The sequence below is a fragment of the Coregonus lavaretus genome, assembly GCF_964263955.1.
Source record: "Coregonus lavaretus genome assembly, chromosome: 7".
NCBI lineage: Eukaryota > Metazoa > Chordata > Actinopteri > Salmoniformes > Salmonidae > Coregonus > Coregonus lavaretus.
The window spans coordinates 56,467,553-56,611,731 of NC_139994.1; the positions used below are offsets into that span (position 1 = coordinate 56,467,553).

At 42.8% G+C, this 144,179-nt stretch overlaps 7 protein-coding genes and 1 long non-coding RNA gene across 15 annotated transcripts in view; 5 read left to right on the forward strand and 3 right to left on the reverse strand.

Annotated features, from left to right (window-relative positions):
* Window positions 1-7,733: 7,733 nt before the first annotated feature.
* On the reverse strand, window positions 7,734-44,467 carry LOC311132996. Of its 3 annotated transcripts, none has more exons than XR_014613553.1 (5): window positions 44,360-44,467; window positions 41,326-41,404; window positions 10,309-10,359; window positions 8,523-8,620; window positions 7,734-8,434 (listed from the first exon to the last, which is right to left on the reverse strand). It is a non-coding gene; the product is annotated as an uncharacterized lncRNA (long non-coding RNA). The 3 variants fall into 3 exon arrangements; XR_014613555.1 differs by lacking the exon at window positions 44,360-44,467 and adding an exon at window positions 43,211-43,488 and having other exon boundaries at window positions 7,753-8,434; XR_014613554.1 differs by lacking the exons at window positions 10,309-10,359; window positions 44,360-44,467 and adding an exon at window positions 43,211-43,488 and having other exon boundaries at window positions 7,753-8,434.
* LOC311132991 (alkaline ceramidase 2-like) lies at window positions 14,861-31,337 on the forward strand. The gene is made up of 6 exons (XM_084166406.1): window positions 14,861-16,197; window positions 16,332-16,446; window positions 17,722-17,863; window positions 26,720-26,857; window positions 27,016-27,153; window positions 27,287-31,337. The coding sequence occupies exons 1-6, from the start codon at window positions 16,099-16,101 to the stop codon at window positions 27,471-27,473; spliced, it is 819 nt and encodes a 272-aa protein (XP_084022532.1). The 5' UTR covers window positions 14,861-16,098; the 3' UTR covers window positions 27,474-31,337.
* Window positions 38,051-41,841, forward strand: LOC311132995 (leucine-rich melanocyte differentiation-associated protein-like). The gene is made up of 4 exons (XM_084166414.1): window positions 38,051-38,539; window positions 40,519-40,693; window positions 40,913-40,990; window positions 41,350-41,841. Exons 1-4 carry the CDS (start codon window positions 38,335-38,337, stop codon window positions 41,492-41,494), a joined length of 603 nt encoding a protein of 200 aa, XP_084022540.1. The 5' UTR covers window positions 38,051-38,334; the 3' UTR covers window positions 41,495-41,841.
* LOC311132989 (cytoplasmic aconitate hydratase-like) lies at window positions 43,630-57,548 on the forward strand. 2 transcript variants are annotated; one of them, XM_084166404.1, is made up of 21 exons: window positions 43,630-43,720; window positions 45,343-45,487; window positions 45,710-45,878; window positions 46,097-46,234; window positions 47,105-47,174; window positions 47,360-47,543; window positions 47,796-47,935; window positions 48,214-48,385; window positions 48,734-48,834; window positions 49,108-49,224; window positions 49,520-49,679; window positions 49,931-50,066; window positions 50,428-50,512; window positions 50,704-50,860; window positions 51,156-51,280; window positions 51,453-51,557; window positions 51,807-51,949; window positions 52,259-52,406; window positions 52,711-52,833; window positions 55,183-55,368; window positions 55,712-57,548. In XM_084166404.1, exons 2-21 carry the CDS (start codon window positions 45,391-45,393, stop codon window positions 55,826-55,828), a joined length of 2,673 nt encoding a protein of 890 aa, XP_084022530.1. In that variant the 5' UTR covers window positions 43,630-43,720; window positions 45,343-45,390; the 3' UTR covers window positions 55,829-57,548. The 2 variants fall into 2 exon arrangements, with proteins under 2 accessions (XP_084022530.1, XP_084022529.1); XM_084166403.1 differs by lacking the exon at window positions 43,630-43,720 and adding an exon at window positions 44,761-45,124.
* A 165-nt stretch (window positions 57,549-57,713) lies between these two features.
* On the reverse strand, window positions 57,714-70,471 carry LOC311132994 (FRAS1-related extracellular matrix protein 1-like). Of its 5 annotated transcripts, none has more exons than XM_084166410.1 (10): window positions 70,305-70,471; window positions 65,124-65,306; window positions 64,517-64,739; window positions 63,844-64,196; window positions 63,109-63,669; window positions 60,988-61,321; window positions 60,759-60,908; window positions 60,490-60,568; window positions 60,083-60,214; window positions 57,714-59,687 (listed from the first exon to the last, which is right to left on the reverse strand). In XM_084166410.1, exons 1-4 carry the CDS (start codon window positions 70,452-70,454, stop codon window positions 64,189-64,191), a joined length of 564 nt encoding a protein of 187 aa, XP_084022536.1. In that variant the 5' UTR covers window positions 70,455-70,471; the 3' UTR covers window positions 57,714-59,687; window positions 60,083-60,214; window positions 60,490-60,568; window positions 60,759-60,908; window positions 60,988-61,321; window positions 63,109-63,669; window positions 63,844-64,188. The 5 variants fall into 5 exon arrangements, with proteins under 5 accessions (XP_084022536.1, XP_084022538.1, XP_084022539.1 ...); XM_084166412.1 differs by having other exon boundaries at window positions 60,490-60,657; XM_084166413.1 differs by having other exon boundaries at window positions 60,490-60,908; window positions 64,550-64,739.
* Window positions 70,472-75,154: 4,683 nt separating this feature from the next.
* Window positions 75,155-90,338, reverse strand: LOC311132990 (phospholipase A-2-activating protein-like). The gene is made up of 14 exons (XM_084166405.1): window positions 90,104-90,338; window positions 89,377-89,570; window positions 89,139-89,239; window positions 88,875-88,995; window positions 88,612-88,779; window positions 88,280-88,415; window positions 84,589-84,758; window positions 84,115-84,266; window positions 81,367-81,586; window positions 80,576-80,641; window positions 80,380-80,451; window positions 79,891-79,998; window positions 79,481-79,648; window positions 75,155-75,862 (listed from the first exon to the last, which is right to left on the reverse strand). The coding sequence occupies exons 1-14, from the start codon at window positions 90,250-90,252 to the stop codon at window positions 75,288-75,290; spliced, it is 2,400 nt and encodes a 799-aa protein (XP_084022531.1). The 5' UTR covers window positions 90,253-90,338; the 3' UTR covers window positions 75,155-75,287.
* A 262-nt stretch (window positions 90,339-90,600) lies between these two features.
* Window positions 90,601-105,393, forward strand: LOC311132992 (palmitoyltransferase ZDHHC21-like). The gene is made up of 8 exons (XM_084166407.1): window positions 90,601-90,696; window positions 91,233-91,433; window positions 91,525-91,623; window positions 98,159-98,270; window positions 101,398-101,536; window positions 102,288-102,404; window positions 103,724-103,767; window positions 103,993-105,393. The coding sequence occupies exons 2-8, from the start codon at window positions 91,280-91,282 to the stop codon at window positions 104,135-104,137; spliced, it is 810 nt and encodes a 269-aa protein (XP_084022533.1). The 5' UTR covers window positions 90,601-90,696; window positions 91,233-91,279; the 3' UTR covers window positions 104,138-105,393.
* A 19,598-nt stretch (window positions 105,394-124,991) lies between these two features.
* The window catches only part of LOC311132591 (nuclear factor 1-like), a 33,640-nt gene continuing 14,452 nt past the window's right edge, over window positions 124,992-144,179 (forward strand). The window contains exons 1-2 of the mRNA XM_084165846.1: window positions 124,992-125,456; window positions 128,740-129,410. Of these exons, the coding sequence (XP_084021972.1) occupies window positions 125,427-125,456; window positions 128,740-129,410 (701 nt within the window). The 5' untranslated portion in view covers window positions 124,992-125,426. The remainder of the gene's footprint in view (window positions 125,457-128,739; window positions 129,411-144,179) is intronic.

Sequence of the window (144,179 nt, forward strand, 5' to 3'; positions counted from 1 at the left end):
CTGACACCCGGTCTACCTCCATCTTCACCCCTGACGCAGACAACTGATAACCCAAAAAGGAGACCGACTCCTGGAAAAACAGACACTTCTCTGCCTTGACATACAGGTCGTGCTCCAACAGCCTCCGCAACACTCGGCGCACCAGGGCCACATGCTCAACTCGGGTAGGCGAGTACACGAGAATGTCATCTATGTACACGACCACCCCCTGCCCCTGCATGTCCCTGAAGATCTCATCCACGAATGATTGGAAAACTGAAGGAGCGTTCATCAACCCGTATGGCATGACAAGATACTCGTAATGGCCCGAGGTGGTACTAAAGGCTGTCTTCCATTCATCGCCCCCCCTAATGCGCACCAAGCTGTACGCGCTCCTGAGATCTAATTTAGTGAAGAAACGCGCCCCGTGCAATGACTCCTTCATGGTCGCAATCAGCGGGAGTGGATAACTGTACTTCACCGTGATCTGATTGAGACCACGGTAATCAATGCACGGGCGTAACCCACCATCCTTTTTCTTCACAAAAAAGAAACTCGAGGACGCAGGGGAAGTGGAAGGCCGTATGTATCCTTGTCTCAGAGATTCGTCTATGTAAGTCTCCATAGCTCTCTTCTCCTCCTGAGACAGAGGATACACATGGCTCCGTGGGAGCGCAGCTCCTGCCTGGAGGTCTATCGCACAATCTCCCTGCCTATGGGGAGGCAACTGTGTCGCCCTCGACTTACTGAACACAATAGCCAAATCCCCATACTAAGGGGGAACGTGCAATGCGGAAACCTGGTTTGGACTCTCCACCGAGGTAGCCCCTACGGAAACGCCTAAACATCGACCCACACACTGGGCAGACCACTCCATCAGAGCCCTCTCCTGCCACGAAATAGATGGGTTATGGGTACTCAACCAGGGCATGCCCAGCACCACCGGATACGCAGGCGAGTCGATCAGAAATAGCTGGATCATCTCCTGATGACCCCCCTGCGCACACATCCTAAGTGGCGCCGTGACCTCCCTGATCAAGCCCGCACCCAACGGACGACTATCTAGGGCATGAACGGGGAAGGGGACGTTAACAGGGAGAAGGGGAATCCCTAAGGCTAAACAAAATTCCTTATCAACAAAATTCCCAGCCGCGCCTGAATCTACCAGCGCCTTATGCTGGGAATGAGGTGCTACCTGTGGAAAACGCACAGGTATACAGAAGTGTGCAACAGAGAGCTCTGGGTGAGTGGGGCGCCTACTCACCTGGAAGGACTCCCCAGTGCGGGACCTGTCGTCTTCTCCCCTAGGAGGCCATCCCCAGCACCTAGCCGCAGTGTGTCCTCCCCGACCACAGTTGGTGCAGGAGATGGACCCCCTCGTAATCCGACCCCTCCTCTCTCTAGCGCCAGCGCCACTGAGCTCCATGGGGCACGGCTCGGAGGCGCTGGAGGGTGAAATGGACGGACCCCCCTCGGGACGTCCGCGGGTAGCTAGCAGGGTATCCAGCCTGATGGACATGTCGACCAACTGGTCGAACGAGAGGCTGGTGTCCCTACAGGCCAGCTCCCTACCGACGTCCTCACGTAGACTACATCGATAGTGATCGATGAGGGCCCGCTCATTCCACCCTGCATCCGCCGCTAGAGTACGGAATTCCAAGGCGAACTCCTGGGCACTCCTCTTCCCCTGCCGGAGGCAGAACAGACGCTCCCCCGCCGCTTTCCCCTCCGGGGGATGGTCAAACACCGCCCTGAAGCGGCGGGAGAACTCGTCGTATGTGATGGTGGTAGCGTCTATTCTCCTCCACTCTGCGTTGGCCCATTCCAACGCCTTACCGGAAAGGCAGGAGATCAGGGCGGACACGCTCTCGTGTCCTGAGGGCGCCGGGTGCACGGTGGCCAGGTAAAGCTCCACCTGGAGAAGGAATCCCTGACACCCGGCAGCGGTCCCATCGTAGGCCCTCGGGAGCGAGAGTCGAACTCCTCTGGGTTCCGGAGCGGGAATGGGCTGACTTACCGATGGTGCGGGCAGGGAAGATGGTGGTGGAGGTGTCCCTCGGGTCTCCCAGCCTCGGATGGTGGTGATCACCTCCTGCAGTGCGGACCCCATCCGCAGGATCTGGTCATTCTGCTCGCGGACCCTGTCCTCCAGCGTCGCCTGTGCTGCTGCGGCTCCTGCTGATTCCATTCGAGCTGGTGTGTGATTCTGTCAATGATGATGTAGGTGGGTGTGGTGGTGGAATCAGGCGCAGGACGCAGAACGTTAGTCCAACAGACTTTAGTAGATGCACACAAAAACAAGCACGAATAAATGCCCTGAGGCAAAAACTCTGCACGTAGGCGAAAATAACGGGCGCACTAACAGGTGTGACAAAACACTCCAAACAATATGGAGAAATAGCTCAACCGAGCAAACAGTAGAATAACAGCCTACCGGCACGACAGTCAAACAATCACACACAACACTAGACAAACACAACGAGAACTTATAGGACACTAATACACTAAACGATAACAGGTGTAACAACAATCAGACAAAAGCAAACGAACATAGAAACATGCAACGGTGGCAGCTAGTATTCCGGAGACGACGAACGCCGAAGCCTGCCCGAGCAAGGAAGAGAGGCAGCCTCGGCCGAAACTGTGACAAAAAACCCTTTTGCAATTATGTTAGCACAGCTGAAAACTGTTGTGCTGATTAAAGAAGCAATAAAACGGGCCTTCTTGAGACTAGTTGAGTATCTGGAGCATCAGCAATTGTGGGTTCGATTACAGGCTCCAAATGGCCAGAAACAAAGAACTTTCTTCTGAAACTCGTCAGTCTATTCTTGTTCTGAGAAATGAAGGCTATTCCATGCGAGAAATTGCCAAGAAACTGAAGATCTCGTACAACGCTGTGTACTACTTCCTTTACAGAACAGCGCAAACTGGCTCTTACCAGAATAGAAAGAGGAGCGGGAGGCCCTGGTGCACAACTGAGCAAGAGGACAAATACATTAGAGTGTCTAGTATGAGAAACAGACGCCTCACAGGTCCTCAACTGGCAGCTTAATTAAATAGTATCCGCAAAACACCAGTCTCAACGTCAACAGTGAAGAGGCGACTCCGGGATGCTGAGCTTCTAGGCAGAGTTGAAAAGAAAAAGTCATATCTCAGACTTTCCATCAAGGACAGCTCTTGCCCCAAGACTAAATCGATCTTGCTCTGTGTAATGTTGTAAGGCCTCCACGATCAGTTCCTGCCGATGTGAGTAGAACTTCTTGGCAGTGAAGTTATCATCCTCAATGTACCGCTTCTCTTCACACGCCCGCTCTCTGAGGGAATGGAGCACAAAGAGCCTTTGCTTGAGGTGAAACTCCCATCATCCTCTGCTCCTCCTACTCTCCAGGACCAAACAGTGCTGTCCACCTGCACTGCATCCTCATACACCAGGGCCAACCTGGTCTCCTCATGTTGTAGTCCTTCAAAAAAAAGATGTATACTACTACCGACCGTGGCAAGCCTTTTGGACAGGCGGTTGGCAATACCTTGACCATCTATTAATAACAGATAACACAGACAAAGAATATGTTAAAGGTAATCCAATCTAAACTAAAAACATTCAAAAATGACAAAAGCTGCTATACAATTACTCTATTACCATCCAACAATAGACCATAAGCATCAGAAACAAGTTCAGAAACAGCAACAATTTATTTTATTTTATTATTGTGTTAGCCCACCCAGAAATATCATAGAACTCACATGAGTTGACTTGTTCCTATTGTTGAATATATACAGTGCATTTGGAAAGTATTCAGACCCATTGACTTTTTACACATTGTTATGTTACAGCCTTATCTAAAATTGATTGAATTTGATTTTTCCCTCATCAATCTATACACAATACCCCATAATGACAAAGCAAAAACAGGTTTATAGATTTTTTTGCAAATGTATATCAAAAAAACTTAAATATAACATTTACATAAGTATTCAGACCCTTTACTCAGTACTTTGTTGAAGCATTTTTGGCAGGGTTACAGCCTTAAGTCTTCTTGGGTATGACGCTACAAGCTTGGCACACCTGTATTTGGGGAGTTTCTCCCATTCTTCCCTGCAGATCCTCTCAAGCTCTGTCAGGTTGGATGGGGAGCGTCGCTGCACAGCTATTTTCAGGTCTCTCCAGAGATGATTGATCGGGTTAAAGTCAGAGCTCTGGCTGGGCCACTCAAGGACATTCAGAGACTTGTCCCGAAGCGACTCATGCATTGTCTTGGCTGTGTGCTTAGGGTCGTTGTCCTGTTGGAAGGTGAACCTTCACCCCATTCTGAGGTCCTGAGCGCTCTGGAGCAGGTTTTCATCAAGGATCTCTCTTTACTTTGCTCCATTTATCTTTGCCTTGATCCTTACTAGTCTCCCAGTCCCTGCCGCTGAAAAACATCCCCTCAGCATGATGCTGCCACCACCATGCTTCACCGTAGAGATGTTCCAGGTTTCCTTTAGATGTGACACTTGGCATTCAGGCCAAAGAGTTAAATCTTGGTTTCATCAGACCAGAGAATCTTGTTTCACATGGTCTGAGATTCTTTAGCTGCCTTTTGGCAAACTCCAAGCGGGCTGTCAGGTGCCTTTTACTGAGGAGTGGCTTCCGTCTGGCCACTCTACCATAAAGGCCTGATTGGTGGAGTGCTGAAAAGATGGTTGTCCTTCTGGAAGGTTCTCCCATCTCCACAGAGGAACTCTAGAGCTCTGTCAGAGTGACCATCGGGTTCTTGGTCACCTCCCTGACCAAGGCCCTTCTCCCCCGATTGCTCAGTTTGGCCGGGCGGCCAGCTCTAGGAAGAGTCTTGGTGGTTCCAAACTTCTTTCATTTAAGAATGATGGAGGTCACTTTGTTCTTGGGGACCTTCAATGCTGCAGAATGTTTTTGGTACCTTTCCCCAGATCTGTGTCGGAGCTCTACGGACAATTCCTTCAACTTCATGGCTTGGTTTTTACTCTGACATGCACTGTCAACTGTGGGACCTTATATAGACAGGTGTGTGCCTTTCCAAATCATATCCAATCAATTTAATTTATCACAGGTGGAAACATCAAGTTGTAGAAACATCTCAAGGATGATCAATGGAAACAGGATGCACCCAAGCTCAATTTCGAGTTTCATAGCAAAGGGACTGAATATTTATGTAAATATGGTATTTCAGTTTTTTATTTTTAATGAATTTGCAAAAATGTCTAAAAATCTGTTTTTGCTTTGTTGTTATGGGGTATTGTGTGTAGATTCGTGATTAAAAAATACATTTCATAAATTTTAGAATAAGGCTATAACGTAACAAAATGTGGAAAAAGTCAAGGGGTCTGAATACGTTCCGAAGGCACTGTATATATATCCTGCATATTTTCTCATCAGGCCACAGAGGAACCTCCGGTCTAGCTGAAGGTTCCCTCCAAACTGTTCTTCAATCCGTTACTCTGCAGTCTGTGGAGTGCAGTCTGGAAGTGACTGCTGGTGGAGGACCATCGATGGAGGATGCTGTTCTTCCTCTCCATCGTCTTGAGTTTTCTGGTATCAGAAAGGTTGTAAATACTTTGACTCTCAAGGGTCACACTGACATTCCTGCCACAATCCCTAATGGTGTCCACTGTTGTTCCTAAAACATAACAACATTGACAGATGTGACAACAAATTCGAATCAATACTGAAATTCTATGCTTAGAGAATTGATACAATGGTCTACCTGTTAGAGACTGTGCAATTTCTGCCATTTCCCTTTCTGCCTCTGTTGTAACTTCTGTTGCTCGGGAAAGCCCCTGTATCAGAGTCCACTAAAACAAACAAAAATGGAAATGTTCGGAACATCTCTAGAGTCAACCAGCATCAAGTAAATGAATAACGATTCTAAATATACTAACGTTGCCTCTGGCGCATCTTTTTCCCATGGTGGAGAAGGGCATCAGTCAGGAGGTCAATACGATGGGACGGCGTCATCTCCTTGGTGACTTTCCCAAGGCGCCTCAGATACGTCCACAGTCTCTCCATCTGCTTCCCATCTGCCAGTCCAGCACCTTCCACATATCTTGTGTTGAATTTCATCTACAAATATAAAATCATGTCATTCCATAGTGAAAGGGTTATTTGTTTAAACCTTATAAAATATGAATAAATAACTACTGACAATATTAATGATCATATTCAAATACCTGACATGGCAAGTCATGTCCGTAAGCATGGAAAACTGGCACAATAGATTTGGTCCCATGCTTCAATTCAGGAAAGTTTCTTTAAAAAGTTATGGACAAAATGTAAAAACAAAAAATTGGGTGGAAACTGCTATTCAAATGTTAACGTAAATGAGATCTTGAATAAAAAAGGTGAATTACTTGCATGTGGTTGCATCTTGCATGCAATGTCCTCCATGAAGATGAGATTGATGTTCTTGTCTCTCATCCCCTCCTCTCGCAGCAGGTACACTGCATTTGACAAACTACAGAGGAGATACATCGTTATTTGCGTACTAAATTAACCAAACATTGAAAAAAATACTGACAAAAACAACAACTCATTATCACTGCAGCCTACCTTTCACCCTTTTTCGTGTCCAATAAGTGAAGCGTTTGCTCATGCTTGCAGGAAACCCCCAACACGCCTGTTTCGTCCAATTTCGTTGTTTTGGGTTTGGACCCGATGGTGTTGCCCACTTGAAATCCCTGGCAACCTTACCATTTTTTAAAATATCAAGTACAGTACAGGTATAACGTACTGAGCTGTTGCCTGAAGCAGATCACACACAGTTGTGCCAGGGTCAGTGCCTAAATGGATGTTGCATGAGACAACCAATAATATTACATTCAACATTCACAATACCAACATACCGTCTCCAACGTTAAGACCACTGAGTCAAACAGATGAAGTGGAGGGACAACTGCATCATTTAAATATGAATTAGTGGCGAGGTTTGATATGAGTTCAAATAATTCTAGATTTTGTTCACGTTGTGCATAAGGTAACAATGGAAGTTATCCTTAAAATGCAGTGCATATTACATTCAGGCATAATGTTATCACTTTACCCGTTGGTGATAATATCACCTGAATCGATCCACCTGAATCGATCCACATGAGCTTGGTTTGCAAAGTACTTTTCCTCATGTTTTGGTGGCTCATAACTTGATCCAGAATACTTTTTCCTAGGCAAACCAAAAGCCCATCTGCTGCTACCTCCACTGTTCCATTGTTCTGTTAAGAGATGTAAAATATACTTGGATACAACTTAGTTTTTGGACCCCAGGTAGAGTATCTGCTGCTTTGTAACAGATCATGGGGATCCCAATAAACAAATAAAATGAAAGACGTCTGCTAGTCTGTACAGTTGTTTGACAAAAATGTAACAGATGTTTCTAATATATAATTTCTGTTTATAAAAGAGGGACATATTAAGTTCCGACATAGCATGTCGACCACATTCACCTGAATGGTGTGATTTCCACCTTTTAATGGGGTGATTGTAGTCTAGTCGGGTGGGATAAGGGACCACCCAGCGTCACAGATGACAGTAGGTCTACTAGCCTGTGTTAGAATTCCTGGTGACTCTGAGGTCTGTTTTTCATTGTGGTTGATATGGTGCTGGACGTGTGGCTGATTGTGGCTTTATACCAGAAAGAGAATTATGTTTTGTTCCTGCTGCATGCTACAGTTTGTTTACTCCACATCAGCAGCTGTTGCAGGTTGGCAGGAATGTCTGGGTGTGTCGAAAAAAATGACAGTTCTATATTGCTCTTTGATAGCCTTTATTATATTGAGAGACGTGCAGGAACATTTTATTGTGGTGTTCGATGAATAGAAAACTGTTGATGATCAACACTACATTTGTAACCTTCACAGTTCTATCCACAAGAGGACGTCACAGCTCCTGAATTCATATATCGCTGAGAAATACAATTATGTTTCAATGCACTCTTGGGTAGACTTCATTTTCATATCAAGCAAAAGACAGATATAAAAAAACAATAGGATGTCAATACTTTGATCCAGACATCCCTAATACAACTCATACAGATAATTAATATTACAAATCCTATATACCTTCAATACAGTTTTAAAAAGTAATTCCTACCTTATCAAAGCTTTGTCCAGTCTTTTCATATGAACTAGTCTATAACCATGTAAGATCTTGATTTGTAAAAATCTTATGGATATTAGATCTATCAGTGAAATTATAGAATATAAAATGTCCTTGAGACAGTTGAGATCACTGGCTCTACCTATAAAGAGTCAAAAGTATGACAATAGTTCATATTTCATCAGTCCAAATTACATATAGTTTACATTTCAGAATCATGAGGTTAGATCTCTCTGAAACATGTTTTTCAGACCAGGCCTTGAATTCCAGCCCTGTTTCTTGGCTAACATGTAGACGCATCCAAAGAGATCAGGGAACATCTTCATCAGGTCAACAGATTCTAAATCCTCAGCGCTGCAGAAGGAGAAACAAACACTCAGCCACCTTCAATGGTAAGAGACTGAAAACATTGAGTACTGGGAAAAACATTAGTCTTACTTACTAGTGCTCATGTAGGTTGCGTATGAAGCGTAGTAACCCCAACATGTTCTCAGGATAGGGCTTTTTGCCATCCATCTTATTCATCAAATCAGACAGCAGCTGTCAACATAAAACAATATCTGTAAATGGTGTAGTCTCTCTGTATGTGAGCCTTCTACAAGCTCAGCCAGGGGATAGGGTACTCTATTGCGTTAGTGTATACATGTTTTAATATACATGTACAGGTATGTATATTAAATAAAATGACATCTGGTTCACCTTAGATCTCCACTGACAGAAGTTTAGTCAAACTGTGCATAATGTTGTAAAGGAGGACTTGCTCCAGCCATCTTTGTCTTTCGTATGATTACATACAGTATTGTAACAATTAACAGCAACTTTCGTACATCAGCATTTAGTTTCTCACTAGACAGCAGCTCCACTAGTTTAGGAATTATGGTAAGTGATACCTTGTTGGGTATTTCTGTCACGGTGCATACTACTAAATGCAAGTTTCTTACTACTGTTGACTTCAGGATTCCCTGAGGAATTCTAGACAGACGTGTGCGTGCATCTTCAAGATAGATATCTAGTTAATTAGAGCCCCTCAGCCATTTAATGCTTGTCTGGCGGTATTCCGCATTGTCAAAACACAAATCAATCATAGTAAATGCTTTTTGAGGGTTCTCCTCTAGTAGGTGTTTGTCGAAGCAGTCGAAAATCTCAGTTGGGGATTTCTGCTGTAGTATACGGAGTTGAAAATCTACAAAAGGTTGAATTTTGGAAAACAAAATATTGTTTGGTGCCAAGTGATGAATTATTTTGACTAGATTTGTATGAATATGCTCATCATTAGGCTGTATAAGAGGTCTTATTTGCACAAGAGCACCAGCATGAATCAGTATCCTCACAATATCCTCTCTATCATCTTTCACTGCAATGTCAAGTGGTGTAAGGCCAAATGGTCCTATAGCATTTAGTTTGGCTTTTGCTACGTTCAGTCCCCTCACTGTATTGACAGGTGCTTTGGACATTAAGGCATAATCCAGAGGAGTCCAAAGATTGTATGATGGTTGATTGGGGTTAGCACCCTCTTGTAGAAGGTATGTACATATTTCTTCATTTGCAGATGCAACAGCAGCAATTAAAAGGGATTACGATATCTTTCCACTCAGCACAATGGTACAATCCATTTATGGCCTTGTCTCTAATCTGTTTCTTCAGCTTCTTCAGATTCCCATCAATAATGTTCTGTATTAAGGGATTTGTTGGCTGTGGTGGTAGTGGGGGTGGAGCTGGGTTCAGCAGTGTTGCCTGCCATAACTACTCATCAGCCATGAATTATATCAACGTAGAGATATCTGCAGAAGAAAATCTGAACTGTAAAGGTTACAATTGAATCAAATCTAACTGTATGAGGAATTCTCAAACAATTATATTTCTGAATACGTTGTTAGAACAATACTAAAATGTAAATCCAAGGCAGAGTTTATAAGAAAAATTCAATGCTAAAATATAGCTGATTATTTTACCTTATGCTAGCTATTACTGCCATCACAGCAGCTTAGGTCAGGTGCATACCAAATGACTATAGTCTCTTCCAAAGGTGGCATGGTTTAATAATTAAACCGGTTATTACTGTAGTTTATGGCATTACAGTTGTCACCAGAACATCAACGCTCACAACATGTACTTTTCCCAGATACAGTTTAAGATTCTGATACACAAATATACTATATTTTTAGTAAAGTTGCTGATACGTGATTGTGTAAAATGTAGGATTTGTTATATTTATCCACTTAACTTGCCTGGTAATCAAGAAGTTGTAAAACAGGTTACAGTCACAACAATGACATCTCCTGAAATGTAAAAACATGCGTTAATGTATAATATTGCATGTCAATCTTCTTTCCAATAAAGGCATACAATTTCATTAATAAGGCTATTCTAGTCACTTACCTCGCTCTCTCACTGTTACTGCTATAATCTATAACTTGGAATGAGCAACATTTACTGCAATTTACCCCAAAGATCAACCTTTCATTTCTCTTTAAGCACCTCTAAAAGTACTTCATGGTAAAAAAAAAAAAACTCCTCTTTCAAGCTATAGCTCAGTGTCCACTCCTGATGAGGAACAGACATCAACTAACAGTTCGTCCTGAAACCCAACCCCTGGTATGGCTGGTAACTTCAGCACTCTAGCCAACACCTACAGTCGCTGTCATGTCAACTATCACACAGCGGAGTTGGCTAACCCACTAACATCAGCGACAGCCTAACCCCAAATACATTTCCCTTCCATATTGTCACAAGGTGAGCAGAAGGTGAACACAGAAGAACTACTGCAGCAGGGACTTGAGTGCCATGCTGAGCCACACATCCATCACATTGTCCATCTCAGACTAATAAAGGCTGGAACCGATAGAGTAGCTTCCTTTTCATAAGATCTAGCAGGCTTGGTGGAAAGCAGAGTTTAGATATGGACCACCTCAGCAGCCAGGAGATGGCACTAAAGAACAGGGCTGTGATCGTACATTCTATTATGGCTTGAATACGTCTGATTATACAACGGGTGGGTCTAATCCGGAATGCTTGTTGGTTAAAACCGCATTCCAGTCTGTGTTTATTCCACAAGTTACCACCGGCTAAATCTATGATGTCAAAATGCCTATTTACTCTGTTCCATCTGACTGCGCAATCCACTGTCTCATCATCCCAGCCAAGCAATTTATAAACTTGATCTCCACTATAAAAAGCATTTAGACATTATTTCACATTTCTTTTAGACTAACATTTAGTTTTCAACAGCGGAGATTTGCATAAACCTTGCTGTCTGTCTCTCCAACATTTGCAACATTGTTTCAATATTCAAATTCGATCTCCAGCTGTCGCATAGTAACGAACGTGTGGGAAATTGGGATGAGACAGACGGGCAGGCAGTTTTTCTCAGCGAGTCGAAAAAATTAATCAGCATAATCTTTATGGAAATATACAAAAATAGAAATAGAAAACAGGTAAAACGAAGTGCAGCTAGTTTGCAGTCTTTCCAGCTTCAGTTTGAAGTTATTGTGTTAGCTGTGTTGTTGCCTAGCTCCTCTGAACAACAGTGTCCTGATAAGAGAACACATTTTCTATGCCAGGTGAAATCGTGCCTCATTAGCTCATTGTTATGGATGTATCCAAATAAATGTCACTAGAAAACAGCTTAAACAAATGCAAATGCAGCTACTGTTGTTATTCTGGCTGCACTGTTTGACATGACTAAATTAGCCATAGTTGGCTAGCTTGCAAGCAAGGTTTAAGAACGTTGCCAGCCAGTATGGCAATATAACATTTAGAACGAACGACTGGGTCACGTCCAAAGATACAGAACCGATAGAACTAACGACCTTGGGTAGCAACCCTAGATTCGTGTCAGGACTATATCTTGTGGAAGGATTAAATGAATAAATTCATTAAATTACCTTAATGAAAATATGTAAATTCTTATTTTAATATGTTGGTAACCCGTTGTATAAAAGTGATAATGCCCTCGAAGCCGGTGTTTGCACTTAGTCTCGGGCGTAACACCTGTGCCAATATATCCTCCAAACACCGGCTTCTTGGGCATTATCACTTAAATAGATTCTAAGGAATGACGCAAACAACAATCAGTAATGTCATTCACTACAACCCTTATGGTGTTGGGCCCCGCAAATCAAATTTACATTTACATTTTAGTCATTTATCAGACGCTCTTATCCAGAGCGACTTACAGTTAGTGAGTGCATACATTTTTTTTATTTTTATACTGGAATCGAACCCACAACCCTGGCGTTGCAAATGCCATGCTCTACCAACTGAGCTACATCCCTGCCGGCCCTGGATGACACTGGGCCAATTGTGCGCCGCCCCATGGGTCTCCCGGTCGCGGCCGGCTACGACAGAGCCTGGATTCGAACCAGGATCTCTAGTGGCACAGTTAGCACTGCGATGCAGTGCCTTAGACCACTGCGCCACTCAGGAGGACCAAATGTTTTTATAAAGCCCTTTTTACATTAGCAGATGTCACAAATTGCTTATACTGAAACCCAGTCTTAAACCCTAAACAGCAACTGGTCACAAACATTTTATTTTCCGACATAGGCGACTGGCCCTTTAAGAGTCGTCCAAAAATGCGCACTCACACTATTTTCCATGGCGTACAATAGGATGCTCACCTCTGCACTCGTGGTGGGTCTATTTCTCCCCCACTCATAGCCTATGACGTCACTCCCTCTGTCGGGTCCCTCAGTTCGTGCTGTGCGCGGATGGCAACTAAAATACTATGTAAAACAAGCAAGCTCCTCCAGAGATTAAAACAAGTATCGTATCTGAAGATTATGCCTTTGTTAAATGTTTTTCATGAAGAAATGGAATGGTGTTTGTGTTAGTATCAAGAGGGAATGTTTTGGGTGTGACGCCAAATACAACAGACCGGAAGTGTGTTGTAGACAGGGGAGACTGGTGATTGGCCAGAAGAGGGAGTTTCATTGTTTATAAATAGGGGGGTTAAACGAAGAAGACGTCAGAACGGCCATGGCAATCGGAGGAGCCGTTCTCCGGGTGTCATGTCACCTGTCATTTATGCTGTAACCTCGTGATTTTAATAAAAGCCTCTAACACGATGCAGCATAGACGGACTCTTTGTTGACAGCAATAATGGCCACCATTCACCCGATACGACACAAGGCTTGAAAATGATTTAAATCAATTGTCCATCCAAGCACTACCACTTGAATGAGCTCCAAGTTCCTCTGTTCTTCACAACGAGATAGATCAGTCTAGCACCCAGCAATACTGCCGGTCCGCGCGTGATGACAGCCAGGTGAGTCTATTTCAAAGAGTGCGCTCCAATGTTTGACGACGACGACGACGGGGGGGGGGAACACACACACACTGCAATCCATTTACGTGCACACGGTCAAGACTCGTAGAAAAAAAGGTAAATAAAAAAGCATGCGTTTGTTAGGTAAACATGGTTCACACTTGAATGGGAAAACGAAAAAAGTATCAGTCACACTCCACCACATATACTTAAAACATACTAGTCCTCCTCGTGGTTAAAAGAGACACAAAAGTAAAGACTCATTTTTTCTCTCACAAAAGTAGTGCTTTACTAGTCCTGTATTAGCGGACCGATATAGCTGTCCAGTGACTTTGGATGAAAGAAGTGTAGGAGCTGTCTTTTTCCAAGTCGGTCCATTAGACTATGTTCTCCAAAATTCACAAATTAAAGACCTTTGATTATTCACTGTTAACGGGTTATAGTTAGTTAGTCAGTCTGTCTGTCATTTTATACCTGCTGCTGAAATGTCGCTCTCTCTCTCCTCCGGCCACCGCCCACTCGCACTGACACACACGCAGCACCACAGAATGCATTGAAGGGTCATTCTGATCATGGCTGATACGTAGTTTTTTATTGGATTGATCATATTTTTAAACGTGCGTTCATTAATTACATTAACAACATTTATTAAACTAATTTTCATGACTTTTCATGAATTTACAAACCCTCATTTGACAACTTGGAACAGCACATCAATCTGCGCAATCTCGAACAGCCTACTGTCCCTCACAGTCTAGAGGCAAATAGGGTACGAGGGGGTAAGTAGCCCCCCCTAAGAACAATGTCTAATTGCTGACACAAAAAAGCAACAATTGAGAGAAAAAAATGGTATGTGGATAAGGTCATGCTTATGCGAATAAACTATAAAGGGAAATAAATGGCATCAGTTTACACTTAGTTATTTCATGAAATGTTGTTTTTAGAAAAGGGCTGTTCCGGGGGTGCCAGTTACCCCGGTAGAAGATTATGGCATTGGGTTTCACAGAAGTGTGTTAAAATCTATTTTATCCGTTTTAATTAGAAATTCTTCAGTAAGTAATACTTAAAAGCTTAGTCTAGTCTAATTTTAATTATTTAAATAAAATATTAGGGGGGGAGGGGGGGATGGTGTGACACATGTTACCATTAATATCCGCACTATGAGGAGATTTGATGTAAAGTCCCTCTTTTTAACTCACCTGCACATACATTTTCTTTGTTCTGTCTTTGTTGTTCCTTTTCCATACAATCCATTATGTACAATTGCACTAAATATTATTTGAATAATGCAAGATTTTAAATCCCAGCAGTCTTTAAAATGACATTCAGGAGCAAAAGGTTTTCAATAGTTGCTTTTAATTAATTAAAACAAATATTCATTGGAATATAATATTGGAATGGAATATAACTAATAACATTAAATACAATTTGAATATAACATTTAATAACAATAACTTAACTAATTAACTCAGTGTAAAATTGATGTGGCAACTCTCTACTGGTCTGCTATTGCACCATTCTAATTTGTACATAGATCACAAATAAAGCTATCCTCAGTTAAACTGGAGCACAACTCATGAGCCCACCTCCTGTACTGCTCAGTTTCCCCAACACACTCATCCAACGTATTACTACTTTACTCAAAAATTATCTACATTTTCCTCTCTAAACAAGTGGATTATTTATCTTAAGGCTTCCCTACTTGTATATTTAAAAAACTATTATAGACCTAAATTCATTGGAATATATCTACAACTTTAGATCAACTTACCACAAAATCGTTTTGTTGAAGTATCTCCAGAAGTTGTCATGACACAGAGGACATTTTTTGTTGAGCAAGAGCAGTGGCAGCCAGGGAAAGTGTTGGGGAAATAATTTGGTGACATCTTGTGGTCTTTATGTGAATTACAGGAGGGGGTTGGTGGGGCAGTTACCCCATGTGGCTAGTTACCCCCTCGTACCCTAAACTTGAACAAAGCGAAATCAGGAAATGAATGCCCACTCTCCATTGCTATTGAATAAAGATCCTGCATTCATTCCACTTTGATCAACCTTTTTTTCCTTGGTGTGTGAATCTGGGCCGGCGATAGGCTGCTTTGTTTTTTTATAGAGGAGCCGATACACAATTCCCCAAAAATTAGAAGTGCCGGTTAGATGTTCCGGACAGCTCTGGCACATGTAGCCTATATTCTAGACAACACCATACAGAATCACAGACGTAGTAAGTACATTTTTCCAGTTCTAGAAGGAAAGGACAAGTGCAAGGTTTTTTATTTAATTTTGTTCTATTTTTTGTCAGGGCCAGGAGGGCACAGCCACGGAAGACAATAAATAAAAGGGTTCTGACAGAGATTCAGACACAGCAGAGAGAGTCACCCAAAACACCAAAAGTGGTACCGATCCACTTTCCCAGCGTATCGAGAGGGCTTTTATTTTGAAGGTGCGAAACCGGAAGTTAATTTTTTGTGACGTACACGTACAGTTGTACACACTGTTGTTGACATATACCGCTGTTAGTTCTGATAGTCCAAATAGTGTACTTTCAAAACATTATAGGTAGTTAGTTTTACTACTTTTAAATAGTTATTTGTAAGTCAACCTCGTGCATTATCAGGTACGAAAATGACAATTCAATAAAAGCGATTTTTTAAATCAGCTACAAATTTGTATCCAACTTATTATCCCACTCAAGTGACATAGGTGGCTAGTTACCTAGGTAATTTTGCATTTTGGGCTAACGTTATCTATAAACATGAGCAATCTTGTATTCTGGAGTCAAGGTAGCTCCGAAGTGGATTGGTGTGAAGGAAATTATCTTATTTACCCTGGAATTGCAGAGTTCTACAATACGGTAAATATGTTCCTGGTTGATCACATTGTAACTATTTTTTTTTTGGCTTTAGGCCTAATGCCATTTCTAATGTGAGAGATATGTTCATGTGCTCATAATCAATTTCCTCCCCTATATTTTGTTCTTCATTGCAGATCAGCAACATCCTGTTCTTTATTTTGCCACCTATTTTGATGTGTCTGTTTCGACAATATGCTACACATTTCAACAGTGGGATATATCTGATCTGGGCTTTGCTGGTTGTGGTTGGTAAGTCTACTGCTCTAACTTTTAAATGACACTGGGATGTGAACCAGAATTTGCTTTTACAGGAGACTTTGATATGGTGAATGCGATTTATGATGGAGTTGAGTGGCAACTAGTGTGGGCGACATCACATAAAATGACGTTTTTATTATTTTTTTACTACTGATTTCAGCGCATAAAGAATAGCCCGCAATTACACATAACAATGTCGTGTGAGTAATTGCGGGCTATTCCTTGGGTGCTGAAATCAGTAGTTTTATAAAAACTAAATGCTATTTGACATCGGAGCTCCAGTCTGGCCACACTAGTCACTGCTCAACTCCATCATAAATCATGGAGTTGAGTGAGCTAGTGAATGGCACGTTGAATGGCTGCTTCCTGTGCTTAAAGGAGATTCACCATATCAACGTCTCCTGTAAAGGCAAATTCTGGTTACAGTTACAATTTACATTTTAGTCATTTAGCAGACGCTCTTATCCAGAGCGACTTACAGGAGCAATTAGGGTTAAGTGCCTTGCTCAAGGGCACATTTACGTCATTTAGCAGACGCTCTAGTTCTGGTTCACATCCCTGCTAAGTTCTGCCAGTGTAAATCGTGGATTTCTTTAATCAGCTAGCCATCCACCAGCTTTTTAAGCGTTATAATGTACAAATACTTGCGTTACTCGCCAATATGGAGTTTCAATGAGCAACTATCATCATTTACTGCCTTCACGGCCAGTATGTACTTCCAAAAAAGGTCTAAATAAAACATTTACAAGCAACAGAAAAATTGCCTCCGGCACCTCCATTTTTGGTGAGTAACAAAAGTATTTTGTCATTTTAACGCTTGAAAAGCTGGTGAATGGCTGATTCCTGGGCTTAAAGGAGTATTGCCATATCAACGTCTCCTGTGAGGCCAGATTCTGGTTGATTCTGCCTCTCCTCAGTAGTCTCGGAAACCCAACCCTAAGCCGGAACATTGTGGGAGACAACCCGGAGAGACGATCTCCTCAGCATCTAGCCTAAGCCTATATATATTTTTTATTTTTTTATTTTTTGTCATTTAGCAGACGCTCTTATCCAGAGCGACTTACAGGAGCAATTAGGGTTAAGTGCCTTGCTCAAGGACACATCGACAGATTTTTCACCTAGTTGGCTCAGGGATTAGAACCAGCGACCTTTCGGTTACTGGCACAACGCTCTTAACCACTAAGCTACCTGCCGCTCCACCTATAGATGGCAGATTGTGTATTGTACTCACATCGTACTCTCTGTACACATTGTCTCTTCTCCCAGGCATTGGATCCACTTACTTCCATGCCACCCTTAGCTTCCTGGGCCAGATGCTGGACGAGCTGGCCATCCTGTGGGTGCTCATGTGTGCCATCGGCATGTGGTTCCCAAAGAGATACCTGCCCAAGAGCTTCCGCAGAAACAGGCAAGTGACACACATACATACACACCGGTGGAGGCTCCTCAGAGGAGGAAGGGGAGGACCATCCTACTCAGTGAATTTCATAAAAATAAAAATAGTGACATTAAAAAAGTTATCCTTTTTAGATAAATCGATACTAAATATGTTCACATCACCAAATAACTGGGGTTAGCGATGAAGGTCTACAGTAGACTCAACAGCACCCTCTAGGGTAGCACCATGGTGTAGCCGAGGACAGCTATTTCCCGTCCTCTTCTGGGTACATTGACTTCAATACAAAACCTAGTAGGCCCCCTTCCATAGACTACCACAGTAATTATGACAACTTCCGGAGGATGTCCACCCATACACAAAAATGTATGCACGCATGACTGTAAATCGCTTTGGATAAAAGCGTCTGCTAAATGGCATATTATTATTATTATTATTATTATTATGTCCTCCAACCTATGAGCTCTTGCAGCATTAACTGACATGTTAGCCTTCCAATCAAAGGATCAGAGAATGAATCTAGTACTGAAAGCATAAGCTACAGCTAGCACTGCAGTGCATAAAGTGTTGTGAGTAGTTGACATAAAGAGAAAGACAATAGTGGAACAGTTTTGAACAAATTAATTTCTTTAAAATTTATTAGATAAGCAGCAGAGAGAAAAAGAGAGCTAGCTATATTTTGTTGTATTTTTTTCTTCTTTTTAGTTTACCTTTCACTTACTTAGCTAGCTAATGCAGCTAATTTAGCCTACTCAACAACCTGACTCAAAAAGCGAGGAATGCTATTTATGTTAGCTAGCTGGCTAAGGCTATCCAACACTGCAACTCTTCCAAGTCAAGGTAAGCTTTCGGTTTTATTAATTTATTGCCACTGGGGCCTGCCAGTGTAACTGCTAAAATGCTTACTGTACTGCGTGTTTGTACACATATTGGATTGTGGGTTTACTAACGTGTTAGTTCTAGTAGCTATGTAGACTATGACGTTAACTAATATGGTAAACAACAATGTAGGCAGGTTAGCGGTCAAGGTAGGAAGGTTTGGCTTGGAGAGGTTTTTTCACAACAGACAGCTGTTGTGTTGTGCACTGAAGTCCACAAGCGAAGGGAAAAGGTGAGAGGAGGAAAGCGCGTAGTGGCGAGAAGGAATTATACAATGAGCAAAGTGATGATGCTGTATGTGGCTGCTATGAAAGTGAACTCTGTGTGCAGTTGATCAGGAGTGTAGGCCTATTCATTCCGCCGATTCAGTTGCAAAACGTTTCTTAAACGGAAACAAATGGAACGAAACAGGGATGGACCTACCTGAATTTGTCTAATAGAAACTCTTGTTTTGCAACTGTTTAGACTAATGATTACACCCCAGATTAGCTAAATACAGGCAAGAGTGTGCAAGGCAGTAGTGAATGTGTCCCTGTCTGTCACCTTGATTACACCAATTGGTCTCTCGGCCTGTGCACCTATGTTATAAACTTTCATTTGTAGGCTAGGTTGTAGTAACCTCATGCTGGGTATAGGGAAAATGTGTCATTTAGTAGCCTAAACCTATTGAAGTTACATGGAGCTGGGTGAATGGAATATGAATGACAGTCATCCAATATGCTGTAAATTGAAATAAGGCCATGCTCATGAAATAAAAAATCCAGAGTTACACCAGGAATGCACAATCCCTCCATCAGTGCTCAGACTGTCCGCAATAGGCTGAGAGAGGCTGGACAGGGCTTGTAGGCCTGTTGTAAGGCAGGTCCTCACCAGACATCACCGGCAACAACGTCGCCTATGGGCACAAACCCACCGTCGCTGGACCAGACAGGACTGGAAAAAAAATGCTCTTCACTGATGAGTCGCGGTTTTGTCTCACCAGGGGTGATGGTCGGATTTGCGTTTATCGTTGAAGGAGCGGGATCGATTTGGAGGTGGAGGGTCCGTCATGGTCTGGGGCGGTGTGTCACAGCATCATCGGACTGAGCTTGTTGTCATTGCAGGCAATCTCAACGCTGTGCGTTACAGGGAAGACATCCTCCTCCCTCGTGGTACCCTTCCTGCAGGCTCATCCTGATATGACCCTCCAGCATGACAATGCCACCAGCCATAATACTCGTTCTGTGCGTGATTTCCAGCAAGACAGAAATGTCAGTGTTCTGCCATGGCCAGCGAAGAGCCAGGATCTCAATCCCATTGAGCAGGTCTGGGACCTGTTGGATCGGAGGGTGAGGGCTAGGGCCATTCCCCCCAGAAATGTCCGGGAACTTGCAGGTGCCTTGGTGGAAGAGTGGGGTAACATCTCACAGCAAGAACTGGCAAATCTGGTGCAGTCCATGAGGAGGAGATGCACTGCAGTACTTAATGCAGCTGGTGGCCACACCAGATACTGACTGTTACTTTTGATTTTGACCCCCCCTTTGTTCAGGGACACATTATTCAATTTCTGTTAGTCACATGTCTGTGGAACATGTTCAGTTTATGTCTCAGTTGTTGAATCTTATTATGTTCATACAAATATTTACACATGTTAAGTTTGCTGAAAATAAACGCAGTTGACAGGGAGAGGACTTTTCTTTTTTTGCAGAGTTTATTAGACGTTTTTCAAGGACCTAGCACAAGCTTAGCGAGATGTTCAACGTCATGGGAATGGTAGAGCGTCCACGCGCCTACTTTACTCTTAAAAAAAAATAATCAAGACTGATCAAGAAGTGAATAAACTAAAAGCTAAAACTACCAATTTGAGATGGAAAAATAATAAAATACTCACAATCATGTTAATAAGCCTGTATAGTCTGGTCAGAAATCCACTTGAGCTCATTCAGCTGTAGGCTACATAACATTACAGTGATTTTCACATGGGCAGGGGCATCGGATCTACTGTTTATTTTTATTACATTTTGTATTACATTTCTATATATTTTTAGGTGGTAGATCAGCTTTAATATTGCAGATAGATCGTGGCTTCTATCAATGTAATTGTCTTCATCATTTCCAATCCCCCATATCTATATTTTTGTAAATATATACAGTGCATTCGGAAGGTATTCAGACCCCTTCACTTTTTCCACATTTTGTTACATTACAGCCTTATTCTAAAATTGATATATTTTTTAAATGTCATCCTCATTACACACAATACCGCATAATGACAAAGCGAAAGCAGGTTTGTAGAAATGTTTGCAAAAAAGATAACAATAAAAAACAGAAATACCTGATTTACATAAGTATTCAGACCCTTTGCTATGAGACTCGAAATTGAGCTCAGGTGCATCCTGTTTCCATTGATCATCCTTGAGATGTTTCTACAACTTGATTGGACCACAGTCCACCTGTGGTAAATTCAATAGATTGGACATGATTTGGAAAGGCACACACCTGCCTATATACAGTGGGGGAAAAAAGTATTTAGTCAGCCACCAATTGTGCAAGTTCTCCCACTTAAAAAGATGAGAGAGGCCTGTAATTTTCATCATAGGTACACGTCAACTATGACAGACAAAATGAGAAATAAAAATCCAGAAAATAAATAATATAAAATAAATAATTGGTCATTTAGCAGACGCTCTTATCCAGAGCGACTTACAGGAGCAATTAGGGTTAAGTGCCTTGCTCAAGGGCACATCGACAGATTTTTCACCTAGTCGGCTCGGGGATTAGAACCAGCGACCTTTCGGTTACTGGCACAACGCTCTTAACCACTAAGCTACCTGCCGCCCATTGTAGGATTAGAACCAGCGACCTTTCGGTTACTGGCACAACGCTCTTAACCACTAAGCTACCTGCCAAATCGCATTGTAGGATTTTTAATGAATTTATTTGCAAATTATGGTGGAAAATAAGTATTTGGTCAATAACAAAAGTTTCTCAATACTTTGTTATATACCCTTTGTTGGCAATGACACAGGTCAAACGTTTTCTGTAAGTCTTCACAAGGTTTTCACACACTGTTGCTGGTATTTTGGCCCATTCCTCCATGCAAATCTCCTCTAGAGCAGTGATGTTTTGGGGCTGTCGCTGGGCAACACAGACTTTCAACTCCCTCCAAAGATTTTCTATGGGGTTGAGATCTGGAGACTGGCTAGGCCACTCCAGGACCTTGAAATGCTTCTTACGAAGCCACTCCTTCGTTGCCCGGGCGGTGTGTTTGGGATCATTGTCATGCTGAAAGACCCAGCCACGTTTCATCTTCAATGCCCTTGCTGATGGAAGGAGGTTTTCACTCAAAATCTCACGATACATGGCCCCATTCATTCTTTCCTTTACACGGATCAGTCGTCCTGGTCCCTTTGCAGAAAAACAGCCCCAAAGCATGATGTTTCCACCCCCATGCTTCACAGTAAGTATGGTGTTCTTTGGATGCAACTCAGCATTCTTTGTCCTCCAAACACGACGAGTTGAGTTTTTACCAAAAAGTTATATTTTGGTTTCATCTGACCATATGACATTCTCCCAATCCTCTTCTGGATCATCCAAATGCACTCTAGCAAACTTCAGACGGGCCTGGACATGTACTGGCTTAAGCAGGGGGACACATCTGGCACTGCAGGATTTGAGTCCCTGGCGGCGTAGTGTGTTACTGATGGTAGGCTTTGTTACTTTGGTCCCAGCTCTCTGCAGGTCATTCACTAGGTCCCCCCCGTGTGGTTCTGGGATTTTTGCTCACCGTTCTTGTGATCATTTTGACCCCACGGGGTGAGATCTTGCGTGGAGCCCCAGATCGAGGGAGATTATCAGTGGTCTTGTATGTCTTCCATTTCCTAATAATTGCTCCCACAGTTGATTTCTTCAAACCAAGCTGCTTACCTATTGCAGATTCAGTCTTCCCAGCCTGGTGCAGGTCTACAATTTTGTTTCTGGTGTCCTTTGACAGCTCTTTGGTCTTGGCCATAGTGGAGTTTGGAGTGTGACTGTTTGAGGTTGTGGACAGGTGTCTTTTATACTGATAACAAGTTCAAACAGGTGCCATTAATACAGGTAACGAGTGGAGGACAGAGGAGCCTCTTAAAGAAGAAGTTACAGGTCTGTGAGAGCCAGAAATCTTGCTTGTTTGTAGGTGACCAAATACTTATTTTCCACCATAATTTGCAAATAAATTCATTAAAAATCCTACAATGTGATTTTCTGGATTTTTTTTTCTCAATTTGTCTGTCATAGTTGACATGTACCTATGATGAAAATTACAGGCCTCTCTCATCTTTTTAAGTGGGAGAACTTGCACAATTGGTGGCTGACTAAATACTTTTTTTTCCCCACTGTAAGGTCCGACAGTTGACAGTGCATGTCAGAGCAAAAACCAAGCCATGAGGTCGAAGGAATTGTCCGTAGAGCTCGAAGACAGGATTGTGTCGAGGCACAGATCTGGAGAAGGGTCGCAAAAAAATTCTGCACTATTGAAGGTCCCCAAGAACACAGTGGCCTCCATCATTCTTAAATGGAAGACGTTTGGAACCACCAAGACTCTTCCTAGAGCTGGCCGACCGGCCAAACTGAGCAATCGGGGAAGAAGGGCCTTGGTCAGGGAGGTGACCAAGAACACGATGGTCACTCTGACAGATCTACAGAGTTCCTCTGTGGAGATGGGAGAACCTTCCAGAAGGACAAAATCTCTGCAGCACTCCACCAATCAGGCCTTTATGGTAGAGTGGCCAGACGGAAGCCACTCCTCAGTAAAAGGCACATGACAGTCCGCTTGGAGTTTGCCGGGTGGTCTGATGAAACCAAGATTGAACTCATGTCAAACATTTTATAAATTGATTTGCATTTTAATGAGGGAAATAAGTATTTGACCCCTCTGCAAAACATGACTTAGTACTTGGTGGCAAAACCCTTGTTGGCAATCATAGAGGTCAGACGTTTCTTGTAGTTGGCCACCAGGTTTGCACACATCTCAGGAGGGATTTTGTTCCACTCCTCTTTGCAGATCTTCTCCAACTCATTAAGGTTTCGAGGCTGACATTTGGCAACTCGAATCTTCAGCTCCCTCCACAGATTTTCTATGGGATTAAGGTCTGGAGACTGGCTAGGCCACTCCAGGACCTTAATGTGCTTCTTCTTGAGCCACTCCTTTGTTGCCATGGCCGTGAGTTTTGGGTCATTGTCATGCTGGAATACCCATCCACGACCCATTTTCAATGCCCTGGCTGAGGGAAGGAGGTTCTCACCCAAGATTTGACGGTACATGGCCCCGTCCATCGTCCCTTTGATGCGGTGAAGTTGTCCTGTCCCCTTAGCAGAAAAACACCCCCAAAGCATAATGTTTCCACCTCCATGTTTGACGGTGGGGATGGTGTTCTTGGTGTCATAGGCAGCATTCCTCCTCCTCCAAACACGGCGAGTTGAGTTGATGCCAAAGAGCTCGATTTTGGTCTCATCTGACCACAACACTTTCACCCAGTTCTCCTCTGAATCATTCAGATGTTCATTGGCAAACTTCAGACGGGCCTGTATATGTGCTTTCTTGAGCAGGGGGACCTTGCGGGCGCTGCAGGATTTCAGTCCTTCACGGCGTAGTGTGTTACCAATTGTTTTCTTGGTGACTATGGTCCCAGCTGCCTTGAGATCATTGACAAGATACTCCCGTGTAGTTCTGGGCTGATTCCTCACCGTTCTCATGATCATTGCAACTCCACGAGGTGAGATCTTGCATGGAGCCCCAGGCCGAGGGAGATTGACAGTCCTTTTCTGTTTCTTCCATTTGCGAATAATCGCACCAACTGTTGTCACCTTCTCACCAAGCTGCTTGGCGATGGTCTTGTAGCCCATTCCAGTCTTGTGTAGATCTACAATCTTGTCCCTGACATCCTTGGAGAGCTCTTTGGTCTTGGCCATGGTGGAGAGTGGAATCTGATTGATTGATTGCTTCTGTGGACAGGTGTCTTTTATACAGGTAACAAACTGAGATTAGGAGCACTCCCTTTAAGAGTGTGCTCCTAATCTCAGCTCGTTACCCGTATAAAAGACACCTGGGAGCCAGAAATCTTTCAGATTGAGAGGGGGTCATATACTTATTTCCCTCATTAAAATGCAAATCAATTTATAACATTTCTGACATGCATTTTTCTGAATTTCTTTGTTGTTATTCTGTCTCTCACTGTTCAAATAAACCTACCATTAAAATTATAGACTGATCATTTCTTTGTCAGTGGGCAAACGTACAAAATCAGCAGGGGATCAAATACGTTTTTCCCTCACTGTACATACACATACATATCCTTTAAAAAATATATATTCCCCTTTATTACTTTCCAACCCCACCACCCTTTCCCTAATTGGAGTAAACTAGTGAACAACAATGCTTAGGCCTCTACTTCCAGCTTATACTTACTATATACATTTTATGGACACAGTCAATTTTACAATAATTATATTTTGTTTGTTTTTTCTCCTGAACTTCTTCTACTCTCAACCTCTCCGATCATTTTCATGATGTCCATCCGGTTTGCTTCTATATGCCATATCTTTCTAACTGTGCTCTTTCACAAAAGCTCCCAACCTACAACCTATATACTTATTATGGACACAGTATGATTACATTATTAGTTATCTTGTTATTAGTTGTTGTTATTAGTCCCATCCTTCAACTCCATTCAACACCACCCATCTATCTCTTAACACCATCCATATAGGATTTCTATTTGCCATATATTTTTCAACTGTACTGTGATGTTTTACAAACGTTCTGAACCTTTCTATTCTCATTGTTTCTACAGATTGTAAATTGAAAATAAACATTTTTGCTTAAAGTATTATTATATTATTGATCGATTGACTATGACTTTTCAGATCACCCAGTAATGCTATCTGCAAGGTTAGCTCCAGGTAAATATTGCAATCCTTTAGCCATTCCTGGACCTGTGACCAAAAACAAGCTACAAATGGACAGTACCAAAACAAATGATCTAATGATTCTGTCTCTTCGCAGCAAAATCTGCAGAGCTGGGAAGATTGTATCCCCCATATAAATAACATTCTATTGGTAGCAAGAATTGTATATAATAATTTAAATTGAAAGATTCTAAGTTTTGAATCCAGTGTCGTTTTGCGTATCAGTTCATAAACACTATGCCATGGGATCGGTACGTCAAAAATCTCTTCCCAACTATTTTGCAATCTATATGGGACGGCTGTCAATCCTTTGTACTGTGTAGTACTGTGTTAGCCAAAGTTAGCTAGCTAGCTAACAGCAAACAAGGTTAGTAAGCTAACTGGATGGTAATGCCCACAATAATAAAGTCACTTTTGCAGGCAGATCGTGTGCACTATGCATAAAACGGTATTCAATATGGTTTGCAGTGAGGGACTTCAGATGTGCCAAACTTAGGAGGGGCTAGAAAAACAAGTATTCAGTCAATGCAAGCTAGCTAGGTGTCTGTTCTGAAAGCGTTAGCTACAGACATCTAGGGTTGTTAAGTGTCCACTCCTATTAAATAAATTGCAGCTAGTTGTGAGACTTACCAAATGATGCTGCCAATGCCCATAGTAACATCCTGCACTGCTGCAAGCTGTTCCGCTAACGTCACTAGCTAGCTAGCAACATTTTCATAAATGATAGTTGAGCTTGCTGTGGTTTTTGACTATCTGGATAGCTAGCCCACCTTTTTTTGTCAATTTATTGTTCATGCCATGTTACCTGGCTAGTAGCTCAGTTGGTAGAGCATGGCGCTTGCAACGCCAGGGTTGTGGGTTCGATTCCCACGGGGGTCAGTATGAAAAATGTATGCACTCACTAACTGTAAGTCGCTCTGGATAAGAGCGTCTGCTAAATGACTGCTTGCAAAACGGCATACATTCAAATGAAGTGAGTTAACAACTAAAGTGTGTTTGATTATTCCCATTCTGATCTATTTATGTATGTTGAGTGACAGCTCAACTTCTTCTCTCCTCCAGGTTAAGGTTCAAAGTGGTCATTGGGATCCTCTCAGGAATCACCACAGTACTGGCCTTCATCAAACCTGCCATCAACGCCATCTCTTTAATGAGCCTGGGCATCCCCTGCACCGCCTTGCTCATAACCGAGATCAAGAGGTCAGAGCAAATGCAGCATTGTCACTTCATTTGATTTTAAGTCAGAAATTAGGCAGTGGGCTGGTTAAAAAAAATGAATAGCTGGCCATAGTTTGAATGAGCCTGCAATCAACATTTAAATTATAAACGCTCTGTAAATGTATGTGTGTTGTCTGTAGGTGTGAAAACCTGCGTGTGTTTAAGCTGGGTCTGCTCACTGGGATGTGGTGGACACTGGCACTGCTCTGCTGGATCAGTGACAGGATCTTCTGTGATATGTGGTCCTCTGTCAACTTCCCCTATTTGCACTGTGTATGGTAAGTCCAATTCTAGTACTATTACATGGAAAGTGTCATGCCAGGGGTCTTAAAAATGTTTGGCCTGCCACATGATTTAATCCGCCCCCACTTGTGTGATTAACCCCTGATTAACCCCTCTCTATTTCCGTAGGCACATACTCATCTGCTTGGCTTCCTACCTTGGGTGCGTGTGCTTCGCCTACTTCGACGCAGCCTCCGAGGCCCCAGAGCAGGGCCCCGTGGTCATGTTCTGGCCCAGTGAAAAGTGGGCCTTCATTGGGGTGCCCTACGTCACTCTTCTGTGTGTCCAGAAGAAGCATTCTGTCAAAGTGACATAACCAGTGCAAGTCTCACCGATGAACCAGCGTACTTAGAATTACTGTCATCTTTACAAAAACAAGACCTGCAAAACTCATAGGGTTGTGGTAAGCTTTTCCTGCCACATTTCTTTAAAATAAGCTTGCTAAGAATGTTGATAATGGGATCTTTAGAGAGACCCCTTTTTCTCTTTTGAACAGTGTTCAATGATAGGAATGTCTTGGGATCAAGTGTCCCGATCATTTCCTGGCTATATAAAACTCAATGATAATCTAGAGGGAAGACCTACATAGATAAGGGTAACCTTACCCTAATAGTTGCAGTCTCTCACTCGCTCCTTATCCAGTATTATCACATAAGTCAGCTAGCATTAGTATCAGTGCTGCTAGCTCCTGATGATCCATTTTCGCAATTCACTCTCGACTCCCCATGCACACCAAAGTTTGTCAAAAAATGAAGAAAGGATTGCATTGACCCCTATTGAATTAATTTTTCAATGTCTCTGAAGTCAGACTTTTCTAGTTTTATCCATTACATTGTTATACTCACTCATTTGACTTATACACTGAGTGTACAAAACATTAAGAACACCTGCTCTTTCCATGACATAGACTGACCAGGTGAATCCAGGTGAAAGATATGATCCCTTATTGATGTCACTTGTTAAAGCCACTTCAATCAGTGTAGATGAAGGGGTGGAGAGAGGTTAAAGACGGATTTTTAAGCCTTGAGACAATTGAGATATGGATTGTATATGTGTGCCATCCAGAGGGTGAATTGGTAAAACAAAATATTTACCGTAAGTGCCTTTGAAAAGGGTATGGTAGTAGGTGCCAGGCGCACTGGTTTGTTTCAAGAACTGCAACGCTGCTGGGTTTTTCACACTCAACAGTTTCCCATGTGTATCATCAATGGTCCACCACCCAAAGGACATCCAGCGAACTTGACACAACTGTGAGAAGCATTGAAGTCAACATGGGCCACCTTCCCTGTGGAACGCTTTCGACACCTTGTAGAGTCCATGCCCCGATGAATTGAGGCTGTTCTCAGGGCAAAAGGTGTTCCTAATGTTTGGTATACTCAGTGTATAGTATACATATAGCCTATATCAGGTTTTCACAAACTCATCGTCAAGCTTTGATTATTTGAATCAGCTGTGTAGTGCTAAGGCAAAAACCAAAACGTGCACCCAGGGTGGGCCCCAGGACCGAGTTTGGGAAACCCTGGCCTATATTATTAACATGTATATAGGTAACATAACCATAACATTTGCAGTGTTATTTTAGCCAGTATTATTACTGTTAAATGTTATATTTCTTATTTCAAGGGAAATGTTTAGTATCTATAGTATTCTAAAGTATTAAATCTCAGTGTTGTCTGGTTACTGTGATAAATTGCATGCCCCTAGTTAAATGTTCACTGATGAAGAGTTTATGCAAGAATTTGTGCTCCAAAAGTATTTTGCAAGGTGGGCCATTCTGAAAAGAGACTAAACACTAAAAAGAAAATATGATCATGTTTAGTATGGGATATGAAGTACTGTCCCTGACAACGGCCATCGTAGGCATATGGCTGTGGCCAAACACATGACAGTGCCAATATGGTGATAATATGTTACATTTCAGAAAGTGCCATTTATTTTCCTATTATAACCGATTTAATCATTTTGTAGGTTAATATAATGTGTGTTTGTAAACAAAGATGGAAGAATTTCTCATGATGTTTTACATTCACATTTTATTTTGTGTAATAAAACTGTTCAACATTTACTAAAACCTTTGTCAATGGAGTGTTTTGTCCCTAGAGTGGATTAACTATATGAAGGATTTTTACTTCGTTTGGGAATAACTGTACGTTGTGGAAAATTCAGATAGAAATATATTATGTACATGCCTCTCTGACGTGGAATCACGTCAGCTCTATTCATGACTATTTCTATCTGCAACGTAACACATCGTTAGCCCACTGAGCGTGGCCTGGGTCTTAGCCTTCAGGAGGACCTGTGGAGAGGAGGGGGTTAATGGCCAATGTGATTATCCAGATCTTGTGATCCAGAGCTGCCCCATGAATGAGTGTCTTTTATGTGCTGTAAGCAGACTAAATCTCAGCTGGTAGACCTGCCTGAAAACCACCCCACTACACATCTTGGTGAGTTGGACCAAATGGAATGATTATTTGTATATAGATATGTTTATAATGTGCTGTATGTTTTGTTTGTGAATGCATGTTTGTCTGTTTAAGTTGACCTGTTTTATATTAATGTTCCTATGTATCTCTATCTTCTTGAACGATGTAGATTGTTTTTTAAGAGTTTCTGACCATACAAGCATCGTTTTTTTTTTATATAATGTTTTCAATGGCAAGATTTATAGATGTTTGTAGAACCATGACAAGGTGGATCTGCCCTGATTACCTTCAGTTGACATTAAATGCACAAAACATTTACCAGACACTCTTATCCAGAGTGACTTACATGATAAATTAGGGTTAAGTGCCTTTCTCAAGGGCACATCGGAAGATTTCTCATCTAGTTGGCTTGGGTATTCGAACCAGCGACTTTTCGGTTACTGGCACAAGGCTCTTAACCACTAGGCTACCTGCTGCTGAGTAAATTACATGCACAGGCATTTGGTCTGGTTTTCTAACTAACACAGTGGATCATTTTTAGCATTTTTTGACCTCCAATACCTCAGCCTGGATCTAAGGGTGAAATTACTATAATAGCACATGAGAACATGCACTGCTGTTGACCTACTGTATGCTACAAATAAAGGTCATTAGGTGAACTGAATGAAAACTGAATCACCTCGGTGACGGTAAACTACTGTATTTAATTCCTCTAGCCAGAACATACAGTGGGGAGAACAAGTATTTGATACACTGACGATTTTGCAGGTTTTCCTACTTACAAAGCATGTAGAGGGCTGTAATTTTTATCATAGGTACACTTCAACCGTGAGAGACGGAATCTAAAACAAAAATCCAGAAAATCACATTGTATGATTTTTAAGTAATTAATTTGCATTTTATTGTATGACATAAGTATTTGATACATCAGAAAAGCAGAACTTAATATTTGGTACAGAAACCTTTGTTTGCAATTACAGAGATCATACGTTTCCTGTAGGTCTTGACCAGGTTTGCACACACTGCAGCAGGGATTTTGGCCCACTCCTCCATACAGACCTTCTCCAGATCCTTCAGATTTCGGGGCTGTCGCTGGGCAATACGGACTTTCAGCTCCCTCCAAAGATTTTCTATTGGGTTCAGGTCTGGAGACTGGCTAGGCCACTCCAGGACCTTGAGATGCTTCTTACGGAGCCACTCCTTAGTTGCCCTGGCTGTGTGTTTCGGGTCGTTGTCATGCTGGAAGACCCAGCCACGACCCATCTTCAATGCTCTTACTGAGGGAAGGAGGTTGTTAGCCAAGATCTCGCGATACATCGCCCCATCCATCCTCCCCTCAATACGGTGCAGTTGTCCTGTCCCCTTTGCAGAAAAGCATCCCCAAAGAATGATGTTTCCACCTCCATGCTTCACGGTTGGGATGGTGTTCTTGGGGTTGTACTCATCCTTCTTCTTCCTCCAAACACGGCGAGTGGAGTTTAGACCAAAAAGCTCTATTTTTGTCTCATCAGACCACATGACCTTCTCCCATTCCTCCTCTGGATCATCCAGATGGTCATTGGCAAACCAGACGGGCCTGGACATGCGCTGGCTTGAGCAGGGGGACCTTGCGTGTGCTGCAGGATTTTAATCCATGACGACGTAGTGTGTTACTAATGGTTTTCTTTGAGACTGTGGTCCCAGCTCTATTCAGGTCATTGACCAGGTCCTGCCGTGTAGTTCTGAGCTGATCCCTCACCTTCCTCATGATCATTGATGCCCCACGAGGTGAGATCTTGCATGGAGCCCCAGACCGAGGGTGATTGAACATCATCTTGAACTTCTTCCATTTTCTAATAATTGCGCCAACAGTTGTTGCCTTCTCACCAAGCTGCTTGCCTATTGTCCTGTAGCCCATCCCAGCCTTGTGCAGGTCTACAATTTTATCCCTGATGTCCTTACACAGCTCTCTGGTCTTGGCCATTGTGGAGAGGTTGGAGTCTGTTTGATTGAGTGTGTGGACAGGTGTCTTTTATACAGGTAACGAGTTCAAACAGGTGCAGTTAATGCAGGTAATGAGTGGAGAACAGGAGGGCTTCTTAAAGAAAAACTAACAGGTCTGTGAGAGCCGGAATTCTTACTGGTTGGTAGGTGATCAAATACTTATGTCATGCAATAAAATGCAAATTAATTACTTAAAAATCACACAATGTGATTTCTGGATTTTTGTTTTAGATTCCATCTCTCACAGTTGAAGTGTACCTATGATAAGAATTACAGACCTCTACATGCTTTGTAAGTAGGAAAACCTGCAAAATCGTCAGTGTATCAAATACTTGTTCTCCCCACTGTATTTGGATTCTGTTAGTGTCGTTTTTTGACCGATGCTGTTCTTCACTCATGTCAACATTCCAAAATTCAAGATGTATCAACACGTCTCAAAGGTGAAAAATTAGGGGAAATTGTTGAGATATTCAATGATGGTGCTGAAGGGCTACTGCAGCTGCTGGTTTCAATTAAATCCCTCTGATCAGGGACTGATTCAAATCTAAAACCAAATACTAATTGAAATAATTTCAAATACTTTAGCTGTACTTGATTGAGCTTGCCTGCTGCAATGGAACCAATATAAATGTCCCAAAAGTGCAAACCCCACCCACATGGCACTCCAGGCAGGCTGAAGCAAACACAAAGTATTTGAAAGATTTCAAATAGTATTTGAACCCAGGTTTGCCTGGGTAATACATTATATGACCTGGTCAGTCAATTATATGACCTGTACTATTCAGAAAACGTTTGGGGAGGATCACGTGACCCTTGAACGAGATGGCCGCATGAACTAGGAGCTCCGCACAAGTAGTTTCCAATTCCTAATCTTACCTCCACTTCAAGTTTAAACTCATTTAGCTTTAGTCAAAAAGTCATGGCGGCTTCAAAAGGCAACACTACAGGTGACATTTTTACCCGGACTCGAGTACTAGCGACGGAAAAAGCCTCCAAGAAGCAGCTAGCTTCAGAAAAAGCTAGCGCCATTAGCCAGGAGAAAGAGGACCCGTCCCCCCCCGAGGCCCAACGAATGCCAACCTCGCACTCTGTCGAAGACATCTTTTCTGAGCTGAGATCCCAACGTACAGAACTCAACACTAAACTAGATGCCATTAACGCTCAGCTCAGTGCGATAGGGGGCAAGGTGACAATCCTGGAAAATGCCTTGCCTGACATAAACAACAAGATAACCATAAACGCGGGGCGCCTGGACGAGGCAGAGGGGCGAATCCTATCCACGGAAAACGTATTGACAGACGCCATGGAAACAATAGCATATGCTAAAAAAAAAATAGAGCAGCTGGAAGAGAAAACAGAGGACCTGGAAAACAGGGGGCGAAGGAATAATTGTGTTCTATTAAATCTGGGCGAAAAAGAAGAGGGAAACATGCCACTGATCCGCTACCTGCAAGACAAACTTCCCGAGTGGCTCCACCTGTCCACCGACAGGCCCATAGAACTCGAGAGAGCTCACCGAGAACTGAGGCCCCCACCAGCAGCCAGACAACCACCGCGCCCAATCACCATACGTTTCCTGAGATTCACCGACAAGGAACGAGTCCTACAGGCGGCGAAAACCAACACCATTACAGTGGGAAACGCCAAACTCACCTTACTCCAGGACCTGTCAGCTGGAATACGCCGAAAGCGCCGAGAGTTTGACGAGGTGAAGAAATGCTCCATTGACCGAGGCATCTTTAGGGGATTCAAATACCCAAACGAGCTCAGGATTCTTCACCAAGGAGCCCTGCGACACTTCAAAACTCCCGAAGAGGCAAAACGTTTTTTGAAAGACAACCCCGGTCAATGAGAAATGGACCATTGACTAAATGCGATTAATGCGATTACTGTTATTACTAAAGGAGGTAAGACAACATATAGCCGATATCCAAAGACCCACCGCCCTGCTAAATTTCATTATAGCCGTCCAATCTATATTTATGTTCCTTTAGCTGAGAGGGATAGGCCCCATATTATAACTTAGGCCTACTGTATGTAGGCTGGGCTATTGATTTTATTTTCTCCCTTTCTTAATGTGGTCTGGACGGGGGCTACGTTGTCAGTTACTCAATGCGGGCGGAGAGGATGAGGCATTTCTTTGGTGGGGAGGGGGAGACGTTGTGCGTTGCTAACTGTTCCCGGTCTTTTTTTTTGTTGGAACACAGAATTGTGACTGAGCGGGGAGGTAATAGATCCAACGGGATATGTCGAGTTGTTTGGGAACTCGGCTGGGGTGTTCAGAGATTGTTATTTTATGTAAACCATTTATTTTCCTTTTATGTGAACGCAGCTGTAACTACGATCCACCTTTACCCAGAGATGACTTGCACTAAAGTTCGATTACTGTTCGATGACGATGACTAGTACCTTAAATCTATTGACATGGAACTGCCACGGTCTAGGCCATGCAATAAAACGGAAAAAGATACTATGTGCTCTAAAAAAGGAAAAAGCAGACATCGCGCTATTGCAAGAGACACACCTCTGTGATGCTGAACATGCCAAACTCCGCAGAGCTTGGGTGGGACAGGTGTATTTCTCATCTTTCAAATCTAACAGTAGAGGTACAGCAATACTTATCCATAAGAATGTTTTATTCATAATTGACAAAAACATATCTGATCCGGAGGGGAGATTTATCTTGATAACTGGGTCACTGTATGGGCAACCAATTACTATCTTAAACATATACGCCCCTAACACAGATACTCCTGCTTTTATGTCGAAAATGATAACTCTGTTCAATGAGCATTGTGTTTCCTTTGGAGTGTTGGCCGGAGATTTTAATTGTACCCTGAACCCAACCCTAGACAAATCATCTCAAATCACCACCACAAATCCTAGATCTGCAAAGATGTTGAACTCTCTTACTAAAGAGATGGGACTGATAGATATCTGGAGAGAGACTAATAGCTCAGCTATGGACTATACATACTACTCTAATGTCCATAACACCTACTCCCGTATAGATTACATTTTTATCCCAAAGAGTTTCATAAATTCAGCCACGTGTACAATCGGACCCATAGCGCTTTCGGATCACGCCTTTGTCCACCTCCGCTTTGACCTCTGCAAAAACATCCCGAGATCAAAGAGCTGGAAATTCAACACCTCCATGCTATCAAACGAAGCATTCCATACATTGGTAACTACATGGATAGACAACTACACACAAGACAACAAAGATTCTCCTGTTTCTCCGGCCACAATGTGGGACGCTGCTAAAGCCACACTAAGAGGTCATCTAATTGCATATGCTTCCTCTAAGAAAAAAGCAATGGAAGCACACAGGCTAGATCTGGAGAGGGAGCTGGAACGCTGTGAAAAAGTACATAAACAATCCCCAGACAGCACCTCCTGGAGTCAACTTAAAGCAGCCAAAGCCAAACTGAATTTGGACTATACTCGGGAGATTAAAAAAAAAGTTTTCTTTACTAAACAGAAATACCATGAGTATAGCAATAGGCCTAGTAGATTGCTTGCTTATCAATTAAAAAAAGAGCAGTCAGAGCGTACAATTATGGCTATCCGAACAGCAGAGGATGAGGTCACATATGATCCAAAAAAGATCAATTTAACTTTTCATGATTTTTACTGCAAACTATATACCTCTGAGAGAAAACACACGGAGGCAGAACTCCACTCCTTCCTAGAGGGAATCTCGCTACCTAAACTATCAGAGACCGACCAAGAAGATCTCAACTCCCCCTTCACTCCTGAGGAGATCCTGGAGGCAATTACCTCCATGCCACCTAACAAGTCCCCAGGCCCAGATGGATTCCCCAGAGAGTTCTACAAAGCTTTTTGGCCCCAGCTTAGCCCTATTTTCATGCCAATGCTGGAGGATTTTTGCAAAAACTGAGTTCTCCCAGACTCAATGCACACAGCTCGCATTACAGTGTTGCTCAAAAAAGACAAGGATCCCCTATCCTGCTCCTCCTTCCGGCCCATAAGCTTGTTGGATTTCGACTACAAAATAATCACCAAATTGCTCGCCAAAAGACTAAACACTCTTCTTCCCAAAATAATAAAAGCGGACCAGACGGGATTTATTAGAGACAGATACTCTTCTGATAACATTCGCCGTCTTTTTGATATTATTGATCAAGTAAACGCACAGAAGACCCCTGTCCTGCTGGCTTCACTGGATGCTGAGAAGGCGTTCGACAGGATGGAGTGGAGCTTTCTGTTCTCAGTCTTAGAGAAGTTCAACATGGGCCCAAACTTTATTAAATGGATCAAATCACTATACTCTCATCCAAATGCCATGGTGACTACTAACGGACTGAACTCTGACAGATTCCCTTTGGGACGGGGCACAAGACAAGGGTGCTCGCTGTCCCCCCTGCTCTACTTGTTGGGGGCGGAGCCTCTGGCAGAGTTGATAAGGAGCAATCCAAGTATTATGGGTGTTCCTGCAGGCGGCCTGCAGCACAAGATTTCGCTTTACGCGGATGATGTCTTGCTCTACATATCCAACCCTGAGAAATCCCTTCCTCCCATCTTAGATACAATTGCTCAGTATGGCACGTTTTCAGGTTATAAGATTAATTTTAACAAATCCACTGTCTGCCCTCTCAACATTATACTCACCAGTTCTATGAAGACACTATGCCCATTCCAATGGAAGACACAGGGGTTTCAATACCTTGGGATATTCATAACACCAGATCTGAATAGGCTTTTCAAAGAGAATTATCTTCCACTCCTGGATCAAATCAAGAACAACCTCCAAACCTGGATCTCCCTCCCAATTAGCTTAGTAGGAAGAATTAATGTAATCCGTATGAACATCCTCCCTAGACTGAACTATTTATTTCAGATGCTCCCATGCTATCTCCCAGCTTCCTTTTTCAAAACAATTAACCAAAGCATCACCAAATTTATATGGGGCAATAAAAAACCTAGGATCAAGCTTTCCACTCTATCGAAACCTGAATCTAAGGGTGGTCTTGCCCTTCCCTCCCTTCAATTGTACTACTGGTCTGCCCAAATCCGCAACATGCTAACATGGATCACAAACAGACAAGAGTCAACGTGGAGCCAGATAGAAGCCCAATCTTGTGGTTCATTGCCACTAAGCTCAACTATATTCATTGATAACTTTAGTGAAGTGGGCAACATAGCCAAAACATTTGTGATTTACAGTACCCTACGAGCGTGGAGGGACTGTAAGAAATACTTGGGCATCTCCTCCCAAATATGTTCTCACTCGCCTATAGTAGGCAACCCAGACTTGCCAAAAGCCCTGAGAGATGCCAACTTTAATCTTTGGCATACTCTAGGAATCAGGACCTTTTCAGACCTATTTCATCAGAAGACCACTACACTGAAATCCTTTCAAGAGCTCTGCAATGAATTCAATGTGCCAAGATCCCATTTTTTTAAATATCTACAAATTAGACATGTCATCTCCTCATTTACTTCCAAGAGGAGGTTTAGAACTCAGTTGAATGAAGTTGAAACCCTTCTTGTCACAGCACAATCCATTAAAGGCAAAATATCCTATATCTATAGACTCCTTTCTGAGAAAGGAGGATCCTCCTTTACTCCTTTGAAAATAATATGGGAAAAGGACCTTGGTCTGACTATCAGTGATGAGTTATGGGCGGAGGTTTGCGACAGGGTATACTGCTCCTCTACTAATGTAAAAATGAAAGAATCTAATTACAAATTTTTGTACAAATTTTATTACACTCCCCTGAGACTCCATAAAATGAAAACAGACATTTCTCCTAATTGTAATAGATGTACCTCTGAAAGTGGAACCTATATGCATGTATTTTGGAGCTGCAGAGAGATTGCCAGATTTTGGCAATCTATACATACTGCTGCACAGAAAATACTAGATGTACAGTTTGATATGACCCCGTGTCTCTATCTTCTTAATGCCCAGCAGGACTTTGTTCTTGATCCTGACAGAGAAAATTTGCTCATGACCATTACATACTTTGCTAAGAAATGTATTCTTCTATTGTGGGCCTCTAATACTTCTCCTACATTTAAAATGTGGATTGACCAGATTGTTGACTTTCTCCCTCTTGAAAAGCTCACTTATGACCTCCACAAGAGACAGCCCAAGTTTGATAGACTCTGGTCTCCACTACTCAACTATATTTCAAATTGGACAGAGTGAATGGGGGAATCAGGGAGATGGGCAGATGCGTGTTGTGTAAGGTGCTGTAAAACCTAAAAACTAATTATTGGCTCGTCATCTCAGCTAAGGCTGGAAATAGCTAATAAGAACCTTGATAGTGCTGCTGCAAGTTCTATAATTTAAATTTTGTTATAATTATTATTTGTGTGTGTATGTATGTATGTATGTATGTATGTATGTATATATATGTATGTATATATATATACATATATAAAACAATTTTTTATTATTATTATTTTTTTAAATTATTATTATTTTTTTTTTTTAAATTCACATCTGTGAATGTGGAATGTGTTTGGTTGGTTGATTGAAAACTTAATAAAACTTTAAATTGAAAAAAAAAGAAAACGTTTGGGTCCGCGATTAGCATTTTGGATTCTTGTTTATGTTTAACTGCTAGAAAAGGGTTTTGGTAGTCAGTACTCTCAATAACTAAACTATTATGCCCTGGTTGTTTTGATTTGAGGGTGGATATCAGGGATTACGGCGCCATGTATCTGAATCCCCTGGTAATCTGGCCAGTTGGCACCGAGGAGTGAGGTGCTTGGAGGCTGTAGCTCGGCCTCTTAGCCATGGAGACAGAGGGGCCACCTGCTGCACCAGGCCAGTCTGGCCAGCCCGGTCAGCCAGGCCCGGTGCTGGGGCTTCGGAGTCTCTCCTTTGCCTACCAGGGCTTGCTAGAGATCCCCTACGAAGTCATACTAGCCCAGCAACACACCCTGGAAGTGTTGGACCTTAGCTACAACCTGCTGGAGGAGTATCCTTCTGTTATGAGCCGTGTACACAGACAATATATACACACATATTACACGCATGCGTCACACACACACACTTGTAGTCATGCACATACACACACCAGAGATGGAAAACCACACTGTTGAAGACACATGCATACACAAGCAACACAAACACATCTCTCTCTCACACTAAGAAATATGAGACAGGGTGCAACAGGGTTGGGGTCAATTCCATTTAAATTCCAGTCAATTCAGGAAGTACAGTGGGGAAAAAAAGTATTTAGTCAGCCACCAAATGTGCAAGTTCTCCCACTTAAAAAGATGAGAGAGGCCTGTAATTTTCATCATAGGTACACGTCAACTATGACAGACAAATTGAGAAAAAAATATCCAGAAAATCACATTGTAGGATTTTTAATGAATTTATTTGCAAATTATGGTGGAAAATAAGTATTTGGCCACCTACAAACAAGCAAGATTTCTGGCTCTCACAGACCTGTAACTTCTTCTTTAAGAGGCTCCTCTGTCCTCCACTCGTTACCTGTATTAATGGCAGCTGTTTGAACTTGTTATCAGTATAAAAGACACCTGTCCACAACCTCAAACAGTCACACTCCAAACTCCACTATGGCCAAGACCAAAGAGCTGTCAAAGGACACCAGAAACAAAATTGTAGACCTGCACCAGGCTGGGAAGACTGAATCTGCAATAGGTAAGCAGCTTGGTTTGAAGAAATCAACTGTGGGAGCAATTATTAGGAAATGGAAGACATACAAGACCACTGATAATCTCCCTCGATCTGGGGCTCCACGCAAGAACTCACCCCGTGGGGTCAAAATGATCACAAGAACGGTGAGCAAAAATCCCAGAACCACACGGGGGGACCTAGTGAATGACCTGCAGAGAGCTGGGACCAAAGTAACAAAGCCTACCATCAGTAACACACTACGCCGCCAGGGACTCAAATCCTGCAGTGCCAGATGTGTCCCCCTGCTTAAGCCAGTACATGTCCAGACCCGTCTGAAGTTTGCTAGAGTGCATTTGGATGATCCAGAAGAGGATTGGGAGAATGTCATATGGTCAGATGAAACCAAAATAGAACATTTTGGTAAAAACTCAACTCGTCGTGTTTGGAGGACAAAGAATGCTGAGTTGCATCCAAAGAACACCATACCTACTGTGAAGCATGGGGGTGGAAACATCATGCTTTGGGGATGTTTTTCTGCAAAGGGACCAGGACGACTGATCCGTGTAAAGTAAAGAATGAATGGGGCCATGTATCGTGAGATTTTGAGTAAAAACCTCCTTCCATCAGCAAGGGCATTGAAGATGAAACGTGGCTGGGTCTTTCAGCATGACAATGATCCCAAACACACCGCCCGGGCAACGAAGGAGTGGCTTCGTACGAAGCATTTCAAGGTCCTGGAGTGGCCTAGCCAGTCTCCAGATCTCAACCCCATAGACAATCTTTGGGGGGAGTTGAAAGTCCGTGTTGCCCAGCGACAGCCCCAAAACATCACTGCTCTAGAGGAGATCTGCATGGAGGAATGGGCCAAAATACCAGCAACAGTGTGTGAAAACCTTGTGAAGACTTACAGAAAACGTTTGACCTGTGTCATTGCCAACAAAGGGTATATAACAAAGTATTGAGAAACTTTTGTTATTGACCAAATACTTATTTTCCACCATAATTTGCAAATAAATTCATAAAAAATCCTACAATGTGATTTTCTGGATTTTTTTTCCTCATTTTGTCTGTCATAGTTGACGTGTACCTATGATGAAAATTACAGGCCTCTCATCTTTTTAAGTGGGAGAACTTGCACAATTGCAATTCCAATTCTCGTCAATGCTTTTCAATAAGGAAAATTTGAAATTTGAATGTGTTTTACTTTCTGAATTGACTGGAATCTAAATGGAATTTACCCCAATCCTGACATGCAATGTACATGCCACACATTCACAAAAACAGTCTCCCTGGCAATGTTTCTCCTTCACTCCGCTGCCAACGGAGCCCAGCTCTCCTGGGTGAACTGGAGCAGCTCAGCACTCTGATCCTGGACTGCAACAGCTACTCGTCCCACGTCAAGTTCCCCTACATGCCTAGTGTCACCACCGTGTGGATCAACAAGAACAAGATCAGCAACCTGCCCATCTTCGTGGAGGAGATCCGCTGCAAGTTTCCCAACATCAAGTAAGAATAGCTTTTACTGAGGCCATTGGGGCATTGTGTGTGTGTGTGTGCGCGTTTGCTTGGGTGTCATTTTGTTTCTGTTGAAGCCAACTTCTTTGGTGTTCAGTACGGTGCAAGATTGTGGAGCATTGAAGAGGCATGTTAATACAATGTACACCATACCACAAAGACCATTTTAAGTGTCGCTGTCTGACCTCTGGATGTTTCTACTTCATTTAGGATCCTCAGCATGATGAACAACGAGGCAGCACCCAGCTACTTCAATGGAGGGAGTCTGCCCCAGTACATAGACTACAGGTGAGCTTGAGTGAACACAGCTGATACACTAAAGCTGCACCTGTGTCTTTTTTTGATTTAGATGAGAATGATGTATTGTGACACGGTAACAGGAGCATGATATGATTCTATAACTCTAAATAAGTTACAGAGTTGGTTCCAGTCATAAGCTAATGTACAGCGTGACACACTGTCAAAGAAGTTTAAATGCTGTCAAATATTTGCCTATATACCATATTTGTCTTACTGTCCCTCATCAGTGTGTTCTGACATTATTCCAGTACGATTAAACACTGATGTAATTTAAGCTCAAACTGCAACACAATGATGTCATTCAAAGCACTGAAATGACCAACCTTTTCCTCCTCTGGTCCACACAGGCAGTATGTGATCAGTCAGATCCCAAGCCTGAAGATCCTGGATGACACTGAGGTTCTGGGGAAAGAGAGAGCGCTGGCTAAGAAGACCTATAGGATGCAGAGGACCAGAGAAGGCAGCAAAAGGAGGAAGGAGCTCCATCGTTGAACCCTCCTTAATACTGCCTCCTATAGAGCTGAATCGAAGACTTATCAAGATGAGCAAATAATCCATTCTAGAGATAGATGACTAGTTCAAGGCAAGCTAGCACCAGTTGCAAATATATTGTCAACATGTTATTTGTTCAAATGAAAATGGGATACTTTTTGTTATGATTTTCTATGGACATGGGGAATTTCCCTTATCATTAAAGAGATGAAGGGAAGATATTCCATTTGAATGGTGAACGAAGATGTTTAGCAAAATAAATAATTCCATGTCACACGCAAACATCATTTTGTCATTATTTGTATGTTACATATGTCCCTTTGGCAAGAGAAGAGCTTAATTAGGCCTATGAGATATCAAATTACCAGTGTTGGGTAGAGTACTGACGGATCCGTCAAAATGACCTTTGAAAAGTCATAACTCAGAGAGAGAGAGTGACAACATGTGGCATAAACTTGACAGGCATGGTTGAGAAATTGATTGTTTCCTCATACAGTGAATGTCCTGTTATCTATTTGAAAAAGTATGTTTAAATCTTTATCTTGTGGCATTAGAGATTAAGACATAAACTGTAATAAAAAAAAGTGATACACAGCACTGTTCTGTTGTGTTTTTAAATGGATGTTAGACCTACCATGTGATATGATACAATCTATTGTGTATTGTGTAGGTAAAAAATTCTGTCAGACATTAACTATCAAGGTATAAAGGTGACCTAGAGTATTTTAATGCACATTATAAAAACGGTTGGCTGGTATGCCCTCACCCATATGAGCGGTCGGCTGTGAATGCCCTCACCCGCTAACACAATTATGCTGACTGTGATTTGGGTTCTGACCCTCCACAGGATGTCCGGTAAGAACAATGCTGATGCTTCTCTTTTCAGGGTTTTTATTTCCTTTTCCTCAACACACATTAAGCACACACACACTTTTGGTCATATAACATGAATCTTGACTGGGAGTGAATCTTGGTGGAATAGTACTTGAAATGTGTATCTTCTTTCTTCGGACAATGATAACACTGACCTGAGTGGGTGGGTGCAGTGTCCAGATGTGCCTTTCCAAGCGCTCTGATTGCTTGGGAATGACAAGGCTATGATGGGTGATGGATAACTAAGGTAGGCTAAACAGCCAAACTAACGGCACTCAAGGGAAACTGAAGGGACTGTGAGGGAGATTTAGGTAGACAGGAGGGGAGCAGGACAGTCTTTTTTACACACATTAATGAAGAATCAGTAGGGCCTATGCTTGTTTACACATTGACATTTATTGGATTCTAAGCAGTGGTAGGTCAGAAAAACACCTGCCTATCAACATTATTTGAAGAAGATGTTATCAACCATACTATTAACCATTCAGAAGAAGAAGAAAAACTGTCACTCACTCACCCCCTCACTGCTAGGACTTATCAAAGTGGACTCAGGGCTTGTAGCCTTGGACCAATGATTTATATATACGCTAGATGAGTTTTGGGGGGACGCTGTATTGTAGCCAAATCCCCCACCATTGTACAAAATATTTTGGAAGCTATAGAACTGCATATATTAATGTCTACATTAGTTTTTGCCACAATTATTCTTTTACAGACACCTTAATGCATACTTTTACATTATATTATGTGAGCTAAACAATTGTTTTTAAAACAGTATAGTTTTTAGAGATTACTAATGTTACTCTCCCAACTACAGCATCAAAATACTGAAATATTTTTTACCGTATCACGTGCACAGACGCACTTGCGAAGGTGGTCCGACCAATGATGCGCATAAACCCTGGATGACTGTCAGGGAGCACAGTATTGAAGCCACCAACAGCCATCTTGGTACTCCTCCTCAATTGTAAAAAAAAAAAAAAAAAAAAAAAAAAAGATGGAAGCTATAGAAATGTATTTATTAATGTCTGACACGTTTATTCTATTAAAGACACTTTAATGCATACTTTTAAATGATATGATGTAAGCTAAACATACAAATAAAAACATTATCCTTAAAGTAATTTTTTTAAGAGAGTACTAATGTTACTGTCCCCACTACAACAACAAAAATACATGTAATGTTGTCCTTGAAACATTAGGGAGTGTCATATGGCCGACCCGTGGCTTCAAAGCCGCTCAATGGCCAATACATAGCGTTAGCGATTCAGGGTTTATATACGTCATTGTGTCTGACTAGCTAGCTACCAGAACAACATTAGCTACACTTCAGCCGTACAGAGAAGAAAAGTGGTATGTGTGACTGTTTTTTGCAATTATTTTTAATCTTGACCATGCTTTCAAAGTAAATTTACTGCATTTAAGGGAAAGTGCTGTGACTCAGCATAACTAGTTATAATAGCCGGTGACGTTGATTGCTTTTCAAAGCTAGCAAGATACGCTAGCCAGCTAGCTAAATCAACTAGCTAGCTAGCGAACTAACTAACTAGTTTAGCCAGTCGTAGTTATAGTAATCCGCTGTTAGAAATCCCAAAATGTCTCTCTCTCTCTCTCTATTCTCATGTTTAACACTAGAACCGAACAAAGCCTGTTGTTAGCAGTGTCTTGTGTGGGAGACTGTCAGTTCAGGACCCAATCTTGGTCCCAATGGGCTAGGCTTTTATCTTGGAGTTGAGTTTAGTCGGATACTATTTCCCGATTGCCTCAAAGCTAGTTTTATCAACTTCTCAGTCTAGTATGACTGGCTTAGATATCTTGTAACAAATAACAGACCTAACATCCACCTGTAAAATCCAACCCATAATAGAATCTCATTCTATTTCCCATTCTAATATAATAAAAAATCCTGTTCCAGACACTACGAGGATATATCTTGGGATAACCTTTAGTTAACAATTTTACCATTTACACGAACATTTAACATATGCTTACTTGAGAAAATGTATGCCCCGGGAGATCAGCACAATGGAGAATGTAGAGTTATATTTCAAAATCTGGGTATAAGTTAATGGAGACTGTAACAGGGCAGTCCTTGGAAAGCTGAGAGAGTACATTGCGGCACAGGGCGTTCTTACGTCATCATGAGTTGACTGTTTTTCAACCTGTGTATTCACGTGTCATTCAATTCCATTTGTCCTCAAAGTCCCAAGAGTGCTACAAAAATGCACTTTCTTATCAGAGTTCCCCTTTGACACAGAGAAATATGAGGACATGTATTAACCTTGGGTACCCTTACATCACAAACACTCTGTTTGACATCTGATTACACATTCATAGAGGCTGATGTTGTTTGCGGATTTCACTGTCTGTTCAATCTTGGCAGAGGATCTTCATTTTTAGGCAATAGGCTTATGCTAATACTTAACTTCTAGCCTATTCCTATCAAGCCCGATTTGTAGGCTATTTGGTTGCATTTTCCTGAGTATAAAAAAGGATGTTAGATAGGGATTGGTAGTGAATTAGTTCAAACCTCAGTTTGAACTATACCAACGTATTTTACCACTTATTGAGTGATTTAGCTTCATTTAAGACGCAGCCGAGGATAGTAGTATTCCAGAAATATTGTATTTTGGAACACCAGAGTAGGCTAATTCACAGGTCTGTTATACCCAGCATTTATCTGGAATCGTACTTCCGTGTCTGTCTGTGCTGAAACTTCCTTGACCTAACAGGTTCTCCCGTAAAATATAAAAAGCAGTAAGTAGCTATTTTTTCACCTACACACAGGAGGAACCCGAAAGACCAGACTACTGGATTTCTTTGCATTTTGGTTGTTATAAGTACAACAAACAAAAAAAATTTTCGCGTCTGCTCAGGTCACTTGCCCTGGGTAATAGGGCAACCCTTAATGTCAATCCCTAAGAAGTTGCCACTGTTGTAGTTTTTGACGCTGAACCTTGAATTGTTTCCTCCAGGTAACCCCAGGTGTGTGTGTGTGTGAGAGAGGGAGAAAGTCTACAGCCATGAGTAATCCTTTTGCACACATAGTTGAGGCTCTGGACCCAAACAACCCCGACCACAAGTTCTACAACCTCTCAAAGCTTGAAGACCCCAGATATGGTAGGATTTCAAAGTACCATAACCACTTTGGTAATTGTTGGTGTGCATGGTTGGTGTACAAGGCTAAATTCAGGAAATGTACTGACATTTTGTTAATTTCAGTAAATGCTCAAGCTAGATTTATTCTGATTCATGAATTACATTTCAGTGAATTTTTGCACTTTCATGATTTTTTTACTTCAACCCTGATGGTTGATATGAAATGCTTCCCTCCTCCTGCAGACCGTCTGCCATTCTCCATCCGTGTGCTGCTTGAGTCGGCTGTGAGGAACTGTGATGGGTTCTTGGTGAAGCAGTCAGACGTGGAGAGCATCCTGAACTGGAAGCAGACCCAGACTCAAAGCGTGGAGGTGCCGTTCAGACCTGCCAGGGTCATCCTACAGGACTTCACGTGAGTCTGACCACATGGTGTATCTATTCTACAGGTGTGCTCATGTGAAATCTTTAATGGTAAAATATGCAGTGGTAATATCTGTATTATAAACTGGGAGAAGCTGATCGGGAGGTATCCAAATTGAGGTGGCTTTTCTTTCTGTTTAAGGGGTTGCTCTGAATCGCGAACTGATTTATATTCTAACTTGTGTCCCGTCTGTCTCTCTCCCCTTGCAGTGGAGTGCCTGCAGTAGTGGACTTTGCTGCGATGCGCGACGCCGTAAAGAAGCTGGGGGGAGATCCAGAGAACATCAACCCAGTCTGTCCAGTGGACCTTGTCATCGATCATTCCATCCAGGTGGACTTCAACAGGAAGTAAGTTTGGGGGGGGGGGTCAGATTTATCAAAGGGTTGTGTGTGTGGGGGGGGGTCAATGAAAGTAGGGCTGAACGTCATAATTCGGTGAATTTCCATTCAGGAGGAATTGTAGTGGATTATAATTGAATGAATACTGGTAATTTCAGTGACAACTGCTATACATAGGCTAATTGGTACCTTTTACTACATATTTATGAAGCAAACAAAGGCCTCTGTGTAAGCACAGAGTGGTGTGTTCTGTAGGGTGAGCTTGTTTTGTGGACTTTGCTCTTAAGAGACTTAGTGGAGCCTGTAGATTTCGACATTACTGTAGACCACCAGTCGTCATAATGTTGCATAGCGCTGAAAATAATGACATCTACATTGTGACCATGCTGAGTCTCCAAGCTGACATTGTTGTAAATATGAACTGCTATTTTGGCCCGAGAGGTGTAAAACTATAAAGCAAAATATTCCAAATTCCCGACACTGTTACTTACAGATCATCATTTTGTGCTCATTCTACTTTCAAGTAACCATATTAGGAGATTGCATTATGACGTTTGTGTAATTTTCAGTAGTCCATTGTTGATATAGTCCCAAAATGTTTAGCATGTCAGCAATCAAGTTTTCAAGACATGTAACTTTCAAAAAACAGAAATCAGGCCCATATTATGCATTTTGTATCATATGATGCAAAACGCATCCTACGGGCCAGATTTCTGTATTTTGAAAGTTACATATCTTGATTGCTGAAATACTCCTCAACTCCTTTCCTTGAAGTTGTACTTTTATGAGAACTGATTACGACAAATGTGTTAAAGAAATTCAGATTGAGTCATGCCTGTAATTACACTTCAAAAACAGTTTACATTTTTCTTCTCCCAGGTCTGACAGCCTCCAGAAAAACCAGGACTTGGAGTTTGACAGAAACAGAGAGCGATTTGAGTTCTTAAAGGTATCCAAACCCTTTGTCTACCATTCAAAACCTGTAGTTCAACTCATAAGCCTCTCATAAAGGCTTATGGGCCACACAATGTATAACACACATGGCCCTCTCTCAATCATAGCAATAACAATATCTTGTATAAAACCCATAATCCTCACTAAACTATTGATCTTGATCTCCCTCCCGTTCAACAGTGGGGCTCCAAAGCATTACGGAACATGCGTATCATTCCCCCCGGTTCGGGGATTGTGCACCAGGTCAACCTGGAGTACCTGGCCAGGGTGGTGTTTGACCAGGACGGTTACTACTACCCTGACAGCCTGGTGGGCACTGACTCCCACACCACCATGATCAACGGTCTGGGCGTGTTGGGCTGGGGTAATGACTAGCTTGGATTATGTACACTGTTAAAAAAGATAAATGGGACAGACTCAAATAATTTGCTAATGGCGTTAAAGGGATAGTTCACCCAAATTACAAAATTACTGTTTTTTTTTGGTTCCAAATGGACAATACTTAGCTACCAATAAACCAAACCCAAAATGTAGTTGAGCAAATATGAGCTATCTAGCCTTGCTACTGGATGTTTCCAGAGCTGTAATAAATCCTGTCTGACATGTTTGTCTGTAGGTGTGGGCGGGATCGAGGCGGAGGCCGTCATGCTGGGCCAACCAATCAGCATGGTGCTCCCCGAAGTCATCGGCTACAGGCTACAGGGCACCCCCAACAAGTTAATCACCTCCACCGACATCGTCCTCACCGTCACTAAGGTAACTGGTTACACGGTTTGCATGACTATGTGGCCACTTTTTATCTATGGACATCTCTTTTGGACAAATCTGTCTAATCAATATAGCTCAAGGCATGAAATGATTCAACAAAGTAGCCCTGTCAATGCAATTCATTTGGAGAATGGTGTTGATTTGATACTTGGAAAAACTGACTTGCTCTAAGGGGATAGAAAAATGACAACAGTTTCATTCCACCAGTGTATGTCATATAGAAACGCTGTTTGTCTGAGTGTCCCATGCTCTCCCTCTGTCCACAGCACCTGCGCCAGGTCGGCGTCGTGGGGAAGTTTGTGGAGTTCTTCGGCCCAGGTGTGGAAGCCCTGTCCATTGCCGATCGAGCCACCATCGCCAACATGTGCCCAGAGTACGGCGCCACTGCAGCTTTTTTCCCTGTGGACCACATCAGTGTTCAGTACCTAAAGCAGACAGGTGAGATATCCACACTAATGCACATGAGCACCACTTATCTATATTTACAATGTGCATTTCTGATTCCGATGGAAAGCAATACAGATATTACATCGGCCGCTTTTTAAATTGCAAACTTTCAAATAGCCTTTGAATGTTACACCACCTACTTAGCTCCTTTTGTAACTGCAAAAACTTTTCTGAATACATTTTAAATGTAAAAAGGGGCTGACAATAGTAGTATTAAAAACTGAGGGAACTGTAGATGTAGCTGTTACCTTTCGTGGCAAAGTCAAATAATTCACCTCATGTCTGGATTCTTCATTTTCTTTTTTCCTCATCCCCCTTTCCCCTGCTCCCTCTGCTCAGGGAGAGATGCTGAGAAGCTGGATTACATCACCAGGTATCTGAAAGCAGTCGCCATGTTCAGAGACTACAACAACTCCTGCCAGGACCCCGACTTCACCCAGGTACTCGATTCCACACTGGATCTTTTTCAAACCCCTTTGGAAATTAGGACTTGTAGTTTCTGGACGTATTTGATTCAAGATTGTCAGGCATGCTAGACTAGTTATGGAAACTTTGGGAAGTCATTCAGTTTTGAAAAATGATTTGACAAAGTGTATGGCTGGAATGTATTTGTAAAATGATTGGCAGGTCTCCCGTTTTAATCTCCTCCTTTTGCTTTCTGTCTCATTCGGATTGTCCCTCTACACCTCCTTCTCTCTCTCCATCCTATGCAGGTGCATAAGCTGGACCTTAGCACCGTGGTCCAGTGCTGCAGTGGTCCCAAGAGGCCTCAGGACAGGGTGGCTGTGTCTGACATGAAGACTGACTTTGAGGCCTGCCTGGCTGCTAAGGTAATGACAACACCCGCTTCCCACTGACATTTTGGTATCTACATGCTGATAGCATCCTGTTATCTCAAGTCCTTCCCTTTTATATTTGCATGTGTGGATGAGGTGTGCATAGAGTTAGAAACCCTAGAGGTTGGTACAAAAGTCTGATAACATGCAACATTTGAAAGTAGTCAACTGGTTGGGACTTCATATGGGTTAAGGAGAGATGATATAATTCCATCCAGGTCAGTAGGAGGGATCATGCTAGAGGTGAGCCCACTAGCTTTTCTAACTCTGTGGACTTGTGTCATTGCAGCAAGGCTTCAAGGGTTTCCAGGTGACTCCGGAGCGTCACCACGTGAAGGTTCCATTCCAGTACAATGACAAGGAGTACAGCCTCTCCCACGGCTCGGTGGTCATCGCTGCCATCACCAGTTGCACCAACACCAGCAACCCCTCTGTTATGCTGGGGGCTGGTACGTATCCCTCGCCCCATACCTCATACCCTGCGCTATCTGGGTTGTGTTCATTAGACACCAAACAGGGAGGGACTACCTGGACTCCAAAAATAAACGTGAATTTACGTTTTCTGTTGCAAAAACGTTTTCTAAAGTTTTCCGTTACGTGCCCCAATGAACACGCCCCAGCTATCAGCGGATGTAATTTGACTAATATCTGGGAAGTTGCTCAGTCAATAAGGTTGAATTGGTTCTGCGTTGCTTTTCAGGTCTCCTGGCGAAGAAGGCCATCGAGGCTGGTCTGAGCATGAAGCCCTACATCAAGACCAGTCTGTCGCCCGGCAGCGGAGTGGTCACCTACTACCTAAAGAAGAGTGGCGTCATGGACTACCTCTTCCAGCTCGGGTAAGGCACTCCTTCCTGAAGACTGACTAATTATCTGGAAATGAAGGGGTACAGCTCAAAAGTTTAACTTTAACCGCCTTCATTTCAGGATGACGGTGTGTGATTTATTTAAGCAATAAGGCCTGAGGAGGTGTGGGATATGGCCAGTATACCACAAACCACTGAGGTGCCTTATTGCTATTATAAACTGCTTACCAAAGATAATAAACATTTTTTTTGGTCATGTTATACGATCTGATATACCACGGCTAAATGTGTATGTGACCAATAAAATGTGATTTGATCAGCATTCAGGGCTCGAACAACCCAGTTTATAACTTCCTTTTTGTTGGTATATAATGGTATTTTTTCCCCCCGTCAGGTTTGAAGTGGTGGGTTATGGCTGCATGACATGTATAGGCAACAGTGGGCCCCTCCCAGAGCCTGTGGTGGAGGCCATTACTCAGGTAACTACTAACTTTTAACATTTACACCCACACCTGGGTTGTGTTCATTAGGGCATGCAGGGGGGGGGGGTCCAGTCCAGTCCATGTAAACCCCCCTCCTGTTTCAGTACATTTTCTTCATTTGGGTGCCTAATGAACACGACCCTGCATGGTCAATAGCTACAGCTCCTCACTCGTTCCTCTACCTTCAGGGAGATCTGGTAGCCGCTGGGATCCTATCAGGTAACAGGAACTTTGAGGGGCGTGTCCACCCCAACACACGAGCCAATTACCTGGCCTCTCCCCCCCTGGTCATTGCCTACGCTATCGCCGGAACCGTGAGGATTGACTTTGATACAGAGCCCATTGGTGAGTGTCCTCAAACCCACGCCGTGAATTGGCAATGGTTCTGTAGTTTTTCTATATAGCATTCACACCAGTGGAGGCTGTAATGGCTGGAATAAAATGAATCGAGTGGTACCGTTCCATTTATTCCATTCCCCCCCATTACAATGAGCCAATCCTCCGATTTAAAGTGACACCAGCCTTCACTGGTTCATATGAACACTGTTCTTGGAGCTCTGAAGACGTTTAAGGAGATTGGGCCGTCGGTGCTGATACTGCTTTCTGTTGTTTCTCTCTCGCCTCTGGTTTCATGGTGTAGCTCTGAACAACGAAGGGAAGGAGGTTTTCCTGAGGGACATCTGGCCCACACGGGAGGAGATCCAGGCTGTGGAGAGAGAGTTTGTCATTCCTGCTATGTTCAAAGAGGTTTATGAGAAGATTGAGGTAAACTCAGCTCTTTGGATATTAATATTCTATGATTTTCCCCTGGTTTGATTGTGTAGACAAGTTGATTAGTGGGGCTACTTTTTCAAGGTATTGGTTAGTAAATTTGTGTAGAGAGCTGTTGGTGTTGTAGTTTGATATGGGACTGTTCTACCCTGCTCCGCCCTGGCAGAAAGTGAATGAACGCTGGAACGCCCTCAACGCCCCCTCAGACAAGCTGTACACCTGGGACCCCAAGTCCACCTACATCAAGTCTCCACCCTTCTTCGATGGACTGGTACAACACACTAACCTAATGCTGTCGTTGTAATGTCTGAGTTCTTTCCCATAGGATTTCAGGTGACACTGTTTTATCTCTTAAAGGGATAGTTCAGCGAAAGTACATATTTGTTTCCAAGAAGTCTATGGACAAGGAGAGACTGCAATCAACAACTAGACACTTTTACCAACTGCTAATATTATAAAGTCATTGTCATTCATGCAATTCTGCAGAACTATCCCTTTAAACTTTCTGTGTTTTATTCAGACCAAGGAGCTACAGACCCCCAATTCCATAACTAATGCTTACGTGCTGCTGAACTTCGGCGACTCTGTGACCACGGACCACATCTCTCCTGCTGGGAACATCGCTCGAACCAGTCCTGCAGCACGCTACCTGACCAGCAGAGGGTGAGAGATGGGAGGCAGTCACTAGTTCACATTACTAATAGTCTTTTTCATACTACTGAGCTAAGCTGTACTGCACTTGCCTGGTAATACATCCCCCATGTCTGGAACCGTGCAGGAAAGGACCATGTGGAACGAAAATATCCCAACCAGCAGATTATACATTTCTGGTCCGCATGATGGTGTGAAATTGAATGATGGGTTTTTTAGTATGTTTATGTTAGAGTGAAGTTGTTAGAGTGAAGTTGTTAGAGTGAAGTTGTATGAAGGGTCAAAGGTATAATCTTTATCTCTTATCCTCTGCCCTGGCAGTTTGAACCCACGTGACTTCAACTCGTACGGATCTCGGCGTGGCAACGATGCTGTAATGGCCCGAGGAACATTCGCCAACATCCGTCTCTTCAACAAGTTCCTGAACAAGCAGGCTCCGCGCACCCTGCACTTACCTTCTGATGAAACGGTAAGGCCCTGGAACAACCCATAACGTAGTAACTGTCAATAATGTCATAACCTTTTCTCTTATAATGTAATACATCTCTGGATAATGTAATAACTTATTACATCATCTGGTGGCTATTATCTTATCAGATGAGTAACATACATTTTATAACTTACATTTATTATATATTTAGACCGCATATATATCTATTTTGACCGCATATTACAGTTTCCTTGTATGGCTGTTAAATGTACTCTGGTTGTCCACATGAATCAATGTGTATATATATTCAGTGTATTCTTGGGTTGTCTGTTTCTCTGTACAGATGGATGTGTTTGATGCTGCTGAGCGCTACCAGAAGGCTGGCCTCCCCCTCATGATCCTGGCTGGGAAGGAGTATGGATCGGGCAGCTCCAGAGACTGGGCCGCTAAAGGTCCCTTCCTCCTGGTCAGTCTCTCCTCTTATCATAACCGTGTTGTCTTTTGATATGTTATCTATTATACGTTATTACGTTATCTTTTTAACATTACCGTTTGACAATGTATGATGATGTAGATTAGAAGAATTTATGGGAATTTGGGAAAAGGGATTTGAATGCCATTGCCTGTATGATACTTTCCATCAGCTAAGATATGATTCTGCTGGGCTGTGTGGATTCTTTATTTCACTTTATTGAACAAACATTAGACAATTCAAAGTAGGGACAATGTACACAGAACCCATAAACACCAGGTGGCACCAAGACAAAGACAAAAAGTTAAGAAAATACAATTTAGATGATGCAAGGCTCTTGTATAATAATAATAATAATTATTATTATTATTATTATTTATTCAACTTGTATAGCGCTTTTCAAGGAATGTCAAAGCACATTAAGACAAGTCATTTAGAAAAGCAACATCATGAGCTGGACAGTCATTAGAAAGTGTATGGCTTGACTGGTCATCTGAGGGAGTTGGTCAAGCTGGGAGAGAAAGTCTGGAGACAGGCAGGCAGGAAGCACGGTCTCATCAGGGTATCTCGCTGTCTCTGGCTTTTCCGTAGTAGAACTCAGTCAGATTAAGTTTGAGCTAAGCCACTGCAGTCTATGGACTCTGTAGTATGTAGCTAGCTACAGTGAGGGAAAAAAGTATTTGATCCCCTGCTGATTTTGTACGTTTGCCCACTGACAAAGAAATTATCAGTCTATAATGTTAATGGTAGGTTTATTTGAACAGTGAGAGACAGAATAACAACAAAACAATCCAGAAAAACGCATGTCAAAAATGTTATAAATTGATTTGCATTTTAATGAGGGAAATAAGTATTTGACCCATCTCAATCTGAAAGATTTCTGGCTCCCAGGTGTCTTTTATATAGGTAACGAGCTGAGATTAGGAGCACACTCTTAAAGGGAGTGCTCCTAATCTCAGCTTGTTACCTTTATAAAAGACACCTGTCCACAGAAGCAATCAATCAATCAGATTCCAAACTCTCCACCATGGCCAAGACCAAAGAGCTCTCCAAGGATGTCAGGGACAAGATTGTAGACCTACACAAGGCTGGAATGGGCTACAAGACCATCGCCAAGCAGCTTGGTGAGAAGGTGACAACAGTTGGTGCGATTATTCGCAAATGGAAGAAACACAAAAGATCTGTCAATCTCCCTCGGCCTGGGGCTCCATGCAAGATCTCACCTCTTGGAGTTGCAAAGATCATGAGAACGGTGAGGAATCAGCCCAGAACTACATGGGAGGATCTTGTCAATGATCTCAAGGCAGCTGGGACCATAGTCACCAAGAAAACAATTGGTAACACACTACGCCGTGAAGGACTGAAATCCTGCAGCGCCCGCAAGGTCCCCCTGCTCAAGAAAGCACATACAGGCCCGTCTGAAGTCTGAATGATTCAGAGGAGAACTGGGTGAAAGTGTCGTGGTCAGATGAGACCAAAATCGAGCTCTTTGGCATCAACTCAACTCGCCGTGTTTGGAGGAGGAGGAATGCTGCCTATGACCCCAAGAACACCATCCCCACCGTCAAACATGGAGGTGGAAACATTATGCTTTGGGGGTGTTTTTCTGCTAAGGGGACAGGACAACTTCACCGCATCAAAGGGACAATGGGCGGGGCCATGTACCGTCAAATCTTGGGTGAGAACCTCCTTCCCTCAGCCAGGGCATTGAAAATGGGTCGTGAATGGGTATTCCAGCATGACAATGACCCAAAACACAAGGCCAAGGCAACAAAGGAGTGGCTCAAGAATAAGCACATTAAGGTCCTGGAGTGGCCTAGTCAGTCTCCAGACCTTAATCCCATAGAAAATCTGTGGAGGGAGCTGAAGGTTCGAGTTGCCAAACATCAGCCTCGAAACCTTAATGACTTGGAGAAGATCTGCAAAGAGGAGTGGGACAAAATCCCTCCTGAGATGTGTGCAAACCTGATGGCCAATTACAAGAAACGTCTGACCTCTGTGATTGCCAACAAGGGTTTTGCCACCAAGTACTAAGTCATGTTTTGCAGAGGGGTCAAATACGTATTTCCCTCATTAAAATGCAAATCAATTTATAAAATTTTTGACGTGTTTTTCTGGATTTTTTTGTTGTTATTCTGTCTCTCACTGTTCAAATAAACCTACCATTAAAATTATAGACTGATCATGTCTTTGTCAGTGGGCAAATGTACAAAATCAGCAGGGGATCAAATCCTTTTTTCCCTCACTGTAGCTACTCTGTATAATTAAGAGTTTGATGGAGGCTGGGCTGCAGGGACCCCAATGTTACTTCCCTGATACCCCTCCTCTGTGCCCCTCTCCCAGGGAATCAAGGCAGTACTGGCGGAGAGCTACGAGCGAATCCACCGCAGTAACCTGGTGGGCATGGGGGTGATTCCTCTGGAGTACCTGTCTGGGGAAACAGCAGACAGCCTGGGGCTGACAGGACACGAGCGCTACACCGTGGTCATTCCTGAGCCACTCACACCCAGGATGATTGTTGACATTAAGGTTGGTTTGCCTGGTGATAGAATGGTATGGGATGGGAAATACTGGACTGAGGAAGGGTTAACAATCATTCATATGGTCAATTTTGCAGAGTTTCTAGATCCTTTCATGATAAAGCTAACAAATGAAACTTAGTAGTTTCTGTTAACTTTCTGTACTGTATATTGTGATTCTGTCATAGTTTAGTAAGTGGCAATACTTTGTATAAAGTAATGTGCTTCTAATGTAGTCATGTTTTACTAGTACTCTGTAGTATACTTAGCTAGGTAGTTTACTCCTGGAGCATATGGCATCAACAACAGTTCATCCTAATATCCTACCACTGTCTGTTTCCTTTCCATCACAGCTCGACACGGGCAAAACATTCCAGGTGAGGATGAGGTTCGACACGGACGTGGAGCTGACGTACTTCCACAACGGAGGCATCCTGAACTACATGATCCGCAAGATGTCTGAGAACTAGAGAGAGCACGCCGTCGGGACCAAGTCATGCTGAACACGGCGATGCAGAACGCACTGAGTCCCCCCTCTCTGTTTCTGTTTGATTTTAACATTGTTTAGGTCATTCATTGGTTTTAGTGCATTAATCGACCACAGTGCTGGTTCCATGCTTGATCCAGTGCAAGTCAGAATGATGGAATTGAGTCAGAAGAACCCCACAGCACATTTAACACTTTCCTAATCAAGCCCAGCTAAAGTGTTTGAAAGAGAAATACTTTTTAAACCCAGGTCTCGTATAATGTGACATTAGTACAGTAACCACCCTACCTCTTTGTCGCCAAACCAGTGGTCCACCCACCCTCATCCCTCCGTCCATGCTAACATTAGCTAGCCATGCACACAAACCTAGTCTGCCCTGGTTGGCTGTCTTGTCCAGTTGTTACCATCGTTGGTTCAAAGCTGCCATTCGCTGTCATCTGTTCCGACCAGGGTTGTATTTGTTGATTTCATGTCTTATTATATGTCATTGTGTCATTTTACAAACTGCTGCTGTGGTGGAGCAGACAGGCTGCTTCTGAAATGGAACCCTATTCCATATATAGTGCACTACTTTTGACCAAAATGTGTGCACTATATAGGGAATAAGGTGTTCAACCCAGACACTGTAATAGGTTGGCTTACATTTACATTTTAGTCATTTAGCAGACGCTCTTATCCAGAGCGACTTAGTTAGTGAGTGCATACATTTTTTCATACTTGAGTTGGCTTCGACTCCTGACAACGAGGGTGTTGTCATTGTATTATAAAAAAGAGACCGCCATAGTTTATTAGAATGGAATTATAATACCTAAGTTTAATTGCCTTAAATGGTAAAGTTGACATTATTAACTCTCGCCTTTTTATGGGAGGAACAGTATATTTTATTGTGTGTGTGCCTCGTTCCTTTTAAATCCATTGAAATGCTGCCTCTGCACTAAGGTTTTTACTAGATCAGTAATTCCAGTCTTGTAGTCTCTTTCATAAATCCACTTTTCTTTCTTACCCTGTTGATGTTGGCAATAGGACTGTAATGATTCTGTAGCAGTGAGTGCTTACTACTGTTGGGGAGTAGGGTTGCAAAATCCTTTAGAAGATTCCCGGAATCAGGAGGGAATGAGCAGGAATCCTCCGACCAGGATTTCTGGGAATTTTGGGAAGTTACCAGAATTGTGCAACCCAATTGGTTAGTGTGGCTGGACTTAATACCTGGGTGCCGGTGTGACAGCGAGGCTAGTAAATCAAATTCATATAATCATGCATTCCAAACCACATTAAGTTTGGAGAATTCAAATTTTCTCTAAGCACTTGGGGTTTAATGGACCAAATAGTCATACTTTGAGATTCATTTCAAAAGGTACTTGTTTGTGGTATGGATAAAATGTTAAAAAATTAAAAATAAATTCAAGGTTATCAGGAGTCTGCTACAAGGCCACATCTGGGCTAGTGGTGGCGCCTTGATAGTCCTTACTCCTTACCTTCTTTCCACAAATAACTGAACATGTCAAATTCCCGGTACATATCCACCATGTTGCTGTCACCTATCATGTATTTTCAGTGATTGCATAATGATATCAACAATCCTGTTATGAAATGGCTCAGGGCCAGAGTAAGACTATGTTTGTCAAATTAATACACATTCATTTATGACTTATAAGATGGGAAGGTTCTCTAATAAACTTTAACTTCTACATAACTCAAATGCAGCACTTGTGTCAAAAGAATTGTGCATTATTAGCATACTATAGCCTATTCTTGAAAAATTACTTTAAAGAAATACAATAAAGACCACTGGATTTTGGAATAATATAACATGTTATAAAATAATTGCACACAATTACATTTAACTGGAATGTGAACATAAAATACCTTCTGTACAATAACTGGCTAAAATGGTACAAATTACAATGTAATTTGAGTAACTAACCCACAACTGCATACAAAGCTGTATCAAAGTTTACATTTCTGTGGCATAATATGTAAAGTTAGCACCATATTGTTTTACAGTGATGAGAGTAACCCGAGTCTTACGTTGTTATTCATAAAATATTACCTTTGTATTTTTATACACAAATTCATGGAAATACTATATTCCTCCAACCCAGTTATGACTTATTTCAGACGTGACCGTGTTACTACCATCAAGGACATACATTTGAATACAGCCTTGCTACCACTGAGCAAGTCAAATAATACTTGAAATGTACAGAAGAGGTATCCATTACTCACAATACTACTATACACCGATATGACATATTACACAGATGACCAGTGCAGCAGTTACAGCTCTCAATAATAATTAGTATAACGATACACAATGTTACTCAGGTGAACAGTACTATACATCATTAAAGGGATAGTTCACATTAAGAAGGTTAAAGAAACCAATGTAATTTGAGTGTACTATCCCTTTAAACTACTGTAGCTGGAATAGCACTTAGGAGCAGGTTGACAGTTACTAGATGAAATAGACTCAGTAGCCAGTTTTTTAGGTACACCACCCTGTTCACGAAAAATGGTTCGCTCCTACAGACCGTGCTCTTGCTATATAAAGCAGGCAAACCGGCATCGAGGCATTCAGTTACTGTTCGATTGAACGTTAGAACGGGCAAAACGAGTGACCTAAGCGACTTTGAGCATGGTATGATCGTCGGTGCCTGGCGCGCCGGATCCAGTATCTCAGAAACGGCCGTCTTCTGGGCTTTTCACACACGACAGTGTCTAGGGTTTACTGAGAATGGTGCGACAAACAAAAAACATCCGGTCAGCGGCTGTCCTGTGGGAGAAAACAGCTCGTTGATGAGAGAGGTAAAAGGAGAAAGGTAAGAATCGTGCAAGCTAACAGGCGGGCCACAAACAACGGCGCAGTACAACAGTGGTGTGCAAAACGGCATCTTAGAACGCACAACTCGTCAGTCCTTGTCTGGATGGGCTATTGCAGCAGACGACCACACCGGGTTCCACTCCTATCAGCTAAAAACAAGAAGCAGCTCCAGTGGGTACGCAATCACCAACACTGGACCATTGAGGAGTGGAAAAACTATCACCTGGTCCGACGAATCCCGGTTCCTGTTGCATCATGCTGATGGCAGAGTCAGGATCTGGCGTAAGCAGCAAGAGTCCATGGACCTGTACAGGCTGGTGGTGTAATGGTGTGGCAAATGTTTTCCTGGCACACGTTAGGTCCCTTGATACCAATTGAGCAACGTTTGAACGCCACAGTTGTATCTGAACAGGTGCATCCCTTCATGGCTACAGGGGGGTCTGACCCGGTACTAGATGGGTGTACCTAATAAACTGGTGATGTTGAGAGCTTCCGCGGTGCATCAAGACATGTTTGCAACTGATGTGTTTAATGAACTACTACTTTAACCCTTTAATTGAAGCTGACCTTTTCATTTATCTATTGCTGTAGTACCATATTAAATGTCCTTTGGGTACCTTTAGGTAATCGGTTGGTTAGCTGTATGAATGCAACTTGTCTTGAGGGTCAGCTCCAATCCTGTTGCAACGGCAGTGGAAAGAAAAATTATTCTGTTTCACAGCATGTGTCCAACGTAGAGATCCCCCTTGGCTCATGTCTTGACGTAACACATGTAGCAATGTCCCCTGCCCATATTACAGTCTGATTTGCCACTTGGCCCTCCTCCACAACAGAACACACCTCCTGGTGCCCTTCCTCTGGCCGGGCTCTTCCTCCAGTTTGTGTAGGTGTTCTCACCTCTCCCTGCATTCCCTGACGGCAGCGCTCCACGTCGCCTTGCACTCGGTGCTAAGGAAGTAGCAGTAACCATTGTGATAAGTCCAGCCCTTACGACACGTCTGCGCACTGACCATCTGTGTTGCTGAGGAGGAAAATGGCCAACCAATGACGTTAGAGGAAATTACTGAAACAACTAACATACAGGGCCGGTTTCCCTGACACATATCAAGCTTAGTCCAGGAATCTGTCCCAGAATGTTGAGATATGATTCCCGGGTAACCCATACTATATAACCCCCTGAAATAGTCTACGTATGATATTCACAACACAATTGGGTAAATGATGGGGGTCAGTGGAGGCTGGTGGCTGAAATTGAGTAAATGGAATGGAGTCAAACGTGGTTTCCATATGTTTGATACCGTTCCATTGATTCCATTCCAGCCATTACAGTGAGCCCGCTCCTCCCACCAGCCTCCACTGATGGGGGTACATTATTTGCTATTCTGTTTCAGGCACTATCCATCCCAGGTTGATTACCTCATCAGTGGGAGCCCAAGGCTTCCAGGAGACCCCGTTGCAGCATAGGAGCCGGCCTGAGCTCTGGTTGAAGTGCAGGAGCCCCATCACCTCTGGGACTCAGGGTTTAGGGCCAGAGCTACCTGGAGCCTCCTGAGGGACAAAACCATCAGAGTAAGTAACACATTTAGTTCAGTTTTTCATCATATTGGAAGTAGGTTATAGGCCAAGAGAGAGACTGTAATGTTTTGGGTTTGTTTACATAGCACATGCCACCAATGTCTGAATAACCCTCAGTGTCTGCGACTGTCAATCCAACAGTTTAGCTGTTACACCAAAAGATCCGAACCTCTTGATGTGATTGCTGGTGTTGTACTAAAGTCGCTCCGATATAGAAACTGTTACGAATAAATGTAACGATGACTCACCTTCCTATTGGGCGGCTCAGGCTTTGTATGTGGGAGCTGGAGATGGACCGTCAGAAATGTTGTAGCTATGTCAATACTTCTGTAGGATACGGACACAACAAGCAAGCTCAAGGGAGTAGTTGGAGAGACAATCTATCATGGTAGATCATGTTTCTTGATGTAATTTCTCTACATATTATGTAAAAAAAGGAAATGTGATAAGAAATACACATTTACACATAAACACACTGTTATGCCAGCACAACTGTACTTTTGCCCAAAAGTCTCACCTTTTCCTGAGTCCCTGATCTAGACCAGAGCTTTGGAGCTGCTGCCCAGCATGGCCCCCTCAGGGGACACCAGAGTCAATTCAAATGTCTCCTCCGCCTCCTCCAGTTGGTCTTGGGTAATCTCGATCCGCCAGCTCCTTTTGGACACACCTTCATAAAGAGCAGAGGTTTTAGTTTCCTATCTAACCTATGATGGTAGTTCAACATCCCACTACAAAGCCACACATACCAGGATCAAACTGGATTAGGCTGGAAGGGCTCAGAATGTAATCCTCTCCAGCAGTCGCTGTGACTTCTCTCACCTAAGATATTAGGAAAAACAGAATCCAAAAGTGACATTCATTGCACTATAATTCATTTAATGTGCCCATCTATCACTCGATTCACTAGATGACAGGTATAAGAATCATAGACTGTTTAAAAGGGATAGATCAGAAATGGTGATGTACGAGGACTCTGCCACGTTGCCTTTCCATAGGACGTCCAGTGAGACAGCGCCCTGGTCCTCACATGCCTGGTGCTCAGACACAGCCAGCTCCACGCGAGACCACTTCAGGTCCAGTCTGCAGCAGGGAGCCAAAAAATAGTTTTACACACCAACCAAGGATTCTGTATTGCCTTTCCAAGTTGGTTCAGTGTGATGGTACCTTCTTTCATTACAGCACTGACGTCTGTAGCCATGAAGTGCTTTGAAAGACTGGTCATGGCTCACATCAACAGCATAATCCCAGAAACCCTAGACCCACTCCAATTTGCATACCGCCCCAACAGATCCACAGATGATGCAATCTCTATCGCACTCCACACTGCCCTTTCCCACCTGGACAAGAGGAACACCTACGTGAGAATGCTATTCATTGACTACAGCTCAGCATTCAACACCATAGTGCCCTCTAAGCTCATCACTAAGCTAAGGATCCTGGGACTAAACACCTCCCTCTGCAACTGGATCCTGGACTTCCTGACGGGCCGCCCCCAGGTGGTAAGGGTAGGTAACAACACATCTGCCACACTGATCCTCAACACGGGGGCCCCTCAGGGGTGCGTGCTCAGTCCCCTCCTGTACTCTCTGTTCACCCATGACTGCATGGCCAGGTACGACTCCAACACCATCATTAAGTTTGCCGACGACACAACAGTGGTAGGCCTGATCACCGACAACGATGAGACAGCCTATAGGGAGGAGGTCAGAGATCTGGCCGTGTGGTGCCAGGACAACAACCTCTCCCTCAACGTGACCAAGACAAAGGAGATGATTGTGGACTACAGGAAAAAAAAGAGGACTGAGCACGCCCCCATTCTCATCGACGGGGCTGTAGTGGAACAGGTTGAGAGCTTCAAGTTCCTTGGTGTCCACATCACCAACGAACTATCATGGTCCAAACACACCAAGACAGTCGTGAAGAGGGCACGACAAAGCCTATTCCCCCTCAGGAGACTAAAAAGATTTGGCATGGGTCCTCAGATCCTCAAAAAATTCTACAGCTGCACCATCGAGAGCATCCTGACTGGTTGCATCACCGCCTGGTATGGCAACTGCTTGGCCTCCGACCGCAAGGCACTACAGAGGGTAGTGCGTACGGCCCAGTACATCACTGGGGCAAAGCTTCCTGCCATCCAGGACCTCTATACCAGGCGGTGTCAGAGGAAGGCCCTCAAAATTGTCAAAGACTCCAGCCACCCTAGTCATAGACTGTTCTCTCTGCTACCGCACGGCAAGCGGTACCGGAGTGCCAAGTCTAGGTCCAAAAGACTTCTCAACAGCTTCTACCCCCAAGCCATAAGACTCCTGAACAGCTAATCATGGCTACCCGGACTATTTGCACTGCCCCCCCACCCCATCCTTTTTACGCTGCTGCTACTCTGTTAAGTATTTATGCATAGTCACTTTAACTCTACCCACATGTACATATTACCTCAACTACCTCAACTAGCCGGTGCCCCCGCACATTGACTCTGCAACGGTACCCCCCTGTATATATAGCCTCCCTACTGTCACTTTATTTTACTTCTGCTCTTTTTTTCTCAACACTTTTTTTGTTGTTGTTTTATTCTTACTTTTTTTGTTTAAAATAAATGCACTGTTGGTTAAGGGCTGTAAGTAAGCATTTCACTGTAATGTCTGCACCTGTTGTATTCGGCGCATGTGACCAATAAAATTTGATTTGATTTGATTTGACATACAGAGATTAATACAGTCGTTGGAGACCATTTACCAAATCTTCATATACTATCATAGAAATTGGCATTGTCATATAGTATGTATGTGACCATTGGTTCTCCTCCCTTAACTGACCACTGTATAGAGCATATTAATATTATTTGTGTGGTGCACGGAGCAGCATCTTACATGTGGGAGGGTCCAGTGTTCCCCAGATTATCAGAAAATCTGACCTCCGACAGAGCTTCCGTTGCTGGGTCTATGATATACACAATAGTCCTCTTGCTCAGGTCCCTTTGAGTGAAACGCTGCTGGGCAAAGCTGCCTGCAAAGAGTACAGTGCAAAGTTGACTGTTTACTGAAGAGCAAACACAATTAACCTAAGGTTTTTTGGCTATGGTAATGTTGTTGTTTTTTTGAAGGGGCACTGATTGCCAAATTCAATGCATTTTGATTAATTATGAGTAAAATAAAACATTGTATTTTAAGTGTACAAAATGGTACAACTGAGGGAAGGGGGCCTGACACCCATGGATAAGGGGCTGCCACTGTGCTAGTGCTCTCCAGGTAACCCAAGTATGGTGGTCTGTGGATGTGGAAGGTTAGGTCTTCATCCTTGGTGTTGGCGTCCTGCGCTCTCAGCTCCCGGGACGAGAGGTAGATCCCATAGCGACCATCAGACAGGACTTCAGCCTTCCACAGAGACTGCAGCTGCACTACCTCAGGGGCCGACCTGTCCAACGGTTCGATCTGGAACATAGAGTTGTATTCAATAGGCACCATCAAATGTGTCCATCAAAACCTACTAATTATTTAAATTCCATTACTATCGAATAAGTTGCTGTGCTGATTTATACCTGTATGAATCGGCCCCTCTAGCTAAATATCTGGGCAGAGGTGTGTATGCAGATGAATATGTCCTACCTGAATGGTGAAGTACACAGCCTCAGTCTGTACCCTCCCCTCCAGCAGGAAGCCCCTGTTGGTAGTGTCTGAGGCCGATCTGTGAGGGGCCACCCCCATGCCTGTAGGTCACCTCCAGCTCCTGCAGGTCCCACTGGGTGAAGTTACTCCCCCCGGCAGTGAGTGGGACGCCGCCCTGGAGCAGGGTGCAGTACTGTGGAGGCTGGGCCAGGAAGAAGAGCAGGTCACTGGGCGGGGCTTCGGAGGTCACTGCCATGGAGGAGTCCTGGGGGACTCTTAGGCCGCCGTTACACGCCAGCGAGGGCAGAACCAGGGTGCCGTTACGGGTGGCCTTGCTGTTGCTGACTACAAACCTGTTAAAGACCGGGGTAAGGCAATAGGCCTTATCATTCATAAACAGTAGATACTAAATATACAATGTACCTGTATATTAGGTAAGGTTGTGGGTGTGAACATAGGGTATTCTTGCATCTAGCTTGCATTGCTCAATGCATTTGATAATTTTCCTGATTGTATATTTGGAAAAGCGGGTATACATTTTTTTTTGGGCTTAATGAACACTGTAAATGTAATACAAAAAGTGATTTCACAGGATATTTAGGTTTGCATAAATCTACTTAGAATTGACCCCTAAGAGAGTAACTGTATATATTGGAAGAGGTGTTGCCATTACTGTAGTGGCTCTGTTGCCGTGGACGTAGCCCACCAGGTTGGCAGCGATGTCCATCTGGCTGAAGGTGCTGATGGCCAACCCGGGGTGTTTGATGTATTCCATGGTCGTTACCGGGGGCGACCGTGACCATGTACAGCAGCTCCTCGGGTTTGTCTGTACCATCTGTCGCCAGCAGGACGCCTGTTGTCAGAACCACACGCTCGCCGCAGCTGGTTTTCACCGGCTTCACGAAGAAGGAAATGTTTCCGGAAAATTGTGATAGACAATGTGAAAACAAAATATTGTTAAGTTAGCATTATGGCAATTGGGTTTTTAGTTTCCTGCATGTTTGAGGTATAAACAATTATCCATATACTGTACATACTGTAGTGTAGCTTATACATGGTAATACCGTAGCTAAGCAGTTAGACATTTTTATTCTTTGCAAAGTAGATTTTTCAATTACTTTACAAATCCCAATTTTCAGCATATAACAAAGTTTATAAGAGTTTTTTGCTTTGTTTAATATGGTACAGTAGATAGCTACCAGCTGATATGACAGGCTATAGCACTGACAATGAACTCAGGTCATAACAAGTGCCATTTGGTAGTCTGTCTGTCCACAAACCTTTCTCCATGTCCTTGAGGGAGATGTGGCCGTGCTGTGATGGGGAGCGGTTCTTCCCGTCCAGCAGGTGGAACACAAAGAAGTCCTGTGTGGCCCCATATGGAGGTAGCGCAACAGGTTGGTGTCCACTGTCTCCTGGGTGCAATTCATCCCCGCAGACTGGGTCACCCAGTCAGAGCCTACCTGAGAGGGGACCATGGACAGAACACATAGTGGAAGGTACTGGCACACATACGACTCATACAAACCCTTTGTAGCGAACGTTCCTATTTTGTAAGGAAGGTGTTTTGGATACTGTACGTACCAACAAAGTCCAAAATATGATGAGCCTCGGGTGATAAGGGAACAGACGGGACTTGCCCATCTTCACCCACATCTCATTACATTTAAAACATTTCTGTTGTGACCTTCCATTGACTGATGTCCACAGGTTCTGTAGAGTTTACCTCACCAATAATCCAACACATGGAACCTACAGCCACCAGTTTACAACAGCTACTCCCCGTGTAAAACGTTAGACTTCCCTTTTCATTAACCAAGCGACAAGTTTGTTTGCGATCATCTAACAATAATAATGTGTTTGCTCAACTTGTCTCATATGTTAATTCAACTAGAAATTATTATTTGGGCATCTTCACTAAAAAAGGCTGTGGAACTATTTTAGTTACACATACAGTTGAAGTCGGAAGTTTACATACACTTAGGTTGGAGTCATTAAAACTCGTTTTTCAACCACTCCACAAATTTCTTGTTAACAAACTATAGTTTTGGCAAGTCGGTTAGGACATCTACTTTGTGCATGACACAAGTAATTTTTCCAACAATTGTTTACAGACAGATTATTTCACTTATAATTCACTGTATCACAATTCCAGTGGCTCAGAAGTTTACATACACTAAGTTCACTGTCCCTTTAAACAGCTTGGAAAATTCCAGAAAATGATGTCATGGCTTTAGAAGCTTCTGATAGGCTAATTGACATCATTTGAGTCAATTGGAGGTGTACCTGTGGATGTATTTCAAGGCATACCTTCAAACTCAGTGCACCTTTGCTTGACATCATGGGAAAATCAAAAGAAATCAGCCAAGACCTCAGAAAAAAAATTGTAGACCTCCACAAGTCTGGTTCATCCTTGGGAGCAATTTCCAAACGCCTGAAGGTACCACGTTCATCTGTACAAACAATAGTACGCAAGTATAAACACCATGGGACCATGCAGCCGTCATACCGCTCAGGAAGGAGACGTGTTCTGTCTCTTAGAGATGAACTTACTTGGGTGCGAAAAGTGCAAATCAATCCCAGAACAACAGCAAAGGACCTTGTGAAGATGCTGGAGGAAACAGGTACAAAAGTATCTATATCCACAGTAAAACGAGTCCTATATCGACATAACCTGAAAGGCCGCTCAGCAAGGAAGAAGCCACTGCTCCAAAACCGCCATAAAAAAGCCAGACTACGGTTTTTTGATCTGATAAAACAAAAATAGAACTGTTTGGCCATAATGACCATCGTTATGTTTGGAGGAAAAAGGGGGTTGCTTGCAATGCGAAGAACACCATCCCAAACGTGAAGCATGGGGGTGGCAGCATCATGCTGTGGGGGTGCATTGCTGCAGGAGGGACTGGTGCTCTTCACAAAATAGATGGCATCATGAGGAAGGAAAAGTATGTGGATATATATTGAAGCAACATCTCAAGACATCAGTCAGGAAGTTAAAGCTTGGTCGCAAATGGGTCTTCCAAATGGACAATGACCCCAAGCATACTTCCAAAGTTGTGGCAAAATGGCTTAAGGACAACAAAGTCAAGGTATTGGAGTGGCCATCACAAAGCCCTGACCTCAATCCTATAGAACATTTGTGGGCAGAACTGAAAAAGCGTGTGCGAGCAAGGAGGCCTACAAACCTGACTCAGTTACACCAGCTCTGTCAGGAGGAATGGGCCAAAATTCACCCAAATTATTGTGGGAGCTTGTGTAAGGCTACCCGAAACGTTTGACCCAAGTTAAACATTTGAAAGGCAATACACTCAATTAGTATTTGGTAGCATGTAAACTTCTGACCCACTGGGAATGTGATGAAAGAAATTCAAGCTGAAAGAAATTATTCTCTCTACTATTATTCTGACATTTCACATTCTTAAAATAAAGTGGTGATCCTAACTGACCTAAAACAGGGAATCTTTACTAGGATTAAATGTCAGGAATTGTGAAAAACTGAGTTTAAATGTATTTGGCTAAGGTGTATGTAAACTTCCAACTTCAACTGTACAATGTTTGACATAATGGTTTCAACTTACATATTTGACATACATGATTGCATTGTGCATGTTCATTTATACAGTAATTATTATTCAACGACCTCACCTGGGATTTGAAATTACAACCTTTTGGTTAACGGCATTTCGATCTTCCTGCTACGCCACCATGTCTGTGTCAATTATTAATCAGACTATTCTCTCATCATTGATTTGATTGACTTATTTAAGCAATTTTAGGGTTTTCTGTATAGTTGGTGGAGCATATTACTCTGTTTTAATATTACTCCTTAATCACTATGATAAATGAAATAGTTTTACTTGAGTGTACCTTTAACAGAGCTGATGTTTACTTGAAGTGCAAAGTGTAGCAATACAGGTGAAATCAGTCATTAACACAGACATGGTGGTGTAGCAGGAAGATCGGTATGCCGTGAACCAAGAGTTAGTGATTTTAAATCCCAGGTGTTGAATAATAATTACTGTTTCAATGAACATGCACAATGTAATCATGTATGTCAACGTGTGTCAAATATGTAAGTTGAAAACATTGTATGTCAAAAGCACAGTGTGTGTGTGTAACTAGTTCCACAGACATTTTTAGTGAAGATGCCCAAATAATAATTTCTAGCTGAATTAACATATGAGACAAGTTGAGCAAATACATAATTTTAAGCTAACTGAATTTCTGTCTAAGTTTTCTCAAGTTGGAGCTATGTTTGGGCAACTAAAAATGTTAAGTTCAGGTAACACTTTGATCGAAAAATTTAGTAAACTAAAGAAGGCTGTGGAACCAGTTACTTACAGTGGGGGAAAAAAGTATTTAGTCAGCCACCAATTGTGCAAGTTCTCCCACTTAAAAAGATGAGAGAGGCCTGTAATTTTCATCATAGGTACATGTCAACTATGACAGAAATCAACTGTGGGAGCAATTATTAGGAAATGGAAGACATACAAGACCACTGATAATCTCCCTCGATCTGGGGCTCCACGCAAGATCTCACCCCGTGGGTTCAAAATGATCACAAGAACGGTGAGCAAAAATCCCAGAACCACACGGGGGGGACCTAGTGAATGACCTGCAGAGAGCTGGGACCAAAGTAACAAAGCCTACCATCAGTAACACACTACGCCGCCAGGGACTCAAATCCTGCAGTGCCAGACGTGTCCCCCTGCTTAAGCCAGTACATGTCCAGGCCCGTCTGAAGTTTGCTAGAGTGCATTTGGATGATCCAGAAGAGGATTGGGAGAATGTCATATGGTCAGATGAAACCAAAATATAACTTTTTGGTAAAAACTCAACTCGTCGTGTTTGGAGGACAAAGAATGCTGAGTTGCATCCAAAGAACACCATACCTACTGTGAAGCATGGGGGTGAAAACATCATGCTTTGGGGCTGTTTTTCTGCAAAGGGACCAGGACGACTGATCCGTGTAAAGGAAAGAATGAATGGGGCCATGTATCGTGAGATTTTGAGTGAAAACCTCCTTCCATCAGCAAGGGCATTGAAGATGAAACGTGGCTGGGTCTTTCAGCATGACAATGATACCAAACACACCGCCCGGGCAACGAAGGAGTGGCTTCGTAAGAAGCATTTCAAGGTCCTGGAGTGGCCTAGCCAGTCTCCAGATCTCAACCCCATAGAAAATCTTTGGAGGGAGTTGAAAGTCTGTGTTGCCCAGCGACAGCCCCAAAACATCACTGCTCTAGAGGAGATTTGCATGGAGGAATGGGCCAAAATACCAGCAACAGTGTGTGAAAACCTTGTGAAGGCTTACAGAAAACGTTTGACCTGTGTCATTGCCAACAAAGGGTATATAACAAAGTATTGAGAAACTTTTGTTATTGACCAAATACTTATTTTCCACCATAATTTGCAAATAAATTCATAAAAAATCCTACAATGCGATTTTCTGGATTTTTTTTCTCATTTTGTCTGTCATAGTTGACGTGTACCTATGATGAAAATTACAGGCCTCTCTCATCTTTTTAAGGGGGAGAACTTGCACAATTGGTGGCTGACTAAATACTTTTTTTCCCCACTGTATATAGGCAGGTGTGTGCCTTTCCAAATCATGTCCAATCTATTGAATTTACCACAGGTGGACTGTGGTCCAATCAAGTTGTAGAAACATCTCAAGGATGATCAATGGAAACAGGATGCACCTGAGCTCAATTTTGAGTCTCATAGCAAAGGGTCTGAATACTTATGTAAATCAGGTATTTCTGTTTTTTATTGTTATCTTTTTTGCAAACATTTCTACAAACCTGCTTTCGCTTTGTCATTATGCGGTACTGTGTGTAATGAGGATGACATTTAAAAAATATATCAATTTTAGAATAAGGCTGTAATGTAACAAAATGTGGAAAAAGTGAAGGGGTCTGAATACCTTCCGAATGCACTGTATATATTTACAAAAATATAGATATGGGGGATTGGAAATGATGAAGACAATTACATTGATAGAAGCCACGATCTATCTGCAATATTAAAGCTGATCTACCACCTAAAAATATATAGAAATTTAATACAAAATGTAATAAAAATAAACAGTAGATCCGATTACAGGCCTCTCTCATCTTTTTAAGTGGGAGAACTTGCACAATTGGTGGCTGACTAAATACTTTTTTCCCCCACTGTAATAATAATTAGTTGAAACAACAATACAAATGTTTTACAGTGTTTACATGGTATAGATCAGGGGCCTCCAAATCCATTCTAGGAAAGCTAAAAGATGTGCAGGCTTTCGCTCCAGATCAGCACTAGCACATCTGATTCCACTATTCATGGTCTTCAGCCTGGACCAGGTGTGTTAGTGATGGGCTTGAATAAAACCCTCCACATCCAGTAGCTCTCCAGGACCGGAGTTGGTGGTAACCTCCGCTGTTGATAATTGATGGTTTGACGACGGCCAGGTGACTCACCGTGATGTTTCTGGCGAGGAACTCCGGGACCTCGTCATTGATGGGGTTAATGATGACGTAGAAGGGAACGTGGGCAGAGGTGTGTTTCCCATCAGAGACACAGAGCATGAACTGGTCGGCGGTCGGCTCGATCCCCTGGTGTCCGTTCATGATGTCACTGTTGGAGAAGGAGGCTGTTGGAGAAGGAGGTCCTCCCCTCAGAAGCCTCCTGTGATCTAAACTGTATTCTAGTGTGGCCATTGGAATGCAGTCAACATATCCAAACTTAACATCAGTGCTGCTGTGTTTAAAGGTGCAAGGAATGAGGTGTCATCAATCAAATCTGACCTAACTTTTAAGCTTTTCTGGTTGCGGACAGTGAAGGCCAGGTTTAATGGGGAAGCCATCCAGCTGAACAGTTCCGTGCTGGGGCTCATTCTTCAGCTCCACTCTCAGGCTCTCCTCCATAGAGTCATGGTCCATCAGCAACAGGTGGTCCGGACCCACCCAGCACTCCCCACCCTCGTCCACTGTCAGAGGGTTCATGTGCACCTGAGGAAACAGTATACAGCAGGGTTGTTCAATGGAGGGCCCGAAGGGATGAAACTTCTGGCTTTCATACTTCTAATTAAGGGCTACATCTGACCTGGGATACCAGCTAAGTACATTTTCTGGTCAATTCATGATATAAATGTACCAATTAACTACCAGGTAGACCTACCTGTCTGGCCGGACCTACCTATCTGGCAGGCCGGACCTACCTGTCTGGCAGACCTAAACTACCTATCTGGCCGGTTGGCTGGACCTACGTAGGTACCTATCTGGCCGGACCTACCTACCTGTCTGGCCGGTCGGCCGGACCTACCTGTCTGGCAGGACGGCCTACCGGACCTACCTATCTAGCCGGCCGACCGGCAGAACCTACCTACCTGTCTGGCCGGTCGGCCTACCGGATCTACCTATCTAGCCGGCCGACCGGCAGAACCTTCCTATCTGGCCGGATCTATCTATCTGGACCTACCTTTGTGTGTGTATGTGTATGTTGGGGTGCCAGGGTAAGTATGTGTGTGTGGGTAGGGTCCAGTGTGTGTGCATAGAGTCAGTGTAAGAAAGTTAGTTAAAAAAAGGGTCAATGCAGGTAGTCCAGGTAGCCATTTGATTTGATATTTAGCAGTCTTGCTTAGCAGTCTTATGGCTTGGGGGTAGAAGCTGTTCAGGGTCTTGTTTGTTCCAGACTTGGTGCACTGGTACTGCTTGCCGTGCGGTAGCAGAGAGAACAGTCTATGGCTTGGGTGGCTGGAGTCTTTGACAATTTCCTGGGCCTTCCTCTGACACCGTCTGGTATAGAGGTCCTGGATGGCAGGGAGCTCGGCCCCAGTGATGTACTGGGCCATACTTACCACCACCTGTAGTGTCTGGCGGTCGGGTGCTTTGCAGTTGCTGTACCAAGCGGTGATGGAGCTAGTCAAGATGCTTTCAATGGTGCAGCTGTAGAACGTTTTCAGAATCTGAGGGCCCATGCCAAATCTTTTCAGCCTCCTGAGGAGGAAGAGGCGCTGTCGTGCCCCCTCTTCACAACTGTGTGGGTGTGTGTGGACCATGTTAGTTCCTTAGTGATGTAGACACTGAGGAACTTGAAGCTCTTGACCCGCTCCACTACATCCCCATCGATGTGAATGGGAGCCTGCTCACCCCTCTGTTTCACATAGTCCACGATCAGCTCCTTTGTCTTGCTGATGTTGAAGGAGAGGTTGTTGTCCTGGCACCACACTACCAGGTCTCTGACCTCCTCCCTATAGGCTGCCTCATCGTTGTCGGTGATCATTCCTACCACCGTCGTGTCATCAGCAAACTTGATGATGGTGTTGGAGTCGTACGCGGCTACATAGTCGTGGGTGAACAGGGAGTACAGGAGAGGACTAAGCACACACCCCTGAGGGGTCCTGTGTTGATGGTCAGCGTGGCAGATGTGTTGTTACCTACCCTCACCGCCTAGGGGGCGGCCTGTCAGGAAGTCCAGGATCCAGTTGCAGAGGGAGGTGTTCAGTCCCAGGGTCCTGAGCTTGGTGATGAATGCTGAGCTGTAGTCAATGAAAAGCATTCTTACATAGGTATTAATTTTGTCCAGGTGGGTGAGGGCAGTGTAGAGTGCAATAGAGATTGCATCATCTGTGGATCTGTTGGGGCAGTATGCGAAATGAGTGGGTCCAGGGTGTCTAGAATGATGGTGTTGATGTGAGCCACGACCAGACTTTCAAAACATTTCATGTCTATATTTGTGAGTGCTACAGGGCGATAGTCATTTAGGCAGGTTACCTTGGCGTTCTTGGGCATGGGGACTATGGTGGTCTGCTTAAAACAAGTTGATATTACAGACCGGGATAGGTTGAAAATGTCAGTGAAGGCACTTGCCAGCTGGTCTGCGAATGCTCTAAGTACGCATCCTGGTAATCCTTCTGGCCCCGCGGCCTTGCGAATGTTAGCCTGTTTAAAGATCTTACTCACATTGGCTACGGAGAGTGAGATCACACAGTCGTCCGGAACAGCTGGTGCTCCCATGCATGGTTCAGTGTTGCTTGCCTCGAAGCGATCATAGAAGACATTTAGCTCATCTGGTAGGCTTGTGTCGCTGGGCAGCTCAGTTTCCCTCTGTAATACGTGATAGTTTGCAAGCCCTGCCACATCTGTCGAGCATCAGAGCCGGCTTTGTAGGAATGAGATCTTAGTCCTGTTTTGACTCTTTGCCTGTTTGATGGCTCTTCGGAGGTCATAGCGGGATTTCTTATAAGAGGCCGGATTAGTGTCCCACACCTTGAAAGCGGCAGCTCTAGCCTCTAGCTCAGTGAGCATGTTGCATATACCAATCTGTGATAGAGAAACAGTCCTGTAACTTAACATCTGCTTCATCGGACCACTTCCGTAGTGAGCGCTTCACTGGTACCTCCTGTTAAATGTTTTGCTTGTAAGCAGGAGGATAGAGTTACGGTCTGATTTGACAAAGGGAGGGCCAGGGAGAGCCTTGTATGTGTTTCTGTTTGTGGAGTAAAGGTGAGGTAGTGTTTTGTCGCCTCTAGTTGCACAGGTGATATCCTGGAAAAAATGTGGTAAACGGATTTCAGTTTCCCTGCATTAAAATCACCGGTCACGAGAAACGCTGCCTTAATCAGCATTTTCTTGTTTGCTTATGGCCCTATACAGCTCATTGAGTTTGGTCTTAGTGGCAGCATCGGTTTGTGGAGGTAAATAGACAGCTATGAAAATATAGATACACTTTTGGTAAATCGTATGGTCTGCAGCTTATCATTAGGTAATGTAATTCAGGCGAGCAAAAACTCCAGACTTCCTTAAGATTATAGATCGCGCACAGCTATTGTTAACAAAGAGACACACCCCTCCTCCCTTCGTCCGAGTCTGCTGTCCAGTCTTGACGATGCATAGAAAAACCAGTGAGATGTATATCCATGTCCTCGTTCAGCCACGACTCTGGAAAAACATAGGATATTACAGTTTCTCAGGTCCCTTTGATAGGATAGTCTTGAACGGAGCTCATCCAGTTTGTTCTCCAGTGATTGCACATTCACCAATAGAACAGACGGCAATGGCGGTCTATTTGCTCGTTGACGTAGTCTCGTCAGGGTGCCGGCTCGCCTTACTCTCTTTCCCCGCCGCTTCCTCTTTCGATTCTCGGGGATTAGGGCCTGGTCCAGAGTAAGCAGAACTTGTTGAAGTAGACATTTTCGTCCAAATAGAGGTTAGTGATCGCTGTTCTGATGTCCAGAAGCTGTTTTCGGTCATAGGAAATGACGGGGGAAACATTATGCACAAAAACAGTTAAGATCAGCGTAAAAAAAACATAGCAGAATTGGTTATGAGCCCGTAAGACAGCTGCTATCCCAATGCAGCACCATATTTGAGAGATTCCACTGTTTACAGTTATAGTATTTACCATGAGGAACTAAGGTGCTGGGTAAATAAGTTCACCACAGAGAGGGTGGCACTGGGGACAACATGCCACTAACTTCATTGTCGCAGAGTTGACGTTCATTGCATGCTTTCACCTGCAATCTGATCTGATATTGATGATTTTTTTTGTCTTGGATCACGATGCCAGGTGAAACCTTGCTTTTGCTTGATGTTACATGACTTTCTAAAATGTAAGGGATAGTTCACCCAAATTCCAAAATTACATATTGCTTTCCTTTCCCTGTAGTAAGCGGTCTATGGACAAGAAATAACAGCAATCTATGCTTTGGTTTAGTTTCCCTGGCACGGTTTCCAAATGCTAACGTTTTAGCATTTGTGGCACATATTCCATTCAAGTCATGGGACCGATATTAGCATTTTTTATTGTGAAGCTCAACAAAGTCACTTAGATGATTTGAACATGATGCGCGAAAAATGCTAATATTGGTCCCATGACTTGAATGGGATTTGTGCCACAAAAGCTAAAATGTTATTATTTGGAATCTAAACCAAAGCATGGATTGGTCATACCTTGTCCATAGCCTGCTTACAGGGTAAGAAATCCAATGTGTCGTTCTGTAGTTTGGGTGAACTATTCCTTTAAGGGGAAAGGTTTTGTTCTTGACCTTTTAGTATTAATCTGATAATTCACATGTGTCTAACCCAGGTAATGTAGCAGATGGGGTGATAACCTAGCCTGATCCCAGCCCAATTCTGATATTTTTTCCCACTAATTGGTCTACTGGCCAATCACGTCAGATCTTTCCACATCAGATATTTTTCAGAGCTGATCTGATTGGTCAAAAGATCAGGATTGGGCTGCATGTGTAAAGGCAGCCATTTGTATTTAAATTCTACTTTCTCACCAACTCCATTCATCATTAATAAAGACACAAGACAGGCTGAAAGAAAGATTCAATTTGTACATATTTTTATTGCAGCACATGCAATCCAACAGTCCACCAGTCAGAAATCAATAAAACACTTGAACAGAGATTAGTAATAGTGTAAGGGGAAAGGGGAAACCTGTGTGGCTACAGATCACTGTAGTTCTTTTAAAACCAGCTGGCAGCACTCGCCAACCTTGGCCGGGTCGGTGACGGAGGTGTACTTGGCGATCTGTGACGTGACCCCCAGGGACTTGGCCAGATCCTGGGCCGTCTGGTCGGAGGCCACTGTGGTCCCCAGGGCCACTAGGAGCCTGAACACCGCCTCCTTGTCCTGCACCGACTCCAGCGCCGCGCTGGCCACTGACAGACACTGGGCCTTGGCTTCCAGGTCAGGCTGGCCGTGGAGGGATCCGGCGTAGTTGAGGACGAGAGTGGCCAGGGCGATGTGAATGTTTTTGTTGCACACGGAGCACAGGTCGGCAGCGTGGGACAGGACAGCCTCCCTTTGGGCCAATAGGAGGGCCCGGCCACGCCAGCCACTGAAGCAGTTGCAGAGCGTCCGCAGCGCCAGCATTTGATTGGCTGGCCGGGCCTGCGGCTTCATCAGGCTCAGCAGGTGGTTGCAGAGCGCAACGCCATCGTCCGCGTCGCCACCACACAGGCTCTCGTTGACCTGTGGGTGGCGCACCGCCAGCCTCAGGATGTCCAGGACAGGGAAGACGATGTCTGGAGAACAGGAGAGCGAAGAGGTGATCACAGGTCAATGAAGTGATAGTAGGCTTACATGGTACATCACCATTTGTTGAAATACTGTAATGTGTAATGGTTTCACATGCTTGAAAAGGCCAATAGGGCTTTTTCTTCTTGAAACACTGAAACTGAAGTCAAACAATAAAATGCTTTTCAGAACTCTAGTCTAGTGAGATAAACCTGAGCCCTGCCCAAGGCTATAGTAAAACTGTTTGTGCCTTCAGGCCTGGAGGGAAGCAAAAGTAATTCTGCTACTCAAGAATAGTAAAGCCCCCTTTACTGGCTCAAATAGCCGACCAGTCAGTCTGTTACCAACCCTTAGCAAACTTTTGGAAAAATTGTGTTTGACCAGATACAATGCTATTCTACTGTAAACAAACTGACAACAGACTTTCAGCACACTTATAGGAAAGGACATTCAACAAGCACGGCACTTACACAAATGACTAATGATTGGCTGAGAGAAATTGATGATAAAAAGATTGTGGGAGCTGTTTTGTTAGACTTCAGTGCAGCTTTTGACATTATCGATCATAGTCTGCTGATGGAAAAATGTGTGTTATGTCTTTACACCCCGTTATATTGTGGATAAAGAGTTACCTGTCTTACAGAATACAGAGGGTATTCTTTAATGGAAGCCTCTCCAACATAATCCAGGTAGAATCAGGAATTCCCCAGGGCAGCTGTCTAGGCCCCTTACTTTTTTCAATCTTTACTAATGACATGCCACTGGCCTTGAGTAAAGCCAGTGTGTCTATGTATGTGGATGACTCAACGCTATACACATCAGCGAGTGAAATCACTGCAACACTTACAGAGCTGCAGTTAGTTCCGGAATGGTTGGCAAGGAATAAGCTAGTCCTGAATATTTCCAAAACTAAAAGCATTGTATTTGGGACAAATCATTCACTAAACCCTAAACCTCAACTAAATCTTGTAATAAATGATGTGGAAATTGAGCAAGTTGAGGTGACTAAACTGCTTGGAGTAACCCTGGATTGTAAACTGTCATGGTCAAAACATGTTGATACAACTGTAGCTAAGATGGGGAGAAGTCTGTCCATAATAAAGCGCTGCTCTGCCTTTTTAACAACACTATCAACAAGGCAGGTCCTACAGGCCCTAGTTTTGTCACACCTGGACTACTGTTCAGTCGTGTGGTCAGGTCCCACAAAGAGGGACCTTGGAAAATTACAATTGGCTCAGAACAGGGCAGCACGGCAGGCCCTTAAATGTACATTTTACATTATTTATAATTTTTTTTATATTTTAGTCATTTAGCAGACGCTCTTATCCAGAGCGACTTACAGGAGCAATTAGGGTTAAGTGCCTTGCTTAAGGGCGACAGATTTTTCACCTAGTCGGCTCGGGGATTAGAACCAGCGACCTTTCGGTTACTGGCACAACGCTCTTACCCACTAAGCTACCTGCCGACCCCGTGTACACCTAGAGCTAACATTAATAATATGCATGTAAATCTCTCATGGCTCAAAGTAGGGGAGAGATTGACTTCATCACTACTTGTTTATGTAAGAAGTGTTGACATGCTGAATGCACCGAGGTGTCTGTTTAAACTCCTAGCACACAGCTCGGACACCCATGCATACCCCACAAGACATGCCACCAAAGGTCTCTTCATAGTCCCCAAGTCAAGAACAGACTATGGGAGGCGCACAGTACTACATAGAGCCATGGCTACATGGAACTCTATTCCACATCAGGTAACTGATGCAAGCAGTAGAATCAGATTTTTTAAAAACAGTTAAAAATACACCTTATGGAACAACACACGATAAGTCACGCACTCTACACACACGTACACATGGATTTTGTATTGTAGATATGTGATAGTAGAGTAGTGACCTGAGGGAACACAATGTGTTGTGAAAAGTGTCATGAAATGTAATGTCATGTAATATTTTAAATTGTATATAACTGCCTTAATGTTGCTGCAGCCCAGGAAGAGTAGCTGCTGCCAGGGGATCCTTAATAAATACAAATACACTGCTCAAAAAAATAAAGGGAACACTTAAACAACACATCCTAGATCTGAATGAATGAAATCATCTTATTAAATACTTTTTTCTTTACATAGTTGAATGTGCTGACAACAAAATCACACAAAAATTATCAATGGAAATCAAATGTATCAACCCATGGAGGTCTGGATTTGGAGTCACCCTCAAAATTAAAGTGGAAAACCACACTACAGGCTGATCCAACTTTGATGTAATGTCCTTAAAACAAGTCAAAATGAGGCTCAGTAGTGTGTGTGGCCTCCACGTGCCTGTATGACCTCTCTACAACGCCTGGGCATGCTCCTGATGAGGTGGCGGATGGTCTCCTGAGGGATCTCCTCCCAGACCTGGACTAAAGCATCCGCCAACTCCTGGACAGTCTGTGGTGCAACGTGGCATTGGTGGATGGAGCGAGACATGATGTCCCAGATGTGCTCAATTGGATTCAGGTCTGGGGAACGGGCGGGCCAGTCCATAGCATCAATGCCTTCCTCTTGCAGGAACTGCTGACACACTCCAGCCACATGAGGTCTAGCATTGTCTTGCATTAGGAGGAACCCAGGGCCAACCGCACCAGCATATGGTCTCACAAGGGGTCTGAGGATCTCATCTCAGTACCTAATGGCAGTCTGGCTACCTCTGGCGAGCACATGGAGGGCTGTGCGGCCCCCCAAAGAAATGCCACCCCACACCATGACTGACCCACCGCCAAACCGGTCATGCTGGAGGATGTTGCAGGCAGCAGAACGTTCTCCACGACGTCTCCAGACTCTGTCACATGTGCTCAGTGTGAACCTGCTTTCATCTGTGAAGAGCACAGGGCGCCAGTGGCGAATTTGCCAATCTTGGTGTTCTCTGGCAAATGCCAAACGTCCTGCACGGTGTTGGGCTGTAAGCACAACCCCCACCTGTGGACGTCGGGCCCTCATACCACCCTCATGGAGTCTGTTTCTGACCGTTTGAGCAGACACATGCACATTTGTGGCCTGCTGGAGGTCATTTTGCAGGGCTCTGGCAGTGCTCCTCCTACTCCTCCTTGCACAAAGGCGGAGGTAGCGGTCCTGCTGCTGGGTTGTTGCCCTCCTACGGCCTCCTCCACGTCTCCTGATGTACTGGCCTGTCTCCTGGTAGCGCCTCCATGCTCTGGACACTACGCTGACAGACACAGCAAACCTTCTTGCCACAGCTCACATTGATGTGCCATCCTGGATGAGCTGCACTACCTGAGCCACTTGTGTGGGTTGTAGACTCCGTCTCATGCTACCACTAGAGTGAAAGCACCGCCAGCATTCAAAAGTGACCAAAACATCAGCCAGGAACTGAGAAGTGGTCTGTGGTCACCACCTGCAAAACCACTTCTTTATTGGGGGTGTCTTGCTAATTGCCTATAATTTCCACCTGTTGTCTATTCCAATTGCACAACAGCATGTGAAATTTATTGTCAGTCAGTGTTGCTTCCTAAGTGGACAGTTTGATTTCACAGAAGTGTGATTGACTTGGAGTTACATTGTGTTGTTTAAGTGTTCCCTTTATTTTTTTGAGCAGTGTACAAAACCCATGATGTGTGTTAGTCTACCTTCTGGCCAGTGAGAGGTCTTCCAGAGAAGGCTGATCTGCTCGGTGGTTGGCTGCTCTGAGGCATGGGGGTCACATACAGATACCAGCAGCTTCTCCAGGCTCCCCAGCACCTCCTCAGACAGCCTGTATTCCCCAGGGGCCCCACTGTTCAGCTCCCTCAGCTTGGCTGGTGGTGGAAGGGAAAAGGGCAACGTTAATATAGAGAGGCAATTGAGTATGTTAGGACACTTTAATATCCGGTATTTATTTACTGTAGTGAGGTTTTGATATTGCTATCCACATTATTTCAGTTCAGCCACAGTGCTGGTTGATAAGTCTTGTACACTGAATAAATAGACCATGATTATTCTGCTAGTATGAAAATATGGAATAAAATATCAAGGGATGTTTTGTTTAGTGCTTACTTACCCATTATCTGTGTGGCGTTGGCCTGCTCGAAGGTTACCCCGTCTGTTTTGGGGAAGTAGATGTTGGTGGAGGTCTGCCTCGAGGCAGCTGAGGAGTAGGCACCCCCACCTGGGAAGAGAAAAGGACAAGCGAATGTTACACCTCAACTAAACAATACTAGGGACTAGATTTCATTTGCTTTAGCAGTGTTATTGGGTTGTCGGCAGGTAGCTTAGTGGTTAAGAGCGTTGTGCCAGTAACCGAAAGGTCGCTGGTTCTAATCCCCGAGCCGACTAGGTGAAAATTCTGTCGATGTGCCCTTGAGCAAGGCACTTAACCCTAATTGCTCCTGTAAGTCGCTCTGGATAAGAGCGTCTGCTAAATGACTAAAATGTAATGTAAATGTTGTCTTTTTCTATGTGTGAAAATAAAATAAAAAACAGGGTTGCATGTCAATGCAACATTTGATTGAACCCTAGACATTGAAGGAGTTGCTATAGTGACTGTTACCTGTGAAGGGGTCTGCCACGCCCACCGGTGCCCCTGTGGGAGTGCCCGATCCTGGGATGTACCGCCCAGTGCCTGGGGAAAGCGCCGTAATAATGTATTAGCATAGTCATAGAATGAAAATGCCATATAATGCATTAGAAAAGCATGCTCTCAACAAACTGAAATCTAAAAGAAAAGGATATTTGTTTTTATTTACCTGTGAAGGGGTCAGCCCCAAAACCTGCTCTATTGTCAGTAGCTACAGGGATGTATCGGCCTGAGCCTGATGGTGAACGTGACAAAAGCAGGGTAAATATACAGTTAGTCTGGTATTCCAAACACATTTTGTATTTATTTGCTGTGATCCCGTCTATTCCAAATGTTTACGGTAATGTTGCACAATGTTTGTTAGGGGCAATTCCACTGTAACAGAGTGATGCTTAGACTCCGATTTGTCACTTTGTCAAACAAAAAAACAATGATTGCAAATTTAAACAAACCATACAACTCTTTGCACAAGGATGACTTTTAACAATTTCCACAGAACAATTTACAAAAACACATTTACGTGAAGATGAGTGCAGATGACGGAATGACGGTTTGTGCTGCTGGTGCCGTCATTCTGTTACCAAACTTTGCATCTGCACTGTTCTTCAAGTCAATACGTTTTTTGTTACATTTTCAGTTAACATTTTTAGAACGTCGTCCTTGTGCAAAGACTTGTGTGGTTTGTTTAACTTTGCAATCACTGGTTTTTGTTTGACATACATTTTAAAGTGAAAACTCAATAACTCTGTTACAGTGGAATTGCCCTTAGAAGAGAAATATGCTGCCCCAGGTGTAGCTTATAGAGTGAATATGGCTCAGTGGCTTCAGCAGTGGATGGATTGATACTACTGGGCTGGTCTATTTCAAACATTATGGGAACTTGGCCCACTACCCGTCTTCTTCAGAAGAAAACATTGCCCTAAGTGTAGTCTATGGCGCTCGTTGATCCAGTGGCTTTACCAGTGAATGGGTCGGCAGCGCTGGGCGGGGCTGCTCCCAAGGTGTGTCCTTTGGTGTTCTCGATGATGAAGTTGGCCACCTGGTCCAGGAACATGGGGCTGAGCTCGTTCTTCTGCAGGAAGTTGTGAGCCGTCAGCCAGGGGTCGTCCGTCACATTGTAGGGCAGCTTCATGGACGGGCCGCCCTCGTTGATGTCAATGGTGAAGACAAAGTCGTACTCCTGGAAAATCATTCGGAAGACGGGTTGAGTGATTCACTGTCTGACAGCTCGCCTCAGTGAAGATCAAAAGCACTTGTTGTGAATCATTTGCCTTGCGTCTGTACTCTGGACTCCACTCACCAGAGTAGTCTTGTAGTAGAGCACATAATTTTCCTCTGAGGACAATAAAGTATCTCTATCAGTCTGTCCATCTATTGTTATCATCATTGACCTAACGTTGGGCTGCACCTAGGGCTGTTGTGGTGACCGTATTACCGCCACACCGGCGGTCACAAGTCATGAAGGCAGTCAAATTCCACGTGACCGTTTAGTCACTGTAATTAGGCTTCTCCAAGCTCTGATGCTGCTGATGGTCATTAGTAGCCTACCAAACTTGCTGCCTGGTACTCAGCACTCTATTGTCCCTCTAATCACTCTGACATCAATGGAAATGTAATCGAAAATCTAATCAAACTCTTCATGAGAGCCCATGAGCTCATGTTGCGTAACATTTCTATAGGCTATGCAATTGCGCGAGAAAACAGTGATGGCCTCTATTAAAAAGAGGAGGATCCCATCAGCTTTCTATAGGCTAGGCCTACTATATTTATTTCTCAACTTTCCTAATACTAAGCACATTGCTTCTCTTTACAACAGGAGTATAGCCTACCTGGCAGGCATGGAAATGAACCACGGGAAAAGCGTCCTCCATTCGCTATTTAAGTGTATAGATGACATGTATTTTTTCACCTGCCCCTGTTTTGAGACAGGTGCATGATAAAGGTACATTCTAAATCAAAACAAATTTCACACATATACTAAATAATATATGTAAAGATCAGATTACATCAAGAATAGTCTGATGGGTGACAATATTCGCCTATCACTTGTGAATCATGCCCAGCATAAGGCAAGAAACAATGCTATTCTTTTGCGACTTTTTTGAATCATAGTCGCACACCTCATGTAGCCTAGCCCATAGGCCTATATGTTTTGATAAGGTTTGAATCACAACAAAAGTGACCAAATAACTTCTTAAAATGAAGCACATTTATCCACTTTACAAGGGGTTTAGAGCCTAACTGGCATATATAAGCAGCGCATGAGTTTCAAGTTTGGGGAAGATCATTTTCACCATAAAAGTATTACATGCATAATCGCATTTGCGGTCACTTTTGATAATGATGTTGTTTTCCCGCTAATGGAACATTCGCGCTTATAGCCTACTGCCATGTGCGCATTGCTGAGCTTATGTGAAGAAATAGCCTAATAGTTTATCAACATTTAAAGCTAAACGTTCTGATCTGTTGAGTCAGCCACATTGCGTAAAAAATGTTTTTTGATGCTAGTGGTTGTATTAATTTGGGTTCTATGGCATCCCACAACTGTCCCAGACTATGTTTGGAATATTTAATTATCGCACAGAATAGGTCAACTTTTGTTCTATTGGGGATAGTAGATTGACATAGGCTAGTGCATAGGCTTTGCTGTTCGTTAGTCCTATTCATCTTGTTGGCTGATGAAAAGTAAATGTGGACAGTTCTTCCAATATCTTCAATATGGACCTCGGAATTGGATAAGGACGCGAGCAGTTGCGTCCCGATGTGTCGGTCTTCACTTGTAGCCTGTGAGAAAGACCCGATCATGTGATGGAGAGCCATGTGAGTGAGAGGTGCTTCGGAACACGCAGCATTCAGGGCACAACGCCCTGGCCGCAAAAAGCATGGATTTTTTTAGGGTGCATTACGGCCACACAAAGGGGATGCCGCTGTGAAATTTGAGGCATTATCAAGTGCTTGTCAAATTGTGAATGAGAGACTGATGAAGTGTGTACAGCCTGCACAAAAAAACAAAGCAGAGCTCATGACTTTCAAGCGACTTTTTTCAAATCATCATTAGAGTCGCATCATACATCCTTACAATGTATTAAACATCAAAACATATAGCCCAACATTTGTAGAACAACTAAAGTTACATGAATAACTCTAAATTAAGCATATAGGAGTACCTATTTCTTTGTTAACCACTCAACACAGAATAGCCGCATGTGCGCACTCCCTAAAATCGTTTGGAGAAAATATCCTTTCTATTTTATTCAGCTTTGTTCAATTGTATTCTTCATACTATAAAATAATATAAAATAATGCCACGGAATTCTAAGCAAATCTTGTCTGCTAAATGAACTAGTGTATCCCACAGCCATTTGTCATAGCCAGATCAGGACCTAACAAAGACAACTCAGAGTATGCTATTCTGTTATTTTGAAATAGACTACATTTTCTTCATATCATGCTTCTTTAGACCTGTCTAAAATAAATAATGGATTTATTGTGAAGGTGTAGGCTATATTACATGGATTTACAACAACATAAACACATTACACTTTTTAAAATGTAGATGTTCCAAAGGTCTGCATCAGTGGGGAAGCCAGGAGATGCTAAATGTGTTTATGTTAATGTTATGTGTTTACGTTATGACCGACAGTTATTTGCTTGACAATCACCGGCTGATGAAATTTCGTGACCGCCACAGCCCTAGGTGCACCTCACCTTCCCCTCATAGTTGACTTTCTTGGAGGTCTGTTGGTTGGACCCTCCCACCACATCTCCTATCTTCATCCAGCGGCTGTCGGCCACGCTCCACTGGTACGCCTCCACCTTCTGGCCCTCTTTGATCAGCCGCGTCTGTCCGTCCCGATTCCCTGGGAGACAGACACACAGACATACTTTATACACTCCAATACAACAAGGGGGGTTTCTGGATTACTCCACTTTTCATGTGTATCTGTGGATTATAGTTTTTCAGGTTCTACTAAAGATTGGTGATTGGTAAAATACGTTTATCATTCATGAAAGATGTCAGTGACCAGGGGCGGTAGATGCAAAAAGCAATAACAGCTAAACAGTGATGTTGGGCATGTAATGTCCTAATCGTTTTTCTATTAATTGAATATATAGATATCAATACATATATAGTGGAATAAAATGGATTAATATAATGGAATATGTACGGAATATAATTACCAGGCTCATCAAGGTGCTCCCTTCCTGGAAGATCCTCCATCTTGATGTCCCCCAGGTCCCCGGTCTTGGGGTCGATGGTGGTCTTGGAGAGCTCATCCTCAAAAGCCTGGAGGTCCTGAGGGCTGGCCATGCGGTCTTCCACCTCAGTGAACACTCTGATGAGGCCGTCACTGTGAGGAGAATAACAAATCGGTGACACAAAAGCAAGGTAATAGCAGCAACATTGCTCTCTCCTCACTCTTTCCATCTAATTGTTTCTTAATTTACTTTGAACTACTCACTGACCAATTCATAATAATATACAGGGCATTCGGAAAGAATTCAAACCCCTTGACCTTTTCCACATTGTTACATTACAGCCTTATTCTAAAATGGATTAAATTGTTTTTTTCCCTCATCAATCTACACACAATACCCCATAATGACAAAGCAAAACCAAGTCTAGAAATGTTGGCTAATTTATATAAATAAATAAAAACAGAAATATCACTTTTACATAAGTAGTCAGATCCTTTACTCAGTACTTTGTTGAAGCACCTTTGGCAGCGTTTACAGCCTCGAGTCTTCTTGGGTATAACACTACAAGCTTGGCACACCTGTATTTAGGGAGTTTCTCCCATTCTTCTCTGCAGATCCTCTCAAGCTCTGTCAGGTTGGATGGGGAGCATTTCTGCACAGCTATTTCCAGGTCTCTCCAGAGATGTTCGATCGGGTTCAAGTCCGTGCTCTGGCTAGGCCACTCAAGGACATTCAGAGACTTGTGCCGAAGCCACTCCTGCGTTCTCTTGGCTGTGTGCTTAGGGTCGTTGTCCTGTTGGAAGGTGAACCTTCGCCCCAGTCTGAGGTCCTGAGCAGGTTTTCATCAAGGATCTCTCTGTACTTTGCGCCGCTCATCTTTCCCTCGATTCTGACTAGTCTCTCCCAGTCCCTGCCGCCGAACATCCCCACAACATGATGCTGCCACCACCATGCTTCACCGTAGGGATAGTGCCAGGTTTCCTCCAGAAGTGACGCTTGGCATTCAGGCCAAAGAGTTCAATCTTGGTTTCGTCAGACCAGAGAATCTTGTTTCTCATTGTCTGAGAGTTCTTTATGTGCCTTTTGGCAAACTTTATGTGCCTTTTACTGAGGAGTGGCTTCCGTCTGGCCACTCTACCATTAAGGCCTGTTTGGTGGAGTGCTGAAGAGATGGTTGTCCTTCTGGAAGGTTCTCCCATCTCCACAGACGAACTCTGGAGCTCTGTCAGAGTGACCATCGGGTTCTTGGTCACCTCCCTGACCAAGGCCCTTCTCCCGATTGCTCAGTTTGGCCGGGCGGCCAGCTCTAGGAAAAGTCTTGGTGGTTCCAAACTTCTTCCATTTAAGAATGATGGAGGCTACTGTGTTCGTGGTGACCTTCAATGCTGCAGAAATGTGTTGGTACCCTTCCCTAGATCTGTACCTCGACACAATCCTGTCTAAGAGCTCTACGGACAATTCCTTCAACCTCATGGCTTGGTTTTTGCTCTGACATGCACTGTCAACTGTGGGACCTTATATAGACAGGTGTGTGCCTTTCCAAATCATGTACAATCAATTGAATTTACCACAGGTGGACTCCAATCAAAGTTATAGAAACATCTCAAGGATGATCAATGGAAACAGGATGCAACAGAGCTCAGTTCTGAGTATCATAGCAAAGGGTCTGAATACTTATGTAAATAAGGTATTTCTAAAAACCTGTTTTCGCTTTGTCATTATGGGGTATTGTGTGTAACTTGATGAGGAAAACGTTTTATTTAATCCATTTATAATAAGGCTGTAACGTAACAAAATGTGGAAAAAGTCAAGAGGTCTGAATACTTTCCAAATGCACTGTATATACACGTATATGTATGTGTGTATACAGTACCAGTCAAAAGTTTGGACACACCTACTCATTCAAGGGTTTTTCTTCATTTGTACTATTTTCTACATTGTAGAATAATAGTGAAGACATCAAAACTATGAAATAACACATATGGAATCATATCGTAACCAAAAAAAGTGTTAAACAAATCAAAATATATTTTATATTTGAGATTCTTCAAATAGCCACCCTTTCTCTTGATGGCAGCTTTGCACACCCTTGGCATTCTCTCAACCAGCTTCATGAGGTAGTCACCAGGAATGCATTTCAATTAACAGGTGTGCCTTGTTAAAAGTTATTTTGTGGGATTTATTTTCTTCTTAATGTATTTGAGCCAATCAGTTGTGTTGTGACAAGGTAGGGTTGGTATACAGAAGATAGCCCTATTTGGTCATAGATCAAGTCCATATTATGGCAAGAACAGCTCAAATAAGCAAAGAGAAACGACAGTCCATCATTACTTTAAGACATGAAGGTCAGTCAATACGGAACATTTCAAGAACTTTGAAAGTTTCTTCAAGTGCAGTCGCAAAAACAATCAAGCGTTATGATGAAACTGGCTCTAATGAGGACCGCCACAGGAATGGAAGACCCAGAGTTACCTCTGCTGCAGAGGATTAAGTTAATTAGTTATCAGCCTCAGAAATTGCAGCCCAAATAAATGCTTCACAGATTTCAAGTCACAGACAAATTTCAACATCAACTGTTCAGAGGAGACTGTGTGAATCAGGCCTTCATGGTCGAATTGCTGCAAAGAAACCACTACTAAAGGACACCAATAAGAAGAAGAGACCTGCTTGGGCCAAGAAACAAGTGCAATGGACATTAGACCGGTGGAAATGTGTCCTTTGGTCTGGAGTCCAAATTGGAGATTTTTGGTTCCAACCGCCGTGTCATTGTGAGATGCGGTGTCGGTGAACGGATGATCTCTGCATGTGTAGTTCCCACCGTAAAGCATGGAGGAGGAGGTGTTATGGTGTGGGGGTGCTTTGCTGGTGACACTGTCTGTGATTTATTTAGAATTAAAAGCACACCTAACCAGCATGGCTACCACAGCATTCTGCAGCGATACGCCATCCCATGTGGTTTGTGCTTAGTGGGACTATCATTTGTTTTTCAACAGGACAATGACCCAACACACCTCTTGGCTGTGTAAGGGCAATTTTACCAAGAAGGAGAGTGATGGAGTGCTGCATCAGATGACCTGGCCTCCACAATCCCCCGACCTCAACCCAATTGAGATGGTTTGGGATGAGTCGGACGGCAGAGTGAAGGAAAAGCATCCAACAAGTGTTCAGCATATGTGGAAACTCCTTCAAGGCTGTTGGAAAAGCATTCCAGGTGAAGCTGGTTGAGAGAATGCCAAGATGGTGCAGATCTGTCATCAAGGCAAAGGGTGGCTACTTTGATTCGGAAAGTATTCAGACCCCTTGACTTTTTCCACATTTTGTTACGTTACAGCCTTATTATAGAGTCAATAATTAGTATTATTATTGACTGGTACTGTATGCATGCATGCATGTATGCATGTATGTATGTATGTATGTATGTATGTATGTATGTATGTATGTATGTATGTATGTATGTATGTATGTATGTATGTATGTATGTATGTATGTATGTATGTATGTATGTATGTATGTATGTATGTATGTATGTATGTATGTATGTATGTATGTATGTATATATATATATCTCTGATAGAGGTGATGCAGTTGTTTTCATGTATAATACTGCTATGTCTCATGTCCATTGAGATAGAAATGGTTGGACAGTGGATTGACAGTGGGGCTTGGGGTTTACCTGGCTCCCACAGCTATATCCCCGTTGGGCAGGATACAGCAGCACCACACTGACTGGGCTGGGAGACGGATGGTCTGTTGGCACTCGCCCTGCTTCCATATCCTCAAGGTCCGGTCCTCTCCTGTGCTCACGAAATCTGAGCGGGGAGGAGAGCACCAACAGATTGTCTTGAAAAAATTTCAACAAAATAAATGTGCAGAGGCAATGTCGTGTGTGAAGGAGTTATCTTTTCTACTATTAAGCACAAACAGACTGTCACACTTTCCTAGGGCATAGTGGTTCCACAAACAGGGCACAGGTAGATTGTCAGGGATCCGTCATCCATACTGTACCTTGTCCATTGGGGAAGACGGCCAGGCTGTAGATGTAGTTGGTGTGGCTGTAGTATACCTGCACACATTCCCCAGTCACCAGCCATCTCCTGATGCTGGTGTCGTTGCTGCAGGAGAAGAACTCCAGGTCGCTGACCACCGCTAGCCCCCTGACACAGTCCTCGTGACCTGGGACAGACAAACACATTCAGTGATGTCTGGCCCCAGAACCGCCACAATATTTATGGAGGGCACGGTGGTTTGTGGGTGCATTCATTTCTCACCTGTAAACGTCTTCTCACACTGTCCAGCCTTCCACAGCTTGATGGTCTTGTCAGCTGATCCTGACAGCATGAGGCCTTGTTCAGGTAATATGACCACTGCCCACACTGCTGCTGTGTGCCCCTGGAATACAAAATAATTCACTCACCTGGGTTGTGTTCAGTAGGGAGAAAATGTTGCAAAACGTATCCAATAAGAACACAGATTTTCATTTTATATTGCAAACATGACCCAGTTCAAAACTAGACAAGTCTCAGACACTTTACCTGTAAGGTCATCATGCACTTCTCGTTGAGCCAGACTTTTGCTGTGGTGTCCCATGAGCCACTCAGTAGGGTTCCAAATTTCCCAGAGGACAGAGTGCACACTGTGGACATACATATCATAGATAGGTTCTAGTTATTCACAACGAAAGCGTCATCAGACCAAGTTGGTATTTGAAGTAAAGTAATCAAGTTGAATTAGGTGTTACACAATAACGCATCAACAGTTTATCAACTCTACCTGTGTTTTTGTGTCCCTTGAGGGTGAACAATGGTTGTGGTTGGTCCAGTGTGAAAACACATATGTTGTGGTCATTTCCACCAGTGGCTATAAGTCCCCGAGGATATGTGTCACTTGGAGCGATGATGCATACACAGGATACAAAATTTTGATGACCTGTCATGCAATGCATTTCTGTGAACCCCCTGTCTGGGCTGTAAGAGAAGAGAGACACAAAACATATATAATATAAAGTCAAATTCTATTCCATTTAAAACGCAGACCTAGGCGGTGTCAAATTCTGAACAGGCTCTGGCTATTTCCAGTGATTAGCTAGCTCTAGAAAAGCGTAGCTAGCTAGCTATAAGGGGAACGTTAATAACGTTAGCTAATTAGGTAGCTAACAATAGCCATGAGGTCTAGAGAGAAATCTCGTCCTTCAAGGTTTAGAAACCTTGTGTCACGTACAGTTGGTGTGACATCAATGTTATGAATCGGGGACTATCCGAAGTGAAAAAACATCGCATAATAATACTTGGTTGCTCAGCTGAGAGAATGACAACGCTAATTTTGCTAGCTAGCATCGTTGCAATAGCAGAGACTTGTTGGGTTGCCTTTAAATAATGCTTATGGTGAATTGAGAGGGGCATCGATGTGTGTGGCTAAGGGTTCCTAACTGATTATCTTAACGATATTAAAATGGTGAGAACCACATTATTGTATTTTGAGCTATGCTAGCTGGCGGTACCTTGAGTTTGGTACCCAGACTCGTCCGGTTCGGTCTCTGGAAACAGACACAAAGGCTCCGTCAGGGAAAAAAGCAGCTGAAAGACCTCTAACATCCATTTCATGGCCAGGTATAGAGCAGCTTAGCTTATATGAGTTAGGTGATGCCATTTTATCCCCAATATCACAATGTTTTAACAGTAATTTCTGAGCTGAGAAGTGGCGTTTCTTGTCAACAAGAAATCGGCCAGTAAGTAAGGCGGAAGCAGCAAGGCAAAACGAACCTTGACCTCAGATTGCATGATGGGTCAATTATATTTAGTTTTTGAAATAATATTTTTTTTCTGCTTTTGACGTTTGAATATAATTTTTACGAATACAAATAACACTGCCAGAATATCTTTTGGGGGGCTGGCAAAAAATACATCTACAAAAAGAGTTCAAACGCAGGTCCAGTAGGTGGCAGCAGAACTCATATTTCTGACGGCATTTCATTCATTACAGTGTTGCTTCTCCTCCACGGAAGAACTGAACCGGTGGTGTGCTCATGGAAAAAGAGCGATAATAAGTGGGTATCCCTCTGAAGTTTAGCAATACATATCCCCAGCTTGATAGGTAGGTGGAGTAACTAAAGTAATGTGAAAGCTACATTTTGAATGGTTACTGCTATGCTAACTAGTTATCACCAGGTCTAGTTATTTACAAATCAAGCTCAATTTAGGAAGACCAAGCCCAGCTAGTTAGCTAGCTAACGCGTTAGCTACCTGTCAGAATAGCTAGCTAGCAAGGTACAGTAGATAACCCAATATGTTTAATGTGTCTACATTCTAGAATCTACATTCTAGAATCTACCTGTCTGCTTGACATGATGTACTTTGGCAAATATGGAGCTGGCTTCTAAAGTGTCAGAATGTTTAACTTATTGTGCAGTTGTGGGTGTGTGTATCTAATGAGACGTGTTATGGGTGGGGGGTGTACGCTATCCTTCATGACTCATGGACACACCTCAGAAAAGAGTCAGTAGAAGTGTATGAGAAAGAGAGATAAAATTGACTAAGCTCAATGGTTATCGAGTACAGCCTTAACAGGTGCGACCTAACCTGTTGATTAACTCTGATCATATGCTGTAATTTAGCTATCTTTTTCTCCAGGGAGGTTATGACACATCGTCCCTCGGTGTCCCAAAGTCACAGGAGCCATGAAGCTTCGGCTGCACTTTGTGGTGGACCCCATGGGCTGGTTCTGCATCAGTATGGTGTTCGCCATCTGGCTCTACAACTCCTTCTTCGTCCCCAAGTTGGTGCTACTGCCCCATTTCTATGAGGGGCATATACCCTGGGCCTTGGTTGTCAGTGCGTATTAATCCCACAGAACAGGTGTTTAGTTATGTCTGCTTCATCAATGACTTTGACTGCTATAGTCATCCTGTACCTCTGCTCCTAGGTTACTACGTAGCATCAGCACTCTGTATGGCAGCACTTTTTAGAGCTTCTACAGCCGACCCTGGCCGACTCCCACATGACCCCCTCATCCCTCACTCAGGTAATGTGACATTCCACAGCCTCTGTGTCACGAATACTGATATATATACACTACCAGTCAAAAGTTTGGACACACCTACTCATTCAAGGGTTTTTCTTAATTTTTTACTATTTTCTACATTGTAGAATAATATTGAACACATCGAAACTATGAAATAACACATATGAAATCATGTAGTAACCAAAAAAGTGTTAAACTAATCAAAAATATATTTTATATTTGAGATTCTTCAAAGTAGCCACCCTTTGCCTTGATGACAGATTTGCACACTCTTGGCATTCTCTCAACCAGCTTCACCTGGAATGCTTTTCCAACAGTCTTGAAGGAGTTCCCACAAATGTTGAGCACTTGTTGGTTGCTTTTCCATCACTCTCCTTCTTGATAAAATAGCCCTTACACAGCCTGGAGGTTTGTTGGGTCATTGTCCTGTTGAAAACAAATGATAGTCCCACTAAGCCCAAACCAGATGGGATGGCGTATCGCTGCAGAATGCTGTGGTAGCCATGCTGGTTAAGTGTGCCTTGAATTCTAAATAAATCACAGACAGTGTCACCAGCAAAGCACCCCGACACCATAACACCTCCTCCTCCATGCTTTACGGTGGGAACTACACATGCGGAGATCATCCGTTCACCCACACCGCGTCTCACAAAGACACGGCGGTTAGAACCAAAAATCTCAAATTTGGACTCCAGACCAAATATCAAATTTCCACCGGTCTAATGTCCATTGCACTTGTTTTTTCTTGGCCCAAGCGGGTCGCTTCTTCTTATTGGTGTCCTTTAGTAGTGGTTTCTTTGCAGCAATTCGACCATGAAGGCCTGATTCACACAGTTGATGTTGAGATGTGTCTGTGACTTGAAATCTGTGAAGCATTTATTTGGGCTGCAATTTCTGAGGCTGGTAACTAATGAACATATCCTCTGCAGCAGAGGTAACTCTGGGTCTTCCATTCCTGTGGCGGTCCTCATTAGAGCCAGTTTCATCATAACGCCTGATTGTTTTTGCGACTGCACTTGAAGAAACTTTCAAAGTTCTTGAAATGTTCCGTATTGACTGACCTTCATGTCTTAAAGTAATGATGGACTGTTGTTTCTCTTTGCTTATTTGAGCTGTTCTTGCCATAATATGGACTTGGTCTTTTACCAAGTAGGGCTATCTTCTGTATACCCCCCTACCTTGTCACAACACAACTGATTGGCTCAAACACATTAAGAAGGAAAGAAATTACACAAATTAACTTTTAAAAAGGTACACCTGTTAATTGAAATGCATTCCTGGTGACTACCTCATGAAGCTAGTTGAGAGAATGCCAAGGGTGTGCAAAGCTGTCATCAAGGCAAAGGGTGGCTATTTGAAGAATCTCAAATATAAAATATATTTTGATTTGTTTAACACTTTTTTTGGTTACGACTTGATTCCATATGTGTTATATCATAGTTTTGATGTCTTCACTATTATTCTACAATATAGAAAATAGTAAAAAATAAAGAAAACCCTTGAATGAGTAGGTGTGTCCAAACTTTTGACTGGTACTGTATATAAACTCAGCAAAAAAAGAAACGTCCTCTCACTGTCAACTGCGTTTATTTTCAGCCAACTTAACATGTGTAAATATTTGTATGAACATAACAAGATTCAACAACTGAGACATTAACTGAACAAGTTCCACAGACATGTGACTTTTTAACAAACTTTGGATGTAAAATTACAAATACTTATAATAAACAAAATATTTAAGTATGAAAATGTATGCACTCACTAACTGTAAGTCGCTCTGGATAAGAGCGTCTGCTAAATGACTAAAATTTAAATGTAAATGTAATGTGACTAACATAAATTGAATAATGTGTCCCTGAACAAAGGGGGGGTCAAAATTAAAAGTAACAGTCAGTATCTGGTGTGGCCACCAGCTGCATTAAGTACTGCAGTGCATCTCCTCCTCATGGACTGCACCAGATTTGCCAGTTCTTGCTGTGAGATGTTACCCCACTCTTCCACCAAGGCACCTGCACGTTCCCTGACATTTCTGGGGGGAATTGCCCTAGCCCTCACCCTCCGATCCAACAGGTCCCAGACGTGCTTAATGTTATTGAGATCCGGGCTGTTCGCTGGCCATGGCAGAACACTGTCTTGCAGGAAATCACGCACAGAACGAGCAGTATGTCTGGTGGCATTGTCATGCTGGAGGGTCATGTCAGGATGAGCCTGCAGGAAGGGTACCGAATGAGGGAGGAGGATGTCTTCCCTGTAACGCACAGCGTTGAGATTGCCTGCAATGACAACAAGCTCAGTCTGATGATGCTGTGACACATTGCCCCAGACCATGACGGATCCTCCACCTCCAAATCGATCCCGCTTCAGAGTACAGGCCACGGTGTAACACTCATTCCTTCGACGATAAACGCGAATCCGACCATCACCCTGGTGAGACAAAACCTCGACTCGTCAGTAAAGAGCACTTTTTGCTAGTCCTGTCTGTTCCAGCGACGGTGGGTTTGTGCCCATAGGCGGCGTTGTTGCCGGTGATGTCTGGTGAGGACCTGCCTTACAACAGGCCTACAAGCCCTCAGTCCAGCCTTTCTCAGCCTATTGCGGACAGTCTGAGCACTGATGGAGGGATTGTGCGTTCCTTGTGTAACTCGGGCAGTTGTTGTTGCCATCCTGTACCTGTCCCGCAGGTATGATGTTTGGATTTACCGATCCTGTGCAGGTGTTGTTACATGTGGTCTGCCACTGCGATGACGATCAGCTGTCCGTCCTGTCTCCCTGTAGTGCTGTCTTAGGCGTCTCACAGTACGGACATTGCAATTTATTGCCCTGGCCACATCTGCAGTACTCATGCCTCCTTGCAGCATGCCTAAGGCACGTTCACGCAGATGAGCAGGGACCCTGGGCATCTTTCTTTTGGTGTTTTTCAGAGTCAGTAGAAAGGCCTCTTTTAGTGTCCTAAGTTTTCATAACTGTGACCTTAATTGCCTACCGTCTGTAAGCTGTTAGTGTCTTAACGACCGTCCACAGGTGCATGTTCATTAATTGTTTATGGTTCATTGAACAAGCATTGGAAACAGGGTTTAAACCCTTTACAGTGAAGATCTGTGAAGTTATTTGGATTTTTACGAATTATCTTTGAAAGACAGGGTCCTGAAAAAGGTTCCTTGTTTTCCATGAAAACATACATGAAATGAGTTTGAATAGGAAATATAGCAATATGAATAGGAAATGTAGTCATTGACAAGGTTAGAAATAATGATTTTTAATTGAAATAATAATTGTGTCCTTCAAACTTTACTTTCGTCAAATAATCCTCCATTTGCAGCAATTACAGCCTTGCAGACCTTTGGCATTCTAGTTGTCAATTTGTTAAGGTAATCTGAAGAGATTTCACCCCATGCTTCCTGAAACACCTCCCACAAGTTGGATTGGCTTGATGGGCACTTCTTACGTACCATACGGTCAAGCTTCTCCCACAACAGCTCAATAGGGTTGAGATCCAGTGACTGTGCTGGCCACTCCATTATAGACAAAATACCAGCTGACTGCTTTTTCCCTAAATAGTTCTTGCATAGTTTGGAGCTGTGCTTTGGGTCATTGTCCTGTTGTAGGAGGAAATTGGCTCCAATCAAGCGCCGTCCACAGGGTATGGCATGGCGTTTCAAAATGGAGTGATAGCCTTCCTTCTTCAAGATCCCTTTTACCCTGTACAAATCTCCCACTTTACCACCACCAAAGCACACCCAGACCATCACATTGCCTCCACCATGCTAGACAGATGGCATCAAGCACTCCTCCAGCATCTTTTCATTTGGTTTGTGTCTCACAAATGTTCTTCTTTGTGATCCGAACACCTCAAACTTCGATTCGTCTGTCCATAACACTTTTTTTCCAATCTTCCTCTGTCCAGTGTCTGTGTTCTTTTGCCCATCTTAATCTTTTATTTTTATTGGCCAGTCTGATATATGGCTTTTTCTTTGCAACTCTGCCTAGAAGGTCAGCATCCCGGAGTCACCTCTTCACTGTTGATGTTGAGACTGGTGTTTTGCGGGTACTATTTAATGAAGCTGCCAGTTGAGGACCTGTGAGGCATCTGTTTCTCAAACTAGACACTCTAATGTATTTGTCCTCTTGCTCAGTTGTGCACCGGGGCCTCCCACTTCTCTTTCTATTCTGGTTAGAGACAGTTTGCACTGTTCTGTGAAGGGAGTAGTACACAGCGTTGTACGAGATCTTCAGTTTCTTGGCAGTTTCTCGCATGGAATAGCCTTCATTTCTCAGAGCAAGAATAGACTGATGAGTTTCAGAAGAAAGTTATTTGTTTCTGGCCATTTTGAGCCTGTAATCAAACTCACAATTGCTGATGCTCTAGATACTCAACTAGTCTCAAGAAGGCCAGTTTTATTGCTTCTTTAATCAGCAGAACAGTTTTCAGCTGTGCTAACATAATTGCAAAAGGGTTTTTCTAATGATCAATTAGCCTTTTAAAACGATAAACTTGGATTAGCAAACACAACGTGCCATTGGAACACAGGACTGATGGTTGCTGATAATTGGCCTCTGTACGCCTATGTAGATATTCCAAAAAAAGTCAGCCGTTTCCAGCTACAAAAGCCATTTACAACATTAACAATGTCTACACTGTATTTCTGATCGATTTTATTTTATTTTAATGGACAAAAAAAATGCTTTTCTTTCGAAAACAAGGACATTTCTAAGTGACCCCAAACTTTTGAACGGTAGTGTGTGTGTGTGTGTATGTATATACAGTTGGTCGGAAGTTTACATACACCTTAGCCAAATACATTTAAACTCAGTTTTTCACAATTCCTGACATTTAATCCTAGTAAAAATTCCCTGTCTTAGGTCAGTTAGGATCACCACTTTATTTTAAGAATGTGAAATGTCAGAATAATAGTAGAGAGAATAATTTATTTCAGCTTGTATTTCTTTCATCACATTCCCAGTGGGTCAGAAGTTTACATACACTCAATTAGTATTTGGTAGCATTGCTTTTCAATTGTTTAACTTGGGTCAAACGTTTCGGGTAGCCATCCACAAGCTCCCACAATAATTTGGGTGAATTTTGGCCCATTCCTCCTGACAGAGCTGGTGTAACTGAGTCAGGTTTGTAGGCCTCCTTGCTCGCACACGCTTTTTCAGTTCTGCCCACAAATGTTCTATGGGATTGAGGTCAGGGCTTTGTGATGGCCACTCCAATACCTTGACTTTGTTGTCCTTAAGCCATTTTGCCACAACTTTGGAAGTATGCTTTGGGTCATTGTCCATTTGGAAGACCCATTTGCGACCAAGCTTGAACTTCCTGACTGATGTCTTGAGATGTTGCTTCAATATATATCCACATACTTTTCCTTCCTCATGATGCCATCTATTTTGTGAAGAGCACCAGTCCCTCCTGCAGCAAAGCACCCCCACAGCATGATGCTGCCACCCCCGTGCTTCACGTTTGGGACGGTGTTCTTCGCATTGCAAGCAACCCCCTTTTTCCTCCAAACATAACGATGGTCATTATGGCCAAACAGTTCTATTTTTGTTTCATCAGATCAGATGACATTTCTCAAAAAACCGTAGTCTGGCTTTTTTATGGCGGTTTTGGAGCAGTGGCTTCTTCCTTGCTGAGCGGCCTTTCAGGTTATGTCGATATAGGACTCGTTTTACTGTGGATATAGATACTTTTGTACCTGTTTCCTCCAGCATCTTCACAAGGTCCTTTGCTGTTGTTCTGGGATTGATTTGCACTTTTCGCACCCAAGTAAGTTCATCTCTAGGAGACAAAACACGTCTCCTTCCTGAGCGGTATGACGGCTGCATGGTCCCATGGTGTTTGTACTTGCGTACTATTGTTTGTACAGATGAACGTGGTACCTTCAGGCGTTTGGGAAATTGCTCCTAAGGATGAACCAGACTTGTGGAGGTCTACCATTTTTTTTCTGAGGTTTTGGCTGATTTCTTTTGATTTTCCCATGATGTCAAGCAAAGAGGCACTGAGTTTGAAGGTAGGCCTTGAAATATATCCACAGGTAGACCTCCAATTGACTCAAATGATGTCAATTAGCCTATCAGAAGCTTCTAAAGCCATGACATCATTTTCTGGAATTTTCCAAGCTGTTTGAAGGCACAGTCAACTTAGTGTATGTAAACTTCTGACCCACTGGAATTGTGATACAGTGAATTATAAGTAAAATAATCTGTCTGTAAACAATTGTTGGAAAAATTACTTGTCATGCACAAAGTAGATGTCCTAACCGACTTGCCAAAACGATAGTTTGTTAACAAGACATTTGTGGAGTGGTTGAAAAACAAGTTTTAATGACTTATATATACTGAGTGTACAAAACATTAAGAACACTTGCTCTGTCCATGACATAGACAGGGGGCAACTCAATATTAGAAAGTTGGTCTTTATGTTTTGTACACTTGGGATAAGATCCACTGATATAAGGTTTGTTGCCTGGGTCATGGCAACAGTATATAATTTGACATGGTCAGTCATGACACTTTTTCTTTTACTTTGTTTCAGAACGAGAGCAGTGGGAAATGTGTACCAAGTGCAACATGATGAGACCAAAACGGTCCCACCACTGCAGTCGCTGTGGCCATTGTGTACGTAGAATGGACCACCATTGTCCATGGTAAGGCTTCGAAAACATCTAGCATTCCCATAGGACATTCAGCTAAACAAGACAGCTTGTTCTGGGTGTGCATTTAGAATTTTCTGTTGCATTAAATGAGCTGATGGTGATATTGTCAGGGTGTCTTTCACTGAACCGGCCAAGAGAGGGGGACAACTGGACAGTAGTTAGCTCTGCACCTCTTTAGCAGCACCTCCAGGATTGCCACTGTCACGATCGTCTTCAAAATGAGCGGACCAAGGCGCAGCGTGATAAGCGTACATACTTTATTATGTAAAGCGCACACACGAAAACGAAACAAAACACGATCGTAACGTCCTCAGTGACTACAACTGAACAGGAACACGTAACATAGAACAATGGAACAAAAACCCACAACCACAAAGTGAAAACACACAGTTTAAATATGGCTCCCAATCAGAGATAACGAGCCGACAGCTGACACTCGTTACCTCCGATTGGGAGTCATTGACCAATCACCACTAAACACAAACAAATGAAACACACCCATCCCCAACACCACCAAATGAAATACACCCTGGCTCTAACACACAGTCCCGGAGCCAGAGTGTGACAGTACCCCCCCCCCAAAGGCGCGGACTCCGACCGCGCCTAACCCAAAAAATGGGGAGGGCTGGGTGGGTGTTGCTCCTCGGGGGCGGCTCTGGCACTGGTCGTGGTCCCCACCCCACCATAGTCACTACCCGCTTTAGTAGCCTCCTCCATTTGACCACCCTACAACCTAACCCACCTGGATTAAGGGGCAGCACCGGACTAAGAGGCAGCACCGGACTAAGGGGCAGCACCGGACTAAGGGACAGCACCAGGATAAGGAGCAGCACCGAGCTAAGGGACAGCACCGGACTAAGGGGCAGCACCAGGATAAGGGACAGCACCAGGATAAGGAGCAACACCGAGCTAAGGGGCAGCACCGGACTAAATGGCGGATCCTGGCTGGCTGGCTCTGGTGGATCCTGGCTGGCTGGCGGATCCCGGCTGGACGGCTCTGGCGGATCCCGGCTGGACGGCTCTGGCGGATCCCGGCTGGACGGCTCTGGCGGATCCCGGCTGGACGGCTCTGGCGGATCCCGGCTGGACGGCTCTGGCGGATCCCGGCTGGACGGCTCTGGCGGATCCCGGCTGGACGGCTCTGGCGGATCCCGGCTGGACGGCTCTGGCGGATCCCGGCTGGACGGCTCTGGCGGATCCTGGCTGGACGGCTCATGGCTGGCTGACGGATCTGGCTGCCCATGGCTGGCTGACGGATCTGGCTGCTCATGGCTGGCTGACGGATCTGGCTGCTCATGGCTGGCTGACGGATCTGGCTGCTCATGGCTGGCTGACGGATCTGGCTGCTCATGGCTGGCTGACGGATCTGGCTGCTCATGGCTGGCTAACGGATCTGGCTGCTCATGGCTGGCTGACGGATCTGGCTGCTCATGGCTGGCTGACGGATCTGGCTGCTCATGGCTGGCTGACGGATCTGGCTGCTCATGGCTGGCTGACGGATCCTGGGGACGCACACAAGGCCTAGTGCGTGGTGCCGGAACTGGTGGTCCCGGGCTGAGGACACGCATCTCAGGGCTAGTGCGGGGAGCAGCAACAGGACGCACAGGACTCTGGGGACACACCGGAGGCTTGGTGCGAATAGCCGGAACGGGCTGGACCAGGCTGGCGACTCGCACCCCTGGTTTGGTGCGAGTGGCAGGAACAGGCCGGGCCGGGCTGGCGACGCACACCGTAGGCTCCGTACGTGGCACAGGAACAGGCCGGGCTGGGCTGGCGACGCACACCGTAGGTTTCCTACGTGACGCAGGGACAGGCCAGGCTGGGCTGGCGACGCACACCGTAGGCTTTGTACGTGGCGCAGGAACAGGCCGGGCTGGGCTGGCGACGCACACCGTAGGCTTCCTACGTGGCGCAGGGACAGGCCGGGCTGGGCTGGCGACGCACACCGTAGGCTTCGTACGTGGCGCAGGAACAGGCCGGGCTGGGCTGGCGACGCACACCGTAGGCTTCCTACGTGGCGCAGGGACAGGCCGGGCTGGGCTGGCGACGCACACCGTAGGCTTCGTACGTGGCGCAGGAACAGGCCGGGCTGGGCTGGCGACGCACACCGTGGGCTTGACGCGTGGAGTAGACACAGGCCGGTCCGTACTGGGAACACACACCACTGGCCTTAACCGGGGCTCAGGAACGGGCCGGACAGGACTGGTAACACACTTCAGTCTCTCACGCCGTGCCACAACAACTTCCCTCCCTCTACTCGCCAATGGCTCCCGTACTCCGGTAGCCTTCTCTCCACGTCTACCTGTGGCAGCCTCCTGCTGCCCAGCCGCCCAAGCCATGTGCCCCCCCCCAAAAAATTTCTTGGGGTTGCCTCTCGTCCACGGGCTTCCAGCCTCGACTCCGTGCTGCCTCCTCATACCACCTCCTCTCGGCTTTCGCTGCCTCCAGCTCTTCACGAGGGCGGCGATATTCTCCCGGTTGTGCCCAAGGACCCTCTCCAGCCAGTATCTCCTCCCATGTCCACGAATCCTTTATAGGTGGATACTGTTGCCGCTGGACACGCCGCTTGGTCCTTTTGTGGTGGGTTTTTCTGTCACGATCATCTTCAAAATGAGCGGACCAAGGCGCAGCGTGATAAGCGTACATACTTTATTATGTAAAGCGCACACACGAAAACGAAACAAAACACGATCGTAACGTCCTCAGTGACTACAACTGAACAGGAACACGTAACATAGAACAATGGAACAAAAACCCACAACCACAAAGTGAAAACACACAGTTTAAATATGGCTCCCAATCAGAGATAACGAGCCGACAGCTGACACTCGTTACCTCCGATTGGGAGTCATTGACCAATCACCACTAAACACAAACAAATGAAACACACCCATCCCCAACACCACCAAATGAAATACACCCTGGCTCTAACACACAGTCCCGGAGCCAGAGTGTGACAGCCACATATTGCTAAAATCGATAGACAGTTAATTGAACGGTTTAGGCCTAGATATCTGTTTATCTTGTTTGGAAAATGTGCTTGATATTTTCCTAGCTTGTAACTAGGCCTTTGAGCAGTCCTGTAAAATGTATTTTTCTCCCTCTTGTCTCCTGGCAGGATAAATAATTGTGTAGGGGAGGACAACCACTGGCTCTTCTTGCAACTCTGTTTTTACACACAGGTCCTCAGTTTGTTCACCCTGGCTCTGGACTTCTGCCAGTTCTATTACTTCCAGCCCTTGACCACATTGGACCAGGTAAAGTCAAGAATGAAAAGTGAGGCCTTTAACACTAAACTAGAATGAATAGGAATGAATTACTGGACAGCTTGGTTTCATGACTTGGTTTTATTTAGTAATAGCAATCACAAGGAAGAATGTCGTCAACAACGATTTGGATTACTTTCTAATTCAAGTCAAGATTTGTCCATATTTCCTTGGAAAGTGTGTAATCAAGCTCTTACAGATAACTGCCTGTCAGACCCCTAAAACCACCCTCCCTTCTATGCCTTGATGATGAACATTTGAATAGAGATGCACACATTTGCAGCTGAAAGCTGAATTGCAGCATACATAGGCGTGTGCAAATAGCGTGTGCAAATAAACAAAACAAATATATTTTTAAAGTTACTGGTATTTCATATTTCGTAAAACCTTTTTCACAGTTAAGCAGCATTGAGCAGTCTTACAAAGTAGGCAGGCATAGGGCGGTAGTCATATTTATCAGTGAGAGTATGGGAAGGTTCCGTTTGACTGGATCGGGTAGATCTGCCACAGAAACGGCCTCGTCTGAGACAGCCATGTGCTGTATTCCTGGGATTTTGCAAGCTTCTGGGCAAAGAATCTGCACAGATGGGTGCGTCGGGACTCCAAGGTTTGTAAGCCCAGGTCTTTACATGCAGAGTAGGAGGTGTAGGTGGGTAGTATGCTGAATGTGTGAAAGGAGGATGGGGGTATGTGCATGGTGCTGTGAAGTTGACTTTGGCCTCTTCTGGTTGTTCTCTCACAGGAGGCATTCATGGCACGTCATGAGCTCGCCCTGATACGAGTGTCTGCGATCATGGGTCTGGTGATGTTCGGAGGCATGAGCAGCCTCTTCTATACTCAGGTGGCTGGCATCCTGACAGTGAGTCAAATCGCTCTCCTGTTTATTTGGATCTCCATTAGCTTTTGCAGAAGCAGCAGCTACTCTTCCTACTGTCTCTTGTTAGAGATTGTGGTCAGAAAATTGTAGTCAAGTAAATATCAATGTATTTGTTATATATCAAAGTAGCAAGTTATGCACTGTTTACACTGCCCATTTCATGCAACCTAGTTATTTTCTAATTCTGATGTATGCCAATCTGCCTCAATTCCATTCCCTGGGTATGCGACTAGTGTCCGCACACTCAATCCAGATGCTTAGCTATTGTTGTTGGAGTAGTGAGAATATTAGGATGTGTTTGTAAACTTGACCGTGTCCTTGACTGTCATGACTCCTAACCAGATGAGCCCTCACCTTTAACCTCTGTGAGTGGATTTCCAGGATGTAATACACCAGCACCAAGGTGCAGTAGACTTAACAGCTTACATGTGAGCCCAGCTGTGTAAAACCCTCTTATCTGGACTGCTAAGTCTTTATTTCGGTTACTGTCCCTCTGGGTAAACATGGGTCTTTCTGGTAGCCACACATACTTTTTCTACTTGATGACATTAAGGGATTGGGGCCTGGAAGGCATAGTTAGTTCTGTACTTGTCTTGTTGCATAGACCCATGAACAAGCTTAGTAACAGATTTGGTGATTGGCCAAATCCCTACACGTCCAGGTCTCAATGTATGGGTGCATGCCACCAGAAGCCATAGGTTCTTTTCAGACAACAAATCATATGGTAAGGAAGGGAACGGCAGGATGTTGATCAGTTGTTTGTTGTTCACAGAGAAAAACAACCCGTCAGGAATAAGTAAAGATGATAACAGCATGTTATCAATTGAGAATAACCATGGATAGTAATGTGCTAGTTAGGCTATTTGCTTGTTGAATTAACACGTAGAGATGTCCTTTTCAAAAAACAACTTAATTTGTAAACCTGGGCCTCACAGCACGGGCGGGCGGGCGCATTAATGTCTCCTAATTTGCATGTGGTGTGTTATCTGTTTGATGTAGCGCTTTGTGTGTAAGGCCTCCATTTGGAGACATTTACCTGGCTAATTAGTACACATGCAAATACATATTCCAGGGCAGCCTGTGATCATGCAAACTACAGTTACATTACAGAGCGACTTACAGGAGCAATTAGGGTTAAGTGCTTTGCTCAAGGGCACATCTACAGATTTTTCACCTAGTCGGCTCTGGGATTCGAACCAGCAACCTTTTGGTTACTGGCCCAATGCTTGTAGCCACCCTACTCAAAGATGTGAAATCTATCAATGTTTAGACTATGTTCCTCTTGTGTTACCACCTAACAGGACACCACCACCATTGAGAAAATGGCTCACTTCTCAAATGAAATGTAAGTACCATGGGTTTGTTCCTTTTCCAAGAAAATCCTTTGCTGAGCTCTGTGGACAGCCTCTTCAGGTTCAGATTTTACTTATCTGATTGGAAACAATTTGTCCAGCTAGTTGACAAAACATTGCAGTACCATTAAGTTGAATTTGGTGTTTCTCTTTTGGGCCCATTCAGACTTGAGATCTGTGCGCATGCTTGTGCACATTATTTTCACTTTCTCTTTCAGAGGCGGGTCTGGTGGTGGGTCAAATAAATCCTGGCAGCGGACTCTGGCCGAGGTGTTTGGCACTACCTGGAAAATTCTGTGGTTCATCCCGTTGAGGAGCAGGCAACCACTGACCTTTCCCCACCACTTCCGCAGTCATGTGTAGATAAGTGGAGCTCTGTCCCACTTCTGTCCAGACGGTAGGCTGCCATCTCTGACAGAGAATACACTGTGCACACTCTCAGCGCCCCCCGTCTGCCTTCACCTCCCTGTTTTGTGCCATCTAAGCTGGGTGGTAGTATTGGTTGGCTGTGGATACCTTTTTTGTCTTTTTCTATAGGAATCAGATTGAAAGTACTTGAACTGGGTCACAAACTTCTGCGACAGTCGAGATACATTTTACCCAGTGCAACCTAGTGCCCTCTCTTTTACTTACTAGGGGCTCCTTTGTGCTCTGTTGTCACATTGAGGAAACCACTTTAATGGGACATTTATTTTGAAGGAAACTTTGACAAAAGGGAAATCACTAAGAACCACAAGTTGATTGTAGGGCCATGTAGAACTTCAAACGACACTAAATGTTAACTCTAACCTCATAGCCAATAGACACCCCTTTAAAAGTACCTTCTTCTTTGGACTTTTGGTCCATTTATGTGTCATAAATCAACAGTGTTTCTGCTGTTGTCTGGTAGGCTGTGGCCTGTTGTTTTCAAGATAAAAAATGTCATTTTTAGTCAGTCTTTTACAGAAGGCTATACAAGTAATTATTTTGGGAAGAAGTTGGATATTAAGTTGTGGGAAAGTTGGTTTATGGATTGCTATAAGGAAGAGTAGTTCCGTGATTGAACTGCATTCCATAATTATATGGTAAAAGAGTTCCTTTGCTTGACTTTTTTACACATATTTTTTAAAGAATGTGTTATGATGTTCCTACCAAAAAGAAATTCCACTAGTAACACCTTATTTGAACAATGCTATAATGCCTAGACCATAAGGTAAACTTAAAGTTGCCATGAAACTGTCATTATGTGTTATATCTTTGATATTTGCTCCATAAACCTTTTATGAATGGTTTGAAGGAGAATTTACTTACCTGGCTGAATAAAGTTATATATTATGTTATATTAGTAATATATTATGCACTGAAACACACGTTTTAGTGTACCACAGATCAGGGGCGCAACTTTTACTGGGGACAGGCGGACATGCCCTCCCCCATATTCTGAAATTCGTTTTTTGTCCCCCCACAGTTTTATCATTGGAATTTGATACAAAACAAGGTAACGGTGGGCTTTAGGACTATGCGGACGCCTCCGAGCGGTCGGGTAGGCTGTTTGGAGTGTTTATCAGACTGAAAAAAAAAAATAATAATAATGTCCCCCCCCCACTTCTAAAATCAAAGTTGCGCCCCTGCAATGAAATGACCGGCAATGAAAGAGACCCTTGCTTGCAACATGACTGTCTGTCATACATAATTTTGTTATAAACTAGCATGACGCCTATTCATATCTATGTCAGTCTTATGACAGTGTTATGCAGGCCTTATGACAGTGTTATGCAGGCCTTATGACAGTGTTATACAGGCCTTATGACAGTGTTATGCAGGCCTTATGACAGTGTTACGCAGGCTTTATGACAGGGTTACGCAGGCCTTATGACAGTGTTACGCAGGCCTTATGACAGTGTTACGCAGGCCTTATGACAGTGTTAACATTGTTCATAAATCCTCCTACTAGTACTACTACATATGCTCTGATATGCTCTACAACATTCGCAGAGTACGACCCTACCTTACACAGAAAGCGGCACAGGTCCTAATCCAGCACTTGTCATCTCCCATCTGGATTACTGCAACTCTGTAGCTCAGCTGGTAGAGCACGGCGCTTGTAATGCCAAGGTAGTGGGTTCGATCCCCGGGACCACCCATACACAAAAAAAATGTATGCACGCATGACTGTAAGTCGCTTTGGATAAAAGCGTCTGCTAAATGGCATATTATTATTATTATAACTCGCTGTTGGCTGGGCTCCCTGCCTGTGCCATTAAACCCCTACAACTTATCCAGAACGCTACAGCCCGTCTGGTGTTCAACCTTCCCAAGTTCTCTCATGTCACCTGCTCCTCCGCACACTCCACTGGCTTCCAGTTGAAGCTCGCATCTACTACAAAACCATGGTGCTTGCCTACGGAGCTGTGAGGGGAACGGCACCTCCTTACCTTCAGGCTCTGACTTTTTTTTTTTACTCTTAAGTTTTCTTGTTTTTATGTAGATGTTTTCACTACTGCTGAGTCGATTACTTTTGATCATTTGAATGTATGATAATAATGTTTGAGTTTTCTGATCCTAATGTGACTTAACCCTATCAGTCCCGAGACCCCAGCAAAAATCTGATTTAAATGTATCTGCATGTACAGCCCTTATATTTAGCCTCACAATGGATTGTGTTACCAGGGCTACAAGTAGAACACAGTTTTGACAAATGTCAATAAAAAAAGTTCAGCCAAAGCACTTGCTAAAAAAGAATTTATATGAATGCTGTAAGTACAGAATTTTTTTGCTCACTGGGAAACGAATATCCAACTCGTTAGTGACAACTCTTTGGAGTTTGATAGCAACTATGTGAGCTTAGTACAGTATTATAGACACTATGTCCTGGGATTTCCTATGATCTTCTATGTAGAAGAAGCCCTTACCTTCTAACGACTCGTGTGTAGCATGTGAGCGTCAAGACCCGGCCCTGAGCCCCTTCGGCATCCGCCCTTGTCTCACAACACAGCTCAAGCTCAGCCCCCGTTAATCACACATACTAAGTATCTACGGATGCAGAAGAAATAGATTAATCCAATAGGACAACCCAGAAGTATGTAGCTCAAACACACAATGTTTAAAAGGGGTTAGAAGTCCAATACGCGCTGGCGTTATGGTGGGACTCATTGGGTTAATGGAGTCTCAGAACACTGTTTATGTTAGTATCTAGACATTGATGTTGAATTGTTTTCATGTTGATTGTGAGGACAGCTGCTGTCAATTGTCTGTCATATTTGTAGTTTCCTCTTTTCTGTACCTTGATTCTTCGTAAATGGTAGTGGACACTGAATTATTTTTTTATAACAATATTGTCTTTAATTTTAATTTCCTGGTTGGTATTGATTTGTATGTTTTCTACTCCATACTTTCTTCATCATATAGGATGCATTTTATATATATATATATATATATATATATATATATATATATATATATATATATATATATATATATATATATATATATATATATATATATATATATATATATATATATATATATATAAATAAATAAATGGGGAATGTTAATGTTGCATTAATGCACGTCACAAATAGGAGTGCTACCAACAACTGTCTTGAACCATAGATGTATGTAAAAAATCTTTGTTAACACTACTTCAACTGTTGCTTACAGAATCACCAAACTACTTTGGCATCTAACAAGGAACTTTTGTGAGGATCTGTATCCTCACTATGTCCCACAGGGCTCAGTGCTGGGTCCCCTGCTGTTTTCCACTTACAGTGCCTTCCGAAAGTATTCACACCCCTTGACTTTTTCAACATTTTGTTGTGTTAGAAAGTGGGATTAAAATAGATTTAATTGTCATTTTTTGTCAACGATCTACACAAACAATTATACAATTTTGTTGAGAAAAAAATATGGAAAAAAACACACAAAAAAACACAAATATCTTGATTAGATAAGTACTCAACCCCCTGAGTCAATACATGTTAGAAGCACCTTTGGCAGCAACTACAGCTGTGAGTCTTTCTGGGTAAGGCTCTGTCAAAGTTCTGTCAAATTGGTTGTTGATCATTGTTAGACTATTTCAGGTCTTGTCATAGATTTTCAAGCAGATTTAAGTCAAAACTGTAACTAGGCCACTCAGGAACATTCACTGTCTTCTTGGTAAGCAACTCCAGAGTAGATTTGGGCTTGTGTTTTAGGTTATTGTCCTGCAAAATGGTGAATTCAACTCCCAGTGTCTGGTGGAAAGCAGACAGAACCAGGTTTTCCTCTGGGATTTTGCCTGTGCTTAGCTCCATTCCGTTTCATTATTATACTGAAAAACTCCCCAGTCCTTAACGATTACAAGCATACCCATAACATGATGCAGCCACCACTATGCTTGAACATATGGATAGTGGTACTCAGTAATGTGTTGTATTGGATTTGCCCCAAACATAACACTTTGTATTCAGGACAAAAAGTGAATTGCTTTGCCAAATGTTTTGCAGTATTACTTTAGTGCCTTGTTGTAAACCGGATGCATGTTTTGGAGTATTTTTTATTCTGAACAGGCTTCCTTCATTTCACTCTGTCAATTAGGTTAGTATTGTGGAGTAACTACAATGTTGTTGATCTATCCTCAGTTTTCTCCAATCACAGCCATTAAACTGTAACTGTTTTAAAGTCACCATTGGCCTCATGGTGAAATCCCTGAGCGGTTTCCTTCCTCTCCGGCAACTGAGTTAGGAAGGACGCCTGTATCTTTGTAGTGACTGGGTGTATTGATACACCATCCAAAGTGTAATTCATAATTTGACATGCTCAAAGGGGAGATTCAATTTTTTTAATCTGTTTGAAATTCACTTCTTGACTGAGGGATCTTACAGATAAGACCTTACAGATAATTGTATGTGTAGGCTACAGAGATGAGGTAGTCAATTAAAAACAAAATCATGTTAACCACTATTTTTGCACACAGAGTGAGTCCATGCAATTTATGTGACTTGTTAAGCACATTTTTTCTCCTGAACTTATGTAGACTTGCCATAACAAAGGGGTTGAATACTTATTGACTCAAGACATTTCAGCTTTTGATTTTTAATTAATTTGTAAAAATGTCGAGAAACATAATTCCACTTTGACATTATGGGGTATTGTGTGTAGGACACTACATCTCAATTTAATCCATTTAAAATTCAGGCTGTAACACAACAAAATGTGGAAAAAGTCAGGGGGTGTGAATACTTTCTGAAGTCACTGTAGGGGCCAATTCTGACCCAACCCTCCTCCTCTTATCTTCCCCCTAACTTAATGACTTGTGATGGTGTGTTGTCTTATAGCACTATGTAATGTAATGTACCAGTACCGCTGTAATCATTGGACTTCATACTACTGCACTGAGGTCTGCACTTCATTATGTGCCATGATGTTGGGATTTTGCACTTTTTTTTATTTTGGTAAGAAATTGGCATTAACATTTTTCATTAACATTAATGTTTTATGTATCTCCATTACTCTACTCATAATGCAGATGTCAATATACTCAACATAATATGTATATTTAAAGGAAATGTCTCTAAGATGTTGGTGGGCCACCTACACGCCATTACTGTTTTTTATTGTACTCATAATTTATATACTGAACAAAAATATAAACAATTTTACTGAGTTACAGTTCATATAAGGAAATCAGTCAATATAAATTAATTAATTAGGCCCTAATCTATGAATTTCACATGACTGGGTAGGGGTGCAGCCCACCCACTTGGGAGCCAGACCCAGCCAATCAGAATGAGTTTTCCCCAAAAAAGGGCTTTATTACAGACAGAAATACTCCTCAGTTTCATCAACTGTCCAGGTGGCAGGTCTCAGACAATCCCGCAGGAGCCGGATCTGGAGGTCCTGGACTGGCGTGGTTACACGTGGTCTGCGGTTGTGAGGCTGGTTGGACATACTGCCAAATTCTCTAGAGAAATTAACATTCAATTCTCTGGCAACAGCTCTGGTGGACATTCCTGCAGTCAGCATGCCAATTGCACGCTCCCTCAAAACTTGAGACATCTGTGTCATTGTGTTGTGTGACAAAACTGCACATATTAGAGTGGCCGTTCATTGTCCCCAGCACAAGGTACACCTATGTAATGATCATGCTGTTTAATCAGCTTCTTGATATGCCACAACTATCAGGTGGATGGATTATCTTGGCAAAGGAGAAATGCTCACTAACAGGGATGTAACAAATTTGTGCACAAACATTTCTGGGATCTTTTATTTCAGCACATGAAACATGGCACCAACACTTTACATCAGCTCATGAAACATGGGACCAACACTTTACATGTTGCGTTTATATGTTTGTTCAGTATATTTTGTGAAAATGATCAGATTTTAGTTAACTTCCAGATATATTATCGTATGGCGTAAGGAATGGCACATCAATTTGGGCCTAATATTGTCCATTTGAGAATCTATTTCAGGGGGGAAAAAATATCTTTAAAAAAAGAATTTGACTGGTGGAATTGAAGGAATTTGTTAATGACTTGTAATTCTGTTTAATTTTTAATTTTTTTATTGTTCAGTTTAAATATGTTTTGGGAACATGTAAGGAGAGAAATAATGTAAAGTTAATGTAATGTCTCGGGTTATAATTATATACATTTTTATTTTACCATAGTTTTTTGTCAAGGGAACATGAATGCTGCCAAGAGTTATTATAATGTATTAAATAAATGGTGTAACAAAGTTCTGAAATGGGTTTTATTGTTATTTCTTACTTGATCATTTCTGTACAGCAGGGGTAGTCGACTGCTCCTCCTGGAGAGCTACTGGGTGTGCAGGCTTTCGCGCCAACCCCACTAAAACACACCTGGTTCTACTAGTCAGTTACTCAATCAGGTGTTGCCTGCTTCCCCAAAGACTTCGAGGAAGGATAAACTTAACAGACCTCTGGTCTTGGTCAGGCAGTGTTTTAACACAATGTCTCTCCAGTGAAAATTCAACAGAGGCTCTTCTTTACTTCCTTTCTGCTGGCAAGCCAGATAATGCCCTCTCCTAGCCATTAACCCCTGTACATTCAGTAGAACAGGCTGGCCATTAACCCCTGTACATTCAGTAGAACAGGCTGGCCATTAACCCCTGTACATTCAGTAGAACAGGCTGGCCATTAACCCCTGTACATTCAGTAGAACCTGCTGGCCATTAACCCCTGTACATTCAGTAGAACAGGCTGGCCATTAACCCCTGTACATTCAGTAGAACAGGCTGGCCATTAACCCCTGTACATTCTGTAGAACAGGCTGGCCAATAACCCCTGTACATTCAGTAGAACAGGCTGGCCATTAACCCCTGTACATTCAAGCTCTTAAATGTATATCTCATTATGACTTCCCTGGTTATTTAAATGAAGTACAAATAGATAATATGATTCTCTATAGAGCTGTTATGTCACATTTATGTTGTGGTTATAGGTGTGTGATGTAGTTATGAATATTCACTGTTTGAATGACTTCGTACGTAAGATGACCATGATGTAACTATGGTGTCCTAAAATTCAGTAAAATAATATGTGGGTCGTCCTCCATTGTCCCTATCCCCCAGGTCCAAACAACTCAATCAAGCGTTCATAGTGTGTGCATGATCCGTTAATTTAATTTATGCAACCATTGTCTTTCAGACGATGTAAACTGGCAACATGTCTGGCACACGTTCCTCAGAAACCCTGATGATTTGTGCCTTTTGGATGCCCCAAGCAAAGCTGACATAGAGGCAATTTCTGTCTTTAAATTTACAAAGTAAAAAATGTTCATACTTAGTGTATGGTACTATGGGGCAATTCTCTAATCCAGTGACATTACAATTGACCTTAATGTTTTATAATTTCTTCTGACTAAATCTGAACTTTTTGTTTATTTCTCAATGTTTAATTTACTTTAGGAAAGAACAGGTGCAAACTTTGCGACTAGTGCGAAAACGTAGTAAATCTGGGACAATATGGTTTGTGTTGCAGTGGATTTTAGAACAATGCATTAATACACCATACGCTTCCAGTCTGGCACCGAGCTAAGACTTTACATTTAGCAGACATTCTTATCCAGAGCGACTTACAGTAAGTCCATACATTTTTGTACTGGTCCCCCATGGGAATCAAACCCACAACCTTGGCATTGCAAGCACCGTGCTCTACCAACTGAGCCACCTGGGACCAGACGAGTCCCTTCGCAAATTGTTATTCAGATAATGGGGTGGATTTTTTTAATGAACCAATTAAACTTTGGTGCAACGTTGATATTGAAACACACCCTATACGCCCATGCTCAGACATGTCCACATACATTATGTATGTCTGAGTGAACTTACAAAATCATTGATGAAGATGAGATGGGCCTACTTCTTACCTATCATGAGTGGTTGATCCCAATGGCATATTTCTTTTAAGTAATTATATGATATGAAAATGTTCTACCAAGAATCCATGTTAATGTATTTCCTTAATCTCTGGACCAGCTTTGTCAAGTGGACTAATTAAACAAGTGGGCCACCTGTTACCAGTACAGGGGAGGACATCTGGCTGAACAAAGGAAACAATTATAGGCTTGATATAAACATAACTCAAGCGAGGTGGACGCAAGCCATGTCTACATAGAGCTTTATTAGCAGTATGATTGGAGGTATTACTGCCCCAAATGGCTCTGCTCCATTTCACCAAGCCTAGACTAGGATTAAGTATGCGATAGACATTTTGTGAAATATCTTTAAAAAAATGTAATTGGAAATTAATCACAGACTATCTTTTATTTTTTTATTACAGGTCTCTTTGTTTCTATATGGGTCATGCTTAATCCAAGCCTATATGACAAATGTTGAGCAGCGTTCGGTCTTCTTGGCACATCATTGTGGCATAGAAAAGACTGGTGATACTTTGCATACAAATGTTATGATGTGCTCTTTATTTCAATTGGTAAACAAAGAAACTTCAAATACATGTACTACACATAAAAATGTATTTGCCAGTTTAATTGATATACAATATGCATCTAGTGGTGTGTTGGAATTGTCCTTAGGACATTAATTATATTTCCAACAATGTTTTATTAATTCGAACACAATTATCTTCAAACAAAGAAAATCATAGCCAAAACAACTAACATGTCTCATCTCTATAAAAATGAAATATTTTGTGCCTTCTCACATACAGTGGGGAAAAAAAGTATTTAGTCAGCCACCAATTGTGCAAGTTCTCCCACTTAAAAAGATGAGAGAGGCCTGTAATTTTCATCATAGGTACACGTCAACTATGACAGACAAAATGAGAAAATAAATTCCAGAAAATCACATTGCAGGATTTTTAATGAATTTATTTGCAAATTATGGTGGAAAATAAGTATTTGGTCAATAACAAAAAAGTTTCTCAATACTTTGTTATATACCCTTTGTTGGCAATGACACAGGTCAAACGTTTTCTGTAAGTCTTCACAAGGTTTTCACACACTGTTGCTGGTATTTTGGCCCATTCCTCCATGCAGATCTCCTCTAGAGCAGTGATGTTTTGGGGCTGTCGCTGGGCAACACGGATTTTCAACTCCCTCCAAAGATTTTCTATGGGGTTGAGATCTGGAGACTGGCTAGGCCACTCCAGGACCTTGAAATGCTTCTTACGAAGCCACTCCTTCGTTGCCCGGGCGGTGTGTTTGGGATCATTGTCATGCTGAAAGACCCAGCCATGTTTCATCTTCAATGCCCTTGCTGATGGAAGGAGGTTTTCACTCAAAATCTCACGATACATGGCCCCATTCATTCTTTCCTTTACACGGATCAGTCGTCCTGGTCCCTTTGCAGAAAAACAGCCCCAAAGCATGATGTTTCCACCCCCATGCTTCACAGTAGGTATGGTGTTCTTTGGATGCAACTCAGCATTCTTTGTACTTCAAACACGACGAGTTGAGTTTTTACCAAAAAGTTATATTTTGGTTTCATCTGACCATATGATATTCTCCCAATCCTCTTCTGGATCATCCAAATGCACTCTAGCAAACTTCAGACGGGCCTGGACATGTACTGGCTTAAGCAGGGGGACACAGCAGGATTTGAGTCCCTGGCGGCGTAGTGTGTTACTGATGGTAGGCTTTGTTACTTTGGTCCCAGCTCTCTGCAGGTCATTCACTAGGTCCCCCCGTGTGGTTCTGGGATTTTTGCTCACCGTTCTTGTGATCATTTTGACCCCACGGGGTGAGATCTTGCGTGGAGCCCCAGATCGAGGGAGATTATCAGTGGTGTTGTATGTCTTCCATTTCCTAATAATTGCTCCCACAGTTGATTTCTTCAAACCAAGCTGCTTACCTATTGCAGATTCAGTCTTCCCAGCCTGGTGCAGGTCTACAATTTTGTTTCTGGTGTCCTTTGACAGCTCTTTGGTCTTGGCCATAGTGGAGTTTGGAGTGTGACTGTTTGAGGTTGTGGACAGGTGTATTTTATACTGATAACAAGTTCAAACAGGTGCCATTAATACAGGAAACGAGGGGAGGACAGAGGAGCCTCTTAAAGAAGAAGTTACAGGTCTGTGAGAGCCAGAAATCTTGCTTGTTTGTAGGTGACCAAATACTTATTTTCCACCATAATTTGCAAATAAATTCATTAAAAATCCTACAATGTGATTTTCTGGAATTTTTTTTCTCAATTTGTCTGTCATAGTTGACGTGTACCTATGATGAAAATTACAGGCATCTCTCATCTTTTTAAGTGGGAGAACTTGCACAATTAGTGGCTGACTAAATACTTTTTTTCCCCACTGTAAGAGCAACCACATAGAACTTTCCATGATCAGCATGAATGTTAGAGCACCAAAAGTGTATCTACAATCCTGCAATCTTTAAAATGCCGTGGTTACTTGACAGCAAACGTGTGATTTAATCAACTGAAGAATATACATGTTTTTCATGAAGTAAACCATTTTTTTTACTTGATACCAGTTGCTTTGAATCACATTGAGCTGCAGTAAAAGGTTATGTGGTTCTAAAAGTGTGTTTTCTTCCTCAATACTGTGTCTCCATTAGCAGGTGATTCTAAAAGTGGGTTTTCTACCTCAATACTGTCTCCATTAGCAGGTGGTTCTAAAACTGTATTTTCTTCCTCAATACTGTCTCCATTAGCAGGTGGTTCTAAAAGTGGGTTTTCTACCTCAATACTGTCTCCATTAGCAGGTGTTTGGAATGTCCCCCCTCCCGACTCTAGCAGCTGTAGCAGAACAACTTTCTGGACTGGTCACTGAAGGTATTGATTTGGCCTATTGATTTTCACATTAGAAGAAAAAAGAAGAAAGTAGAAATCCAATTAAAGCTGGATCTCCATACAGTTAAGCCTAATCCAATCAAGACTATGAAATCTATCGATTTTTCGTTCCAAATCAATAAAGTGCGTGCTGACTGTCGACCCTTCAGTGTGTGTGAGCGTGGCCCTTGACTTTCCTTTCTGCAGGCCTGAACCACATGAACAAGCCAAGGCAACTAGGCTATGCTGTTTCAATAAATCAACTTTTATAACTTGTATTTCCATGTTTCATGATGTATGTCTCATGTTATTTCTGTCTGCACAAGTGCCCTTGTGCGATAAAGTATTTTTATAGGGTAGTTACCATTTCTTTGGTCAGTGTTTCCCAGGGGGCCCTAATTAAGAAGGGACATGACAAACAGTATAAGAGCACCCCTAGAGCTCTTCAGGGGTCATCACTATGTACCACAGCCACAAAGTCATTATTATGGCTAAACCCTGCCTATTTCTAAAATGTATCTTCTTAAAATCTGATTTTAAACCTAACCTTTACCGCACTGCTAACCTAATGCCTATACCTAACCTTAAATTAAGTTTTTATGCATTTTTATGAGATAGCCAATTTTGATGTTGTGGATGTGGTAACTAGTCACAACCCTGTTCAGGTGAGAGCTTCATTCTGAATGTACAATGTGCTGTTGCTGCATTAGTGTATTTGTTTGAGGGCAGCCATTTTGTGACCATGCTATTTGAGGGGAAATAATATCCGCCATTTAGCAGACGCTTTTATCCAAAGCGACTTAACAGTCATGAGTGCATACATTTTAAATATGGGTGGTCCCAGGAATCAAACACACTATCCTTGTGTAACAAGCACCATGCTCTACCAACTGAGCTACAGAGGACCATTTTGGGGTGTGGTCCATAATACTGTACATGCCATTTTCTTTCCAAATGATATACTGTCTATACACACCACGTATTTATATTCTGGATTCTGACACATGCTCACTCTGGATTGTTAATTGGATCTGTTCTGTTATTTCTTGATTTCCAGTTTAGATTTTTGATTATTTGTGTATTTTTATTGTATTTGTGAGACATTCTACTGCACTGTTGGAGCTAGAAACATACGCATTTCGCTACACCTGCTATAACACCTGCTAATCTGTGTACGCAACCAATACACTTTGATTAGATTTTTATTGGAAGGTACATGTTGACTTTGGTTATCAGTGTTTGTTTATCCTTGACATATTCAGAATTGTATTGTGTAAATTATGCCAAGGCAATAATGTATTTTGTTTTCAGTTCGTTGCAGATTATTCCATGTGTTTTGAGAGGCTTTGGGGGTCCAAGCAGTATAGTGAATCAGACCTTAAAGTAAGTATATTATCTTAAAGTACATTATCTTCAAGTAAGTATAAATGGGCGTAGAACCTTCGATTTTAATACGATGTTGCAGTACCATTTAGAACAATAACAGTAATAAAATGATACCATTTGTAGGCTGGTGCCTACATTTTCCGGACACATATTAAACCTAGTCCTGGACCAAAAAGCCTGGTCAATGGAGAATCTCCATTGAATTAGCTTTGTAGTCCTGGACTAAGCTTAATCTTTGTCCGGGAAACAGGCCCTTATTGTATTGGTATTAACTAATCAAGTAGCTAACTTTAGCAACATGCAATAAGTGCTTCACAAGACGAAGAGTTCAGAACTCACAACCCCTTTCTACGAGCATGGGGGTAAATACATGCAAGAGGCTATTTGCACAACACTCAAGGTATTATTTCCAATGGCCTTCTGTCTAAATGCCATGGACTCTGAATGCCAACAGTTCAGAACCACTGCCATTCATGTTTTACTGCTCAGTCCACCCACAGTTCACGTGGGGTAACCCAGCTGCCTGGAAGAGGACAATGTGACCAGTTGGTGGCTTGGAATGTGGCAGGAGAGAGAAGGTCTTTTCTACTGCCCTTTTAAATAATATGTTGGTACTTGTTTCTCAGAAGAAAAATCACTTGTTTTCTTGTGTGGCCCAACCAAGTAACAAAGCAGGTATTCTCTTGGTTGTTTGGGGATGTATAATATGTAACATTAGTCTGCAGAAGTTGACCATATGACTTTTGTTGTTTTATAAAATGTTTGTATGGAACCTAGGCAAGACCAGTTGAAATACTCAAGAATACAAGTAAACTTCAGCCAGCACTGCGTCACAACAAAGCAGCTTAACAACCACTGGCTGACTCTGAGACTTTACAAAAGAATGATGCTCCTGTTCTCAAGATTAATCCAGACTGAAGGGGTGTGTGTGTGTGTGTGTGTGTGTGTGTGTGTGTGTGTGTGTGTGTGTGTGTGTGTGTGTGTGTGTGTGTGTGTGTGTGTGAGAGAGAGAGAGAGAGAGAAATAGACAGACGTACACACACAGACTGAGAGAAACCTGGGGGGGGTATGTGAGGGAGTCTGGACACAGATCATGATCCTTGTAATTATAGAGGTTAAAGTCCGTGGTCGTGTTGTAGCCTCCTTCCCATAATGCAGTCTGTCAGGTAGGATTGGTTTACATGTAGCACAGCATACCACTTGTGACTGATCTCTCCTTGATTAGGTATCTCATCCTCCACTGAGCGGCATCCGATGAAGGTAGCAAACACAACAATGGCTGAACAGAAAGCAACAGACAGTGCCATCAAATGGCAGCTATGTTACGATATGTCAGCCAGGACATGGTGGATGGTAAGTTCTGGTTTATTTCTCTATCACTATTTCTGAATGTTTCTGTTGTTCTATATTTACATTTGAGTTATTTAGCAGACACTCTTATCCAGAGCGACCTACAGTTAGTAACTTACAGTTACTCCCTCTCTTCTACAACCTGTTTTGGCCAGGCTCAACCAGTTCTTTTTCTTCTTCAGCTTGACGTATGATCGAATTTAAAGGGCATTTATGTTAGGTATTGTTGGCCCAAGTTGTCCAAATAGCCTTTTTTGAGAGGCAAACTACATTTTGAGATATGTCTGACCGCCGGCGCCGCTGCTGTCTTATAAATGACTTCGCTACAGTACCTGTCAATATGTTAGACCTCATTCTGTTTAACGAAATATCATTTGAGCTGTGACACTGTGTCTGTGACTGCCTACAGGTCAAGCCCGAGCAGCTTTTAGAAGGGCTATGTTTGCAATGGTTTGGCAATGGTTCTTTATTGTGAAAGACAGGTTACAGCTACAGTGCTTCATAATCAGCTTGTCGACCACCCAGCATCACACTTCTCTAAACGCTGTCATTGTTTGGATGACTAAGTCAAGCGATCACTGATGAGCTTACTGGAACTTGACATGCCGAGTGGCTGCTAGAATGAGAACAGGGTGTCTTCAACAGTAATTGTCTTTGTGTAAGTGTGTAGAAGCCCCCTCTCTCTCTTAATGTCTTCTAATGAGCACCCCTGGGTTGGCTACGGAATACCACTACCTCCCTGTCCCAAGTCCTATCGCTCCTCCTAAACTTTGCTTAGCAACTGCTAAGGTCTTCATAATCATCCTGGTTGGAGGACTGTGGATTTTCTGTTTATTCCCTTCTGATTTCGGGAAAAACAGGGAATTTATTACGAGTTCCCAGAATTTTGCAACCCTATTCATGATACTGTTCATCCACAGGCTAGCTTTTCTTTCCTGTTCATGTATTTCTCCAGATGGATATTATTGTTGGATTTGCTCAGTGTGCTGGATTAAATATACCGAATTAATGACTGAAAGGTTTTCCTCCTACCTGAAGACTCCTAAAAGAATTTACAGCGTACGATAAATTAGGAGATGTTGGATGAGATACATTTTTTACAAGTCATTTTCTATGACTATGATAAGGAAACGAGGAGGTTGTTTTTCTGCCATGAGAACTTCCCTCCACTTCACCTCTACTGTTTTTCTGCCATGAGATCTTCCCTCCACTTCACCTCTGCTGTTTTTCTGCCATGAGATCTTCCCTCCACTTCACCTCTACTGTTTTTCTGCCATGAGATCTTCCCTCCACTTCACCTCTACTGTTTTTCTGCCATGAGATCTTCCCTCCACTTCACCTCTGCTGTTTTTCTGCCATGAGAGCTTTCCTCCACTTCACCTCTAATATGTTCATTTAGCGATCTGAGACAAAAGGCAGTTGTACCTGCGCTTTTCTCAGGGTGAAGGAAGTCGAGTAAGGTGAAGTTGCCCCTAGACACTGATCTTAGGTCAGTTTTGCATTTCCCCCACTAATGGTTAAGGTTATGATTGGGGGAGGGGAAGCTGACCCTAGATCTGTACCTAGGGGACATTTCTCTCCAGAGCAAAGGAATTTAAATCTGTGGTTTGCCGAAATAGTATTCTACTAAAGCTCATTTGTCCAGCTTGTTTTGTGTCTAGGTCTAGGACAATGGAGATCAATTCTGAGGTCCAGTTTCTTTAGAAATCTAATCCTAACTTAGTGTCAAACCTCACAATGAGATACAAACCATAGTCTGCTTTGGCCTGAATTTTATCATCGCACGTTGTGGATTTCTGCACCTTGCTTTCATGTCTGTTTGATGTTGACACTTGAATTAGGATTTGTCAGTCCCAAGCCACTGTTGTGGCAAACTCACGGTATAGTTATCACAATCAAGAACACTGGCTCCTCCTACTGGAATAGAAAATGAAATACAATCTAAATTCTATGAACCTCCCCTCACTTTACAATGCATATACATCCACTGTCATTACACTGTACTTACATAGGCAGTAGCATGTTATTCCTATGGTATAAAGTGTATGTACCTTATCCATGTATCAATAATAAACATTTTTTGGTCAGTTTAGTGATGTCTTGTTAGGGTTAGGGAAGGTTTTTGATTATGTAATATCCACACTTTGGTTTGGCAGTTCAACATCAATATAAAGTTAAAATGAGAGACTATGAAGGAGAGACCTTTTCTTTCATTTTTCTTTGCCACTGTAATAAACTATTTCAGAATGTATATGCAATGCAATCCCACACAACACCACTGGGTGGCGATAGGCACAAAGATAAGACAGATATTTAATATTGGATAAGGTTGCAGTCAATAACGTTTTTAACCATCAATTCAGTCAAAAAAATCATGATCAGAAAAATCACTGCTGAAAATGATGGTCAATTAATCAACTGAATTAGGAATTTAATTTTCACCTAACTATAAAAAACAGGGTAACATTATTAATAATCTTGTCTGATACACATATTTCGCAATCTTCCTTGTCTGTTCTCCAAGTCAATATTGTTGTCTGGACCACTATTTGGCTCCTTGTTTAGTCTACAGGCCAAGTTTGACACCAGCAGGGCTCTCTATCCCTCTCCTTTCTCTCCTCCAATCCAGGAATCTGGTCCAAATCTCCCCAGCAACTGCAACTGATTACCTCATTTACATGCTTGCTCTGTCTGTGCTAGGTATACTTGCTATAGGGCAAGTCGGTTGATTCATTAATGTATTTATCAATATACTCCACATATATTTTTATCAATATACATCACGTCCTTCTGGTAACTTTGAGGGAAAGGGACATTTTTTCTCTGTCTGTCATGCATTCAAATTCACACGCGCGCACACACACACACACACACACACACACACACACACACACACACACACACACACACACACACAGGAAAGGTCTAAAGATGGGCACCAATGTGTATATGTATCTATTGTAACATTGACGATGCAAAATACATCACGGGAGAATTACAAGCAACATGTTCGCCAAAAATAACACTTTGTGAAGTGTTCTTTTTGCATGGACCTTTAGCTTGTTTTTTACTGACAAATGAGTGCCACATTAAGTATGAGTATTGTTAGAGTACAGTGAGTGTATTAAATAATATAATTGACAGAAAATGTACAATACAGAAGCCCTAATAGTAGTTGTCTAATGCTACTTGGAGTTCATGGTTTCAAATGAACAATGGACATTCGAATTTATGATTATTTTATGAAATCTTAGTGAATAATCCTTATCATAATATCATACAATGACATTACATGGTTAAACTCAGCATGCACTTTGCTTAATAGGCAACATATTAATCACATCCATATGTCCAACGGCCAATAGAACAAGGTTCAGTGACTTTGAGCACACTGAAATCTTCTTCTCGCCGTCCATGGGAGCGTTTTGTAAGGTGTGACCAAATACATATGGGTCGACATAAGCACAATGTATATTATCATTGAAAATATTTTTACAATTTGCATTCAGTAGGCTATAGCAAAGAATACCATATACACCGCATTTCATGCAAAAAAATACGTAAAAACTGTGGGCACCTTGTGCGTAATGCATGCGTAAAATGGGTAAAATAAACATAAATTAATGTGAAGATCTACAAAAGTTATTTCGGCTACGTCTTAGATTTTGTCACAAATACTCCAAATCAAAAGTTATCTAGAGAGTGTCAAAATATACTTCAAAATCATTTCTAATAGAGTAGCCTACTGTGCAAGAGGCATTATCAAAAATCACAGAAAAAGCAAATAATCAATTTTTCTCTCATGAAATAGCCTAAAAGTTCTTAATTACCGGTAGCCTATTTATCGTAAAACATGTGTTTGCCAGATAGGCATAAATATTGGACGCACATGCTATAACAAATAGCGCTAGTTTAGTTAATTTGCCTGTGAGTTTCTGCAGAGTCCATTCTTCCCTTGCATGCATGCCAGGGACGATATCAAGGACAATATCAAGAAGTAATTGAATAAAGCAGCCTAATTTCCTCTTATAACGGTATTTCTAAACAATCAATGTTAATTGGCAAATTGAATATTGTTGCATTGATTGAAGGTTTGTGCAAGACACTTAAAATTATATAGCATATACATATTTGTTTTCATTTCGGAGTTATACAAGTGATATAGAACAAATAAATAACTTTCTAATCAGCTTTATTATAGTGGGCGGTTAGATTCAGTGACCTCTCTAGGCCACATCCACGTTCTGTTGGGCATTTGTATGTATCTCGCATCCTCTGGGGCTATTTTCGCTTAGCCTATCATTCACTAAGCATTTTTTATTATAAAATATTTAACTACAATGGCAATGTATAAAACAAAATGCAGAGTCTGTGGACTGTATTTAAATCCTGCCACAGTCCATTATCGATTGTCATTTGGAGTCACCCAAGCCTGACTTTCCCTACTGTATTGGGCCAGAGAATTGATGCAATTGCCTCAAATAGAATATCAATGATTTGCAGTACTGATTTACCACACTGTTGGTAGCTTTAAGTACAATTTGAAAATTACTATAAATTATAGGCTGTAAAACCAACAAAAGTACATGGTATAATAATCATGGTAATATGCTAATACTAGTATGCCTATTAAAAGCTATTTCATAAAGAGTATTATTAGTAGTAGCCCAGTAGGCTATAGCCTGTAATATAATATTAACATTGTATTATGATTATATGCCTAATAACATAATAACTTAAATGTTTTATTTGGTTTCCTTGTAACCTAAATTAACTCACATCTATAACCACTGAATAACCACAACTTCTGCCAGTCCAGCAGTTTGCAGCCTGTGATGTATTGCCACAAACACGGAGTAACGAGCGGAAGTGAGGGGTCTGCTAAGCGGAGTCGTGAGGCCGCCGCCGCACTGACCAATGAGAGGCGAGAATCCAAGTTCTAGTGCGGAGCTCTCTTTGGCTGCGCAGAGCGGCACGGAGCCGGCAGTCAGATAGGGAAAGTGAGGCATAGACCTGCCCAGTTCCAAAAAGTCAGCCTCTTCTGGATCGCGTTCAACAACAACTTAACAACTCAAAACCTATTCAAGTAAGACTTGAAGAGGAAGGAAGATTTTTTTGGGGGGCGACTTGATTTTACGCGCATTTCTGCCAAGAATTCTCTTCCGGTTTTTGTTTTTGATTTTGCAAGCACTATCAAGAAAAAAGCCTGAAAAGCACAAAGTTGAACGTGATAAATGTGAAGGCACCGGCTTGTGTTTCACCAAGGTTCCAGGATCCCCCTTTAAATCCATGCAATACAGTGCAATGGTACGTGAACGTGGATTATTATTGCAATAATGTGTCATTTTACAACTGTTACAACATCGCCTTTTCCTATTATTGACTTGCTCTTCACTGCAACCCGGTCTGGTTGAGCGGGAATATAATTATTTAAATGACAAGTGGACAAGACCCGTTAACAGATATGTGATTGGTTATGTTGTGTGTGTGTGTGTGTGTGTGTGTGTGTATGTGTGTGTGTGTGAGGGGGGGGGGGGGGGGGGGGGGTCACAGCAATGCTTTTCATTGGTCGGAGGAGCGCCTAAAGATAATTAATTGGCACACATACTGCGTTAACCTCCCCTGCCCCCTTTGTTGGCAGTGATCTTCATTCGTAATGTATGGAGCAATTCTATAGGAGGTTACAGAGGCAATGCGTTTGCAGCAATGTCTATTTTTCTGCGAACTAGATTTTTTAAAAGTGCACATTTGTAATTGTTCCAATTTACACCATATTTACATCATTGCTATATAGTCCAATAATGAGCCGTAACTTCCGTGAAAAGGAAAAGGTTAACAACACGATGTTCCTCCTCGAGCTTTGCAATGAAAAACAGGTTACTTGTCATTGGCGAAGTAGTCGAGACTACTTTTACGCATAATCGCTTTTTACTCTCTCAGGATTAATAATAAAACAGTGTTTACTATTTGTTTGACACAAAATGGTAGTTTAGGCGAGTGCATACTACTGTGGAGTTGAAGCGAAGAGTCAGTGCTGCAGTTGGTGTGAAATATAGGGTTGGACTCGTTGACAGGCCGCTCCTATCCTCTGCTCTGTTCCAGTAGTTCCTAAATGGTGGGTCAGGATGACTAGTCGGTACTTCATAGGTCGCAGCTATGAGTTGTGGTGTTGGAAAATATTGTTGTCTCGTTAATGTGGTGGGTCATGCGGAAATTGTAATGATCTCAGGTGTGTCAAAGTTTTGGAACCAGTCCACTGTTTATCCAACTTCCTTCAGAACCATTCGCAACCTTGACATACCACCCTTTGAACAGTTTCCTATAACTGGCATAGTTTAGAAAGGCCATATACTATATATTTGCCTTCAATTAAAGTGGCAATCTGCAATGGCAATCTGCAGTTGCTACATCAATTTTTGGACTTATAAATTAATGATTCTTGAAGAATATACTTTATAAATGCCTTATGAGCTTAGTTCAACTGTCGTTCCCCATCAGAACCCAAAACATAAGCTGGTTTTACGCCAATGTTTGTAAAGAATGTAAATGTAAACAAACATTATAAAACCTCAAAACATGTTTAAAACTATAATGTTGATATCATGGGATGGTCAGTCCTTGCATCCATAGCTCAGTCTATGAATTCGAGAGTGGTTACATTTCTTCAGGTCCTTCACTGAGCTTTTTGCAGAAACGGGTGCCAGAGGTACCAGGCAATAAGAATTAGGGTACCTGAAATTCAAAACTATTTTCAGTTTTATTAAAGGTGTGCCATCCAGTCAAATCAAGCTACTTTTGTTGCACTTTCAAAATGTTTGTGAGTAGAGGGGGCCATTGTATAAATTGTGGAGTGAGTGAGAAATGCATTTTAGAAGTTTATTATATGCTATATTGGGCATTTCTGTTGGATTTCTGTTACGTATGTCTATATACTGTAAAGGAAAATTATCGACCCGGTTAAAGCTGTATGTAAAACAGAGAGTTCGAATAATGCCTCGAGTCCATACTGTATCTGTGAGGGGAATTTTCCATTGCGTTTCTTTTTGAACGGGGCTCTGGTCCAAAGTCTTCCGCTCATAAAATCATAACTCATAGAGAGAGAGGGTGTGTGTGTGTTTGTGTGGTTGGGGGAGGGGGGGGGGGGGGTCTGGTGGAAATGGAATGCGTTTGTTGGAGGAGGAGGAGTATAGACTATGACTATGTAATTAAGTGAGAGAAAACATATTGGGGACGGATTTGTTAGTATCGTGCAGACTGAGGGTGGACTGGTCGATATTATAGGCTATTCAGTTTGAATAAGTAGAGTGTGGAATCAGATATTCAGCGCTTTCTATACTTTTCATAATGCTTTTATGAATTAATTTATCACATTATAAAGCGCACTGTTCCAGAATAGCAGGCTTTCTTTTTACCCTCGTTCACCGGCTCGGATTGAGATAGCCATATAGGGATTCAAAGTGCTGCTTTGGAAAAGCATAGCCTATCTGCCATATCTTCTCCATTTAAACTGAGAACAGAGGATTGTTTGGACCTCCACAATCTAACTGATGTTCTTGTATAACACCTTTGCGCGGATAACTTCTCCACAATCTTGCATGGTGCTTTACGGGCAAGGAGGAATGGCGCGATAAAGTGGTAGCCTATACCTGGCATTCAGAGGAATCAATCCAAGTACCTATTTTGCGTACACTGCTGGCTCATGATGTACTCTCCAATTTGTCTTACTCAGGTATACGGAATGATTTAAAGTTTTGATTTCATATGATAAATTATGTTCCATTATTATATAGGCTAGTGCCGCGCAATTTATTGAGTCGGCCTATCTTAGTTATAAAATAGTCTCTTGCACTGCCAGATGACTATCGACAAAACAATGCTTTGAAAATGGTCTTATTTTGTATAAAACTCTAGTTCATATACTGCTTATCTTTTGTAGCAGCCATTGGTTTTGTGTAACTTTTGGTAAGGATATGGTTTTCACCTGGTCTTACTTGTGTTGATTAAAAGTGCATTAAATAGGTTGTATTACAGGATGACAAGTACATTTGTGTTACCAGTGAGAGAGAGTGAGAAAAATAGTATGTGTAGTACTACCATGTTTATTCGAGATAAACAACAGTAAAAGTCCTCTTCCAAAATGCAGTGATTATAATCATGCTATCAGATGATATTATACAAAACTACATTCCTTTGTCCCCTGTCTCATGTGTAAACATATTACCCTTTAGCCAAATTATATGATTATTATATATATTTAGATTACCCCAATTTGGTTATGGCCTGGTAATATTGAAAAAATATATAATCATAGTGCGTTTCAGGAGAGAGTTTCACTCAGTTGGAGCTGCATCGGAGCCACTTGCGGTGAATGAAGATGAAAACAATGATATGGTTGATTCAGTGGTTAGACAGAGTAGCCTGGCTTTTGGCTGACTCAGTTTGACTGTTTATATTTTACTTGGCATAAAGTAAGTGATTAACTGAGATGTGGTTTAGTTTGTGCTTAAGAGGATTGGGCTTTTATGGCCTCAACTGAAGTTCACTGCACAAGGCCCTTGCCAACTCATTTGTCTTACACAGCATCACATGCAATTCCAAGGCTTACCTTAGAAATATTGCATAGCTAAACCTTAATTATAGTGCAAACTAGGCTTTCTTTCTTATATGAAGGGAAGAATTTTCTGGGTTTTAATTGGTTGCTGTATAAATACAATTTATTAAAATGTAGCAAATAGTAAATGTAATGCCATTATGGTCCCTTTGTAAGGACAGCTAATTCATGTCATGTTATATATATATATATATATATATCACTTACTGTTACCGTATCAACTGTTATGGTGAGATGTTGGCAATATTATTAAAAACGAACTTTACTTTTATAACAACTAATGTAAAATGTACTATCACTTCACAGCAATAATGACTATATTACTATTTTATATTTTAAAGACTCATTTTTTCTTTTTTTTCTTTCAGAAACTCACCTTCTAGAACAAAAGGGCTTTAACAACATCAGTTCATACTTTGTTAAACATTCAATGAGTTGTTATTAATGATAGATTTTGCTTCAGTTTGTTAGTTCATCGACCAAAGTCACGTTTTATTGGCACATTACAGTGCAGATTAATGATGTGGCTTTCTCTGAGCAACACCATGCATGTAGCATGGGAGCATAGATATAGGAAGGAGTGGATCTCTGTGGTTTTCCCAGAGCGCGTCTGCCTGCCTACAGAAAGAACAATATGTGGTTTAACTCTTCCAAAGCATTTTTCAAAAGAGCCGTCTCACAGTTTTTGAGTTTGACATGTTAATGACCTAAACATTCTGATGTTTAAGTTTTTGCTGTTTATTCAGCCCAAACAGGTAGAATATGAGATTGATTTGTTGTTTATTGTTTATGCTAAAAGTGTATTAAAACACTTTAGGTCGGCCATAGATTATTTCTAAACTTAAAATTATTTGCAATATTTTATTATCATTTCGAGGTGAATGAATAAAGGAGGTTTTATAAATAGAAAAAAACAAGTTCCTTTGAATCATTTACACCTAATACTTTTCATAATAATTTGTCTTAGTCAAAATGACATGCTCCTTGGCATTGCACTATGCAGCCAAACAAGCTACCTATAGAAAGGCCTACATGTGAGAGGAAAAACAAATCTAACCTACCTACCTAAAGTGGATTTAGAAAGGATTTAATTTCCGCTTAGCACAAGACATTTCAAAACCTCCCTTATTAAAGGTGTAGAGGAGCTAGAAGGAATGTGCAGGTTGTGCCAAGATGCCATTTTCATTGTCATCCTTGGTTAGATTTAGGAATGACTCGGAGTAAGTGCCATGCATTTATCAAAACACATTAAGGGACTGCAAACCGTTTCTCCACTTACAGCGAAGGGCAAATACATGTTGGAATGTGGACGGTTTGATAAGAGAAATGCAAGTGTGAGAAGGCATGCTCCTCGTGCCAACAACCCAGCAGTTTTAGTCAGAGCATGTTCGGGGGAAATGGGAACAGCACCAGACTATATTCTAATGTGGGCTTCCCAGCAGTCTTAGTCAGAGCATGTTCGGGGGAAATGGGAACAGCACCAGAATACATTCTAATGTGGGCTTCCCAGCAGTCTTAGTCAGAGCATGTTCGGGGGAAATGGGAACAGCACCAGAATACATTCTAATGTGGGCTTCCCAGCAGTCTTAGTCAGAGCATGTTCGGGGGGGATGGGAACAGCACCAGAATACATTCTAATGTGGGCTTCCCAGCAGTCTTAGTCAGAGCATGTTCGGGGGAAATGGGAACAGCACCAGAATACATTCTAATGTGGGCTTCCCAGCAGTCTTAGTCAGAGCATGTTCGGTGGAAATGGGAACAGCACCAGAATACATTCTAATGTGGGCTTCCCAGCAGTCTTAGTCAGAGCATGTTCGGGGGAAATGGGAACAGCACCAGACTATATTCTAATGTGGGCTTCCCAGCAGTCTTAGTCAGAGCATGTTTCGGGGGAAATGGGAACAGCACCAGAATACATTCTAATGTGGGCTTTGCTCTGTTGTGTTGTTGGCGGTTGTAATAAACACAGTGGCATCCTCATAGTTATTTCTCAGTTGTAACCCCAGACGTATTTAAGAGGGTAAAACTGGTGTTAATGATGCTGTTTCTCCTTTTTTTCTGAACAGATTTGTGCTGTAAACTCTCAGACCAGATAGACTTGACTGTCTTATAGGAGTCAATATGTGACAGTCATGACATTGTGGTTTGTCTCCAGTAAAGAATTGTTTTAATTTTGTTGTTATAATTTTACTGTATTTTAACCACAAAATGCCTAATGTAAACTTTTGTATATAAGGTATTCTGTAACAAGATGGATGTGTATATGGTCTATGCATCTTTTGTTCAGGATGACTTCTGGCTTATCGAATGGGAACTTTTGCGAAGAAGTCACTTGACATGACTATGACAACTAACTTCTCTGTTAATTTTTTCCTGTCTTCCCTTCCCCCTTGCCTTTCAGGACGAATTTCATCCCTTCATTGAGGCACTTCTCCCTCACGTCCGTGCCATCGCCTACACGTGGTTCAACCTCCAGGCGAGGAAACGCAAGTACTTCAAGAAGCATGAGAAGCGGATGTCTAAGGACGAGGAGCGTGTGGTCAAGGACGAACTGCTCAGCGAGAAGCCCGAGATCAAGCAGAAGTGGGCCTCGAGGCTCCTCGCCAAGCTCCGCAAGGACATCCGCCAGGAGTACCGCGAGGACTTTGTGCTCAGCGTGACGGGCAAGAAGCACCCGTGCTGCGTCCTCTCCAACCCCGACCAGAAGGGCAAGATCCGCCGGATCGACTGTTTGCGGCAGGCCGACAAGGTGTGGCGCCTGGACTTGGTCATGGTCATCCTGTTTAAAGGCATCCCGTTGGAAAGTACGGATGGAGAGCGCCTCGTCAAGTCGCCGCATTGCACCAACCCAGCACTTTGCGTCCAGCCGCATCACATTACAGTGTCAGTCAAGGAGCTGGACTTGTTTCTAGCATACTATGTCCAGGACCAAGGTAGGTTGGCTTACTGTGTAAATCTCTGGTTGGGTGGGTGGAGTTTGGGGTTGGCCAAGGTCATGGGTCATATCTGTTGCCATCTTGGCAGCCTCATTGGAGGCTGGTTGGAGTCTCTCAGCTATGGTGGCTTCAGAAGGTAGCTGGCCTTTTGTGAAAAAAAAAAGGTGAAATGTATGCAATACAATATAACCAGTATAAAAATAAAAATAAACATTCACACATAATTTGCGCACACAGACAATAGAAGACAAGATAGTGTGTGTTGGATTGCTTTTCTCTTCTGATTAGTTTGATAGTTTTCCAAATACCGGTGCAATGCGCTGTGCATGATGAGTCTTTTTAGGCACACCCAAGTTCTCTTTATAAAGATTTACTACATTAAAGTGCTGACAACTTACAAGTACTGTCATTTAATAGTGGACACAGATATGTGCTCACAAAATGGATTGTACATTTCTGGATGATTGAACACAATAGATATTGGAACATAATTTGATGGGACGGGTATGAATTTATGGTTTAAAAAAAGGGATTTAGGGAAAGAGGGAAATTAAATTTTTTGTATGGATGTACATTATTTATTTTTTCCTGACAAATGTTGATATCAGTCTTGATTTTTGTAAGGAGTTCCTACATTAGATTTTTACTGATAAATGTGGTTTGGAGACAGATGTTAAATGAACAAATGTGTTACCTAAAATAATCAAATTGACAAAATTTCACAAATAGTGCATAAATACAGTAGATTACAATTGCAAAATATACATTACATGATTTGTCGGGTAAGAAAATGCAAACGTATAGGACATTTAAAATAGAATGAAAACTTGTATTACAGAAATTAACTTATAAACTCAAACGTAGTCATAGTATTTCTAGATGTTATGATAGAGAGTGATCTTTATATTGTTGTAAGAAGGGGAAACTACCAAGAACAGTCATTTTATCAGGCCAAATATATCTAATTTTACAAGACGTAGCTGTACCGCACTGCAAATATATATTCTGGCAAATAGGGTTGTTTTGTTATTCAATCTCTTAGGTATTTGCCACTTGTAACTGTTCTCTACTACATTAACAACTATTTTTTATTACAAGTGTGCATTTTAAAGTTATTTCAAACTCCCTGTCCAACCTGGGCCACAATAAATCCTCTAACGATAACGCCAACACATACAGAAAGGTATCCACTGTAATACATTGGCTGTTGGAGAAGAAACACAGACAGTCTAGCTAGCTCATTGTCATGAAAGGCAGAGCCTCCATTTTGTGTTTGATAAGTACCAGGGGAAGCAGAAGGCTCAGCAGAGAGACAATAATGGTTGCCACTGGCACCATGGTTGGCATCAGACCCTCTTTTGTGTCTTTTGTGGGGCGCTGCTGATTCTCATGTCTAGTTTGCATCTGCTGCGTTGAATAGTATCAGAGAGCACACCTCAAAATGTCTCGAAGGTAGTCCGCTGATATGTAAGGAATATTAATTTGCAAAGCACACTGCACACCACAGGTTGTGTTAATTTAACTGACTGATTTATATATTTTTTAATAGTCTGAATTTTGCATTTGCCACTTGCAATGTGTATACATGTGGTTGCCAAGTTGGGGAATCCTAGTATTTTAAAATATGTTTTTCAGTTATTAATATTTTTCCCAAGTGATGAATAGTGATGAAGGGTAATCAGCTTTTCCTGTATTGGCAGCTTACCATATTCATTTTTAGAGTAGCTTAGATACCACATATCGAACCTTCATTTGCAATAGGACGGACATTTTGTTCGTCGTTTCTTTTGAACAAGACTTTCAAAGATTTTCCAACATTTGTTTTTTATGCCCCTGAAAAGTAGGACACATTTTCGAATACAGAGCAAGGGCGGTCTTTGGCATACCATTACCAGTGCCCAGCTTTCTAGACAATGTAGCCACATTGTGGTAGCGTGCGGGGCGGGTGCCATTTTGTTTGCGCTGTGCCAGGCAGGCAGGCAGGGAAAACGCCAGAAATGGTTGTTAGAGGTTCCGAGGTTGGCATCAAACCCTCTTTGTCTGCTTCAGCGTGCCTTTGATTCGTTGGTTGGCATCCGCAATGCAGTGGGCACGCTGGAAAGTTTCTAACAGTGGCAGAATGGGGACCGCCATGCTTTTGTTCTTCTGTAACAAACAAACAAACAAAACACAAAGAAAAAAGCGACAAACTGCTGCTCCACTTCAACTGAATATGGCGTTTCCGTTAATCGTTAGGAAAAAATGATGTCATATTCCCATGGTTTATTTGATTTAGATTGTATGCCATTCAGACTTTAGTGTTCTTCAAGGTGAATTATAAAATGACATATTCTTGTCAAAATCAGTTTCAACGGTAACCCTCTGAAATGTTGTGGCGTCAGCTGCTTCTTTATGGCTTCTTATGTAGTGTTAATTAAATGTTACTTTGTATATAATAACATGAGTTGGAGCTATAATGAACATTGTGAGCTAATGCCCAAAGAAAGGTCGCTGGCTCGGTGAGTTGGGTGAATCTAGAGCGGCTTCTCAATCGTTGTGGTCGTGCATAGACGTGCTTAGCTGGGCAAAATCTGCCCTAGCAGCACCCATGTGCATGCCCAGATGAATGCCAATGGGAGCGGGGGGGAGGGGGAGGGGGGGGGGGGGAACCATTGTGCCATCCTGCCAGTCTTTCTCAATGGAAACCCACTGGCATGGGCATAATACCCTTCGCCATGTGCTGGTGCTAGATGCTAAAACTAGTAACCACCTTGTGTTCATGAGACATTTCTGGTTCGTATTGTAATTTTGAAGATTTTTGGTATCATATTGGATATTTTGCATGTAAAGTTCCAGTGCTAGAGAGAATCTTTTTTATAATAACCAGTCTGATCTGATTTGTCAGGACATGTTTGGAGATAGGGCCTCTGTTCATTCAGTTTCATTTCACTAGTCATCACTGTTTCACAAGCATACATTTTGCTTACCATATAATTTATGAACTGTCGAGGATAAACTGTAGACTTTTTCAAATATTCAAAATAAGAGAGCATTTCATTTATTCAACTCAAAGCTCTTGATTTCCATGAGATTTCTTATAAATCTCTGTCTCCCTATAGCAGCTAAACAGTGATTGGGATGACTAATGGAACATTTAGAAAAAAATCTTACTCTGAATGCCAGATTCCTAAAGAGGATTCAGTAGATTCTGCATTATTTATTTAGTATTTATCTCTTATCCGACCTGGAATACCCTTTTTTACTCTGTTTTTAGCTCTGTTCTAGACTAGGAGGAACATTATTGTTGAAACATACTCAGAGCCTCAAAATACCAGTTATTTAATATGAATGAAGTGACTCATACATGAAGGGGCTGTCTGAGTGCTTCTCTTTTAGATAACTGACTAAAGGTCCCTCCAAGGTTTTCCCCCACTAATGAGTACTGATGTCTAGAACTGGTGTCTCAAAGTGGTCCGAATTTGCTTTGGATTTAGATCCTTTCAACAATAATTATTTTTCCTGTTGAAAATCTTCCCACCCAATTTTATTTAAACTTTAAAGAAAATCTGTGATCTGCGAGTCCATGTTGAAGACAAAAACAGCTTAACTCATAGCCAGTAAAATAACAGGCTTGGTTGATCCACCGTAGGCTCAAGGGTCAATTCCCTTCCCTGTTATCCTGGTGCTGAAAGTTAACACGGCCGTAAAAACATTGTGATGTTTTTATTCTCTAAATCTTCTCGTATTCTTTCCTTCAACAATTTTTTTTATAGTCTTGATAGGTCCTGGATCCGGAAGGATTACCCTTTAATACAGTCTGCCGTGTTAAAACGACGGCTCTGTTTTACGAGAGCCAGACATCGCTTCTAGTCCTGGTGTCTTGACCTCGGCTAAGAGATGTGGCGGGGTGTCCTCTGAAGTTTAATTGAGCAAAAAAGATCTGTGAAAACATACGGTTGGCCCCAAAGCGCGTGGGTGGACTAGGGGGCTTTTGGCCTAAGGGGGTGGCGGGGGACTACCTGCAAGGCCCCCTGCTCTTTGACCCTGACAATTGGGGTCAGCCGTCGTGCTTCCCAGACCACCAGTGGTCCCCTGACAGCCATTTCAGTCTGCGCTCGTCCCCCCCGTCTTCCCATCTGTCTGTCAGATTTTGACTCAGTTAGAGGGAGAGTCAACGAAAGACAGGTGCTCCCTCCCAGGTTGGCGTGGTGTCAATGTTGGTCGGATGTCTTCTCTGGTCATTGGCCGGCTGGTCACGCTGCACTGCGTGGGGTAGAAGTTTGAGCTGTGTGCCTCTCATTTTCCAGCTGGCTGCATTTGAGGCATGGTCAAGGGCAGTGAGTTTGATCTCAGGACCTCCGGGTCACAGTTTGACCTCAGGACCTCCCTCCCTCCCTCCCTCCATCCTTCCTCCTCCCCCACCAGTTGTTGCCCCTGCGGGCGGCACACTGCCCACCCCTCTCTGACTCTCCGTCAAGTCACCCCAAGACTCCTGTGACAGCTGCTTCAGGCCCAGGGCTCATAGCCAGAAAAGGATGGCTGGGAGGATGCCAGTAGCGGGAAACTAAATCGTTGCAGACCCACAGTGTTAAGGACACCACCATTCCATGTCTTTTGTTATGGTTAGGATGACAAAGAGCTATTTTGTTAGTACAGTACAGTAGTCTGCTAATTCTTTCCAGAGTCTCCGTCGGTGAAGTCAATATAAGCATGGTTGTCCTTTGGATGAAACTTGTTTTTATGTGCAGTACAGTACAGTATAAATTCACTATGTTGAACGTAAAAGAGAGATGGTTTGTTCACATATATTTTTTAAACAACAATACAATTATTGGTAGTTCTGAATTTAGCCAAGAATTTCTGTGAAGGCTTTGTTCAGTGTGAATCACACGACCGTGTGCTGCTCAGTAGCATGCTGTTGGGCCTGCGGTGAATACCTCACTCGGAGCCATAACCTATCGAACACATTACATCTAATCCACTTAGAACAAGTCCCTCCCAGCTCTGCTGCCCACTTTATTGATTTGCTCTTCCTGATAAACGTCCCTCCCCCTTATCTCTCTGCTACTCTTCTCTTCTACCCTGTTGCTGTGGAAATGATGTGGTGTTACTCTAGGCTATGTGGGTAAAGCTCTCTCGGATTTCTTTTTTTCTTGATTGATTTCTTGATTTCTTTCTTACATTTGAGTAATTTAGCAGATGCTCTTATCCAGAGCGCCTTACAGGAGCAATTAGGGTTAAGTGCCTTGCTCAAGGACACATGGACAGTCTGCACAGGGATTCGAAACAGCGAATTTTGCCCCTACACTCTTAACCGCTAGGCTACCTGCCGACCCTCTTTCCTTTCTCCCATGTTTATGATCTTTCCCTGCTCTGCCTTTGCTTTCTTCTACAATAACTTCTTCCCTCCAGCTCTCCCTCCGACACCAACCCCGGTGCTCTGAAACCAGGTTTATACAGCTCAGTATGAGCCACATGTCATTAGCAGCAGGGTTTTGCTCCGGCAAATACCTCCAGGCTTAAACAGCCCATGTTACCTCCTTAGCCCTCTTTTGTGTGCACTGTGTACATAAATCTCCATGGAAACTAGACTACTCTGTGTAGAGGTCACAGCCCTATGTGGATGCCTGCTTCTCAGCCAACGTTATCACTCCTTTTCACTTTCAAAAGCACTTGGTCTGTAACTCCTTTAGCACCTCTTTAGGCCTTTTGTCTGCTTGAGAAAGGAGTTCAGATTTTTTTTAATAGAAGTTTACACAGTTTGTAGGCTACAGATAAATTTTTCTGTGGGTTCAGCTGATAGAAATAGAATTAGAACATTATTATATTGCTATATATATATATATATATATATATATATATATATATATATATATATATATATATATATATATATATATATATATTATACAGTATCCTTATGTTTCAGCGCCATCAGACTTTCCCAGGCTTCGTGAGAATAGCCTAATACATTTCAAGCCCCCTGAGACCACTTGACAGGAGTGCTAGTGTCGCCCCCTCCTCCCAGCTAGTCCCGTCCTCTCCGCCAGCCCTTCCAAATGAAGACAAATGGGTACATTCACCCCCTGTCCCAAACCGCACACTGTACACTACCTTACTGTCCTGGCTTACAAAGACCCTGCTGCTGCCTCCACTACTACCATCCAACGACTGCCGTCTGTTCTACTCTACTCTACTCTACTCTACTGTACTCTACTCTACTCTACTCTACTCTACTCTACTCTACTCTACTCTACTCTACTCTGCTCTGCTCTGCTCTACTCTACTCTACTCTACTCTACTCTACTCTACTTTACTGTACTGTACTCTACTCTACTCTACTCTACTCTACTCTACTCTACTCTGCTCTGCTCTACTCTATTCTGCTCTGCTCTGCTCTACTCTACTCTACTCTACTCTGCTCTGCTCTACTCTGCTCTGCTCTACTCTACTCTGCTCTGCTCTACTCTGCTCTGCTCTACTCTACTCTGCTCTGCTCTGCTCTGCTCTATTCTATTCTATTCTATTTTATTCTACTCTACTCTACTCTACTCTACTCTATTCTATTCTACTGTCCTCTACTGTACTCTACTCTACTCTACTCTAATCTACTCTACTGTACTGTACTCTAATGTACTGTACTCTACTCTACTCTACTCTACTCTACTCTACTCTGCTCTACTCTACTCTACTCTACTCTGCTCTGCTCTGCTCTACTCTGCTCTACTCTACTCTGCTCTGCTCTGCTCTACTCTATTCTATTTTATTCTACTCTACTCTACTCTACTCTACTCTACTCTACTCTACTCTATTCTATTCTACTGTCCTCTACTGTCCTCTACTGTACTCTACTCTACTCTACTGTACTCTACTCTACTGTACTCTACTCTACTATACTATACTCTACTGTACTCTACTCTACTCTACTCTACTCTACTCTACTCTACTCTACTGTACTGTACTCTACTCTACTCTACTCTACTCTACTCTGTTCTACTCTGTTCTACTGTACTCTGCTCTGCTCTGCTCTACTGTACTGTACTGTACTGTACTGTACTGTACTGTACTCTGCTCTGCTCTGCTCTGCTCTGCTCTACTGTACTCTACTCTGCTCTGCTCTGCTCTGCTCTACTGTACTCTACTGTACTCTACTCTACTCTGCTCTGCTCTGCTCTACTCTGGTCTACTCTACTCTGCTCTGCTCTACTGTACTGTACTCTGCTCTACTCCACTCTGCTCGACCCTACTCTACTCTGCTCTGCTCTACTGTACTCTGCTTTACTCTGCCCTGCTCTACTCTACTCTACTCTGTTATACTCTACTCTGCTCTGCTCTACTCAACTCGGCTCTGCTCTGCTTTGCTCTGCTCTGTTCTACTCTACTCTGCTCTACTATTCTCTACTCTGCTCTACTCTGTTCTGTTCTGCTCTACTCTGTTCTACTCTACTCTGCTCTACTCTGCTCTACTCTACTCTGCTCTACTTTGCTCTACTCTGCTCTGCTGTACTCTCTTCTACTCTGCTCTGCTCTACTTTGTTCTGCTCTGCTCTACTCTGCTCTGCTCTACTCTGCTCTACTTTGCTCTACTCTGTTCTGCTCTACTCTGTTCTACTCTACTCTGCTCTACTCTGCTCTACTCTACTCTGCTCTACTTTGCTCTACTCTGTTCTGCTCTGCTCTACTTTGCTCTACTCTATTCTACTCTGCTCTACTTTACTCTACTTTACTTTACTATACTCTGCCCTTCTCTGCTCTGCTCTACTCCTCTCATCTCTTCTGTCATCTCCTCTCCTCTTTCCTCTCTTCAACCAGCCAGTCTGCCTGCCAGGCCGTATCTGGCAGCTGGGATTATGGATTTGAGCCAAAGAGAGAGAAAGAGAGAGCACGAGATCAGGAGGGAAAGACGGAGGAGGATGAAAAGAGAGAAGGAGATATGTAGACAAACATTTAGAAGCGGCAAGATGAAGTACTGTACATCATAGAATACTGGCCAGATAAGACCTTGATTCACATACAGAGGACAATAGAAGCATGGAAGAAGCATTCCTTTAATGTCATCTGTGTCTTTCAGATCCAGAGCATGCAAAACCAATGTGTATCCTTCATCAAGCTAAAGCACATGAATGACTGCCAAGGAAAAATAAGAAAGGGGTGAAGGTGGGGAGGGGGGCAGGGAGGGAGGGCCAGACAATCGGGGGAGGTTGCCAGGGAGATGGTAACTTCCCTGTACCCCCTCCGCGCTCCCCATTAGACTCTTTTCATTCAGGACAGGCCCGATCAGAGGTCTAGAGTGATGGTAGTCTCTTCTTTTGTCTGCATGTACAGTACTCCCTGTCATTGTATAGTGAGTTGCCAGGTTTGAGACGGATAAAGAAAAGGCAACCCATTACAGTGTTTGTGTGTGAGTGTGAGTGCGCACGCGTGTGTGTGTGTACGGGCGCGTGTATGCGTTTGCGCATGACTGTGTGCATGTGCATGCGTGTTTGTGCGTATGCGCGTATTTGCATGTGTGTGTGTATGTTGGGGTAGGCATGTATACTGCATGTTGTTTGCAGGGTGAATCCCCAGTGGAACACTGGATAATGTCATCCCGTGGGTCAAAGAGACGTCTGGGGCTTGGGAATGGGTGTTTGGTATGAGTTAGTGCCCCATTGAGTTGTCAAAGCCCACTTCTCATCCATTACATTACATTACATTTTAGTCATTTAGCAGACGCTCTTATCCAGAGCGACTTACAGGAGCAATTAGGGTTAAGTGCCTTGCTCAAGGGCACATTTACGTCATTTAGCAGACGCTCTTATCCAGAGCGACTTACAAATTGGTGCATTCACCCTATAGCCAGTGGGATAACCACTTTACACATTTTTTTTTTTTTTTTTTTTTTTTGGGGGGGGGGGGGGTAGAAGGATTACTTTATCCTATCCCAGGTATTCCTTAAAGAGGTGGGGTTTCAAATGTCTCCGGAAGGTGGTGAGTGACTCCGCTGTCCTGGCGTCGTGAGGGAGCTTGTCATCCCATGTCTGTAGCACTAAAACCACTCTCCTGACATTAAGATTGAACTAAAACCACTCTCCTGACATTAAGATTGAACTAAAACCACTCTCCTGACATTAAGATTGAACTAAAACCACTCTCCTGACATTACGATTGAACTAAAACCACTCTACTGGCATTAAGATTGAACTAAAACCACTCTCCTGACATTAAGATTGAACTAAAACCACTCTCCTGACATTAAGATTGAACTAAAACCACTCTACTGACATTAAGACTGAACTAAAACCACTCTCCTGACATTAAGATTGAACTAAAACCACTCTCCTGACATTAAGATTGAACTAAAAACACTATCCTGACATTAAGATTGAACTAAAACCACTCTCCTGACATTAAGATTGAACTAAAACCACTCTCCTGACATTAAGATTGAACTAAAACCACTATCCTGACATTAAGATTGAACTAAACTAAAACCACTCGCCTGACATTAAGATTGAACTAAAACCACTCGCCTGACATTAAGATTGAACTAAAACCACTCTCCTGACATTAAGATTTAAGAACAAACTCATCAGAGAGGTGTAGCTGTGTATTTTGACCGGTGTATGATTACCCAACATCCCAATGTCAATGACGCCATTAGAAGCCAAATTCAAAGCAGTAGGAAGAGACATAAAACTGTAACAAATCTTCTCATGTGTACAACGCGACCATAACGTATATATCAACTTATTATTCGTTGACCTGCTCTTTTTCTAAATGTATCGGCAAGAAATCAGGGTAGACGATTCATATGTTAAAGCCATGGTGATCTACGAAAGCTCAGTGTTTCTGTAGACAAGATTTTCATAACAATGGAAATTACTCAAAAAGACTCTCATATTCATGATATTCAACAAATCTGTTCTACATGATTGAAAATATGAATATATTGAGAAGATATCAGATTTTCTATGATTGGGCTGCAGATTTCCCTGAAACTTGTCGTGTTCTAGCAGCATGTGGACATCCTGTGGGGTGGAACAAGCAGAAAATCAATCAGTCTAGCGACAGATGTCAGAGTATGTCTGGACAGCTACTTTCCCTCTGTGATAATCATATCCTGTTTTCACACAGCGAGAGACACACACACTGAACGAGAGAGAGAGATTTTCCAGTTGGTAGTTAAGCCTACAGGAAGAGAGAGATTGGAACAGAGGAGGGAGAAATTCAGAAAGAGAATATTTACATTTTAGTAATTTAGCAGACGCTCTTATCCAGAGCGACTTCCAATTAGTGAGTGCATACATTTTTTGTACTGGCCCCCCGTGGGAATTGAACCCACAACCCTTGTGTTGCAAGCACCATGCTCTACCAACTGAGCTACAGGAGGGCCAAGTATTACCAAGTATTCCAATGGTTTATTTGATGAAAATGACTCTTTCAAGTGTAACCAAGAATACAAACCAAGAATAGATACATGACGTCAGGCATGCTATACATGATTAGATTATGTGAAGACAAAATGTGCAGTCAAATAAACATGAGACTGAACATTCACTTTTGCCTCCTCCACATCATGAGCAATTGTGTGACTGACTCTATATATATATACTGTATGATAAATATTCAAAAGACCCTAACAAAGAGTCATTATCATCATTGATAGGTTCTGATAGGTCACTGATAGATGATGAAACGCGGTTCAACCGCTCTCCGTGTTTTGACGAGCAAAGTGGAATGGCGTCAGGGCAAGGTGATTAAAGCAGCCGTCACTATGCTAACGACTAACGGAGTTCTCTAATGAAAGCTGTGATTTTACGAGGAGGAATGAGGCCTTGTTACGATAGTCTGCTCAGATTCTGTCTGAAAGGCTATACGCCCTGGCACTGGATAACTGGAATTCTTCTCAAATTGGCTTCCACATTCCCTGCCTTGGCTTTTCCCCTGGCATGGAACTCCAGCTGTTTTTTTTTGGGTGAAGACTGTGCTGATTTCGAGAAATACCTTTAACAACTCAAAGGCAACCCACTGTAATGGATGCACAATTGAGTGTTTGAAGGCATCTATTTAACCAATCGAGTGTTTGTCGAAGAGTTTGCCATCTTTTTTGTGTTGTCCTGTCCAGCAGGAGAAGCCATTCCTCTAGGTTGAATCAGGCATGAATGTCGCCAAAAATAGCTTAATGCGCGCTTAAGTACTGGTGCACGTTAATACACTCAGCTTCAGTTGAAGGAGATGCTGGTTGGAAACACGGATGGAGGTCAAACGGGTTCTTAACAGCAGGCTAACTCAAGGTGCCCACTTGGCCAGTCCAATAGCATTCATTAGCCCTTCAATGGCTGGTGAATGGTACAGTAACAGCCGAGTTATACAGCATCAAGAACAAACATTGAACTCCATTCAAGTGGATTTTGCCCAATCTGATGACCAAGTTGATCTATATCTCAACCTGTCAGAGTAGAGAGAATTCATTTGACGATGTCATGAAAGGAAATTGTTTACCATGATTTGTGTTGATGACCATGGTAAGCCTCAGGATCACATAGAAGGTGAGAGTTAGTCGAGGCAATTCCCTGCCATTTCTCCCAGAGACTATGCATGTGATGTAGCCCTCTGAGCTAAAGCCTAAGCATCAACTGAGGGAGCTAACGCAAGTATTCAGGATACGCTTACTCAACATGCGATCATGGTTCATCAAACCACCTCCATTATGATAGAACGACATTGATAAACCACGAACAAGGAACGAGGCAAAATCACCATTCCCGGCGAACCAGCCCTACATTTTTAAACACATCTTCATCTGCTTATTCCGAAGTCTGTTTCTGAAACTAGTAGAGTCTCCCCAGGCCTTTTTCTCATAGCTCTGTCTCTGGTTCAAAACTTGGGACTGCCATGTGTATCTTGTTAAGGGCAGTTATGACAAATGGCAGCAGCTGTACAAACTAATCTCTCTGTAGCGTTCACACATGGCGCCCAATTAACAATGGGCCACTGTAGGGCCCTAATCCATGCTGCAGCTACTCCGCGCTGCAGCCAATCCACACTGCAGTCTGCAGCCACCCTCTGGCCTGGGAGACTCCATGCTCTGCCTACTGAGTACCATGGACTGGACTGGAGGATGTAGAAGCCAGCTCTGGCTGCAGAGTTGGGGGACTTTAGCCCGCTAAGCTTAAGCCTAGGTATTAACATGGGGAGCTAACACAAGTTGGCTGTGTTATATTTCTTGTGGATGGGAATGTTAATGGATACTCTAGGTTCTTTAAGTGTTTTTTTAGTTCTTGTAACAAAAAAAAAAGGTTTTTAGGTGTTCTAGGTCTAGGCTCTCAGTCGTACTCTACACAGACACATGCAAGTGTAGGTACATGTGAAAGCATGAAATCACAACCACAGCTGCAGTTGATAGATTTGGCAAACTGATCTTTGGCGGCAGAGTGGGAGGGCAGTTAGGGGGCGGGGCGATACAAATTTCTGTCAGGGTTACATTTCCAGTAGTTCTACAATGATAAACTGCAGCTTTCTCCAGGCTTCAGACAGCTGAAGACTCTTTGTGTAAAATATCCAACCTCCAACCCCCTACTTCTGAAACTATTACCCCGACAGAATGTCCCTAGACACCACTGAGTGTTTACATATGTTATGTTTACACCAGGTAATGGGAGCATTGTTACGGGAAAATATCTTGTTTGAATGGGAACCGTTGGATCTACTGTTAACTTTCAATAATGGCTCTTGACATTAGATGTCTTGTTCCTTCTTCATAAATATGATTCAGCCTGCATCGGTGTTGATCAATCCTTGTTACTAGGTATACAATTGCAACCTGTTTCTTTTCCAACTCATCGTCCATCTATGATTACACATCACTACTCTCTTATTTCATATTAATCATCATACCATAGAAATACAGGAAAACGTGTTTTATTATACACAGTTACGCACGACAGCATTGTTCAAGTTTGTGATCTCTTAGTAGTCATTCAAGAGAAAGCCAACAAGCAGAAGCTTTCACAACTTGGCACCGTCTGAGGGCCTGGGCAAGTGCAGACATCGCTCACCGCCCTCCCAAATGACACAGAGTAACTAGTGGAATGTCAGAGAAATGAAATGGAGAGAGCTGGGGAAAAAATAAATGAAAATGAGTTTTGGGTGTGAGGCCTGACACTGGCAGAGGGTTTCAAGGCCAGTGCCAACTACTATGAATGGGGAAAACCACTAAAGATAAAAAAAATTATAGTTTAGACTTTTTTCACTCCAAGAATAATCAACCGCGTCCATGCAGCCCTTCTGGTCGTGGCGCTTAGCCCGTTGGACAAAGCCACATGTCACTGTAGCAGGCTAGCAGCAACGTCCCATTTCAACCGTGGAGACAGAGAAGGTGAGGGAGGGGGGGGTTGCAAGGCAGTTTCAGCTAGCTACTTTATGAAGGATGTATGGGGGGGAGAGGAGACTGAATAGTATTTGACTGCAAGAATGTTAAATCAAATTAATGTTCTCAAGACCTTGTTTAAGTAAAAAAAAGACGAAGCTAAAATTCAATGTGATGTGTGGTGAGTAAGACTAATATGTTAGGGAATGTAAGATTGCCTGCCGGTTTGATTTAATAATGACGACGGGGGGGATGTAGGGAGAGAGATAGCTAGAGGACCCGTTGTCCAGGAGCATGTATAGTATGCGTACTGTAAGCACATGCATGTGAGAGTATCCCAAGAGAGCTTATATAGGCGGAACAACATGCATAAATCTCTGGACATGGTATTGGTACCACAACATACTGGGACTGAGTGGTGCGAGGAGGTTGGGTGGGGGGGGGGGGAGTTCAGAAAAGGACACAGGAGTTTCATATCACATTCATATCACAGGCGCCCTGTCACGTACGCCCCATGTCACCTTGTAATAGAGATAGGGTGGACAGTCTGAACACAGAGACATGGCATGTAGATGTGCTTAACAATCCTGTGCTATGTGGGCTTGAAAGTTCTTGTAGTGTCCGTGGAATGTGAAACAAGTTGACATACTATCGGTATCTGTAGCTGCTTTGATGGTAAGATGGAGAACTCGTTAAACTTATTTGTTGTGGTGAATTTATTTATTCTCAATCGAAAAAGCAGTTTATCTCATCTTCCTTTCAGTGTCTGAACTGCCACGATTTATACCAGGGGGAAATCTGTGAAACAATGCTTGACCCATATAAAGATAATCATGAAAATGTATGCACTCAATAACTGTAAGTCGCTCTGGATAAGAGCGTCTGCTAAATGACTAAAATGAAATGAAAATATATAGATCACGTGGTATATTGGCCATATATCACAAACCCCAGAGGTGCCGTATTGCTATTATAAACTGTTTACCAACATAATTAGAGCATTAATAATAAGTGTTTTGTCATACCAGTGGTATACGGTCTGATATACCACGGCTGTCAGCCAATCAGCATTCAGGGCTCAAACCACCCAGTTTATAATCATATATACAGTGAGGGAAAAAAGTATTTGATCCCCTGCTGATTTTGTACGTTTGCCCACTGACAAAGACATGATCAGTCTATAATTTTAATGGTAGGTTTATTTGAACAGTGAGAGACAGAATAACAACTAAAAAATCCAGAAAAACGCATGTCAAAAATGTTATAAATTGATTTGCATTTTAATGAGGGAAATAAGTATTTGACCCCTCTGCAAAACATGACTTAGTACTTGGTGGCAAAACCCTTGTTGGCAATCACAGAGGTCAGACGTTTCTTGTAGTTGGCCACCAGGTTTGCACACATCTCAGGAGGGATTTTGTTCCACTCCTCTTTGCAGATCTTCTCCAAGTCATTAATGTTTCAAGGCTGACGTTTGGCAACTCGAACCTTCAGCTCCCTCCACAGATTTTCTATGGGATTAAGGTCTGGAGACTGGCTAGGCCACTCCAGGACCTTAATGTGCTTCTTCTTGAG

Bases quoted from the DNA above. Each gene is read 5' to 3' on its own strand.
- LOC311132991 (XM_084166406.1), top strand. From the start codon at position 16,099: ATGAGCAATCTTGTATTCTGGAGTCAAGGTAGCTCCGAAGTGGATTGG. The intron at 16,198-16,331 runs GTAAATATGTTC...TCTTCATTGCAG, and splicing joins TTGCAGAGTTCTACAATACG to ATCAGCAACATCCTGTTCTT. The intron at 26,858-27,015 runs GTCAGAGCAAAT...TGTTGTCTGTAG, and splicing joins CTCATAACCGAGATCAAGAG to GTGTGAAAACCTGCGTGTGT.
- LOC311132995 (XM_084166414.1), top strand. From the start codon at position 38,335: ATGGAGACAGAGGGGCCACCTGCTGCACCAGGCCAGTCTGGCCAGCCC. The intron at 38,540-40,518 runs GTGTACACAGAC...AACGGAGCCCAG, and splicing joins GTATCCTTCTGTTATGAGCC to CTCTCCTGGGTGAACTGGAG. The intron at 40,694-40,912 runs GTAAGAATAGCT...TACTTCATTTAG, and splicing joins TGCAAGTTTCCCAACATCAA to GATCCTCAGCATGATGAACA.
- LOC311132989 (XM_084166404.1), top strand. From the start codon at position 45,391: ATGAGTAATCCTTTTGCACACATAGTTGAGGCTCTGGACCCAAACAAC. The intron at 46,235-47,104 runs GTAAGTTTGGGG...TTCTTCTCCCAG, and splicing joins CAGGTGGACTTCAACAGGAA to GTCTGACAGCCTCCAGAAAA. The intron at 50,513-50,703 runs GTAACTACTAAC...CTCTACCTTCAG, and splicing joins TGGTGGAGGCCATTACTCAG to GGAGATCTGGTAGCCGCTGG.
- LOC311132994 (XM_084166411.1), bottom strand. From the start codon at position 70,454: ATGAACGGACACCAGGGGATCGAGCCGACCGCCGACCAGTTCATGCTC. The intron at 65,307-70,304 runs GTGAGTCACCTG...GTCCCCTCTCAG, and splicing joins TCCTCGCCAGAAACATCACG to GTAGGCTCTGACTGGGTGAC. The intron at 64,740-65,123 runs GTTTGTGGACAG...TTCTTCGTGAAG, and splicing joins CCTCAAGGACATGGAGAAAG to CCGGTGAAAACCAGCTGCGG.
- LOC311132990 (XM_084166405.1), bottom strand. From the start codon at position 90,252: ATGGCATCACCTAACTCATATAAGCTAAGCTGCTCTATACCTGGCCAT. The intron at 84,759-88,279 runs GTAAACCCCAAG...TTCTCCTCACAG, and splicing joins GATATAGCTGTGGGAGCCAG to TGACGGCCTCATCAGAGTGT. The intron at 79,999-80,379 runs GTAACAGTCACT...TTCTCTTCCCAG, and splicing joins CGTGGCAGACCCCTTCACAG to GTGGGGGTGCCTACTCCTCA.
- LOC311132992 (XM_084166407.1), top strand. From the start codon at position 91,280: ATGAAGCTTCGGCTGCACTTTGTGGTGGACCCCATGGGCTGGTTCTGC. The intron at 98,271-101,397 runs GTAAGGCTTCGA...GTCTCCTGGCAG, and splicing joins ATGGACCACCATTGTCCATG to GATAAATAATTGTGTAGGGG. The intron at 101,537-102,287 runs GTAAAGTCAAGA...GTTCTCTCACAG, and splicing joins CCTTGACCACATTGGACCAG to GAGGCATTCATGGCACGTCA.